Source organism: Protopterus annectens, chromosome 15.part0, assembly GCF_019279795.1.
Source record: "Protopterus annectens isolate FY-2018-M chromosome 15.part0, PAN1.0, whole genome shotgun sequence".
Lineage (NCBI taxonomy): Eukaryota > Metazoa > Chordata > Ceratodontiformes > Protopteridae > Protopterus > Protopterus annectens.
In genome coordinates, this window is record NC_056749.1 from 846,090,255 (window position 1) to 846,234,433 (window position 144,179).

The window sequence follows — 144,179 nt, forward strand, 5'->3', positions numbered from 1 at the left end:
TCAATGCTAGTAGTCTAAACAAAAAAAAATCCACTCCCTACAAGCTCTCCTCACTATAGAGAATGCTGACATCTGTGCCATTAGTGAGACTTGGTTTAAAGCCGCAAGGAGCATAACAGCAGTGCAAGACTACAATGCCTTCCCCACATTTAGACTAACTACTACACAGACAGGGACTAAAGGTGGAGGTGTCTCGATTTACATAAAAAATAAATATACCTCAAGACTGGTCAAACAGGACAATAGACTTGAGCTTCTCCTAGCTCAAATCACTGTAGGAAAAATCTAATACCCCTTTCTTGCAAGCTATCGGTCCTCCTCTATGACAGAGGAAACCCATACTATGTATTTAAACTTACTGGAAACACTCACCATCCAACCCAATACCATAATCAGCCCCACTATTAACTGGGAATCATATGACACCAAATGTACAGGCACAGAGATTCCTGGATTCTGGAAACACAAGCACACTTGACCAGACTGTTAATAAACCAACAGGGGGAGCAAGCATACTGGATCTGGTCCTCACTATTATGGGAGAGTGCTGCACACCCCTTAGTCTAATATCTTCTCTTATAAGGTCAGACCACAAAATGGTCTCCTTTGAAGTAAAAATAAAACCTGGAACCCCAGCTAACACTGGAATATTCAGGAACTACTCTAAGGCTAACTTCCTACTTTTAAGTGATAACCTGGCAACATTTCAAGTCCCCATAAACCATGGGAACACTACTGCCTAGACAGAACTGTTCACAAATGCCCTATACAAGCATTTTAATAGCTGCAAAGAGGCAGATGTACCCACTAGGAAGAAGTACAGAACTAACTCAAAACACAGGTCACCCTGGTGGAATCACAACATCAACATCAACAGAATGTATAACAGAAGGAAGAAAATCTTGGCAAAAATTAGAAGGTGTAGCACCCAGCAGGATAAAAGCACTCTCATCAAACTAAACAAACAAGTCAAAGCACAAATAAAGTCAACCAAAGCCAAGTTTGAGGTAAATTTGGCCTCCCAGGCCAAGGACAACCACAAGGCATTCTTTAGCTATGTCTGCAGCCTCAAAGGCAATACACAATTGTGGAAAGAGCTTATTGTAAATGGAGCCACCTATGCTGAGACATAAGATATAGCAAACCTGCTGTCTGACAAATTCAGCTCCAACTTTACCCCACTCTCCCCATCAACCTTCCCTCAGGAAATGCTACCAAATATAGCTCCCCCTGCTACCACTAGAGACCAGGTCCTTAATGCTCTCTCTAAGGCCAGGAACACTGCATCAATGGGCCTAGACAATATCACAGGATGCCTTCTAAATAGCATGAAACATGATCTGAAATATGTAGGCACAATGAGCAGCGTGCATATTCAATCAACAGTGGCGCTCATCACCTAACACACTCATATCGTGTAGGGTTAACACTGCACCTACATGATTGTTAATGAAACCCAAGGTATGTGGGAGATAAATGGTAAAGGAATACTATAAAAGTTGTGCAGCATATGTAGCAGTAATAAATTGGTAGTGTGATTGTCTATTAGTATGCAGAGATTGGGTGGGACTCCAAAATGTCTTACAACAAGCTACTCCAAGTTTTTGTTGTAATTACAGGGCCAGTATCAGTTTGTTGGAACAAATAAATGGACAATGTAAAAAACAGAGTTCATGTGTAATGTGCATGTGAAGTGTAATATTGAATAAACAGATTTATTGGTAATCCAGTAATGCAATGTACGTTGACGGCTTTGTGTTATGGTCATACAAACACACACACACACACACATTTAATGTATATATACAGATATATATATATACACACACAGGTGTGCATCTATGTATTATTAATGCAGTTATTTTGAATCATACTTCACTGAAATACAAAAGACTGAAAACATATAACTGAAAACTCATTTTATACCATCACAGTTGAATTAAAAACTTAATTACTGTAAATATACCTTAAATAAAATATGTTGTGCAGGGGGAATCCCCCTACACCCCTCCCCATGTTGGGGAGCTTGCCCCCACACGCCTTTTCTTAAATACACTAACTCCAAAGTCACAAAGCTGTGGAGAAAGGAGGAAACAAACACACACAGACAAATATGCGCACACACACCCACAAACACCCCCCCCACACACACACACACACTCACTCACACCCATGAACACACACACACACACACACACACACACAAACACACACACACACACACACACACACACACACACACACACACACACACACACACACACACAGTGAATCACTGCTGATGCACAAGCACGTTTTCTAGAAAACTTCATTACAGCAAACATATCTTAAAAATTTGCTTTTTGCATGGTGAAAGCCTCAATGCACCTAACGTGAAGGTTTGTCGCCCACACCTTTTCCCTAAATATGCCAACTCCACAGTTGTACAAGAGTAGAAAAAAGTGAAAAAAAAAAAGTTTTATCTTCATATCGTCAATCACATATGATCCACTGGCCACATCGTCGAACTTTTTCTGCAAAACCAGAACCGTAAAACTTTTAAAAAATTGAATATATGTCGAATTTCGACATTACTGGCCGCGCCACACCTCCAAACCAGTTCTACCATGGGTCAAATGGGGGACAGATTTTGCCGTTCAGATATGTGGAATTTGACATTCCGGATATTCGCACTTCAGTATTCGTGGAAGCGAGTCGACCACAGTGATATCGGTGTTATGAAGGTAAACCAAAAAAAACACAACCTGTACATCAGTTTCTTTATTTTACAATTTTCATTCAAGTGTGATTTAGTCAAGTGAGTTTTCAGTCAAATGTGTTTTCAATAAAATTTGCTCCATTAGTTGTCGTTCAGCAAAATGTAATTCATTCAAAACATCTACTACCATATATGAATATATGCATGTATAATAAGTACATACTGAATATTATATATGTATACAGAAAGAGAAATACTGTCTGCATCCATGGAGTAAATCTGTCCTAAATGAAGTCATCATCATTCCTTTTCCTATTCCTATACCGCCATCGAGGTGTGAGTCTTGTGGTTGGGGTGTGTAAGTAGCATACTATCAGTCCTATTCCTATACCGCCATCGAGGTGTGAGTCTTGTGGTTGGGGTGTGTAAGTAGCATACTATCAGTCCTATTCCTATACTGCCATCGAGGTGTGAGTCTTGTGGTTGGGGTGTGTAAGTAGCATACTATCAGTCCTATTCCTATACTGCCATCGAGGTGTGAGTCTTGTGGTTGGGGTGTGTAAGTAGCATACTATCAGTCCTATTCCTATACCGCCATCGAGGTGTGAGTCTTGTGGTTGGGGTGTGTAAGTAGCATACTATCAGTCCTATTCCTATACCGCCATCGAGGTGTGAGTCTTGTGGTTGGGGTGTGTAAGTAGCATACTATCAGTCCTATTCCTATACCTCCATCGAGGTGTGAGTCTTGTGGTTGGGGTGTGTAAGTAGCATACTATCAGTCCTATTCCTATACTGCCATCGAGGTGTGAGTCTTGTGGTTGGGGTGTGTAAGTAGCATACTATCAGTCCTATTCCTATACCGACATCGAGGTGTGAGTCTTGTGGTTGGGGTGTGTAAGTAGCATACTATCAGTCCTATTCCTATACCGCCATCGAGGTGTGAGTCTTGTGGTTGGGGTGTGTAAGTAGCATACTATCAGTCCTATTCCTATACCGCCATCGAGGTGTGAGTCTTGTGGTTGGGATGTGTAAGTAGCATACTATCAGTCCTATTCCTATACCGCCATCGAAGTGTGAGTCTTGTGGTTGGGATGTGTAAGTAGCATACTATCAGTCCTATTCCTATACCGCCATCGAGGTGTGAGTCTTGTGGTTGGGATGTGTAAGTAGCATACTATCAGTCCTATTCCTATACCGCCATCGAGGTGTGAGTCTTGTGGTTGGGGTGTGTAAGTAGCATACTATCAGTCCTATTCCTATACTGCCATCGAGGTGTGAGTCTTGTGGTTGGGGTGTGTAAGTGGCATACTATCAGTCCTATTCCTATACTGCCATCGAGGTGTGAGTCTTGTGGTTGGGGTGTGTAAGTAGCATACTATCAGTCCTATTCCTATACCGCCATCGAGGTGTGAGTCTTGTGGATGGGGTGTGTAAGTAGCATACTATCAGTCCTATTCCTATACTGCCATCAAGGTGTGAGTCTTGTGGTTGGGGTGTGTAGGTAGCATACTATCAGTCCTATTCCTATACTGCCATCGAGGTGTGAGTCTTGTGGTTGGAGTGTGTAAGTGGCATACTATCAGTCCTATTCCTATACTGCCATTGAGGTGTGAGTCTTGTGGTTGGGGTGTGTAAGTGGCATACTATCAGTCCTATTCCTATACCGCCATCGAGGTGTGAGTCTTGTGGTTGGGGTGTGTAAGTAGCATACTATCAGTCCTATTCCTATACCGCCATCGAGGTGTGAGTCTTGTGGTTGGGGTGTGTAAGTAGCATACTATCAGTCCTATTCCTATACTGCCATCGAGGTGTGAGTCTTGTGTTTGGGGTGTGTAAGTGGCATACTATCAGTCCTATTCCTATACTGCCATCGAGGTGTGAGATTTGTGGTTGGGGTGTGTAACTAGCATACTATCAGTCCTATTCCTATACCGCCATCGAGGTGTGAGTCTTGTGGTTGGGATGTGTAAGTAGCATACTATCAGTCCTATTCCTATACTGCCATCGAGGTGTGAGTCTTGTGGTTGGGGTGTGTAAGTAGCATACTATCAGTCCTATTCCTATACTGCCATTGAGGTGTGAGTCTTGTTGTTGGGGTGTGTAAGTAGCATACTATCAGTCCTATTCCTATACTGCCATCGAGGTGTGAGTCTTGTGGTTGGGGTGTGTAAGTAGCATACTATCAGTCCTATTCCTATACCGCCATCGAGGTGTGAGTCTTGTGGTTGGGGTGTGTAACTAGCATACTATCAGTCCTATTCCTATACCGCCATCGAGGTGTGAGTCTTGTGGTTGGGATGTGTAAGTAGCATACTATCAGTCCTATTCCTATACTGCCATCGAGGTGTGAGTCTTGTGGTTGGGGTGTGTAAGTAGCATACTATCAGTCCTATTCCTATACTGCCATCAAGGTGTGAGTCTTGTGGTTGGGTTGTGTAAGTAGCATACTATCAGTCCTATTACTATACTGCCATCGAGGTGTGAGTCTTGTGTATGGGGTGTGTAAGTGGCATACTATCAGTCCTATTCCTATACTGCCATCGAGGTGTGAGTCTTGTGGTTGGGGTGTGTAAGTAGCATACTATCAGTCCTATTCCTATACCGCCATCGAGGTGTGAGTCTTGTGGTTGGGGTGTGTAAGTAGCATACTATCAGTCCTATTCCTATACTGCCATCGAGGTGTGAGATTTGTGGTTGGGGTGTGTAACTAGCATACTATCAGTCCTATTCCTATACCGCCATCGAGGTGTGAGTCTTGTGGTTGGGATGTGTAAGTAGCATACTATCAGTCCTATTCCTATACTGCCATCGAGGTGTGAGTCTTGTGGTTGGGGTGTGTAAGTAGCATACTATCAGTCCTATTCCTATACTGCCATCAAGGTGTGAGTCTTGTGGTTGGGGTGTGTAAGTAGCATACTATCAGTCCTATTACTATACTGCCATCGAGGTGTGAGTCTTGTGTATGGGGTGTGTAAGTGGCATACTATCAGTCCTATTCCTATACTGCCATCGAGGTGTGAGTCTTGTGGTTGGGGTGTGTAAGTAGCATACTATCAGTCCTATTCCTATACCGCCATCGAGGTGTGAGTCTTGTGGTTGGGGTGTGTAAGTAGCATACTATCAGTCCTATTCCTATACTGCCATCGAGGTGTGAGTCTTGTGGTTGGGGTGTGTAAGTAGCATACTATCAGTCCTATTCCTATACTGCCATCAAGGTGTGAGTCTTGTGGTTGGGGTGTGTAAGTAGCATACTATCAGTCCTATTCCTATACTGCCATCAAGGTGTGAGTCTTGTGGTTGGGGTGTGTAAGTAGCATACTATCAGTCCTATTCCTATACCGCCATCGAGGTGTGAGTCTTGTGGTTGGGGTGTGTAAGTAGCCTACTATCAGTCCTATTCCTATACCGCCATCGAGGTGTGAGTCTTGTGGATGGGGTGTGTAAGTAGCATACTATCAGTCCTATTCCTATACTGCCATCGAGGTGTGAGTCTTGTGGTTGGGTTGTGTAAGTAGCATACTATCAGTCCTATTCCTATACCGCCATCAAGGTGTGAGTCTTGTGGTTGGGGTGTGTAAGTAGCATACTATCAGTCCTATTCCTATACCGCCATCGAGGTGTGAGTCTTGTGGTTGGGGTGTGTAAGTAGCATACTATCAGTCCTATTCCTATACCGCCATCGAGGTGTGAGTCTTGTGGTTGGGGTGTGTAAGTAGCATACTGTCAGTCCTATTCCTATACCGCCATTGAGGTGTGAGTCTTGTGGTTGGGGTGTGTAAGTGGCATACTATCAGTCCTATTCCTATACTGCCATCGAGGTGTGAGTCTTGTGGTTGGGGTGTGTAAGTAGCATACTATCAGTCCTATTCCTATACCGCCATCGAGATGTGAGTCTTGTGGTTGGGGTGTGTAAGTAGCATACTATCAGTCCTATTCCTATACCGCCATCGAGGTGTGAGTCTTGTGGTTGGGATGTGTAAGTAGCATACTATAAGTCCTATTCCTATACCGCCATCGAGGTGTGAGTCTTGTGGTTGGGATGTGTAAGTAGCATACTATCAGTCCTATTCCTATACCGCCATTGAGGTGTGAGTCTTGTGGTTGGGATGTGTAAGTAGCATACTATCAGTCCTATTCCTATACCACCATCGAGGTGTGAGTCTTGTGGTTGGGGTGTGTAAGTAGCATACTATCAGTCCTATTCCTATACTGCCATCGAGGTGTGAGTCTTGTGGTTGGGGTGTGTAAGTGGCATACTATCAGTCCTATTCCTATACTGCCATCGAGGTGTGAGTCTTGTGGTTAGGGTGTGTAAGTAGCATACTATCAGTCCTATTCCTATACCGCCATCGAGGTGTGAGTCTTGTGGTTGGGGTGTGTAAGTAGCATACTATCAGTCCTATTCCTATACTGCCATCAAGGTGTGAGTCTTGTGGTTGGGGTGTGTAAGTAGCATACTATCTGTCCTATTCCTATACTGCCATCGAGGTGTGAGTCTTGTGGTTGGGGTGTGTAAGTGGCATACTATCAGTCCTATTCCTATACTGCCATTGAGGTGTGAGTCTTGTGGTTGGGGTGTGTAAGTGGCATACTATCAGTCCTATTCCTATACCGCCATCGAGGTGTGAGTCTTGTGGTTGGGGTGTGTAAGTAGCATACTATCAGTCCTATTCCTATACCGCCATCGAGGTGTGAGTCTTGCGGTTGGGGTGTGTAAGTAGCATACTATCAGTCCTATTCCTATACTGCCATCGAGGTGTGAGTCTTGTGTTTGGGGTGTGTAAGTGGCATACTATCAGTCCTATTCCTATACTGCCATCGAGGTGTGAGTCTTGTGGTTGGGGTGTGTAAGTAGCATACTATCAGTCCTATTCCTATACCGCCATTGAGGTGTGAGTCTTGTGGTTGGGGTGTGTAAGTAGCATACTATCAGTCCTATTCCTATACTGCCATCGAGGTGTGAGTCTTGTGGTTGGGGTGTGTAAGTAGCATACTATCAGTCCTATTCCTATACCGCCATCGAGGTGTGAGTCTTGTGGTTGGGGTGTGTAAGTAGCATACTATCAGTCCTATTCCTATACTGCCATCGAGGTGTGAGTCTTGTGGTTGGGGTGTGTAAGTAGCATACTATCAGTCCTATTCCTATACCGCCATCGAGGTGTGAGTCTTGTGGTTTGGGTGTGTAAGTAACATACTATCAGTCCTATTCCTATACTGCCATCAAGGTGTGAGTCTTGTGGTTGGGGTGTGTAAGTAGCATACTGTCAGTCCTATTCCTATACCGCCATTGAGGTGTGAGTCTTGTGGTTGGGATGTGTAAGTAGCATACTATCAGTCCTATTCCTATACTGCCATCGAGGTGTGAGTCTTGTGGTTGGGATGTGTAAGTAGTATACTATCAGTCCTATTCCTATACTGCCATCGAGGTGTGAGTCTTGTGGTTGGGGTGTGTAAGTAGCATACTATCAGTCCTATTCCTATACCGCCATCGAGGTGTGAGTCTTGTGGTTGGGGTGTGTAAGTAGCATACTATCAGTCCTATTCCTATACTGCCATCAAGGTGTGAGTCTTGTGGTTGGGGTGTGTAAGTAGCATACTATCAGTCCTATTCCTATACTGCCATCGAGGTGTGAGTCTTGTGGTTGGGATGTGTAAGTAGCATACTATCAGTCCTATTCCTATACTGCCATCGAGGTGTGAGTCTTGTGGTTGGGGTGTGTAAGTAGCATACTATCAGTCCTTTTCCTATACTGCCATCGAGGTGTGAGTCTTATGTTTGGGGTGTGTAAGTGGCATACCATCAGTCCTATTCCTATACTGCCATCGAGGTGTGAGTCTTGTGGTTGGGGTGTGTAAGTAGCATACTATCAGTCCTATTCCTATACCGCCATTGAGGTGTGAGTATTGTGGTTGGGGTGTGTAAGTAGCATACTATCAGTCCTATTCCTATACTGCCATCGAGGTGTGAGTCTTGTGGTTGGGGTGTGTAAGTAGCATACTATCAGTCCTATTCCTATACCGCCATCGAGGTGTGAGTCTTGTGGTTGGGGTGTGTAAGTAGCATACTATCAGTCCTATTCCTATACTGCCATCAAGGTGTGAGTCTTGTGGTTGGGGTGTGTAAGTAGCATACTATCAGTCCTATTCCTATACCGCCATCGAGGTGTGAGTCTTGTGGTTGTGGTGTGTAAGTAGCATACTATCAGTCCTATTCCTATACTGCCATCGAGGTGTGAGTCTTGTGGTTGGGTTATGTAAGTAGCATACTATCAGTCCTATTCCCATACCGCCATCGAGGTGTGAGTCTTGTGGTTGGGGTGTGTAAGTAGCCTACTATCAGTCCTATTCCTATACCGCCATCGAGGTGTGAGTCTTGTGGTTGGGGTGTGTAAGTAGCATACTATCAGTCCTATTCCTATACCGCCATCGAGGTGTGAGTCTTGTGGTTGGGATGTGTAAGTAGCATACTATCAGTCCTATTCCTATACTGCCATCGAGGTGTGATTCTTGTGGTTGGGATGTGTAAGTAGCATACTATCAGTCCTATTCCTATACTGCCATCGAGGTGTGAGTCTCGTGGTTGGGGTGTGTAAGTAGCATACTATCAGTCCTATTCCTATACCGCCATCGAGGTGTGAGTCTTGTGGTTGGGGTGTGTAAGTAGCATACTATCAGTCCTATTCCTATACTGCCATCGAGGTGTGAGTCTTGTGGTTGGGGTGTGTAAGTAGCATACTATCAGTCCTATTCCTATACTGCCATCGAGGTGTGAGTCTTGTGGTTGGGGTGTGTAAGTAGCATACTATCAGTCCTATTCCTATGCTGCCATCGAGGTGTGAGTCTTGTGGTTGGGGTGTGTAAGTAGCATACTATCAGGGGCAGTTACCAACAGCAAACAGGTTTTTTCCATTTTTATAGAAGGCTTTATTATAAGCATATCTTATTTAACATTTTCCAATAACATTAAATCTTAATTTGTAAAATATTGTATTTCAATGATGAGCAAGTATGATCTAAAGAGAAATAAACAGAAAATGAAAACAAACAAAACAATGCAGAGCCTACAAAAAGAAGAATACCTAGATCCATGTTTTCTTATTCTGCTTATTTGTTCTTCTGATCTTATTTATTTATTTTTCAATCCTGTCTCATTATTTCTAGTCTTTGTAATGTGACAGTAGTTATGTTTTTAGTCACATATGTTGCTGACCCACCAATCTTTATTCCTTTGTTTATTGCAGATTTCTCTGGTACAGATATAGCCAATTCTCCCTTTTGACTATGGCAAATTAATTCCTCTCAGTCCATTATGGTTCTCTCTTTTTTTGCTATTTCACTAAGTAGAGTCATTAAGTCCTTTTTATTAGGAACTATAGATGTCTTCTATCTCCTATTGATTACTTTGTGATGAGTTAATACTATTATTGTAGAATACCTTTCTATTTTCTGGATTTAATTGTCCATGGAGTAAACCGAGGAAGTAAGTCTTGAGAAAGATAGTTTTCAAAAAAACTTGTAACCAAACACTTCCTCACAGATCACAAAGCAGAATGCGGTCCCGGTCAACAATAAAAGATGTCTTCAAAAATTCAGTCGAATGCAGCCAGGAATACACCAAAAAACAGTTTATTGCACAAAACGATCCATAAATAGTAAACACGATACTCTTGTATACAACTAGAGCGTTAGATTAAGCACTTTCGTCTCCAATCGGAGACTTCATCAGAATCCAAGCATTAACAATACTAGCTCCCTTTTATACTAACCAAATCCATTCAGCTGGCATCTAATTAAATAATTAAGTAATTGGTTTCATTGTTCTTAAAGTACAACCTTACCATAAATACAAAAACTTTTGAAAACATTTGAAAACATTTAAAGACCTGTGTGAATGAATAATCTGCAAGTAAGAATAAACACAGTAGATAGGTATAAACACACAGTAAATAAGGATATAAATATATGATAAATATAGTATAATAAATATAATGATTAAAAATTTATAATAAATATAATAAATATAATAAATATATATATATATGTATATGCATAATAAAATATATAAATATGTATGTATGTATGTAAAAAAGCCACTGCAATAAAATGATAATATAATATATAAAACATCATAGATATATGTATATTAAAAAAAATTCATAAGGAATGTAAAATATTCTTAAGGAATGTAAAATTGTGTTTGAATACATATTATACTGTTTAAAAAAATATTTAAACAATATATAAAATATTCAAAATATTTAAAATATTTATAACACATAATGGATGAAAAACTAAGGATTATATGTATATATATATATATATATAGATATAGGGAATCAATTCCAATACAATCAAAGTAAAAGGATGAAATATTACAAAGAATACATATGTTGCTAAATATATCTAGTAAAATGTAAAAATGTAATCAACCCTAGGAATAAATCCATAATAGTTTTATTTAATAATGGTAATAGTGGTCATAATTTGTGTTTCTTGGGGTCAGCTGCAAGCATTTTCAATGCTGGGTGATGGAAATGTGGTCATTAAGGCCCTTACCACAACAAGAGTCCAATCTAAGTTGCCACATCATTTCTTTTAACTCCAGTTGGGTCTCCCAATCACCACCCCTCTCAAGGCATTTTACTTCCTCTATTACCCAGAATTTAAAATCTGCATTCTTACAGTCCAAAACATGTCTGTACATAGCATTATTTTTGTTTTGTTTGTTGATATCCCTCACATGTTCATAAATTCTGGATCGTAGGTGTCGTTCAGTTGTCCCAACATAGTAGCTCAAGCAGACCTTACAGAAAACAAGGTATACCACCCCTTTTGTATAACAACTACTGTAGGTTTTAGCAACCAGGGTTGTTCTAAGACTGGGTATTCTAATCTCCTTTTGTCCTGCTATAAATGCACACTGCGCGACTCTACCACATTTAAATGTCCCACATTTTTTATTTGCCCCATGTGTATTATTCGTCTTCTTCTCTAAGATGTTCTTAATATTCCTATTCCTCCTATAACTATAACATATATCATTTTTAAATACATCAGTTTTGATGGTCATTTCCCTAAACATCTCCCAAGTCTCATTGATACATTTCCTAAGTTGTCCTATCCCTTGATAATATGTAAGGGTTAAGTATGGTGTACAATTTACTTGGTTCTTTTTGTGGTTATTGTTACCACCCACCATTTCTCGGACACTACCATCCACATCATTGTTAACTGTGTAGACATGGCTACTCTTAACTAATAAAGGAGTATATTTATTGTTACTTCTACCTTTTTGAACCTGGTATTTTACACCATGTATCAAATCTGGGGGATATCCTCTCTCCTGGAGCATTTTGTCAACAAATTCAATCTCTTCCATGAATTCTATATCATCTGAAATCATCCTCGCCATCCTAATCATTTGTCCCTTTATAATGTTCTTTTTTAATACATATGAATGGTCACTATCAAAATGTAAGTAAGCATTGGAAAAATGCTCCTTCCTGTATATATTAGATTTGTAACACTTGTTTATGTAATCCTTGTCTAACCTCACATCCAGAAAATGTATAAAATCTTTTCCAATATCATGTGTAAATTCTAAAAATGTCGTAGTATGGTTGATATATTCAATGAATTCATCTATCTTGTCAAGTGGCCCATTCCATACAACAAAAATATAGTCTAAAAATCTATAGTATTTACCAATGTACCTATAATAATCAGATAAAAATATGAACTTGCTCTCCCAATATAGCATAATAATGTTTGCGTATATAGGGGCACAGGCGGAGCCCATTGCCACTCCTTCTTTTTGTTGAAAATATTAACCCTGGAAGTACACATAATTGTATTTCAAAACCAACTCCATATTTTCTAATACCAACCTAAATTCATCACTAGTTACCAAATTAATTTCAGTTAAAATATCTTCAAACCATATCATACCCATTTCTTGTGGTATGACGGAAAACAAGTCTCTCACATCTATTGTGATGAAAATACTGTCATTGTTGTATGGACATTCACCCATCTTCTTCAAAAAATCGAAGGAATCAACTAAAATATGACAATATTTTTTGTGAAACTGCTTCAATTTAGAATCTACATATATTGCCAAAGGTTGGGTCTTAGATCCCTGGGACGAGACAATGGGTCTCATAGGTGGGTCGTATACAGATTTGTGGACTTTCAGTATTCCGAAAATAGCTGGTATAACTGGTTTTGAGACTCAAAGGAAATTGTAAAGATCCATATTGATCAAACCCTGCAATAGGTTATCCTCCAATACTATGTCAATCTGTCTATAAGATATATTGATTTCATTTCTGGATACTCTACTATATTGTTTCTCATTGTCTAAAATATCCATCATTCTAGTCGTGTAGTCCCATTTGTCCATGAATACCACACCCCCACCGTTGTCCGGTTTCATGACTCTTATTTTATCATCTTTACTCAGCTCTTTCAATAATTTCATTTCAACTTCAGTTAAATTCCTAACTGGTTGTGTATTGTACAGGTTCGTCATACGTATCCTCCTAGTTACACATCTCTCAAAGTTCATGATTTCATTTTGTATTGGGGGGTTAAATATGCTTGCTCTCTTTAGTGTACTTTCCTTGCTTCCAATATTTCTGTCCTTGAACATATGTGTAAAGTTTAATTTTCTCGTAAACAGTTTAATGTCTAACAAAATATTTTCAATTTTTGGAATGTTAGTGGGTACAAAAGTAAACCCTTTAATAAATAAATTAAAATGATCATCAGTAATCTGTATATCAGTATAATTAAAAATATTGAAATTCCTACGGGTGCAGATAATATTTTCCCTTTTCTCATCTATTTGAACATCTATTTTCATATCACCTATACTGGTGTTAAATGCTAGATTTTCATATGTTATCTGTGTGATCTCACCACATGTTAGATATTGTTGTTCTCCATCACCTGCGCATATGTGGGTTGCTGCATTCGGTTCCGTAGTCTCTCTGATCTCCTTGGTTCTTCCAGGTCTAAAGGGATCACTTCCCTAACAGTGTTACTGCTATCCCCACAACTAGTAAAGTGCTGTTCTACTCCATTTACATCATATCCATTATGTGCATGATATTGTTGTTCTCTAGCAAAATAGTCCTGCTCCCGTCTTCCCCTTCTAGTCTCTCCATAATGGTTAAAATGTGTATAATCCCTATCATTGTATCTCTCTTTCCCTCTCCAAATTGTATTTTTAGTTGTACTGCTTCTGTAGTTATGGTATTTGTTGTTTTTAGATTCGACATAGTATGCAATACCTTTTTCATACACAGCCAAATCCCTTTCCAACTTTAACATTTTCCTGTTAATGTTGGTGTTAGTAGTATTGTCTACATCACGCAGCACTCTCAAATAAACATTCTTGTGTTCATCTACTTGGAATAACAAATCAGTACTAATACATTCATACAATATATCTATTTCTTTTTTAAGTGTTTCCATATTTTTAGTATTTAATTTTATCATTTCTTTTAGAACTGCCAGCCCGCAATTATTTAAAATGTCACAAATAATTAAAAAAAAATCTTTGTCATCTTTAGCACAGTTTGGAAATTTATTAAGTCTTAATCCCTTTGGTATTATTTTCTCTTCCAAACATTTTTCAAAGTACCAATTCTCAATAACCAGGGATTTGTACTTGGTTAACAAAGATTTAAAAGTCTTACATAAGTCCTTGTACGTGGAACCACCACGTTTGTCTTTTCCCTTCTCTCTGTTGTTGATTTTCAACGATCGATTAATCCAGGTCTGAAAATCCAAGTTCTTATACATTTCTGGTATCTCCTGCCCATCGAAAACATTATCGACAATGTTTTTCTTAGCCGGAACGCCATTCGGAGCCCTCTGGCCATAGTCTTGTACATACGCCCTTTCTCGTCGCTAAGTTTCGGCGTCTGACATCATCCTACTCGCGCCAGCCCTCCTAGGACTACTCTGTGCGCAGGGAATACTGTCATCTGAGCAGGGTGGTCCGGTGTCGGTCTGAGAATGGGTTTGGATAACCCTAATGAGTTCAGACAAAAGGCTGCTACTATCCATCATAGAGACTCCTCGTATCCGGGTTCACAAACAAATTCAAAAACAAAAACAAAAAAACTTGTAACCAAACACTTCCTCACAAATCACAAAGCAGAATGCGGTCCCGGTCAACAATAGAGGACTTCTTCAAAAATTCAGTCGAATGCAGCCAGGAATAAACCAAAAAACAGTTTATTGCACAAAACGATCCATAAATAGTAAACACGATACTCTTGTATACAACTAGAGCCTTAGATTAGGCGCTAAGATAGTTTTCACTTTTGGCCAAAGTTGCTGTATTTACCGTTGTAAGTCCTCTTGGCTGTTATTCATTTTGGAGCAGAACCAAAAAAACATGCTGCCAAGTGCCTCTTTCTCCTGTGCCACTCCTCCAACATCTATCTGAAAACCCCAGAAACATCCTCACCAATCATGCTTATGTATGAAAATATTTATTCAGGCATTTCCATTAAAAAATGTGAAATGTCCTTATTTTTATTGCTTTCATGTTTCTGTTGAGTTCCTGCCACTGTTGTTGCCTTATCTGGCCACCATTCAACTTTTTTTCCCATTCTAACCCTATTTTTTTCTTCTTGTGACACCCTTGCACTGGCCCAATAATCAAGGAGCCTCAATTGTCACCACTGGCAACAGCTAGGGGACATACACATTGGGAGGATGACAAGTATACACACGGTAAAGTGTAATTTCCCTTAAGAACACACAGAGATTACAGTGAGTCTGGGGCTGTTTTTTTCCTCTTTCTCCAGATCCCCAATAAGACTACCCACTGCCACAGCTATAGGGTTAAGATCTCAGCTGAGGGGGCTAAGCCAAGATGTCCAGCACCCTCTCTGTCCAAGCAGTGCTTCGTGTTCCTGCCCAAGTAGCTGACGCACACACACACACACACACACACACACACACACACACACACACACACACACACACACACACACACTTTTAGATTTGATTTATATACAAACGCACACACACCTGGGAAAGGCTGGCACAGGTTTACTAGCTATGCCCCTTCTGCCTAGACTATAAAGTATTTCCAGCTGCCACTAGCCTATTCTTTATCATCAACTATAAGGCCCTTAACAAAGGGTGTCCAATTCTACTGTGTAATGTTAATAATAATCCAAATGGCAGTTTTGTCCAAATGCCAGGCTATTAGGAGCGGCCTGTGCAGTGTCACCAAATACATATGCAAGAACTATATATCAGCTACCAGATATATCAGCAGGTTAACTGCATATAGTGCTAGTGATATATCAGCAGATCATCTGCATATAGTGCCAGTGATATATCAGCAGGTTAACCACATATAGTGTTAGTGGTATATCAGCAGGTTATCTGCATATAGTGCTGGTGATATGTCAGCAGGTCATTTGCATGCAGTGCTAGTGATATATCTGCAGGTTATTCGCATATAGTGCTAGTGATATAGCAGCAGGTTATCTGCATATAGTGCTAGTAGGATTTTATGTTGAGATATCAGGATCCCTTATATATTCAAGGCTGTCAGTTTCACTGCTGTGGGCTCCAGGTATATGACAAATAGGAGGGGTGGTAGAGGACACCCCTGCCCCTTTCCCCTACCCAACTGAAATGTGGCTGACAGGGCAGCAGTATTTTTTATTTATTTATTTTTTTATTTTTTGCAGGCATTACGTTCTTTGTATATATTGTCAGTTAAAGTTACAGACTGTCAACAAGTAAACACAGTCAATCCTAAACGTACTAAAATTAATGGATCTTTTTTTTTTTGCCTTCTGTATTACCACTGATGTTTTACTGGTATTGTCAGACATCTGCCTTCCATTTTCAAATCAATATTGGTCTGCATAGATTAATTTTGGAACGGTTTTTGTTAGCCTGTATTGTAATATCCCCATCCTTATTTTATAATCTTGGTTAAGCACACAGATTGGTCTGCAAGAGCCACACCTTTTTAGGATACTTGTCTGGTTTTAGCATTGAAATTACAACCACTTTCCACGAGGCAGGAATTTGTTTAGTGTGTGATACTTCATTGAATACTTTTAATATTTGCTTCTTCAGTTTAAGCCCCCTTAGTTTATAAAGCTTAGTTGGACTGGCATTCAAACTGGGTGACTTTCCATTTTGCAGCCTTTTAAAGTAATTCACTAGTTCTGTCAATGTAATTGGGATAGTTAACCTGTTTCCAGATGATGACAATAATGTCAGCAAACAAATGTCTCCAAGAAATTCTTGGATTTTATGGGTTGACTTGATGTTGTTGTGATTTCCCTTATAAGATTGACTTGATGTTGTTGTGATTTCCCTTATAAGATTGACTTGATGTTGTTGTGATTTCCCTTATAAGATTGATTTGATGTTGTTGTGATTTCCCTTATAAGATTGACTTGATGTTGTTGTTGTGATTTCCCTTATAAGATTGACTTGATGTTGTTGTGATTTCCCTTATAAGACTGATATAATACTTTTCAAGCAAGTTCAATACATTTTCCATTTGTTTTTTGTATTATTCCCATTTCCTCATCTAATGCTTCACAAACCCATCTTTCCTTCTTCATCTGTCTTAAAGGAACCACTAGCCTTTTCAGTGATTTGGAGAAATTACCCAGGAAATGTTCCTGTAGACCCCTTAAATTAAAGTTTATCTCATTTTTAGGTAGGTCTTCCTTATTTCTTATATGTTATCCCACTTTTGCTTCCACCCTCTTCATTCTGCTCTGCAGATGGTCCAGCAAACCTTGCATTTCCTTCAATATTCTTGTTTCACTTTGCCTCTTCATTTTAGCTTTTATACACAAATTTTAGTTCCAGTGCTGTTTTTCTGTTTTCCCGGTTTGATATAGTGCCTGCTTTTTCCTCTGTGTCTACTGTCTCCTGCTCCATTATATTATCCAACCAGAACTTTTCAAAGTATTTCCAATTACTATAGTGACCTGGAAATCTCCAGTGTTTCATGTCTGTGCTACTAGGTAATTTTACACATGCAATCAATGGGGCATGATCTGAAATTATTACTGATCGTATGTACCATGAATGCATCTGTGTACCTCTTACTGTGACATGTAGATTCTTCCTGTCACTGAATAGCATTTTACCACATTAGAATAACACGTGTAGCATGGGAACTGCTCCCTGAACTCAAACTCAAATCACATAATCCTATTGGTTTCATTACTGTTGCTAAATATTTCCCTTTTCTGTGAATCCTTGTGAATCTTGCCCCCCCCCCCCTTACACATCATTATAGTGAGTAGCTATGTTAAAGACATCTCTCCATATAATAACTCACTGAGCAAATTTGAAAAGGTGGAGTCACATTTCTGTTATATCTTTAAAAGATGATTCTGAGGGTTTATACATATATGTTTATTTAAATAGTTGGCCCTATATTTTAACGTTCACCAACATATATATATATATATATATATATATATATATATATATATATATATATCTTCCCTCTACATCTCTTGAATGTCCCAATAAGTTAAATGTGACATTCTGGCTCAATAGGATCCATATACCTACAACCTGTTTCTTTGGCCTCAGATGCAAAAACCTGGGAAAATCCAGATTTAGTAGTATTATTATTATACTACATTGCTGAAAAAAGTGTGCCAGCTGTAAATAAACTATCTGAGGATATTCTTGTTTACAATACCTAAACACATTCTCCCACTGAGCTGGATTATTCAGTCCATTCACATTTATAACAGGAACTTTACCATTTTATATAATTTTTTTTTTATTCTCGTTTTTGTTGGATGCCATTTCCCTTTTTCTTCTCCCATTTCTTTTTGAGATTTCTTTTTCATAAACATTTTTAGCTGGATAGGATTGCTATTATTTGATTTATAACTTCCAACCCTATGAAATTTTATTAACAAACAGTTTATCATAAATGTATGTATGTTAACAATCAACAAGCAGTTTAAACTTATTTATATATACAGGTTAGGTTAACTGTTAAATAGTCATTATTTGCTTAAAACAGAGTGCCTGGCTATTGTTCATTTATGTCACGTCTTCTGCTCTCTTTCCATGGTTTTGTTCTGACTTTCTCCTATTTGCATTGTTTTTTTTTCCCTATTCCTGGCATTCAGGATAGATGCCGCTTTCAATTATTACGTTTGAAACTGTTGGTCTGTTTGTTTCTCTTTCAGTAGGTCTTTTTTTCTCCAGCAGGACATATAGACTGTCAACATTTTTCTGCCATCACTAGAAGTGTACCAGCAAATAACTTTCTATAGTAAGAACACAGCATATTTATAGATAACAGACACGTGTGAAAGAATATGCATCAGTGACTGCAAACATTGCCTAGAACAAGCATTACACTGGAACCATTGCCATCTATATAGAGTGGTTTCTAAAGAAAGCCGCCCAAAGGTAAGTAGTATTATAATATACAGGCAGTATCTTCCATGGAAGTCTTTAGTTTAAAAAAAAAAACTCTTGGCAGGAGCACCACAGTCATGTACATATTGAACACAGACCAAAAAAGTGGACCAGCAAAACTCATATGATATAAAATACTTGGACATACCTTCATGGCAGACATATTATTTCTCCATGTAGATGTAATTCCATATATGTGAGCATCTCAGAATACTGCAGACTTATATAACATACTGGCTGCCATATTTTGTTCTTCAGCACCATATATCATTAATGGACATTATTTCCTTGTAATGCTTCAGTATTTTGGAGACTGCTCCTTTGCTGAATCCAAAAGTACGTGCAAAAACCCAAACGTCTGCAGAGAAAATCAGTTATATGCACAAGTAGTTTTATACGTATGTGGCTGTGTGGTTGTGTATAAAAGTGAATCATAATGATGTTCAAAAGGAGTTTGTTTTGTCTTGTGTATGTATCTATCTATATCTATATAGATACAGATACAGATATGTAGGTATAGATGGACACATACACAAGAGAAAACATACTCCATCTGAATATCATCATGATTCACTTTTATACACAACCACACAGCCATAAATATATATATATATATATATATATATATATATATATATATATATATATATATGTATATATATGGATCACCTTCATTTTGTCGACAGTTCATTTCACTGACACTCAACTCAGCAGGCCCAATTCTAACTCCAGGGTCGCTCTACAGTGGGGAATAGGCCATATATCATTTTCGACGAAATGAGTGTCGGTGAAATGAAGTGTCGTTGAAATGAAGGTGACCCATATATATATATATATATATATATATATATATATATATATATATATATATATATATATATATATATATATATATATATATATATATATATATATATATATATATATATATATATATATATATATATATATATATATATATATATATATATATATATATATATATATATATATATATATATATATATATATATATATATATATATATATATATATATATATATATATATTATTTATATATATATATATATATATATATATATATATATATATATAAATTATATATTTGGACAGTGCAGTGGTGCATCGGTAGTGTTGTAACCTCACAGCAAGAGGTTTTTTTGGTTTGATTTTTGGCTGGAGTGCCTTCTGTGCAGAGCCTGCATGTCCTCACTGTGTACGTGTGGGTTTCCTCCCACATTACAAAAACATGCATCTAGAACTTTTCTCCGAAGGGCTCCTCTGAAAATTAGCTTTGTTCCAAGTCGGACATTCCCAGTTAACAAATGTTAAAATAAATAAATATATATATATGTATGTGTGTGTGTGTGTGTCTGTGTGTGTGTGTGTGTGTGTGTGTGTGTGTGTGTGTGTGTGTGTGTGTGTGTGTGTGTGTGTGTGTGTGTGTGTTTGTGCCTGTGTCTGTGGTCTGTGACTGTGTGTGTGTCTGTGTACATGTGCATATTTAACCATAATGTAAGGAAAGCCAACATACACTGTTCGAAGGTCCTGGGTAAAAGCTTATCTCATTGTTACAATTCATGTGCATATCCCACATGAGCACTGTTTAATGCATTTCCCTATTAATTACTTAAAAACACTTTGGAATACAGTAGGAAATTCATCTCAGGGATCATTTCAGTTGTCCTGCTAGACAGGGGTCCAGGAAGTAAATATTGTGGGAAGAAATAGCCAGGAAATTGTTATGGCTAGGCTTGTATAGCTCCTAGAGCTGATAGCCTAGTACCAAACTCTGAACCCATGAAACTATGTATGATTACAGATAACTTTGGAGAAAGCAAAGCCAACTTGTACTGCATAGATCAGTGGATAAAATTTGCTTTGTAAATGTTATTGTTCTTCTGTATATGACACATAGACACTGTTTGTTGCACTGCCCCTTTAATTACGACAGACACTTGGGAGTAGTTCTCAGTAAGACTTTTCAGGATCCCCCTAATATTTTTTGTGAGCTTATTTTGGCTTCTCTATAGCTTATTGAGTGCAAACCAGATGTGTTTTATCTGTTTGAATCAACTGATTATTTTTGAACTCCCCAATTGCTTTTAAATAGGAAATAATTTCTGGTACAGCTACTCAGTGTGCTTTGGTTGTGATTCATTTGTTTTCACAGAATTCCCTTTTCCTTGTAGAAGAAGAAGAAGAAGAAGAAGATTGTGACATTTTGACCATTATATGTGTGTGTGTGTGTGTGTGTGTGTGTGTGTGTGTGTGTGTGTGTGTGTGTGTGTGTGTGTGTGTGTGTAGGGCTGGATCCCTAGATGACCTGATCATGGAGTAACATGCCATACTGAGCAGTCAATCCATGACCAAGTCCAAAATATATGGTTCTACAAAGCCCCATTCTGTATATGCTACAGGAATCTGGTAGAATCTTACACCTGATTTCATAAGGAGACCTGGGCTTGCTACATTGATGAAGTCAGCATTGTGGATTGGTGAGGTTCACCAATGACCAAGGCTCAGAAATTGTAGATTCCCATTCAAGTGGAGGGGATATATTGGAGAAGTAGCAGCTCCACCTGTATGTGGGACTATGTACTGCTGGAGGTTCCTGTTGGGAAGCCAGAATGCTCACAGTACCTAGCTTCAAATGCAGGTGGAGCTGTACTGCAGAAGTCAGGGGTAAGGTGTAGGTTGCCTGCATGCATGCATGCATACATGGTTGCATTTACTGGTGAGCCATCCCTTGAACTCCTATGGGAGTACCTCATGTTAATTTGAAGAGAAAAATAATTAATTTCCCTGATGGACTACTGACCCCACCTGCTTGCCCCTCATTGTGGATCACATGAATGCAGGCATAATGGCCATGCTGATCCTAATGCTTACATTCCCCACTTCACACTACAGGTGGATCTGCTGCTCTGGCCATCCTACTGACCATGCAGATCCATCTGTATGTAAGATTTGTTACTTCAGCTCACTATTGGCAATATGAGGTCTGATGTACAGATGTCACAATTCTGTCCAAAAACGTCAGGTGGAGTTAGTGGGCCAGCTGCATCTGTGAGATATCTTAGTACTACACTCATAATAGGTGATGAAATTAATTTAACTGTGAATTTCAGCAGATTGCATTATATTATCTGAGCACAGTGGTTCCCCTTTCAGTTTAATACCTCTGTGCAGTGAGGTACTGAAAAGGAGAAGCCCACTACCTGGCATCATGTCATCTGTGGGGATGGTGGATTTCAGTGGTCAGTATAGTGAGAATGGGACAGTAGAAGATACTAACTCAAAATTCAAACCCCCCTCCATAAGCAGCACAAGTCAAACAATGAGGGTTATGCTACTCAACGCCAGGAGTTTAAATCTCAAAACACATGCACTCGAGGCACTCCTATGTATGGAGAACGTCGACATCTGTGCAGTAACTGAAACCTGGTTCAAGGTTCCAGAGAGTGCTCCAGCACTACTGGGCTACACCTCATACCACACATTTTTCCACAGAACACAGACCGAAACACAAAAGGAGGGGGTGTATCCATATTCATCAAGGATACCCACACCTCCAGGTTAGTGGCGCAGCATGATACCTCTGAGATCATGAATGTGCTACTAACATGGAGCAAATCTGCAATGCAAATTGTGGCCTGCTACAGATCACCCTCCATGACCCAGGACCATCACTCCGCCTTTCTGGAGACACTGGAAAACATGAAGGTCCTATTGAACACCCTGATATTGGGCAATTTCAATTACCCTACCATTAACTGGGAAATCTACTTGAGTACAAACTCCCAGGCTCAGAGCTTCCTGGAATTTATCAACTCAAATGTCCTGGATGAGCTGGTAAACTCCTTTACCAGAGGCCACAACATATTGGACCTGGTCATCAACAACATAGGCGACAGGTTTTCTGCACCAGAGGTCAACCCGTCACTGGTTAGATCAGACCATAAACTAATCACCCTGGATGTCCACACCCTACCACCACCCCCAACCAAGGAAACCACAGTGAAAAACTTTTCTAAAGCAAACTTCACCTTACTTAAGGCAGAGGTGGTAAGTTTCACAGCCCCCACACTAAAGGATAGCAGTGCCCAAGATGCAGAATGCTTTACAATTGCACTCTATGAGCACCTACAAGGATGCATGGATCGTGCCATCCCTAGCAAAACCAAGACTCACTCCCCTAAGAGAAGGAAACCAGTCTGGTAGACCCCTGCCATAAACAGGTTATACAACAAAAGGAGGAAACTAGTTCAGAAAAAAAGCAAATCCCAAGAAGGAAAGACATCCCTGATCAGTATCAGTAAGAAACTAAGGTCCCTCATAAAATCATCCAAGGCTAACTTCGAAAGAAAAATAGCCAAGGATTCGAAAGATAACCACAAAGCCTTCTTTAGCTATGTCAAGAATCTAAGTGGCAACTTGCAGATATGCTCTGAGCTAGTGCAAAATAGCACAAAATATACTGAACCTACTGATATCGCTAACATCCTGGCAGATAGATTCAGTGCAAACTTCACCTCCCTCTCACCTTCAAAAGGGCCCACAACAATACTGGAAAAGTGTAGTGTCCTGGAAATCACAGAAGCACAGGTGAAAACAGCCCTTTCAAAAGCCAAAAACACAGCATCAATGGGGCCAGATGGTGTCCCAGGCGCTGCGTCTTGCACGAACTACATAACGAACTAACCCCCGACCTAAACACGCTGTTCAACCTCAGCCTCTCCACAGGCTATGTGCCCATAGAATGGCACACAGCAACTGTTATTCCACTCCACAAAGGAGGGACCACAACTGACCCTGGTAACTATTGCCCCATAAGCCTGACTAGCCTGGTCTGCAAGGCTATGGAGCACATCATCATGGAACTCATTAACAAAGACATTGGGAACCTCCAAACACTTGACCTGACCCAGTTCAGCTTTGTTAAGGGCAGATCATGCCTATTAAACCTGGTTGACTTCTTTGAGACAATCACCAAGGCCATAGATGAGGGAAAGGTGGTTCACACAGCCTACCTTGATCTTACCAAGGCGTTCAACACCATTCCTCACTCGGGTCTGAACATATGCCCCTACGTCACAAGACGGGTTGCCAACTGGCTTACAGACAGAACTCACACGGTAAGAATAGCGAACTCCAGGTCTGACTCTAAACCAGTCACAAGTGGTGTCCCGCAAGGCTCGGTTCTGGGACCCCTACTGATCGGCATACATTTCTCAGAAGTACAGGCAAACACTGGAGGACTATGGCTAACCAAGTTCGCCGATGACTGCAAACTGGGAGCCATAATTGACTCTCCGGCTGACACGGACATCCTTCAAAAAGGCCTTACTGAGACAGACACCTGGTGTCAAAGTCATGGCTTCAAGCTAAATGCCAAAAAATGCATAGTCATCCCATTTGGGAAAAACAAAACACCCATGAATTACCACATAGGCGGCAGCCCCCTTAATACAGAAGAGGTAATAAGAGATCCGGGGACCCAGGTAGACAGTAATCTCCCCTTTGACAATCATATTGCCAAAGTAGTTAGGAAAGCCTTCTATATGGCCCATCTAATTACTAAGGGGTTTGCATCTAGAAATAAAGAGGTTATAGTGCCCCTCTACTCGTCACTCATCAGACCCATCATAGAGTACAATGCCCCATTTGGGATGTACCTCACAAGACACTTCCAACAGCTGGAAAGACCACAAAAGCACCTTACCAAGAGGATTACTGGTCTCAAACATATGTCCTATGCAACCCGACTGAAAAACTCCAGCTGTACTCAGTGGGATATTGCTTACTTAGAGGTAATCTCTGCCTGACTTACAAAGCCATGTCCAACTCAGAATTGATGACATGCTCCACCATAAGAAATCCAAGTCACTACGAGCCATGTGCTCTTGTGAGCTAAACCTCGCCACAACAATAAATAGAACATGCTGGAGGGATAGATTCCTGTCACGGAGACTCCCCATGCTTTGGAACAAAATTCCTAACTACATTAGGCACAGCCCCTCACTAGCTCTCTTCAACAGAAACCTTGACGAGTGGATGGGTAACAGAAAATACACCCCTGGGATCACTTCATTGGCTCTGCTTGACAGAGGATCAGTTAATTAATTAATAGGGCGGCGAAAGCTGACACACTCTGGCTAGGCTTATAAATGCCCTCGGGCAGATAGCCTAGTACCTGCCTATGAACCTATGAATCTATGAACCTAACTCTCAGTCTGTCAGCTTTACAGCATTTGTCCCATAATTTTACGCCAATGGGCCCTGCCTCCACATACTTATTTATTTATTTGCTTGTTTATTTATTTATGTATGCATTTATTTATTTTGGTTTAATTCCTGCCCAGTTGGCATCAACAATCTGTTTTCTCTTTGAAGTATAACTGTATGGGTTGGATTCCTAAATGTTCACAGAATCCATTTTTTTCCTATATCTGTGCAAAAGTAGCAGATAAGCCTGTAATATGCAAATATGCCTCACTGAACATAAAATATCTCAGTGTAAAATAGACTTGCCCAGCAGTATCAGTGCACTGTCTACCAGTGACAGAAAATCTGTAATTCATAAACCATGATGTGCATTAAGAAAGCTGTGGAAATTCTACAAGCCCAATGCAAGATGCAAGGCATTTAAAGGAATACATGTCGACAGCAATCCATCCAGCAGATCAGCAAACAAGTACAGATGTGTCCATAGGTCATATACTAATAAAACACATTCACTGGAAAATATGGAATCTAACTGAATCCATACAATTTCTAACAAAAAAAATGAATAAAGGTGAAGGGTAATCATGGCCACTTCACCAGGGCTAACAGTAGCTAACAATGTGTCCAGGATATGTGTAGGTAACACAAGTAACACACACACACACACACACACACACACACACACACACACACACACACACACACACACACACACACACACACACACACACACACAGTGAAATAGGGTGATGGAAAACCAGATATAGGGTGAGGGTGAAGAAGAGGGAGACAAAAGAGGTCTATTAGAATAAAAAAATCTGAGGGGCAGTCACAGAGCATGGACATTTTTTTGATGGGAATAAACTCCATTTTTTTTTTTGGAGAATAGAAGGAAAGGAAAAGATGGAAACAGGAGGAGAAGGTCAAAATAGCAGGTATACAGGTAGGTGTACAGATATAACAAGTATCACAGGACATGACAGACAAAGGTCAGAAATAAGCAGTAAGGAAAAGTAAGGTACACAGACAGTACACTCTACAACATGGTCAATGGAAAAGTGACCAACAGGTAGGAATGCATACCAGCCAATGGGAAATGCAGAAATACATACGTACCTATTTACTATGATGTTATGACATGTTGCAAGCTGTGTGACAGTCGTACCTGCTGAATGTCGATGACTGATTGCAGGTGCATGGTGTAGGGGAAAAATAGGGATCTCAGTACATAACGGATATTGAATCCAGTACCCAAGTAGTCCATCTGCAGTGCAAGTCAAAGCCAAGCAACATCATGAATGAGCAACAGCAACTCATGAAATGCTAGAGAAGACCAGCAGAAGCCAGAATACAGCCTCCAAGCATGCATGTATAAGGCAAATAAACACAGTGCCAAACAGCAGTATTGTAGAAAAGCAGCAAACTGACTGCTCCTTACTCAAGTAGGTGTACCCAATCAAAACAGATGTGTAATGGAATGCATATGCCACAGACATATGCTATGTCAGAGGCAACACAGAGTTATAGACATATATGTCTAACCTTTAGTGGCCTAACAGGAACCTATCAGAAAGCAATGTCAATAAACATATACACATCGATGACATGAAATAATAAATAGTAGGAAATTTACAGTTAATGCTATATAAAAATGTCAGGTTCTGCACATGAACTTTAACCAATTACTTTGGGTAATACATAACACAGAAGAATAACAGGACCAAAAATATAATGCAAGCTATAGCTAGCAGCTTGTTTGCATATTTCCCGCATGTGTATAATGGCCAAAGGGCTGGCACAAGTTGGCCTTCTAACAATACAGATATTTGGTAATGGATGATAATGCAAAGGAAGGCTTGAAGTATGCCATGCATATATGCAAGATAAATGCCAAACCTACAAAACCTACAAAGGATGAAGGGAGGTGGACAACATGGGCCCACATCATGGTGGATATGCCAGCAAAGCAGGCAAACAATAAAGCAGGACAACACTATGTAAGGGGAGACATTGCAAATGCATGTGTACACCTCATAGAGTAGTGCTAAAGAACTCCCAAGCTACATTGAAGTTAATATAAAATGTATGTCACATGGGCAGACTGCATTGCTAACAGCACTACACATGGCTGAATACAAATCACACACATACACACACACACACACACACACACACACACACACACACACACACACACACACACACACACACACACACACACACACACACACACAGTAATATAAAAAGATGGATCTAGGATGTTTGATCGAAAGATCAAACATCCGAATCCATTAAGGGCGAGCATACTTACGCGAAAGTGCTTTTCACCAAAGAAGCACTTTCGCGTAAGTATGTCTGTTGCCGAGACTGTACTACAATGTGGATAAGGGAAAAATCCCTTTTCTCCACTGTAGTGCAATCTTGGCGGGAGAATATTAAAGTAGGAGGGTGTGGGGGACACAGCCCCCCACATGGTGGGTGCAGGGGGGCAAAGCCCACCTGAAAAAATATTAATGTACTGTTTTATTTTTTTTATTAACACACTTTAACGAAAGTGCTTTTTCGATGAAAGCGCTTTTGTTAAAGTGTGTTCGGTGGTTATGGATTTGGACGTTTGATCGAAAGATCAAACGTCCTAGATCCAGAAAGATATACGTATCACTGATCGTAGGTATGACTGAGCAAAGGACAGTCCTGTGAATAACAGTATAGCACAGGAACATAGATGAAATAAATGCTCACAGTCCCAAAGTACAATGGGGTTTCTGTATTGATCAGAATATGTGGAGACACATGTATGTAAATCAGTGTATATGTATACCAGTTATCAAAATATGGGCACATATGTGAATAAGCCATGCATGGGGAAATATAACAGAAGCCAAAATAGAAATTCTGGAATGTTGCTATATACAGCAGCAATTCCATGGTATATACACAAACAGTGAGATGGTCTATGCATTAAGTGAAGGAAGACGGCCCATATATAGTAGTAAGACTTAGATGATATAACATGGAAGCATCATTGCCAACGGTATATACACAAACAGTGAGATGGTCTATGCATTAAGTGAAGGAAGACGGTCCATATATAGTAGTAAGACTTAGATGATATAACATGGCACCATCATTGCCAACTTGCCACACACAAAGCCAGTGTAACAGCATTACAGAACGGTGTCATAGAAAGCACAGAGGTAAGGATATGTCTTATCGGTGAAAAGATATGACATAGTAACTCAAAAAACATACTCATCTCACTGTATTATGTGTGAACTCTGGGGAAAATGTTGTTTTGAGTTGCTGTCAGTCTTACACATATGCGGTGGAACTCTTGCATCAACAACAGCAGACCCACAATGTACTGGGCATAACAGTAATATGTTGCACTCCATGAATAGAAGTAGACACATACACATGCACATGTGTAATGAGTACCATACCTGCCCACATGGAGTAATGTATGCATCACGTGCAGCATTTCATGGACATCAGCAAAATTACTGCATGTCTAATATGGGAATGTGTATCATGCTGCAGGTGCAACATAATGAAAAATGTCACATGGCATCTGCATTGTATGGTTGGATGTTTGTCACATAAGCATGGCAGCAATATGCAATACATGCACAAGTGTGTCTATACAGTCCAATTCCTTATATGGGAAACACCATGGTGGCAGCAGTACACAAGTGGATCACACAGTCAATATTTATGGTGCTGAGGGCCTACTCTGATAGGGATGAACAGCATAAATGATCTTTTGGGCAATTTCTCTCAATGAGTCATGCATGGCCCATGCCATGTCCTAAAAAAATCTCCATTAGGTCCCTCATCTGAGTCCAAAGACATCAATCATTGCCTCCCTGATCTGGTTTCAAAAATCGTCTGCTTTTGGTGGAGGTTGATGTTTCCTCCAGAGTGCAGCAGGGATGGCTCCACATGCAGGTCCAGGTCCAGGTCCATCCTCATTGTCTTTGTTTCCATCATGGCCATCATTATCATAGGAATCTGAGTAATCAGGCAGTGGTCTAGCATGTGCTCATCTCCTGCATATGATAGGAGAGTGGCCATTGGTCCCATGCTCTGTCAAAGTGAAAATACATAAAATGCATTCCTGCAACTATATGAGTACATAACATACCCACTGTTACACAATCCACCAGTGGAAAACATTCAGTATCAAACAGTACAATAAGGTTTGGTCATAGACAAATCTACCACCGTAAGTGATGTAAGGCATGAATCCAAACCATAATAATGAAAAAAAGTTGTCTATCAGCCCGTACATTCCTGGCTGCCATGAAACACAAACTGATGTGCACATAAAGAGTGTAAAAGACATTAATTACTATGCCTTCAAAAGGATCTCTGCACATGAGAAACAAGATGCATCACCATACTTTACAGGTGTCATTTAAACCTACTTCTCAAATGATATGGCTTATAAGGATTATGTATAAGGTGTATAATAAAAACAAATTAAGTTATCGGGTGGATAGCCATGCACACAATGCATTCCCAAAGTCCTGTTGTCTATATTTATGGATGATTACAATAGAGGCCCAGGTATGGGCCACTATATCTATCACACACTGTAAACAGGTTACTCTAGCACATGGCATGACATGCAGTTATATATATAATTATAGCATGATACTGCAGCACACATTATCACCTGCTGCATAGTAGTAAAACACAACAAACCCAGTAACATAACACAACTACTACAGTTTCCAATACAACACTTAATATATATCTTACCACCTTTGTAAACACATACATACACAAAAAAGTAGCATTGTATCCATGTTTCCTATGTTTTATGTATGCCTCATACATTTATGTCATGGTGTGAATATATGAATCAGCCACAACTGTAACCCAGTTGTCTGTGCAAGTTATGTTAACATGCTCCAAATTACCTATTTGTATTATGAAGATATAATAAGATGAAAAATCGGTTGAAATATAAACACTCTATGCAAATGAGATGAACAATACAATATAGTCACTGGATGACAGCGTGTGACATATAAACCCTTAGGTTAAATGATGAACACGTTACTATCTATCAACCAATGCATCATCAATGCCTACCATGCATTTTTAGTGATCTATATGTATGTACCTATAAAACTCTAACAATGTAATGGTGATTAGTGATTATGTAACAGACAGATATAAATAAAAAAATGAGTGGTTCTGTACACAGTTCCTGAACAAAACAATCTCATAGTCAGAAACATTGATCATGTTGAATTAAAGTACATACTAAACATAGCCCACCAACAGCAATCCAAATACTGAGACACCCAACACCCATAGAGTATGTGACGTGATAGACTATACATACAGAACAGTTATTAAACCACAACAGACAAAGAACACTGTAACAGTTACAGAGAACTGTCTATCTAGATTCTGGTGTAGAATGAAATGCATTACTCGCAACAAACATGCCCTGCTCCTAACTCAAATGAAACCTTTTAATGAAATATATAATGGTAGGTACAGGAAAATTACCACTATTGCAATTACCTTGCAGATGCATGCTGTGCAGTCTTGCATTATGGAACTGCAGTCCAAACCACACCTCAGCACTGTTATGCTCTATTCTAGGTAAAATAATGTGGACGTATCTAATACATACCTTTCTCCTCCAGCTGCTCCTCCAGCCTGTGGACCCACTCAATTCACAATGCCCTGTTACTTCCCTGTCCTTATTACCAGCAAAACATGCAAAGCATGCATGAATGGCAAATATTAGGTTTGTATAAAGCAGCAGTGAAATATAGTGATCAGCAGATATTTTCTACATTTTACATTAAATAACATTACAGATTCTTCCTATTCATTTATTGCTGTGTCACACACAATACTTTACATATTGAAAGACTAATGAAGACAGATTGGAGCTCCTGAGATTCCAACCTGCAACTATTATAATCCTGACATCTACGTTGCTTCCTAGCTACTCCATCTTGCCTATGATTGTATGGAGTAAATGCAATTAAACAACTCAAAGGTATGACTGTGCAGAGAAGGAGTAAAAACATGGATCAGTGCTTCTACATTATAAGATGGATAAACTACATTTCAATGTTCCCTATGTGCTGTGCATTTGTAAACTAAAACATATAAGCCTGGCTGCATGTCATCACACTGGTCACACCAAAAAAACATAAGTGCAAAATTTCATAGTTTAGAGATTGGAACATGTTAATACAATATGTAGCTGCTCTTAACAGACAAAGATCAGACTTCATGTTCATCACGCACATCAAAATGTAGGTTAGGTAGGAGGGCAGGAAATGCCTAAATATAATTTAGTGTTACATACCAAATCATTTTTTTTCTGTGCTGCTATACATTTTGCAAGTTTGTATGGGTTAGCAGTGGCCTGCATAGCAAATACATAGAAAGCAAATTTTCTCTGTAGAGTGCAGCAATATAGTACAAATTTCTTGTGCACCAACCAGCTTAGAGCAGATAGCTGGGTCTCAAAAGTGACAAACCTACAGATTTAGTTGAATTCAGTACTGTGTAAACACTAAAGTTAGTAGAATTTAGTACTGTGTAAACACTAAAGTTAGTAGAATTTAGTATTGTGTAAACAAAGTTAGTAGAATTTATTACTGTGTAAACACTAAAGTTAATAGAATTTAGTACTGTTAAGCATAATCTGCCCCAGTAAAGTGCCTTTATTATTCTGCACCAACAAAACAGCCTTAATAGTCTTGCCTTCTAACCCCAATATACCACCCCTTATAGCTCACAAATCAAAGGACTGGACTGCATCGATATGCAATTTCCTAACTTTTCTGACAACTGCTTGGTGGATATGGGCATCTTGAGGCAAAGCAGCAATTGTCTCATGTTTACTGACACCCACTTAGTCCTTAAAGAATCAGACACCGTATGTGAGAGGTGTAATTGCACAATGACACTGGAAGATAAACTCTCATATACAAGTCCACATCAGGCTATTGAAGCCATGCACACACACACACACACACACACACACACACACACACACACACACACACACACACACACACACACACACACACGCACACACGCACGCACACACGCACACACGCACACACACACACGCACACACACACACGCAACACGCACCTTACATATCACACAACGCACAGTTAGAATAACACGAGACACTTAAAAACAGTCTTCTTAAACAATAAAGATCACCTAGACCACCTGTTGTTAAAGCTATGCCTCAGCAAACCAAAGACATAGAAAAAACAACACCTAACACCACGCATACTATCATTCTTAATAGAGCCCCAAACACTAAACCTATAAGGCAAGCAAACACACTTTCCAGGACTCTCATCATAGGGGACTCCACTGTAAGATATACTGGTGCCCAACAAATCATGCATGCACTTAAGACATTATGCCACATATACCGATTTGATTCCATTGTAATCCATGCAAGTGCAAATGACCTATGATGTACCTCCCTGGACTATATGAATAGAGACATTATGGAGCTTTCAGACCAGATGTCTCAAGCTGGTATGGGCCTGACACTGAGCAGCATATTACAATCACTTAGAATGATGCCACAATATGAGCAAAAAAATGATTGATTCCAACAACTGTCTGTCTTTCTGGTGTCATTCTAAGGGTACCCAGCATCTGTCAGCTTGGGAAGACATGGTCAGGAGAACACATTGCTTTGCCAATTATGGTCTGTACCTTTCCCCTCTAGGCTTTAGAATATCAGCTAGGGATTTGTCCGCTCTCATACTTCCTGTTTAGGCAAGGCCAGCTTGACAAACCTACTGACATTGCAAAATCAACTCAACAGACAGTTGTGGAGTTACTGCTGATTGCCAGGAGTCTAAATAAAAAATACATTCTATCTGAGCTCTCGTCACACTCAAGAATATAGATATGTGCAGTTACTGAGACATGGTTTAACATGGCAGAGGGTACCCCGGCACTGCAAGGTTTAAGTGCCTACTCCAGTTTTAGACAAGTAGTGTCTAAAGGTAGAGGATTCTCAGTATACATCAATAACAAGCATACCTCTAGGTTGATAAAACAAGATGACATGCTGGAGTTCCTATATGTGCAGATCACCATAGACAGAAATCACATACCATATCCTAGCCAGCTATAGGTTATCCTCCATGTCTGAAAAAGTTTGCAATGCATACTTGGACTGACTGGAGGCACTTGCTATCCAACCTAACACCCTACTCATGGGAGACTTTGATTACCTCTCCATAGACTGGGAATCCTACATGGCCTCAAAACTATAGGTGCATACCTTCCTGGACTATATGAATACAAACACCCTTAATCAAGTAATAAATATGCTCAACAGATGCTCCAACATACTGGACCTTGTGCTCACAAATATGGGAGAATGCTGCATGCCCCAATGTTTTGTTCTCCTTGCTAAGGTCTGATCATAAAGCAGTCTCCTTCAAAATCAACTCAATAATCCCATTAAACCCAGTAATATTTGGAACTATTCCAAGGCAAAACTACATAGAGGCTGCTGTACCTACCAGAAATAAACCCAGAACTAGCTTAGGAAACAAACTGCCTTGGTGGCATCCCAACTTAAACAGCATATGTAGCAAAAAGAAAAATGTATGGCAAAAATCAGGAAGGGTAATTCCCACAAAGATAAATACTTTCTCATTAAACTAAATAGGTAAGTAAGAGAGCTAATTAGGTCAAGCAAAGTCAATGTTGAGGTTAAAATATTCTCCCAGGTGAAAGATAACCACGAGGCCTTTTACAGGTATGTCAGAAACCTCAAGGGAAGCACACAGCAATGTGCTGAATGGGTGGTTAAGGGTGCCACATTCGCAGAGTCTGTCGATATAGCAAACTTGTTAGCGGACAAATTCAGTTCCAACTTTATCCCCTCAATCCAACCCCGCCCCCCCAGAAATGCTATCAAACATAAACCATTCAACTATAACTTGGGAATATGTACTAGCTGCACTCACTAAAAGCAAAGAACACAGCCTCAGTAGATGCCAGTAACATCCCAGGATGCCTCCTAAATAGTCTAAATATCAGGACCCCTGGAGTCATTATTTAACTATAAGCTAAAACAGGCTTTGTACCACATGAATGGAGGACTTCAGCAGTCATCCCCCTTCATAGCGGAGGACTTTCATCAAATCATGGAAACTACAGACCCATTAGTCTGACTAGTTTTATTTGCAAAGCCATGAAATGAATTATCATGGAAATTATCAACAAGGACATAGGAAACTTCCACATACTAGATCCATATCAGTTTAGCTTTGTCAAATGAAGGTTATGGTTACTAAATCTGGTGACCTTCTTTGAAAAGGTTACTATGGCACTAGATGAAGAGAAAACTGTGCATACTGCCTATCTAGATCTGGCTAATGCATTTGATAAGATGCCACACCCGAGCATTGTTAACAAACCTACAGAACTTGGTATAAACTCCTTTGTAACATGCTGGATAGCTAACTGGCTCACTGGTATGACCCAGGAGGTTAGAATCAGTGAGGCCACCTCCACAAAGTGGCCAGACACCAGTGGAGTCCCCCAGGGTTCTGTGCTAGGCCCCGTCCTCTTTGTCACCTACTTCATGGATGTCAAAGCCAATGCCAAAAGCCTCTGGCTGACCAAATTCACAGATGATTGCAAACTTGGAGCAGTCATTCAATCAACCTAAGATGAGGACATCCTTCAGGAACGTCTAATACAGACAAACACTTGGTGCCAAAGCCTTGGCTTAAAACTCAGTATTAAGAAATGCATTATAGTACCTTTTTGGAAGTCTACCATCCCAGGTAACTATGTCATCAATAAAGCACCCTTAAAAATTGATTCACTAATCAGGGATCTGGGAAACTTTGTAGATAGTAACCTAGCCTTTGACTAACATATGTTCAAGGTAGGAAGAAAATCCCTCTATGCTGCTCAACTTATAAGTAGAGGCATAGTATCTAGGTCCAGCGAGGTCATCATACCACTGTACACAGCTCTTATCAGGCCCATCATAGACTATAATTCTCCCTTCAGTATGTACCTGACCAGACAAGTGCAGGAACGGAATGTTCCCAAAGGTTCCATACAAAAAGAATAGACGGAAAAACACAATATCCTATGCTGATCATCTCAAAGTACTGTCTTTTCACTCGGTATCATACAGACTTCTGGGAAGTGATCTTTGTTGGCATAGAAGGCATCCCTGGACTCTACTTTGATGAATCTTTTGCACATCCACAAACAGCATCAGAAGGACTAGATTAAAAGACCTACATTTTGCTTGCAGCATAAACAGGACATGTTGGAGAGACAGCTATGTTTCTCAGAGATTTCCCACTCTGTGGACAGGCTCTCCATGTAAAGCACAGTTCCTCTCTATTCCTATTTAAGTGCAGCTTGGACAAATGGACAGGTAATCTCTGATAGACAGAAGCATTCACTAAACCACCCCCTATAAATCAAATCTGTGGGCCACATTTGGGTTACATGGCTAGGCTTTTATGGGCCCTTGTAGTTGTTAGACTTTCGCATAGGAGCTTCATCAGACCATTAATAAACTGTGTACCTCACCAACCTTTATATAAAGCCATCCCATTACAAATCAATTAAAAGATCTACCAATCAACCATTAAACCTACAGCTTAAAAAACTGAAATAAAATGAAAACATAAAATAACAAAACAACATAAGAAAAAACATTCTTAAAAAACATAGTTTATCAATGGTCTGATGAAGCTCCTATGCGAAAGCGCTTACCTTGTTCTATGTTGAAATAAATAGTGGATTTTCTACTTTTTTGATCGACTGGTTTTGTTCCTGTTTTCATCGATTTGCAGCTGTGTCTTACCTCCGGTGGTGTATATATACTTTTTTGTACATTTATTTACTGTATTCCATGGAGGTTTTACCTAGTGGGTGCTGGCAGTCTTTATCTTCATATTCAAAAATTGTTTTCATTTCACACATGCTTTTTTATATATCAACTATAGGGGAGAATTAAGGGCAATGCGGTTTGATATAATGGTTTTTACCCACCCCCCGACACAAGGTATGGGGTTTGATTCTTAGGTACTATTTTATATAATTTTGTAGTGTACATAAATAGAGAAAGGGCTGGTTGACATAAGATGTTGACCTAATCATGTCCATATGTGGTCCCTCACTTTTTTTAGTTTCTCCGAGTCTTTTGGGTTTCTAATACCATGATGGGAATGGACCGCATTCCTAAGTCAAAGTATGATTAAAGTTCATGAAATTAGTATTATTTCAATCTTTGATGTCAGCCAGTAGTGCTCTTCCCAGCACCCGCAATTTGCCCAGTAATGACTCCTTCGCAATTCCTATGGCGTAATAGGTATTGGTAACATCTCTAAATACGATTGTAGATACTTTTTATAAGACTTGTTGCTTCTACTACCATTGGGACTGTCTGGGTATCCTTCTTCCACATTGCTCTCATTTCTGCCTGCAAATCCTGATATTTTATGACTTTGTGTCTCTCTGTACACAAGACAATGTAGTCACTAGCTGTAGCAAGTTCGATAATCAATACTTCTTTTGTCTTCTTTTCACGGACCACTATATCCAGTTTTCTAGCAACTATTTTTTGAACTGTTGGTAATGGGTGATCCCATGTGATATAAACTTCATCATTTTCTGTGATGCTTTGTGGCTCATGTTTCCAGTGTTTTTCAGCCACTTCAGTACCCTAATGTTTGTACAATCCCCAATGCAACAGTCTTGCCACATTATTATGCCTTTCAGTATACAGTCCTTCTGCCATTAGTATATCACAACCAGCAACGAGGTGTGCAACTGTTTCCAATTCAATTTTACAAAACCTAAATTTGTTTGTTTCTCCCACATGTTCGATGGACTTTGTAAACCAATGTGTATATAGCCCACTATCTTGGGCTGCCAACACGATCCCCATATGAATCTTATCATGTTAATATAACTGTCTTTGGATGGAAAACAGACCTGGGGATGATAATTTTTCTTCCCAGAGAATGAAATCATAATTGGTGCACTGCGCCAGCATAGATATAGACTTCTTGGACAGGGAAGGAGTACCGTGTGAAAGAATGCAGTATGGACTGATCTTACCAACATAATCAATGCTGTGGGAGATAACAATATGTCCCAGGTGGCCTGTCACCAAAGTGCTCTTACATGATTCTTTGTTCAGCCAACAGGATACACCAGTATGAGAGGTCATGTGATGCCACTGGCATTAACACCATTAACTCCCTGGAATAGCTGATACAGTTTTTGGTGTCCCTGCATACAACAAGTGGTGATTGACGTACACCTGGTGGTAGAATTGAAACTGTTGTGTCAGGCAGCACATGTATGTGCTACTTTGCAGAACATTGCCCATACAGAGTAGCTCAGTACAGATTGTTGCATTTACATTCATGCATTGTTATTTTTGTGTTGCAGGAGCAGAACTGCACTGCACACATGGGGGCACACATGCCGACAGCAACCAACATAAGTGTTATGGCATCTTATTGTACAGCTGCACTACATACATAACACTACCAGCAACATGAGTAAGGTTGTCTGTATTCATTTTCACAGGTCTTTCCACATCTGCACAGCAACAAGATATGATAGGTGAATGTCTCCCTATACTATTACTGTGACCATTACTTGATATTGTCTCTGCCTCCTGTCATGCCAGTGGTGTACACTAACACTGTGATATTTCCCTGACATCGTAACCTACAGATAAATCTTCAGGAGACATGAGCTGTCCAGGAACACCTACAGACAGACCAGGTATGGATTTCCACTATCTTTAAAGCACCGTGTAGCACCCCTGGTGCATGAAATCAATGTTACTATTTTCCATATATAGGGACATCTGGACAAAATGTGCATCATGCATCATATAAGTATCACCATATCCTGTTACTGTGGTCTATGTGTCATCATGCATCTCTGCCTGTATTCATGACTGTGTTGCCTAGTCACATGTTGTGCTTTTTTTTTTATTTCCCTACTACAGGATCAACATTACGACAGAAGACAAACTCACCACATAGGGAGAGTGTAACTGGTTTGCTATTTCCTCTGTTTCCTACATGTCAGTGCTGTTACTCCTATTGTTTCCTCCATTAATACTGTGTCTGTGTAATCCTGCGTAGTACAGCCACCATCACCACTTCAGCCACAACCAACTGTTATGTGTATAAATTACTTATTCTGTGCTGTACCTCTGTTAGAAAGGTACATGCTAGCAAGTATGTACTTACTAATACCACTGTTGGAATGGTACATGATGGCAAGTATGTGCTTACTAATATCTCTGTTGGAATCATACATGATGGTGAATATGTGCTTACTAATACCACTGCTGGAATCATACATGATGGTGAATATGTGCTTACTAATACCACTGTTGGAATGGTACATGATGGCAAGTATGTGCTTACTAATATCTCTGTTGGAATCATACATGATGGTGAATATGTGCTTACTAATACCACTGTTGGAATCATACATGATGGTGAATATGTGCTTACTAATACCACTGTTGGAATGGTATATGATGGCGAGTATGTGTTTACTATCACCTCTGTTGGAATGATATGCAGTGGTGAGTGTACCTCTCAAGTGTCCACATTTTTGCAGAATGCCCAGATTTTTGTCTCATATTTTTTATTTGTTCCTCATAAAATATGTATTTTTCTGTATTTAGTGGTAAATCAGTGAGGACTGAAGTCACTAAACAATGACAGGCATGTGAGTTTCAGACTTCATATCCTTCAGAAAATGCATAGTAACACAAAACCTTTTATTCTAACAACTCTCCAAGTTTATGAGAGCAATATTTAAAATGTCTCCCTATTTTGGGGGTTTGTCCCTTCATTATGCTTGGCTTTGCCCAGATTTTTTGTGCTAAAAGTTTTAGAGGTATGATGGCAAGTGTCTGCTTACAAATACCACTTTTAGAATGCTACATGATGGTGAGGATGTGCTTTCTAATTCCTCTGTTGGAATTATACATAATAGTGAGTATGTGCTTACTAGCACATCTGTTGGAATGGTATGTGATGGCGAGTATGTGCTTATAGGTTCATAGTTCATAGGATGATACTAGGCTATTGGCCCAGAGGCCCTTATAATCCTAGCCAAGAATTTTGCCCATGTTCCCATAAAGTCAGCACCTGTTTCCCTGTCCAGCAGGGACACAGGTGGGATCTGAGGGGTGTATTTTCTGTTTCCCATCCAGTCATCCAAGTTCCTCTTAAACAGGGTTAGAGAGGTACTCTGCTTGACAAGGAGAGGGAGTCTATTCCACAAATGGGGGAGTCTTTGGGACACAACTCCATCTGTCCAACAAGTTATATTAATGTCACAGACCAGGTTAAGGCCTTGCATGTGGGTTGCTCAAATGGAGTCTGACATTGATATGCAGCAACTCCATCAAGGTTGAGTCTGAGATGGCCTTGTATGCCAGACACAGGTTACTGCTGAGCAGTCTGTATGAAACTGAGTAGAGGGACAGGGCTTTTAGCCTATCTACACAAGACAGGTGTTTGAAACCCTGGATTTTTCTGATCAGGAATCTCTGAGGTCTTCCCTGCTGCTGCATGTGCTTGGCAAAGTGCTTGCCGGAGGATGCATTGCACTCAATAATGGGTCTGATAAGAGAGGAGTACAGGGATGTTATGACCTTCTTGTTCCTGGATGAAATACCCTTATTTATGAAGTGGGCCATGTAGAAAGCCTTCCATACAATGGAGGCAACATGGTGGTGAAATGTCAGGTTGCTATCAACCTGGGTGCCCAAGTCCCTCACTACTAATTGCATGCTTAGTACGTTGTTATGAATGTGATAATTAGTGGGAATGCCATTTTCCCTAAAGGGAATAATGATGCATTTCTTGGCATTCAAATTTGAGGACATGCTTCTGGCACCAGTCATCAGTTTGGGTAAGGCCCTCTTGGAGGATGTTCACACCACTAGGGGAATTTAAGACAACACCCAGCTTGCAGTCATCTGCAAACTTGGTCAGCCACAGATCACTGGTTTATGCTTGCACCTCAGAAAAATATATCCCAAACATTAGAGGCCCCAAGACTGATCCTTGGTGTACACTGCTCATTGCAGTTTACTGCAAGAGGTGGCTTCCCCTATTTTGACTGAGTGGATTCTATCAGTGAGCCATTTAGCTACCTATCTGGTAACATATAGGTCAATGCCTAGCTGGGAGAGGTTATCTATTATGTTCGAGTGAGAAATAGTGTTGAAGGCTTTGGCTAGGTCAAGGTAGGTGGTGTGCTCCATCTTCCCCTCGTCCATGGCATGGGTGATTGTTTTGAAGAAGTCGACCAAGTTTAACAAGCATGATCTCCTTTTGACAAAACTAAACTGTGTGGGGTCAAGCATTTGGTGGCTGCCAGTGTCCTTTTTTTGAAGGTCTATGACAATGTGTTCCATAGCCTTGCAGATTAGGCTAGCTATGCTTACTAATAACTCTGTTGGAATGGTACATGATGGTGAGTATATGCTTGCTAATAGCTCTGTTGGAACGGTACATGACAGTGAGTACGTGCTTACGAATACCTCTGTTGGAATGGTACATGATGGCGAGTATGTGATTACTAATACCTTCTTTGGAATGGTACTTGATGATGAATATGTGGTTACTAATACCTCTGTTGGAATGGTACCTGATGGCGAGTATGTGATTACTAATACCTTCTTTGGAATGGTACTTGATGATGAATATGTGGTTACTAATACCTGTGTTGGAATGGTACTTGATGATGAATATGTGGTTACTAATACCTGTGTTGGAATGGTACTTGATGATGAATATGTGGTTACTAATACCTGTGTTGGAATGGTACTTGATGATGAATATGTGGTTACTAATACCTGTGTTGGAATGGTACTTGATGATGAATATGTGGTTACTAATACCTGTGTTGGAATGGTACCTGATGGCGTGTATGTGATTACTAATACCTTCTTTGGAATGGTACTTGATGATGAATATGTGGTTACTAATACCTTCTTTGGAATGGTACTTGATGATGAATATGTGGTTACTAATACCTGTGTTGGAATGGTACTTGATGATGAATATGTGGTTACTAATACCTGTGTTGGAATGGTACTTGATGATGAATATGTGGTTACTAATACCTGTGTTGGAATGGTACTTGATGATGAATATGTGGTTACTAATACCTGTGTTGGAATGGTACTTGATGATGAATATGTGGTTACTAATACCTGTGTTGGAATGGTACTTGATGATGAATATGTGGTTACTAATACCTGTGTTGGAATGGTACTTGATGATGAATATGTGGTTACTAATACCTGTGTTGGAATGGTACTTGATGATGAATATGTGGTTACTAATACCTGTGTTGGAATGGTACTTGATGATGAATATGTGGTTACTAATACCTGTGTTGGAATGGTACTTGATGATGAATATGTGGTTACTAATACCTGTGTTGGAATGGTACTTGATGATGAATATGTGGTTACTAATACCTGTGTTGGAATGGTACTTGATGATGAATATGTGGTTACTAATACCTGTGTTGGAATGGTACTTGATGATGAATATGTGGTTACTAATACCTGTGTTGGAATGGTACTTGATGATGAATATGTGGTTACTAATACCTGTGTTGGAATGGTACTTGATGATGAATATGTGGTTACTAATACCTGTGTTGGAATGGTACTTGATGATGAATATGTGGTTACTAATACCTGTGTTGGAATGGTACTTGATGATGAATATGTGGTTACTAATACCTGTGTTGGAATGGTACTTGATGATGAATATGTGGTTACTAATACCTGTGTTGGAATGGTACTTGATGATGAATATGTGGTTACTAATACCTGTGTTGGAATGGTACTTGATGATGAATATGTGGTTACTAATACCTGTGTTGGAATGGTACTTGATGATGAATATGTGGTTACTAATACCTGTGTTGGAATGGTACTTGATGATGAATATGTGGTTACTAATACCTGTGTTGGAATGGTACTTGATGATGAATATGTGGTTACTAATACCTGTGTTGGAATGGTACTTGATGATGAATATGTGGTTACTAATACCTGTGTTGGAATGGTACTTGATGATGAATATGTGGTTACTAATACCTGTGTTGGAATGGTACTTGATGATGAATATGTGGTTACTAATACCTGTGTTGGAATGGTACTTGATGATGAATATGTGGTTACTAATACCTGTGTTGGAATGGTACTTGATGATGAATATGTGGTTACTAATACCTGTGTTGGAATGGTACTTGATGATGAATATGTGGTTACTAATACCTGTGTTGGAATGGTACTTGATGATGAATATGTGGTTACTAATACCTGTGTTGGAATGGTACTTGATGATGAATATGTGGTTACTAATACCTGTGTTGGAATGGTACTTGATGATGAATATGTGGTTACTAATACCTGTGTTGGAATGGTACTTGATGATGAATATGTGGTTACTAATACCTGTGTTGGAATGGTACTTGATGATGAATATGTGGTTACTAATACCTGTGTTGGAATGGTACTTGATGATGAATATGTGGTTACTAATACCTGTGTTGGAATGGTACTTGATGATGAATATGTGGTTACTAATACCTGTGTTGGAATGGTACTTGATGATGAATATGTGGTTACTAATACCTGTGTTGGAATGGTACTTGATGATGAATATGTGGTTACTAATACCTGTGTTGGAATGGTACTTGATGATGAATATGTGGTTACTAATACCTGTGTTGGAATGGTACTTGATGATGAATATGTGGTTACTAATACCTGTGTTGGAATGGTACTTGATGATGAATATGTGGTTACTAATACCTGTGTTGGAATGGTACTTGATGATGAATATGTGGTTACTAATACCTGTGTTGGAATGGTACTTGATGATGAATATGTGGTTACTAATACCTGTGTTGGAATGGTACTTGATGATGAATATGTGGTTACTAATACCTGTGTTGGAATGGTACTTGATGATGAATATGTGGTTACTAATACCTGTGTTGGAATGGTACTTGATGATGAATATGTGGTTACTAATACCTGTGTTGGAATGGTACTTGATGATGAATATGTGGTTACTAATACCTGTGTTGGAATGGTACTTGATGATGAATATGTGGTTACTAATACCTGTGTTGGAATGGTACTTGATGATGAATATGTGGTTACTAATACCTGTGTTGGAATGGTACTTGATGATGAATATGTGGTTACTAATACCTGTGTTGGAATGGTACTTGATGATGAATATGTGGTTACTAATACCTGTGTTGGAATGGTACTTGATGATGAATATGTGGTTACTAATACCTGTGTTGGAATGGTACTTGATGATGAATATGTGGTTACTAATACCTGTGTTGGAATGGTACTTGATGATGAATATGTGGTTACTAATACCTGTGTTGGAATGGTACTTGATGATGAATATGTGGTTACTAATACCTGTGTTGGAATGGTACTTGATGATGAATATGTGGTTACTAATACCTGTGTTGGAATGGTACTTGATGATGAATATGTGGTTACTAATACCTGTGTTGGAATGGTACTTGATGATGAATATGTGGTTACTAATACCTGTGTTGGAATGGTACTTGATGATGAATATGTGGTTACTAATACCTGTGTTGGAATGGTACTTGATGATGAATATGTGGTTACTAATACCTGTGTTGGAATGGTACTTGATGATGAATATGTGGTTACTAATACCTGTGTTGGAATGGTACTTGATGATGAATATGTGGTTACTAATACCTGTGTTGGAATGGTACTTGATGATGAATATGTGGTTACTAATACCTGTGTTGGAATGGTACTTGATGATGAATATGTGGTTACTAATACCTGTGTTGGAATGGTACTTGATGATGAATATGTGGTTACTAATACCTGTGTTGGAATGGTACTTGATGATGAATATGTGGTTACTAATACCTGTGTTGGAATGGTACTTGATGATGAATATGTGGTTACTAATACCTGTGTTGGAATGGTACTTGATGATGAATATGTGGTTACTAATACCTGTGTTGGAATGGTACTTGATGATGAATATGTGGTTACTAATACCTGTGTTGGAATGGTACTTGATGATGAATATGTGGTTACTAATACCTGTGTTGGAATGGTACTTGATGATGAATATGTGGTTACTAATACCTGTGTTGGAATGGTACTTGATGATGAATATGTGGTTACTAATACCTGTGTTGGAATGGTACTTGATGATGAATATGTGGTTACTAATACCTGTGTTGGAATGGTACTTGATGATGAATATGTGGTTACTAATACCTGTGTTGGAATGGTACTTGATGATGAATATGTGGTTACTAATACCTGTGTTGGAATGGTACTTGATGATGAATATGTGGTTACTAATACCTGTGTTGGAATGGTACTTGATGATGAATATGTGGTTACTAATACCTGTGTTGGAATGGTACTTGATGATGAATATGTGGTTACTAATACCTGTGTTGGAATGGTACTTGATGATGAATATGTGGTTACTAATACCTGTGTTGGAATGGTACTTGATGATGAATATGTGGTTACTAATACCTGTGTTGGAATGGTACTTGATGATGAATATGTGGTTACTAATACCTGTGTTGGAATGGTACTTGATGATGAATATGTGGTTACTAATACCTGTGTTGGAATGGTACTTGATGATGAATATGTGGTTACTAATACCTGTGTTGGAATGGTACTTGATGATGAATATGTGGTTACTAATACCTGTGTTGGAATGGTACTTGATGATGAATATGTGGTTACTAATACCTGTGTTGGAATGGTACTTGATGATGAATATGTGGTTACTAATACCTGTGTTGGAATGGTACATGATGGCGAGTATGTGATTACTAATACCTTCTTTGGAATGGTACTTGATGATGAATATGTGGTTACTAATACCTGTGTTGGAATGGTACTTGATGATGAATATGTGGTTACTAATACCTGTGTTGGAATGGTACTTGATGATGAATATGTGGTTACTAATACCTGTGTTGGAATGGTACTTGATGATGAATATGTGGTTACTAATACCTGTGTTGGAATGGTACTTGATGATGAATATGTGGTTACTAATACCTGTGTTGGAATGGTACATGCTGGCGAGTATGTGATTACTAATACCTCTGTTGGAATGGTACTTGATGATGAATATGTGGTTACTAATACCTGTGTTGGAATGGTACATGCTGGCGAGTATGTGATTACTAATACCTCTGTTGGAATGGTACTTGATAATGAATATGTGGTTACTAATACCTGTGTTGGAATGGTACTTGATGATGAATATGTGGTTACTAATACCTGTGTTGGAATGGTACTTGATGATGAATATGTGGTTACTAATACCTGTGTTGGAATGGTACTTGATGATGAATATGTGGTTACTAATACCTGTGTTGGAATGGTACTTGATGATGAATATGTGGTTACTAATACCTGTGTTGGAATGGTACATGATGGCGAGTATGTGATTACTAATACCTTCTTTGGAATGGTACTTGATGATGAATATGTGGTTACTAATACCTGTGTTGGAATGGTACTTGATGATGAATATGTGGTTACTAATACCTGTGTTGGAATGGTACTTGATGATGAATATGTGGTTACTCATACCTGTGTTGGAATGGTACTTGATGATGAATATGTGGTTACTAATACCTGTGTTGGAATGGTACTTGATGATGAATATGTGGTTACTAATACCTGTGTTGGAATGGTACATGCTGGCGAGTATGTGATTACTAATACCTCTGTTGGAATGGTACTTGATGATGAATATGTGGTTACTAATACCTGTGTTGGAATGGTACATGCTGGCGAGTATGTGATTACTAATACCTCTGTTGGAATGGTACTTGATGATGAATATGTGGTTACTAATACCTGTGTTGGAATGGTACATGCTGGCGAGTATGTGATTACTAATACCTCTGTTGGAATGGTACTTGATGATGAATATGTGGTTACTAATACCTGTGTTGGAATGGTACTTGATGATGAATATGTGGTTACTAATACCTGTGTTGGAATGGTACTTGATGATGAATATGTGGTTACTAATACCTGTGTTGGAATGGTACTTGATGATGAATATGTGGTTACTAATACCTGTGTTGGAATGGTACTTGATGATGAATATATGGTTACTAATACCTGTGTTGGAATGGTACTTGATGATGAATATGTGGTTACTAATACCTGTGTTGGAATGGTACTTGATGATGAATATGTGGTTACTAATACCACTGTTGGAATGGTACTTGATGATGAATATGTGGTTACTAGTACCTGTGTTGGAATGGTACTTGATGATGAATATGTGATTACTAATACCTGTGTTGGAATGGTACCTGATGATGAATATGTGGTTACTAATACCTGTGTTGGAATGGTACATGCTGGCGAGTATGTGGTTACTAATACCTGTGTTGGAATGGTACATGCTGGCGAGTATGTGATTACTAATACCTGTGTTGGAATGGTACATGCTGGCGAGTATGTGGTTACTAATACCTGTGTTGGAATGGTACTTGATGATGAATATGTGGTTACTAGTACCTGTGTTGGAATGGTACTTGATGATGAATATGTGGTTACTAATACCTGTGTTGGAATGGTACTTGATGATGAATATGTGGTTACTAATACCTGTGTTGGAATGGTACTTGATGATGAATATGTGGTTACTAATACCTGTGTTGGAATGGTACTTGATGATGAATATGTGGTTACTAATACCTGTGTTGGAATGGTACTTGATGATGAATATGTGGTTACTAATACCTGTGTTGGAATGGTACATGCTGGTAAGCACGTGCTCACTAATACTGCATTGATTCCTTTTTTCTCAATAACAGTTGCATTTCAGCCCTTGTCCAGCGCTGGATTCCCATACATGTCAGGTGTGTCTTATTTGTCATTCCTCACATGTGTCATGTATGTTCCATGTATAACACGATTGTCAGCTCCCTGTTACATAAGTTTCATGGGCATCACTGGGACATGCCCTCCTGATAAGTCCTTAGCATCTATAATATTCTAGTGTCTGTAGTTATGCAATATGTCTGTACTGAGTTCCAACATGTGATATATGTGTGTGTGTTTATCTAACCTGTGCCATCTGTTTCTTATTTTAGCACATCCAGTGCCTGCATCCTCCATTAACCCATCCCCTGACCCCAATGTGGGATCTGATGTGTCTCACTATGCTAATATGACCACTAGCACACAGGACACAGATTTGGTGATACAGTCTGGCCCAGATGGTGACAGTCATGTGGATGAGGATATAGCCTCAATTGTGGAGGAAATCATGTCCAGCTGTTCTGATGTTGTGGGGACATAAGATGTTGGACAGGATGATGCCAGTACACCACAGTCCCATGATGAATTTGCTGCTGATGATGTTGACACTTCCCGACAGCAGATATGTAGGCATGTAGCTGGTTTGCAATTTTGAGTGTTGGAAGTTGCTCTTCTATACCTATAGGCGAATGATCATTCCCAGCAATGTGATGGATCTGACATTCATGCACTTGCCCATGCCACGAATCATGTTGCACACCAGCTGTGTGTATTGCAAGAAGAACAGGAGTGCAGGCACAGTGAGGTCATGGTGGCATTGGTTGCTCAGAATAACAGCATGTTACCTGTGGCACAATCTGTTATAACCCTGGTAACACTGGTTATGACAGAGCTACAGCAGTGCCCTAGTATGAATCTGGTTTAGCGTGGCCTGACTGTACTTAGCTGAGTGCCAAATGGGAGAACTAGGCCCCGTTTTAGTAGACCAACCCTTGCTTGTCAAACATCAATGTCTATGCTGCAACATGCATGCACATCTGCTGCTGGCCGATCCACTGTGGGCCTGGCAGTCATGATCAGACTTGTATCCATGCTCCTTCCCTCAGTGTGTCTCCACATGCTGATGTTACCTTATCAGGATTCTGTGTACAGCAACATGGCCAAGTGTTTCCGTATGTAGTAGGGGCAGCCAGGACTGTGGTGTGAGCTGTAAGTGCGGGTACCATAGACTGCATTACCTTAACACTGACAGTTGATCTACTATATCCTGTAGTGTCAGTCTGATCCCATGGTGATGCGGAATGCTGTGCGGACAAGTGACAATTGTATCTGTTTGTTGTTGTGAAGTCTGATGCCACAGGAGTCTGTCAGTTTTACTGACCTAAATCACTCTATTCAGTACTTGATATGTTTCCCTACTTTACATTGTTATATGTTACTAGTGATATTGACAACAGTTGTGCAGTATATCCTGTCCTGCTTTTTTATTTGTATCAGTTGCTAGTGGAGAGATAGGGATGGAATTATCAGAAGTATGTCCCTTGTTGACTGCCATACACACATACACCATAAGCATACCTGTGCCACTTGTGGCCTGAGTTCATGGTCCCTTTCATGATTGTTTTGTATATGTTTATACTGTTATATGTTCCAATTATGTTGCTATGTCTTATGTTCACTGTGTACATCTACAGGGTAATTGCCATCAGATGTAATCTGTGCTGCAGCTGTGGTGAGCAACACTTGAATTCAATGTTTAATATGTGTACTTCTGTACATGTGGCTTGTCAGGACTCAAATGTGTTTGACGCACACTGCTGTGCAGCCTGAGCTAGGACTAGAGGTCACATCCTCCATCACCCATGCCTGTTTCTTCTGCTCTGTGTTCTCCATTGAAAGTCTTCTTCAGACATCTGGGGTTCTAGGGGTAGATAACCCTCATCTGCAGCAAGCAAACTGCCACATGTAGTTGTTGGTATATTGTGTAGCAACATCTTTACTGCCTTTTCAAGTGTGTATTGCAGTGCACCCTCAGATGTGTGCAGACATCTGAATGTGGCTTTCAGTATGCCAAACACATGCTCTATGGTGTTTCTTGTTGTATTGTGCACTCTATTCAATTCCTCCTCCACAGGGTTGTATGGTTCTCTGTATGGGGTCATTAACCACTGCTCAAGTGGATACTCACAGTTACCTGTTGGGGGGGTGAACACATATGTTGTCATTATGCATAATGTTGACAAGGATGTGTTCACCTTACATCCTAGCTGTGTTTCTGTACTTAGCCTGTAGTAGTCTCTCAAGTATTTTGCTATGTTGAAATGCAGGCCTCAGACCACTTTCCCTTCATATGACAGCATCATGAATGCTACCAGTGTGTGTTGCCATATTTGTTATGTTGCCATCTGCTGCACACACCACCTTAGTTTGACAATGCCACCCCTTTCTATGTATGCTTCTGGTTCCACAGAGGTCGTAATATGGATGTGGGTGCAGTCTATCACACCAAGATCATGGGGGAAGTTACTTGCAGTACAACAGCCTGTTGTAGTTCATTCACTGCAGATTGCATTTTTTCCAGTATTGCTATGGTTTCCATGGGTGATAGCTTCCTTTCCTTGTGTTACAGCATGGCATTCAGTGAGGATTTTGCAATCAGAGTTGGTGAAACAGTTTCTCACACTTAAGTTGCATTGGGCATGCATGTTGTGTTTTGGAATCTGACGGGCGTGCGCAGAGCCCATAAATATCCTGCTCTGAATAATAAGTACTCAGACTGATTCTGATGTGTCTTCTGAAACTGCAACTGCAGCTGATGTACTAACGTCTTCCTTCAGCATGATGTACTGTCTACAACTTTCTTTTGGAATATGACCCTATGAGTCATAGTGAAAACCTTTGTGTTTACCCAAGAATGGTATATATATTAAAATGTAAAAGGCAATATATTTCTGGAATATACAAAAACAGTCAAATATGTGGGCTGCTAATAATAACTGTAAATTGATATTAGACTTTTTGCCGCAGTATTGCTGTAGCATGTTGGCATAGTAACATTTTATTTTTACTATGCAATTCACCACAAGCAATGCTTCTTGTCAAAGCTGTTTACCATCACAAGTTCTGAATGGTCAGTTGTGGGCAAAGTATTAAGGGTCAATGACTATTTAAACAGACATAAGAAATATTGCAGTGTGTATGATTAATTTCAGAAGTACTATTTTTGAAGACTTTTAAGAATATGTTACACTTAATTCAGTAATAATACTAGTATATTAATAAAAGGTTAATCTTTGTAATCTTTGGGATGATAGTTTGTATTTTATTTAAATAGTAATACCTTTGCAGTATTTTAAGAAGGCCTGCATATTTCTAAAATACATTTTCATTTTTATATGATGGATGCAAAATAAATTTATTATAAATGAATACGACAGTTTTCTGTTATATATTATTTTTTAGTTTTATGTACTATTCTTTGTGCATATGGGATGTACAGACGGGTCTATATTACATCACCGAACGCTTAAAAAAGCGAATGGTGATTAATCGACCCAATGTAAGCGAAAGCTTACAATTTCGAACTGTCAGAACAGCGATTTTTTTCCTGGGGGAAAAAAAAATAAAACACGTTAAACATTAGATTAAGTGGGGCTTCACACTCCCCAATCCCCCCACATACCCCCACTTAAATATACCAACTCCGAGACTGCACTACAGTGCCAAAAATGGCAAAGTAATGAAGCGGCCAAGCAAATTCTTTCCCAGGGAAAGAATTCACTTAAGAGCCACTTCGATATTTTGCCATTTCAGGCTTTTGAGGTCGACCAAGATGCATTTGAAAAAATGCATTTTCAGTCTTCTAATAGGGAACCGTACAGACATATCTTGCTATATGAGTGCAATAGAATTAATAAAATATTAAAAACAGATAAATGTTAGAATAATCATCTATTATATTTACATTAGAATTTTGTGTACTTATTGTGCTGTTGCAATTATTTTTCTCATATAAGGATGACTACAATATACTGTTTACCTTACCTACATTGTGAATATTTAGTAAAATCAGCACAAAGTTAGTAATCCCATGAAGGCATAATGTACGTAATAATCTATGGACCTATTTTTATTATAGTTCGGTATGAAAGTACTCTCACAGAATCATTGGGCATTACCTTTTCAAGTAATGTAAGGTCATTATGTGATTTTATCTGTGAAATACAGAATGAATGCATAACAGGTCACTGCAGCACATATTGTAACAAACATACTGCTATCTCATGATACCTGTTATATCAATAAATGCTAATGACAGTACTGTGTTGCAGTTCATCCATTTAGGATCAAAAGTCGAACAAAGGAAATTAACACTGGTGATCCTGACTGCACAGACCTCACAAATAACGTCCTGCAATGGAACATACTGAAATGGTGTGTTTTGCAGTCAATACTACATGTACCCTCATATCCTAAGCTTACACACACACATATATATATATATATATATATATATATATATACACAGATATATATATATATATATATATATATATATATATATATATATGTATATATATGTATATATATATATATATATATATATATATATATATATATATATATATAAATAAATATATGTGTTTTTATATATATATATATAAAAAATAAATATATGTATATATATATATATATATATATATATATATATATATATATATATATATATATATATGTTTGGGTGTGTGTGTGTATGTATATATGTATATATATATATATATATATATATATATATGGATTCACTTCTTAATTTCGAAATACCAAAATCCCGAAGTTCAGAATATCGAATTCAGAACCTCGAGATCTTGGAATCTTGAAATTAAGAACCCCTCCCAAAAGTAGTCAACACATCCCAAAACATGTTTTTGCAGGGGGTAAACCCCCCTGCATCCCCTACACCCCCCTACTTAAATATACCAACTCGAAGATTGCACTACAGCGAGGAAAAGGGAAATCTCTCACTCCGCGCTGTATGCCGATCTCCATTCAGGATTTAGAAGTTTTAAAACTTTGATCATATGATCTTTGATCATATGAATTTTGAAGTTTTAAGCTTCAAAATTCTGTATGGGACCCATATATATATATATATATATATATATATATATATATATATATATATATATATGTGTGTGTGTGTGTGTGTGTGTGTGTGTGTGTGTGTGTGTGTGTGTGTGTGTGCATGTGTGTGCATGTATAAAACTCTAGAGCAGGGGTACACTCTCCAACCCAATACAATGGTGTCTGAAGGAATTACTGTTTTCACTCTAACATGATCAAACAAATAATTTCCAAGACATTGCAAAACACAGGACTTGCTTTCTCTGTGCAGGATGCAGGATTGTGCAGCAAAGGTAGCTGCGTAACAGGTTGAGTAATATAGATTTCCATGTTCAGGTCAGTGTGTAATCCTCGGTATTACACTTGCAGTAACCATGGTTTATGTAACATGTATATTGATTAATTTACTGCTATTATTTGATACACATTTGCCAAATACACACCAGCAGCATCACTGCTTTACACCATAGATCAAGTTACAAAGTAAAAGAGGAATACAGAATGCAGAGAGCTGTAGATTACCAAGTGTATTTCTGACTGTCTGGTTTAACACTACACTGAAAGTACTATTGATTTGTGCAACTCATACTGTAACAAAGGAATCCCTGTTACTACTGTTACACAATAACCTAATACAGGTTATCAGTAATGCACTTTCATGAATATACATATTTTTCCCATTAAAGAAGAATGCTAAACACTTAAATAAGGGTTTAACAGAGCAGATTTGATAGTATGTTCTACTTTTACCATTACAATAGTGCTGCTTTCCACAAGACATATTCTTATGAACATACTGTTATTCCATTACACCTGCTTCCTCAATATACAATGGTTCCCTATTAAAATCGTGAAGGTCCACTCACCCAAATACAAAAATGTCGACACTTATATGTCAAACCGCAAAAACACCGATCGTCCTAAAGTGCGAAATCTGAAATGTCGAATTGTCATGGTTGGCCTGTCTGCAGTATAGCTCTGTAAGGTAAGTGTGCAATAGTTACAGACCTTAAGATTAGGATGTGGGTTAAGGTAAGTGCATAGATAGTAATGTATGTAAGGCTAAGTGTAGGGTTAGAAGTAGGATTTTGTATAGTGTATGTATGTGGTTTATTTATTTTGTTTGGGTAGGTAGTATGTAGCGTGCGGTGGGGTTGGACAACTATGACAGTTTGAGATTTTGAATTTCGCGGTTTAGGGCATTCAGCATATTCACAGTTCACGTAATATGTGTCGATGGTTAAGTATTCACTGAATAGGACTTTTGCGGTTCTATAGACCCATATACAATACCTGTAGCAGTATTTGTGCAATACATGGCATTGCAAATTAAAGAAAAATGCAAAATATATAGGGAAATATAGATTTCTTGATCCAAATTTAAACAGTGTGCTTTAATATTATACTAACAGCAGAAATGTTTTGTGTAGCACATATTGTAATAAAGGCAATGTAAAGAAATAATAACATAATTAATACTGAATCAATACATAAGGTCCAGTTTCTAAAATTCATTGGGAATAGGGTAACATGCAAAAATGAGTAGTCACTCCATCACCAGCTCTAAAACTATGGCTCTGTCAGCTCCTAACCACACCGAGTTAATGGGGATGGTCAGAGCCTTATGTCCCAATTCAAAAGAGGATTTAACTTGTTACATTCACCAAAGTCAGCATTGTACACAGTTTCACCAATGTAGATGGTTGAATAAATTGAGGATCACTTTAAAGTCAATAGGATGTGTTGGCAAAAAAGAAGTTGCACCTGCATGTGGACAAGGAACTGTAAAAACAAAACAAAACCGAGAACCAAGTATGGAAACTAACATAACTTTAATAAAATAATAAAAAATGCCAACAAGCATAGTCGGATAAAGCACTTTTCATCTAGTTGGTAACTAGACTTCTTCAGATACCAGTGTTTGAATCAAGTTCTCCTAAATGCCCTCTCCCCTCCCAATTACTTAACTTAAAGTTCTGTGGTCTCTGTACTTGGTTCTCGGTTTTGTTTTGTTTTTGTAGTTCTGAGTTTGTTTTAGTCATTACTAGTAGTTTGTGTTTTGTACAATGGCAAGCGGGAACAGCTCGGACTCCCAGGACATTTTTATCTCATAAGACAGCTGACTAGAGGCTGGAAATCATACTAATTTAATTGCTCTCCTCACCCAATGGATTGACTCTCTGTCTGAATGGTTGGACTCGGCTTTAAGTGGGATGAGTATTCCACCTAACAACAAGATTAAAGGACCAGGAGAGCCATTATCAGCGTTGAACAAAAGGGAATGCAATGTAGGTAGCTTTTCTCCTTTACTTAATGGAAAAGACATGAGTAACTTGGCCGTTCAGCACAGTGCTACAGAAGTGGTTCCTTTAGAGTAGATGTGTCCAACTTGTGGCCCGCGGGGTGCATGCAGCCCTCTGAGCTCTGCCATGTGGCCCTCTACCTCTAACTCCAACATCGATGTACGCATGCCCCAAAACACTTTTCTGTTGTGTTTTTCGTGCCCGTGACCTGTAACTCTAACTTCGGTGTGCGCATGCACCAAAGCATCCTTCTAGTTTTGATTTTTTTGCACCAAAGAAGGGTCTGTGTGTTCGCGCCATTATTTCATGCCAAAGAATCAATGTGTGTGTCCTTGCTGAAGAGGGACTCGTCTATGGATTTTCTACCATTGCCTTTTAAAGAGACAGCACTTAACCTGTGTTAATAGGTAAGTATGGTGTGAGTGAGTACATGCATGAAAGCAGAATGTTTGTGTGCGTGAAAGTAGAAGTGTGTGTGTGTGTTTATGTGTGCATGACAGAGAGACAGAGAGAGATACATGCACAAAGAGGCTAACATACAAACAAGTTAGCTCACAAATGCATCCTACATTAAAAATACACTTTCATTAAATTGCAGCTTTCCTGACAGGGAGAGTGTTGTATTGAATATGAAATCATACCTCTCAACTGTATGGATTTTCGAAGAATGTCTGGATTTTTGCCTCAACTTCCAATTTGTGTCTTTTGCTTAGGAAATAAAAGTAGTCATCCAAGGTAATGCAGTCCCAGGGAGTAAGAATGAGACAGCAGCCTAGGGTTAATGGATCAGTAGTGGATTGACTAATGTGGGACTGTAGCATATAACGTTTATTGTTTTTTTTTGACAAACAACAAATCACCCAGTACTGTCTTGTCATTGGTGGGTTCTAAGCAGTGATAGATTGGACAACAGTAAGCATATCTTTGGTGGATCATCAATACCGGCAAATCAGGTGGGCACAATGTCATTTTTTAAATGTTGGGGGTTTTAGTGTGTATGTGTGTGTTTGTGTTGGGAGTGCTGCAATAGCAGATGATTATTAAAGACAGAGACTTGCAAACTGTGGAGAATATGTTTCTTTGTTTCAAAACCTGATACTTGGGTACTAGGAATGCCACAAACAGAGTTTTTAAGACATAGCTTCTTGCCATTTACAGTGGATGGATATTTACATTTAATGGACATTGTTAGTAGTATGAGTGTGGTCCTGTGGTCCTGTAGGGATCTGGAGGATGCTAAGTCTACCACTGCCAATGTCTTGCAAAGTGACCTGGAAATGGATATTGGGATGTTACTGAAAAAAATACAGCAAGTGGGCTTTGAAGTGTAGTTAGGCCATAATTTAATTTATTTCAGGTAGTCCAGATCCTGGTAGATTCTATACCATTAGACTTAGTTAGGGAGAGGTGTCATTCTGTGGAAATAAGCAGACCTAGTTTCAGTGAAAGCTATGTGGTTGTTTGCAGGTAGGAAGTTGTAGGATGTGGAGCCAATGTGTTTTATTATCTTTAATGGATTTGTCATTTCTAAGTATGGTTTTCTTTGTTGCAAAATAAGACAGGATTGAATGAGCCATATAATGCTTAACTGACAATAATGAGACAGAAACATTATACGTGATGTATAATGTTTGCAGCTACACTTGTTTCAATGATGTCTGTGATGCATAACTATTTTGGGCCTGTGTCCCAATTTTATTTTTCGCTTTGTCCAGAATTCTTGCTCTAAGGTTGAGAGGTATGGTTCCATGCTAAATCAGAATGTTGTATTTACCTTGGAAGACTTTTCAGCATAATTATGAGAAACAGAGCATTTTTAATATCTCCACTTATTTCCAATATAAACTGCCATGTAACCTTGCAAATAACTTTCTTATTAAGCTACTTTAATTCTTTTGGAATTGACAGGTATGCTTCATTGGTTTGGACATAAGCATAGTGTGCTGTGACTGATTTCTTGCAGCAGTTTGTGGTTTACTAATCACAATAACTTTTCTGTGTTTCTGTGTGTAATCAATTTAACAGTTTTAAAGATGTTTTCCAAAATTAAATAAATACATAATAAATAAAAAAAGTAATATTTTCTTCAATTTGAGCTATTGACAAAGTCTGGGAATTTGTTTTTTTCAAAAGCGATGGTCAGCATTACAGCTTAGTAAACGGTCAGTCTGTGAATAACTTCTGCATAAATTAAAATGTCTGAATGTCAAATGGCTTTAGATTGGAGGGAAGTTATATGTTTACTCCAGTATGTAGTATGATCTTAGAAAGTTTATAGATTTCTTATTGATTTAATTTTTGCTGAGCAGTTGTTTGTTGATTTATTGATGGTTCTTTTGGTGGTGGGAAATTACATGGATGAATCCATCTCTATTATGATTTTTTTTTCAGATATTTTGACTTCCAGACAATTTCAATCAGTGAGACTGTGTCATGTGATTACTGAGGTTGCCTATTTTACAAGCAGGGGCTCCTTTTCTGTGTGTGTGTGTGTGTGTGTGTGTGTGTGTGTGTGTGTGTGTGTGTGTGTGTGTGTGTGTGTGTGTGTGTGTGTAAGAGAGAGGGAGATGTAATATGTATACTGAATATATTTTTGCAAATGGAATTCTTAGTTAAATAGGCCCCTCTTCTTAGACAAGTAGACTTGAGTAACCAATATTAGATCTTAGCCATTCAGCTGGGAAAGTTTAGTATGTGGATTTTCCTTCCGGTTTGATGAAGGCTATGCTACTTACTTAAAGAGTACATTAATGGCTATCCATCCAGTTGTAGTGTTGTTGAACTACATTGTTTGATAATGAGAGGAGATTTTTACAGAAGTTGAAAGTTTTTGTGTCAAGAACCTGTCCATACAAAGTGGCTCGTTTAAGTTGCAGTGAAGGCTGTGGTCTTCATAGTGAGTGTTTTAAATATAACCAGTTTTTCTGAGGTGGAGAAAGTCTCTTAAGGTAGGATCTTTCTTAGCCTGGAAAGCAAGCCAGTGATGAAATTTATAGGGGCCAGTGAGAGACAGAGGAAAGCAAGAAGCCTTTTAGTCTGTTTGGATAACTAAGTGAACTCAGTCCTTTGAACTTTTTTTGTCAGAAATGGTTGTAGTCTTTCTTTTGGCAGGGTGATTTGCTTAGGCACATGCCAAAAAGGGTGTTGTGCTCAATAATTGCTCTTGTAAAGGAAGAATACAGGGATGTCATGACCTCCTTGTCACTGGATGAGATACCCTTACTAATGAGGTGGGCCATGTAAAAAGCTTTCCATACAACGGAGACAACGTGGTGGTCAAAAGTCAAATTTCTATCAACCTGGGTGCCCAAGCACCTCACGACTGATTATATGCTTACAACATTGTTATTAATGTGATAATTTGTGGGGACATCACTCAAAGGGGATGATTGTGCATTTTTTGGCATTTAGCTTGAGGCCATGTTTCTGGCACCAGTCATTTGTTTGGGTGAGACCCTCTTGTAGCTTATTCAGAATTGTTTTATTAAGTCAGTAATGTGAATTCTTTACTTTATTGCAAATTTATTGGCTTATTTTTATGGATTATAGTATTGTAGGACTGTGAATGTTGACAATGTATGTAGATGGACTGCTGGAGTGGTTTTCCCAGTGAGAAATGCTAGTGCTGTAGTGAATATCTGTTTATTTGTAAAAAAAATCTATATATTAACTAAGATGTTATAGTTAACTGTTAGATTAGAGAATTAAAATCAGAATGAGAATTAGAATTTTAAGGCAGATATTAGGCATTTATTACATTTATTAATTGTTCGAATGCACCTACAGTACAGCCAGGAGGTCGACTTTGGTCTCCCGTGGTAGCAAAAGAGTTAACTATATGATATATTTTATATGCGGCCCCAAGACAATTTCTGTTCACTCAATGTGGCCCTGGCAAGCCAAAAGGTTGGACACCCCTGCTTTAGAGCTTACTGATGGTCTGGATTTACAATGCTGGCTTAACAGTGTGCCTATGATCAAAAACAATGTGGATGTTAACTCAGCAAGCAACGAGAGACTGCTGGCAGGAGGGAACACAAACATTGGTTCTGACCTTAAGGAAATGGATAGAAAACTTTTTAAGACTAAAAAATTACAGTTAGAAATTGCTTACTTTGATGAATGCTTGAGAGAAAAAGTTGTTCTCAAAGGCTTAAGGTCTTGGCAGTACCCGATTGGATTAGTTCCTGGTTCATTATTCCATTGTGAACTGATTGACTTATTTAACAAGCATGGGCTTGAGTTAATGAACCTCATCATAAAACATTACCAAAAGACAGTTGAAAACTTGAATAAGGAAATAGACATTGATACATATATTTGTGAAGCCTCTGAGTTTGTGCGGTACAAATTTGATTACAGGAGATGTTTTAACAGTATAGACAAGCACACTGAAAAATATTAGTTAACTAAAGTTAAAAAGTAGGAAAGAGACATTTTGGCATACTGTCTATCCTCCACCCCTACTACCACAAGGAAAGATTGGTACTGGCCAAGTCAACATACTGCAATTGAGGCAGTCGATGGAAACAGTGTATATGAATAGACGGAATTCACCTACTAAAATGCGGAATGATTGCCTGAACCACTTGGATGAATTTAGTCAAGAAGGGTCAGTTATTAATGCTCAGGATTTTCATCAAGAAGGCCTCAGCAAACAACAGACTGGTTGGGAGACTCGCCAAGGGAGGAACTATCAAAGGAAATACAACAATGGGAAAAAGAAGAGGTAACCAACAATATTGCCCTTCACTACATTGACTTGGAACTGAGTAATCTAGTAGTCTGTGAAAATGATGAAAGCATTAGCGGAGGACTAAGTGGTTTTACTAAGGGAAAACCCACTTACAGTGGTGGTGGTATGTGCAATTCTACTTCGAATTTAAGTTTGGAATCTGGTTAGGGAGAATTAAGGGAAGGTCACAAACACACAGTCAGTGTATTCATTTTGCCTTCCCGGCAGTTTTTGTACCACAGTCAAAATAATGATTTTGATATATGTATGATGTCTGGCCTGCGCAACAACAGGCCTTTGGATGAAATGTATTTTGAAAATAATGGCACAGAAGCAATAGGTCAGGATTTGCCTAGATACAATTTGGTCACCAACTCTAGTAGTGATTTTAACATTTATAATTATTCTGAGTTTGATGTGGATCCTAGAGTAGTTGAAATACTAGCAAAGGGACTGTATTTTGTACCATCAAAACCAGCAGACACGGTGAACACTATTATTGATTTTAAGTTGTTTATTAGGAAACTTAATTTGCAGGCTTGTTTCAATGCAGAACAGAGAGGGATCCCTGAATTCAAGTTAGCCAGTACATTTAATACCCCAATTAACTCATTGAATTCAACATTTGAAAAAATGTGTGAAATTTACTTACACTCTAAAATGACCGAGCTACTGGACACTGACACATATGTACCAGTCAGATCAAATGAGGTGAATATAGACTATAAAAGAATAATGGATTCCTTAAACGATTTATTTACTGAACGAGTTGTCCCTTTTGAACTACCTCACTATGTAGACCTCTAGAATACCAACACTATTTGTTACCCCTAAAATTCACAAATCTGTAGTTGATCCACCAATGAGGCCACTTGTGGACACCCGACAAAGTATCACTTATCCTATGGCTAAGGTAGTAGATAGTATAATAAAAAATATTTGAAGGAGGAGTGTCAGATCTGTAAAGATTCATGGACATTTTTGTTGAAATTGAATGAGCTTTTATATCAGGAGGAATACAGTTTCCTGATGATTGACGTCAAGGACTTGTATACCTCAGTCCCACAGATGGAAGGGATAGAATGGACTGACAATTTACTCAGGAAGAAAGGGGCAACAAAGTCAGAGATTAGTGAGCACTTTACTGGATATAATTCTAACTAATAATTATTTTCTTTTTGATAAAGTTCATTTTCAAAAAATCGGGGTCGCAATAGGGTCCCCTTGTCTGGCCAGCTTTCTGAACACAGTTATGGCCCACTGAGGAAAAAGAGTACATCTTCAAGAGGGAGGACCTACATGAAAGTATTTTTTTCTACACCCGTTACCTTGATGACATCTTTGTCATATACAAGGGCAACTTAAATGAGGTTGGTGATTTGGTCAAATATTTAAATCAGACCACTGAATTTTTGGAATTTACATACACGTTCCATCAAGACAAAATTGTTTACCTGGATATAGAACTAGTAAAAGATAAGGCCCAAAAGCGGTTGACTTCTAAGATACATAGGAAGACCACTTTTTCGAACAGCTATTTACATTACTCTAGCTCTCACCCATTCCACCAAAAAAGTCAGTAATGAAGGGCCAACTAGTCTGAGCTGCAAGGATGGTGACAGTGGAGAGTGAGTTCATCAGAGAATGTGAAAAAATAGGCGAAATGTTTATTAAAAGGGGCTATCCTGAGGAACGTTTTCTAGAAATCACCAATGAGATTCACAAATAAAAGAACTAATGGTATTTATATTCCCTTACTAGGATCCACACTAACAGAATTTAGTCAATTCAATCTAAGCAATCTTCTGGGTAAAACAAATCAAGACTCTAATATTAAAATCCCCCCCTTAGTTTTATACTAACTTTTAGTATGGAAAGTAGTGACATACAAGCAATAATAAAAAAGAATTGGAGATTATTCAGTAGCGACCAAGGTCTTTGAACTAGAGTAGGGTCCACCTCTCCTTTACATTTAGGAGAGGTAATAATTTGAAGAATTTGCTTGAAACTTGCAACATAAGTACAGCTAGACATCCTGACATGACAAGATGTGAGTCATGCATTACTGTAAATTCATGGATATTGGATATAATTTTAACAACAGGGACAGTCGTTACACAACAACATTTGGAAGGTTTAACTGTAACTCTAGCTTTGTGGTCTATTTAGCCTAATGTCAATTATGTGCTGCTTTCTACGTTGGGAAGACCGATCATAAACTGAGGGAGCGAGTATACGAACATGTATATAACATCAGGAAGGAGAAAATCGAAAATGCATTAGCTAATCACACCAAGTTGAATCCCACCCACACATTTAAATTTAGGGCTATTGACCGCATTCCAAAAGACTTAAGGGGTGGACCTAGGTCCCTGTTACTAGAGAGGCTAGAACTGGTATGGCAAATTCGTTTGGACGTATGCTTTTTCCCTGGCCTTAATGAAATGTGTTCCATACTGTGCCTTTTAAGACTCAAGAATTTAACAAGATAGTAACAGGAGAATTGTTTATCAGCCAAGCTACTCTAACTTCAGGTCATCAGTGTTAAGTTTTTTCTTTGTTAAATATACATATACTTCTTTTTGGTTAGGACTGTATATATATATGTGTATAGTCTGCATACAGGCTTTATTCTTGAGCCAAGTAAATATATTTGGTATTTGATACAGTCATTTTAAGAATTTTAAAACTTACTTAAACATTGTACAAAATTAGGTGTTTTGCAGTTATTATAATTGTTGTTATTTGTTGAGTATGTATTTTCATTCTTTCCTACTGTTACTTTTATTTAGTTTTATTGTTCTTTTTACAGTTGGTGGTCCTGCGGTAGCGTTGTCTCCTCACAGTAAGACGTTGTCTTGTTTGATTCTCAGCTAGAGCGTCTTCTGTGTAGAGACATGTGTGAATGGGCATACCTTCATTGAAGGTTGTGTGTCAGAGCTGTCAACTTGACACTTAAAAATCTACTGCCAATCATTAGCGGACCGGAGTTCCACTGTGGCGACCCCTAATGGGGAAACGCCGAAAGACACAACAACATTGTTCTTTTTACAGTATCATAGGTATTATTTCTATCTTTTTACAAGACTGGGGAGATTGGAAAGTGGGGTAGTAACTTTGGTAACTGACTTATCAGCCTTATAAATCAATTAGTTAATTAAGTAATTGGGAGGAGAGAGGGTATTTAGGAGAACTTGATTCAAACACTGGTATCTGAAGAAGTCTAATTACCAACTAGATGAAATGTGCTTTATCCGACTGTGTCTGTTGGCATTTTTTATTATTTTATTAAAGTTCTGTTGGTTTTCATACTTAGCTCTCAGTTTTGTTTTGTTTTTGAAGTTCCGAGTTTGTCTTAATCATGACAAGGTACTGTAGTCAGAGCCCGGTGGGGAGCCCAGACTATCTAGAGTACCTAATACCACCTAGAAGGGGAGCTGGACTGCAGTACCAGGAGTCAGGGGAGATACCTGGGTGCATACACTTAATGTGGTCATGTCTACTGTGAACTTTCCCCCCAAATGTCTTTGCAGATGACTCATATTATTTCCTTGGTGGGTCAGTAGCCCAGCAAGCCTGTCCTTCTTGGATGAGGCTGTCATACTTACACTCAACAGTCCACCCTAAGGGTAGAGGTGTTGCAATGGACAGCCTCCTAGCCATTCAGCTTCACCTTGTGTCAGACCTAGTACTGCAGGCAGGTCCTCTGCCTACAGTGCCAGGTCCGACATACAGATGGAGTTGCTGTGCGTGGGAACTTAAGATAAACTCAGTACCCTGCCTAGCTTTTGGACCAGTTCAGCACTATGTTCAGAAGATGAAAGCAGATTCATTAGCATCAATTAACTTGGGATGGAGCACTATTAAGCACAGACATGATAATGTAGCACTCCATCCTGTTCCATGCCTTGGCGTTGCAAGGTATGGAATTGGGAGCACCCTACTGCTTGTTATGGTGTCTTCCCAGCTGTCAGTGTGGATTCCTCACTTCAAAGTAATGAGAGAGTGGGATTGTAATGGCTGTCTGCTCTTACTAATCCATTGTTTGGAATTGGGTTAGAACGCATACATACATAGTGTAATATCATCACCTAGTTCTCACAAATGGAGTATATGAAGGACTTTGGATGGCTGTTCCCATAAGTTGCATTTATTTGTATTGTTAGAAGTGCTTAGGAGTATTACAGATCCCTCTTAAGGGGAGAACTCAAGGTATGACAGGAAATTAAGTGCAGGCATCAGTGAAAAAATGTATAAAAAGCACAGTGGGTATAGTCCTAATCCGAAGTCAAAGTTGAACAAGAAGAGGCTCAAGATGTTAAGATGGACTTGGATGCCCCGAGCATCATCTTTGTAGAAAGTGCATTTTTTTTACCAAGGACCGTTTTCTAAAAGAAAAACCTGGTAACAAAAAATGCCTGGAAGTGGACCAGAACCAGAGATTTTTGATTATTTTGTTTGCATTCAGCACCTGAGTTGTCCCAAGGTACTTAAGATTACTTTTTTAACCATAGACATTGCTTTATTTTAGTGAAACTGACTTTTTATTCATGTTCTACATAATAAACTATTTAAAAAAAAGTCTTGAATATCAGCTGCTTTAGTCTTCCCCACTGGTGGATGCAGGAAAGAATAAACGTCAGCTTAAAATGTTTTATTTAAGTCTTGGTTTAATCTGTCAATGCCAAGCAAATCAAACTTCCCAATACAAAATCTTTTGTGTGTGTGTGTGTGTGTGTGTGTGTGTGTGTGTGTGTGTGTGTGTGTGTGTGTGTGTGTGTGTGTGTGTGTGTTTTGTGGTCTGCAGTGCTAAAAATCACCTGTCACTATGTTAAGTGCTATATTGGAGGACACTGTATTTATTAAAACTGAGCAAACTTGGTTCCACTTGCTGTTTAGAGAATTTGTGCTACAGTGTGAAAAAAGAGTACACCTGCTTCTCACCACTGTGTTTGGGAAACATTAAGAATGTTCAACATTCTGAATGTTGAAGCCATGAAGACTGATTCTCAAAAGGTTGAAATACAAAACATCAAAGGGCTTCATAAGCAGATTTGAAGAAGGCAGTAGCTTACTACCAAAACTGCAGTACACAGGGACTTGAGGGGTTCAGGCACCTAGGCAGCAAGACATTTCCCTGTGGTACATTTGACTGGGGACACATGACTGAAGTGACATTAAACTGCAGAGAAATATGGCTGTTTGCAAATTCCCTGTGGGCAAAGAAAAGCGCACACTGCCATGCTCACAACTTTAATAACCAAATGCACAGGGGGAAAACAATGTCCATGGTCCCCAAGGTAACATGAGACAGCAGGCAATATGGCAGGCATCAGCAGCAGGCTGGCCAGAGGGCATGTCAGTGGCAGTAAAAATGCAGTGCACAATGGGCAGTGCCTTTATCATTGGAGTGTGTGGACCACTAACCCCTTCACAGTGTCTAGGGAACATTACCTAAAATGCATACTGGAGCATAAATGTGACTACAGTAGCCTGCAGGATTTCCTCCATGCTGTAGCACACTTCTGCATGTTGTAGTTACATAAGTATGTACTGTATACTGAACACAACACTCATTACTCATTCTGCCACCATGCATTTGGTTATTAAAGCTGTGAGCATGGCAGTGTGTGCTTCTCTTTGCCCACAGGGAATTTGCAAACAGCCATATTTTTCTGCAGCTGAATGTCACTTCAGCCATGTGTCCCCAGTCAAATGTACCACAGGGAAATGTCTTGTTGCCTAGGTGCCTGAACCCTTGTGCTGTATTTCTCCCAAGTGTGCCCCTACTATTAGTCCTTTTGCTATATCTTTAAGAGAGCATACCTTTTCCAAAAGCACATGCCATGTTCATAAGATAAAATCACTTTATTCTCCATTGCTGATGAGATGGGCGCTGTGGAACAACTCCTCCAAATGATTGCTGCCACTGCCTGGGGAATAGTACAGGTCACTAAATCCATTGCAACACCGTGGCACTTGCCACAACTGAATCCACTGATACAGAAGGAGGAGCTGCAGGCCCACATAGTAGCATTTGAACTGATTGCCAGCCAGAATGATGGACCAAGTCAACCGGTCTCAGAGATTTGTGGCATAAATGTGGGGATTCCCTCCGTGCTTTCCTGGATAGGAATGGTGCAAGCCAAAAGGAATATAAAAACATGAAAAAAGTGTTTGCTTGCATAAGCTGGAGTCACAACAGAGATCCAAGCTCACAAATTTTATGAGTGAACATTTTGTAAAGAGAGAAGAGTATGTTCTCCGTCATCTTAATTCAATCAGAAATCAGGTAGTATCTTTCTGGTTAGAACATAAGCCATGGTGGTTCAGCAGTAGCATTCACGCCTTACAGTAAGAGGTTCTCCTGTTCAATTCATGGCTGGAGTGCCTTCTGTGTGGAGTCTGCATGTCCTCCCCGCAGTCGAGTGGTGTTTGAAAGACATGCGTAGAATGGGCGTGCCTTTCTAGAAGGCTGGGTGCCGAGCTGGCACCTCGGCACCATAAAAATCTACTACCAATTATTAGCGGACTGGAGTTCCGCTGTGGCGACCCCTAACCGGGAGAAGCCAGAAGAAGAAGTATCTTTCTGGTTAGAACTAGAGGGTTGCACTAGTGAAAAAAACAATGATAGAGATATCGAAAAACAAACAAACAAACATTTTAAAGTAACAAAAAAGGCTGACACCGGTAGTTTCTTAAAAAAATTTTTGTTAGCGCTTTCGTCAAGTTACAATGCACTTAACTTCCACAGACAATCAATTAAACATTAGATGCAGTTTTAAAAAGCCATTTCATAGTCACGTGATCTAACAAACATCACATGATTGCACTGGTCACATTGTATCATGCCCTTAAAAACATAAAAATTGTTAATTAATAAATTGAAACATTGTAAAACTAAATGTTTAAACATACTTAATCAAATGTACGTATATATTTCTAAATGTTACTATAAAAAATAATTTAACTAAATGTAAATACAAAAATATAAAATAAGCAAGAGGTAGATATGAAGAAGTATATGTAAATTATTCATCTTTTAAGGCTGTTTAATTTCAGGACACATGCCAAGGAGCATACATTATTAAGCCCTGGCCTCATATATGCCCTGGTCCTTAGCTGCCAGATCAATTCCTTTTCTTCAAGTTTTAATCCCAATGGGCTGCCCCTGATATCAAAATCCACTTGATCGATTACCCTAAATATATAAGAATGGCCAGGGTTATTGTTCACATGCCTGGCCAGTGTATTCTCTGTCTTAACTTTCCTAATGTTATATATGTGGTTGTATACTCTCTCTCTCTTAATTTTCACTCAGTCTTGGCAATATAAAAACCAGTGCAAGACTGGCATGAAGCGAGATAAACAACTCTAGTAGAATTACAATTAAATCTTGCCTTACTCATAAAGTTATTACCTGTGATATTAAACTGGTTCCCTGTTTGCATGAACCTACAATAGGCACAGGCTTCACATTTATACATACCAAGGACATGTACTGATTTTGGTGGTTGTAATTCCAGCAAACTCTTCAAATTTTTACCCCTCTTATATATCACACTTGGCGCCTGTTCTAATTTTCCAAGCTGTTCGTCTACAAGAAAAATACTCCAATTTTTCTGTAGAATCCGTTTAATGCACTCAGCATCTGCATTAAACATAGTTGTAAATGTGTGCCAATAGAAGGCAGGGAATTCTCCCTTACTGTAGGTTGCCCTTGATCATCTATGCCTCACATTGGGTCTTCGGTACCTAAAATTGCTCTAAAGTGACCTTTTTCCCTCTTGTTTTGGACTTCTGCTACCAGATTACATAATAAATCAGGCGGGTACCCCCTACTTGAAAACATCCATACTAGAAATTAACACTCTTCTTCAAAGTCCAACATTGTAGTGCACATCCTTGCAGCCCTGACCAATTGTCCTTTTACTACGAACCTTTTTTGATGTCTTGGGTGAGCACTAGTATAATGAAGAAAGGAGTTTGAGTAGGTATCTTTATGGTGGATCTTGGCTAAATAGCATTTATTTACCTTATCTTTCCTCAATTCAACATCCAGGAAAGATATTTTTTGAGTATGGAATACATAGGTAAATGCTAAAAAGTCTGTGTGCTATTACAATAAACCATAAACTCCTCAAAGATATTCTGTCTACCCTTAAAAATCAAAAAAATATCATCTAAAAATCTGGCATAGTAGTAAATTTCAGCCTCATAGCTATTAGTTATACTATGCACAAATTTGTCCTTCCAAAAAGCCGTGACTAAACTGGCAAAACTGCCACCCACTGGAAACCCCATTGCCACTCCTGTATTTTGTAAATAATACTGGCCATTAAATAAAAAGAAATTGTTGGACAAATTTATGTCCAAAAGTTCTGCAATAAGTCCAATTTCAGAGACAGGTGCACCCCTTTTCACCAACAATAAACTAAGCCATTCAATACCCACATCATGGGGAATGACCATATATAGATCTGTCACCTATATTGTGGCAAAATGGAAGTCTGGCTGAAAGGCCAAATTGTTAACAGCTTATAAGAAGGACCAAGAGTCCTTGCAAATAAATGGTTCCTTTTGCACATATTTCTTCAACAGGCCATCCACATATTTAACTAATGAATATGTCATTGAGTCTCTTCTGTCTGCAGTTGGGTGAAGAGGTGGATTACCTAGAGATTTATGAATTTTTGGTATTCTGAAAATTATAGGAATTCTTGGTGAGAGCATTGTTAGATAATTGAATAAGGTTAAGTCTATTCTATCTTCAATGAATAGATCGTTAATAAACACTATTATACATTTGTATGCTTGGTTCACTTCATTTATAAAAACCTGTGTGTAGGTATCTGAATTTAACATACTTTCCATTCTATGAATATAATTAACTGAATTAAAGAATACCAGACCACCACCTTTGTCTGCTTTGACAACTCTAATGTCAGCTTTCCTTAAACCATCCAGCAATAACCACTCGTCCCTTGACATATGTTTTTACATTGCTGGTTGCATTATTCGGACACTGATATGCATTAAGATTGTTACTCACTAAATTCCTTAAATCAGTCTCAGAGATCTTTTCAAACACATCTAATACTGGATGTAATGGTGGATTGTAAAAACTGGACATTCTGTATTCTATATCCACACTCATACTGTTGGTTAATAGTAGACTCAAATTTAGTTTACGTAAATATATTTTAAGGTCAATCAACACTCTGCATAAGTCCATTCCTTTGGTAGGGACAAATGTTAGCCCTTTAGAAATAATGTCAATTAAATTAGGTTCAGCTTGGTAGTCAGAATAATTAAAGATCTTATAACCACCTTCAGTATTAGTAATAATAAAAGGCGACCCACTGGGGTTATGTTCATACGTCTCAAAAGTGTCATCATTGAGATTTAAATTATATATGTTCAGTACCTCTGAGTTATCAAGTGTTACCTCCTGCGGCCCCGACGCTTGTTGTTCACTTTCCATGCATTGCGGCCCTTGTTCTGGTTCTGGGCTGCACAATTCTGATTCTGCCCTTGATGAAAATTTCCTGCATTCACTTGAGTGTCAGAGTTCATGGAAACAGGCATTTGCAAAGCACTCATTCAATTCAGCAGTCACTTGCTTCTCCTTATCTCCTAATCATTTTGTAAGTTTTCACCCCTATAGCCCTCATTGGGGCTAGTTTGATCTCATTGCTCCATGCGGGGATGACGGTTATTATAATCCATTTGTGTCAAACCCATATTGGCACGGACAAAAGAATTCATAGGGTTGATATTTCGTTCCTCGGAGGTTCCATTGTTGAAACGAGGGAAACTCAGGATAAGCTATCCCTTTTTTGTAGTCTTCTTCATACTGATTCAGTTTTTTGACTTTGAAAAGTTTTAACTTTTCAATTTGCTGGTCGATACTAGAAAAAAACCTGTTGCTATTCAAACTGGTAACAGGTAAGTCAGGGTCAGTCTTAATGGTATTATCCACTTCCTTGATTTCGGATGTAAGAGAATCCGCCATCAGTTGATAATGCTTCACCAGCATCTCTAAAAACTCAGTACCTTGTTGGTCGAATAAATTTAGAAGCTCCATATGAAATCCAGAGTTAGGCGCAAGTCCAATTGGATAACGCCACGCTCGCAGCCCCTTAGGAACCTTGCGCCATTTGATACATTCTCTAAAATAGAGAATTTCCAGTTGTAAATTCTTTAATTTGAATGACTTATAGTCCAAAGTTGTAAGATTTTCTACAATACTACAACTATTTATAGGACTGGCATTATTACCAATTTGGTTCGAATTACACTGGCCAGGTATGTGAACAATAACCCTGGCCATTCTTTTATATTTAGGGTAATCAATCAAGTGGATTTTGATATCAGGGGCAGCCCATTGGTATTAAAACTTGAAGAAAAGGGAATTAATGTGGCAGCTAAGGACCAGGGCATATATGAGGCCAGGGCTTAATGATGTATGCTCTTTGGCATGTGTCCTGAAATTAAAGAGCCTTATAAGATGAAATAAGGCTAGCATTAAGATGAACCAGTATTTACATATACTTCTTAATATCTACCTGTTGCTTATTTTATATTTTTGTATTTACATTTAATTAAATAATTTTTATAGTAACATTTAGAAATATATACATACATTTGATTAAGTATGTGTAAACATTGAGTTTTACAATGTTTGAATTTATTAATTAACGATGTTTATGTATTTAAGGGGATGATACAATGTGACCAGTGCAATCATGTGATGCTTGTTAGATCATGTGACTATGAAATGGCTTTTTAACACTGCATCTAATGTTTAACTGATTGTCTAAGGAAGTTAAGTGCATTGTAAGTTGACGAAAGCGCTAACAAAAAATATTTTAAGAAACTACCGGTGTCAGCCTTTTTTGTTACTTTAAAATTATAGAGATATCAGTAATCAACCAATTTTAACTGGTACTGTTGTAATTACAAAGTGGGGTATGTCAATTAGATGCAAAAGACACTGAAAATTGTATTATTCTGGCAGACAAAATTTTGTGTCATGGAATTCTATATAAAAATGTGGCACACAGTGCAGCAGAAAGCCACTTGTTAAAACAAAAGGGTCAGCTGCATGTATACTTTGCTTTAAATGTGGAAAATTTGTCTATTTTGCCAAGTTATGTAATATTGATGCTAATTCTGTTGTGAACATACTGAGAAACGTGACCAGTGTAAAACATATGGAATGTAACAAGACCTCTGCTGGAATGGTTGACACCACATTATTATACTCTATAACTGTAATTATTTAACTGTGCTTTCCAAGTGCATGTGTGGGAACTTCAGGGGTTATTGGATTCTGGTAGTAGAGTCATCTGTAATCCTATAAAAGGGGCAGAATTTTTGTAGGCAGACGATTCTGACAACAGACAGAAAAGGCTGTGGAAATAGTTTTTAACCATAGGGAAAAAAATGATATCTTATTGACCACATGGAAATTTAAACTGAGTTTGGGAGCATGCTACACCCTACAGCATTGGTACTGTGTCTCACCCATGAAACAGTAATTGGGAAAGAGTTCCATTACTTCCCTGACTTTCATGAACTCTGACAATGGTGAGAAGGGGGTAGCGCTTGTGACAAATCATACCCTCAACTTAAAAGATGGACCTCAGGCCTCAGGATATACAGCCCATAATTATAGATTTGCCATCACCTGAAATAGAGAATAGCTGTGAGCATTAATAAAAAGTACCAAGGAATAATGCTGGAAAACCTGGATATTTTGGGGTATAGAGGGGGGGGGGCAAGGAGCCTACAGTTCCTCCTGAAGCTATAGAGCAAAAACAGGGGAGGGTTAAGAGTATTGTTGTTGCTTGGCATAATGGTCTAGTTGTTATCCACCATGGCACAACATACGGGGTTTGATTCTCTCCTTTGAAAAGGAAATTGTCTGGGCTTAAAATGGCCCCCAAGGGCAACTAGTTAGCACTTACGTATTGGTTGGGGTATAGCATAATGGTTAAGGTATTTGCCTCACAGACAAAATATACAAGGTTTGATTCTCACCTTTAAGAAGAACTAAGCTTAAAATGGCACGCATGAGCAGCCAACCTAGCACTTACTGACGAATCTATGAGTACAATGTGAACAGTGACTCATGAGCAGAAATGCAGTATGACAAACAAGGCTGTAGAAAAAGATATTCTGTACACTGGGAACACAACTTCATCAGAAGACTGAAATGACATGCAATGTTCTGGAAAAAGACATTTTTGCAAGGTGTCCTTTGTGCTTAGAGAGGACCCCAATCAGGAGCCAGGATGAAGAAAATTTTCATGGTAAATTAAAACATAGGGAGGAAACAGACCATATGCTGAAAGACCAGAGCAGAAAAAGCCTGAAGGAGAAAGAGGATATAGGGCACCATGTCACAGATAGAAGAATCTAGAAGACAGAATTCTGAAGCCACAATGTCTACTGGAGTGAACTGCCTTTCCTGGGGAAAAATGGAAAACTGAAACCCCTTTTTCTATGCAAGTTGGGGAAAGAGATAGAACCACAGGAAACTCTAGAGAAGAAACTTCTGAATAAGCTGACCTTGCAGTGAGTTGGCTAAATGTTATGATGGCCTAGTGGGAGTATGACACTTTGAATAGATCCAGAGAGAGCAAACCAAGTGTGGAGGGGAAGAACCTGTCATAAATGTCTACACTTCCTTGCCCTATTTTGAATTAAAGAATGATTTTCTATAATAGGACTCAGGAAAAAGAAACAGTAAATTAGCTGTGTATAGCAAGCCCTACCAGGAGTTTAAATTAGCATGTAGCTACTTACTTAGCGTGCAACCAAGGTATGGACAAAACCAAGCCTTTGAGTTTTATCCAACTGCTATTGGCCAGAAATAATAAGAGTAACCATATATCTCTGTGCAGGATGACCTGAATATCAGAACATTGTGCCAAACTCTGTCCTTAAAATTCTCTCAGTGTAGTACCATGCCTTTTAACTGTAGCTTTGTCTAAGTGGATTTACATGGATATCATTAGGACACTGATTAAGTCTAGTAATGGGTTAGTATATATATTGGTAATCCCTGACTAGGTCACTAAATATCCAATTGCAATCCGATTCCAAAAACCTAAAGCTGACACTGTGGAGAGGAATTGGTTCTACTGCTTTCCCAGGCAGAAATACAAAAGAGATACTTTGCAATCAGGGAACTCCATTTACATTCAAAATTTCTTATCATCAGAGTCACTGTTTTAAAGTAAAACAACTCAGGACCTCAGTATATAACCCACAGACTGGCAGCCAAGTAAAGCATTTCAGCGGGACTTTGAAGTCCTTGATAACAAAAGTCACACAGGAAGATGAGAAAAATCAGGCTCAGCTCCTATCTTACCTCTTAATTGAAGTTCCACAGACAACAGCAGGATTTAATCGTTTTAAACATCTGCATGGCACAGACAATGGGAATTTTTAGACATTACCAAAGATGTGTGTAAAAATAAAAAGATCCTAATTAAAATTGCACTGGACCTTGCAATATCCTCTAGGACAGATTAAAAGTAGTAATGGTCATACTTAGAGCTTGCTGAAAGGATACAAGTCAAGCAACAAGAGGTATACAACATAAATGGAGGAAAAGAGATTCCCATGTTGGGGAAAAAGTTATTAGTCTTAGTCGCTCCAGCTGAAAGCAAAGTTATTGGCCAAACAGCAGTGACCATTTAAACAAGTTGAAGTCATAGAGAAACTTAACGGACATGGATTACAAAGTTAGACAGGGAAGGAAGACACACTTCTATCAAATAATATTATTCCTATGAAATAATATTACTATCCAATCTGGACATTTGGATGGGTAACCATCCCTCTTGAACATGGACAATAGGTGCTGATTGTGGAAATAAGGGTAGAACTTGACTAGGCTTGGAAGATCCCTAGGGCCATTAGCCTAGTAGCTTCCTATGATCCTATGAAATAATATCTTGAGACTGTGCTGAAGCCCTTGAAAGAAGTATAGTCAATGGTAATAAGACATGATAAGACTACCATCCAAAGTCAGGGAACATGATAAGGAGAAAAGTTTATTATCCATACCTCAGATCCTGATAAATGACACATTGTCAAAAGCCAGAAACAGAAGGCACAACTAGTTCCTGTTATGAAAGAAAGAAAAAAATCTAAATCATGGGAGAAGGTTAATTTGAAGCCCTATAGGATCTCTAAATCTCAGCAGAGATGTCTGGAGGCTGAGGAAAATGAGAAACTGCGATGTCTGAAAGCTGAAGAGAATGAGAGGCAGAGGCAACATGAAAAAGAGATGCTGACTCTTCGCCAGAGTCATGGAGGTAATGGGGAAGGGAGTAAGTGAACCTCACAAGCAGCAATGGTCAATACATTTCTTCCACAATTTACAGAGGGGAATAATAATCATATGTTTGAAAGGATATGTAAACAGTATAATGTTGACCAAGGGCTCTGGGTATGGTTACTGACCCGCTTACTCCATGGTAACTCTGTAACTGCTATTTCTAAATTGCCTGATACTGATTGCTTAAATTATAATACAGTAAAGAATTGTCTTTTGGAATGCTTTAAGTTAACACCTGAAGCTTATAGAAAAAAGTTTTTTGAGCATAGATGCAAGGCAGATGAAAGTATGTGTGAATATATTACTGAACTAAGCACTTATTTTCATAGGTGGGCGAGTGGATCTCAGGTCACCACTTTTGAAGGGCTGGCAGACATTTTGGTGAGGGAACAAGCCCTTAGCACTTTGTTTGAGGGCATGAGATTCTGGTTAGTTGATAGACAATGCAGAAACTGCAGATAAGTTGGGGAAGAAGGGAGAGATATACCTAGCAAAAATGGCATCATTGCACAGGAAAGGGACACCCAATGATGTTCATGGGTCTAAGGAAACCCATGGTGGGCAGCGCAGACTGCCCCAACAAAGTCTACCAGTAGCAGGGGAAGCCACTAGTCCAGGCACATGTCCAAGACCAAGGATTAAATCTTTTAAGTGTAACCAGTGGAGCCATATAGCATAAAGATGTCCATAGAGGCAAGGTGGGGAACTAAAGGTGGAAGAGCCAGTAAGCGGGAATGACAAAATGCCAGTAGTAAGTTGTCTCAAGACAACAAAGGTACCAAACTACCACAAGAGGTTATATCCTATCTTAGTAAATGGGAAAGAGGCCATTGCTAAGAGAGACACAGCCTCTGACCTAACCATTGTAAAGCCTGCAATGGTTAAAGAGGAGCACTGCTTGCCTGGGCAGTCTACTCCAGTCTGAGCTTTAGGAGGGAGCACATTCCAAATACCTTTGGCTAGGTCTCACCTTGACTGGGAGGGTGGAAAAGGAAGCCAGCAAGTAGGTGTGTTTGAGGATATCCCTGCAGAAGTCCTGATAGGGAATGATTTTGATGATGCAGTACCTTTTATGCATGCAGTTACATGCAGTCAGGCTTGGAGCTAAGTATGTGGGTCTGGTAGTCTGAGGGTAAGACAGATGGATGCACACTTGCAGCCAGGACTGGTGAGGTGGTTACTTTGGGGTGGGAGCTACCCTGTAGCAATGAGACTGAAGGTGAGTCACAGCTGCTGGTGGCTACTGATGTTCCCTTGGACAGAGTCTCTGCAAGGGCAGAGGTGAGTAGTAGCACTCATGCTGACAGTGAGGCACAGCTGTCAGAGAATACCAGACTTCCGGTGGAAGGGGAGCTGGGAAGGGTTACTGAGAGGGAGTTAAGACAGGCTCAGCTCTCAGACCTTACATTACAAGGTTGGAGGAAGGTAGCTAGTGAAACACCTGATTCTCAAGGGAAGGGAAGATCTGTATAATGGGACAAAGGGTTACTGTATAGAGAGTGGACCCCTGAGGGAGGGCTAGAGGGTTAGAGAATACAGCAGTTGGTAGTGCCCAGTGCCTACCATGTGGCACTTCTAGCCATAGCCCATGATATTCCCTTTTCAGGTCATACGGCCATAAAATGTACAAAGAGATGTATTATGCGGAACCTTTCTTGGCCTGGGATTTCTAGAGATGTAACAGGGTACTGCAGGTCCTGTAAGCAGTGCCAAAAGATAGCCAAGGCATGAGACAAGGTGAAAGCTCCTTTGATGCCTATGCCTGTGAGTGAGGAGCCATTTCAGAGGGTAGCTATGAATATTATTGGGCATCTGAGTACTCCAAGTTCCACAGGGAAAAAGTATATCCGAGTGGTAGTAGATTATGCTGCCAGATACCCTGAGGCAGTGGCTCTGTCCTCCATTGAGGCAGAAAAGGTGGCAAATGCTTTGTTAGAGATTTTCATCAGGGTAGATTTCCAAAAAGAAATACTAACTGACAGAGGTGCCAATTTCACATCAGACCTGCTGGCTTGTCTGTGGAAGCACCATGGGGTAAAGAACCTAAAGACCACACCATACGATCCCAGACTAATGGTCTTGTTGAGATGTTAAACTCTACACTCAAGATGATGCTACAGGAATTTTTAGAACAGTTTAAGAGGGAGTGGGGCAAATATTTGCCCCATCTGTTGTTTGCTTTGAAAAGGATGCCCCAGGAATCCACAGTTTTTTTACCCTTTGAGTTGCTGTATGGGCATAGGGTGAGGGGGACCTCAAGATTTGATTTGAGATGAGTGGGAGGGTGAGTGTGAATCCCACAAGGAGTCTGTTGTGGCATATGTCCTAAACCTCAGGATAAGGTTCAGGGAAGTAATGGGCTTGGCCCATGAGAGCCTGACAGAAGCCCAACAGCAGAAAAGGGTCTGGTATGATAGGAATGCTAGAGAGTATACTGTAGGGTAGCAGGTAATGGTTCTTATTCCTGTCAGATGCAAAAATCTGCAGGCAGCTTGGGAGGGACCCTACAAAGTGGTATGAAAGGTCAGTGATGTTACCTACATGGTAGAACTTTTAGGGAGGAGGCAGGGGCAAAAACTGTACCATGTTAACATGATGAAACTTTACCATGACAGGGAGGTCCTTGTGCTAAGTATTGCCAGTAGGAGACAGAAGGAGTCAGAGGGGGATCTATGGATCTATGGCTACAGGGAGCCACCCAGCCAAATCCCAAATTATAATAAAGAGCATAGGGTTGCAGGCATATGATGGGGCAGTGCAGCACTGTACTGGGGTCAGCAATGCCAAGGCAGCTGGAATCTGAAGACAGGGAATGGGATAAGGTATCACCAGACAGTCAAACCTCTCAAGCAATATTTCTCAATGGTCACTTGAAAAACTAGCTTCAGTTTTCAGGGGGGAAGAATTTTCACACTGCCAGCTCAGCTATCTGGAATTTTGTAAATAATTCTATGTCATTTGTGAATATTGATATGATTTATACAGAACTGTATGCTATGTAACGAGCTATACTATAACCACAACATACCGTGCTGGCTTAGAATAGAGATGCATTTAAACTATTGTAATTGTGTAACTGTATATGTTTTAACACTAGAAACTGGGACATAAAAGGTTAACTTGCAAAACGTCAAGAAAATAAGTTGTAACTAAATTATTTTACAATTGTGCAATAAAAGTTATCTCAGTTTCACTGTAACAGACAGAATGTCTAGAGCTAGAAGTTTTTTGTATTGTCTTGGAAGAGAAGTAATTTATTGTTTTATGACTTTTAGGATCTGAAAACATCTGAGAGTTATGTATTTTTCACAGAGGGAGATGCTAAAAATTCTTGTACTTTCTGACGAAAGGTATTTAGCTTGGAAACTGAAGTCAGGTGACAAAAATTGATGTCATCCAAGCTAACCCAACAGTAATATTTGGTATTAATTTAGGAACCCTCTCAGAGAGAGACTGGGCATTTGCATTTTGTCTTTGACCTAACAAGAACATCCACTCATCATCACATCTGCATTTGCCTTGCTGTAAGTTTTTTAGGGCATAGTAATTCTTTTAGATATAGTTAGGAATATAGTAAAGATTAGTTTAGATGTTTTCTGTGTTTATTTGAGACTGTCCTGCAATGTTGTTTGAAATATTTCCTGTGATTTTGAACTCTGAAGTAACTTGATTACTTACTGAGTATTGTCTTGTTCTTTTATTATTTATTATTAAATGTATTTAAACCTATCTTTGTGGTTGATATTTGTAAGACATATTTAAGCTCTGAGAGTAATTGATTATTTATTTGGTGACACTGTACAGGCCACTCCTAGATAGCCTTGCTCTTGGTGAGACTACCATTTGGATTAATAGTAACATTACACAGTGGGATAGGATACCCTTTGTAAAGGGCCTAAAGTAGCTGATAAGTAATGGCTGGTGGCAGCTAAAACTACCTTATAGTCTGGGCAGAAGGGTCATAGCTAGTACACCTGTAGAAGTCTTTCCCAGGTGTGTGTGTGTGTGTGTGTGTGTGTGTGTGTGTGTGTGTGTGTGTGTGTGTGTGTGTGTGTGTGTGCGTGTGCGTGAGTGCGTGTGTATGTGTGTGCATGTGCGTGTGTGTGTGTGCGTGTGTGTGTGTGTGTGTGTGTGTGTGTGTGTGTGTGTGTGTGTGTATATAAATCAAATCTCAAAGTGTATGTGTGTCAGATACAATGGCAGGGACACGAAGCACTGGCTGGACAGAGAAGGTGCTGGAGGTCTTAGCTTGGCCACTCAGATGAGATCTGAGTTCTATAGCTGTGCCAATGGGAAGTCTTATTGGGAATCTGGAGAAAGAGGGAGAAACCAGCCCCTGATTGACTGTAATCTCTGTGTGCTCTTAAGGGAAATTGCACTTTACTGTGTGTGTACTTGTCATCCTCCCAGTGCGTTCGGCCCCTAGCTGTTGCCAGTGGTTAATATTGAGGCTCCTTGATTACTGGGCCAGTGCAGGGGCATCACAACTTCAACCTTCAGACCACCCCAGTGATTTGCCAGAAAACCACAAATTCTATGAGAACTAGACCAAAATTATGAGGCAAAAATATGGACATTCTTCAAAAATCTGGACAGTTGAGAGGTATGTCACTGGATGCAAAGGAGTAGCCAATTAACTACTTGAGTAGGAAAATGATGAAACTGGTGGCCAATGATTTAGTGTCAAAGGTTTGTGCTTAGCTCTAAAGTAGGCATTAGAATATTTATGGTACTGCCAGCTAGGAAGAACCTTGCTGCAGACCATGTGCTGTTACAATGAGTTTAATAGTAGAATAAGGGGAAATGTAAAAGTCTGAAGATGGGCCCTGTGCTTACAATGCTTTAAGTTTAAGGTTCAGTATAGGTCTGTTGCCAGCCAACACAATGGAGATAGTTTGGCCACAGTACATTGACCATTGCAAGGGCTAGATATGTCTTCCTTACTATCTCTGACTTTCTTGTTCCATTTCATGATTTCCTTATGCTCTGTCCAAAGGTAGGTCCTTTCTTTGACAGTCAAGATGTAAGAAAAAAAAAATCACAGCTCTCCCCCTTTTTTTTTGTTTTCATTGTTTTAACTTTCAGGTTTATTGTCACTGCCCTGTGTTTATGACTGTCGGCAATGAACATTATAAAGTGGATTGTGTCATTCAACTCGCATAACAAAACACCTGCAGGATAGATGAAAGTATTACACAATTCTTAGTGTTAGAAAATCATGGTACATTTTGTTTATTGGTGAGAATTGCTACTGTATGTTTCAAGCTAAGAGGGGGTTTCAAGGCATCATCAGTAATTAAGAACAGGAGTCAATGACGCAGGGGTTGTGAAGCATTAATCAAAATCAGAAGAAAACTAAGAGGAGTCTGTTGTCATTAAGTGAGAAGTGGGGCCCACAGCACTGACTCTGATAAAGAGACATTTTAACAAGGACTGCTTACCAGAGAAAATAATAGGTACCTTATTGCATGGAAGTGGACCAGAACCAGAACTTTTGTGATTATTTTATTTGCATTTAGCACCTGACTTGCTTCAAGGTATGGTAAGTAACTTTTGATTGGACCATGGCATTGGTTTGCTTTGGTTAAAGAAACCTTTAATTTTGAGTTTTATACAATAAAACTTGTTTTTTAGGACCGAGACTTGCGTATCATCTGCTTTAGTCTTCCACAGTACTTACACATAAAAACGCTGCAGGACAGATGGGAGAATGTAATTTTTCTACTAAAATTCTAACACTAACTCGTAGCATTGCTCTAATACTTCAATATTTTTCTATACACTGCTAAAAGCACTGTTTTATGCAACAGACATAGTTCCAAATGTCTTATTATACTATCATACACATTTGCTGTATGCACACTACCTGGAGCTCATAGACAAGCTGCGTAATAGTGCAGCTTATATACTTAGAAGGCTTGTCTGATTCACAGTCCTTCATGGCCTAGACATGCAGCTTTAGGGTACAGGTTAGCAAAGGTTTATCCACAGTATTCATATGCAGTTGTCAGTAAGGTAGCACCTATGCTATTGAGGCCCATAAGTAGTCTAATGTCTTACTTAATTTAGGATACCTAAATGGTACCAAAGCATTATACCCCATACTATGTAAATTACACTAAAGAAAAGTGCAGCAAAAGTGTGCCCCACTTGATAGACATATGCAGTTCAGTGGATAGAATCTGCAGGGGGTGGTGAGACAGCTTTACCTGGTACTGGTTGCCAAGTTAAGTACGTAGTAGTGAGTATCTGTATGAGACTGAATTGTGTCTCATGCGTGTGAATGTGTGGCTACAAGGCAGTGTCTGAATGGGTCTATGACTGACACTACATGAATGTTTGTAAGTAGGGTTTGGCATAAAGAAGGTGGCTTTGCCATAATGATTAAGGTGTTTACCTCATAGACACAAGGTGCAAGGTTTCATTCTGATGCCGGGTTATTGGCTAGGTTAAAATGGCCATTCATGGTAGTTAGCCTAGTATTCATCTATGAACATGTGTTCTTGTGTGGGTGCTGATGGTGGATGACCACTTCTTAACATAACCTCTAGTATTTATATATGTGGAGGTCATGGTTAAGCAGCCTCCAGATTCTGGATAAGCAGTTACTGTATGTCTTACTGTATGTGCATGAAGCTATGTTTCTTTGTGTGACTGAGTATGAGTTTCAAAGTGTCAGTGTAGGAGTACACCTGTGGATATGTATGCAATCTATGTTATTACATGGGGTGCACAGGTATAGCACATTCATAATGTATTATATGGCTGTACTTCGCTGAGTCTTCCCTGCCTAACAGTGTCCAAGGCAGGTACAGTATGTCAGTCATCTGTGTGTGTGTGTGTGTGTGTGTGTGTGTGTGTGTGTGTGTGTGTGTGTGTGTGTGTGTGTGTGTGTGTGTTGTGTGGATTATTGTCTGCAGATATCTTTATTAGTATCTGTCTGTCTGCATGCATTCATGTATGTGACAATGAAAATATCTGGGGGAGTACCTGATGGGATTTCTGTGGCAACATGATGCATGCACCACCTGTGGTAATTACCGCCGAAAAGTGCTGTATACCACTGGAAAGTATTATGTGCAATTTAGAGACGTAATTTAGCTGACAATGAATTGCAGCTAAACATGTCTCAATGTCATTTTCTCGGACCACATAAACTTGTCCTAGCAGCAGCTACACTTTATATGAGCACAGGATTCTTTCTGAATCCCAGCCATTGTTCTAAGAAACAAAATAACTGCCACTTTTTTTTCAACTTAATAGTACAAGGAACTCCTCCTCAATAATAAATTAATATATATTAATGATAAATGCTTAACTTTGTTGTGCAGTTGGTACATAGCGCAAATGTGCAATGACTACACCACATTAAATATTCATTAGTGTTTTAGTAGCATTTGTATTTCCAAGACCTCCCTAAAATTTTGATTAGTTTACATGCTGTCCATAAAGGCAGTTGTTTGTGCATATGAACAAGACACATACAAACATGCATTATTCTTAGTTTAACTTGGAGGAGAAGATAATATCTATAAACATTGCCTTATCTATTCATTAAAGTTATTTGTATTCATTCTCCCAAGTTACTAGAGTATTGCCATTGTTTCTCAAACATTACTTCCTTCTTTTAATCAATCAACATTAAAGCCCTACAGTTCCACAAGCAGCATCAGCCCTGGACCTTGGTCTGTCTGTATTACCCAAAGCTGCTGATAATATCTGTTCTGTTTTACTTTTCAAAGTATTCAAAGAATGCTCCCAATTATTCTTTATAACAGCATAGACCACTCTGTTTAAGAGTCTGAAGTATTCCACTTTATGTTTGCCAAGAAAGTTTTTATCATTAATACTTATTTTAAAACTATTACCATCACTTGTTTTTTTTTTTAAATACTGCAAGCCTGCTTTTCTTATCTGCATTTTCACAATCAGAAATTTAAAATATAACTTCAGTATGCCTTGTAATATATAATGATATACCTACTACAGTTACATTAATTTTCTCTGAAATGACATAAATGAATGCTTATCAGTCCGTCTAGTAAACACTTGTGCTTTCTAACTCTACTTGCATTTATGTCAGTAGAAAGACATGTCTATCAGAAAGAATGCAAGAAAACAGATAGGTCATGCACTTAAACCTCAGGGCACAATTTAATCAGCATCCATAGATTTCTTGCCATTTACAGACATCTCCAGTGTGTTGCATGTTAACTAGGTTCCACCAGAATGAATCCCCATAGTTCTTGTACCAAATTCTCCAGGGTCTTTAGATATCTGTGTTGAAGGACTGTGGGGACAAATATACATTCGGACAACACTTATTATTACTGTAGATCTAAAACTCTGATTGTTTTAAATTTGAGTAGATCTAAATTATTCGTCTGATATAATAGCCTGGCTAAAATTCATTCTGCCTTTCATACTAATGACACAGATCAGTAAAACGAATCACAGTACTTTCTGTAAGCCTAAGTATTTAAGTAATAGTCAGTGCTGGGAGGGGTGGTTGTACAGTATTTACCCACAAGGCATGGATTTAGAATATATGATCACAGCCCTAGTGACCTGAGGAATACAAACATGGGTAAGTTCTGTAGAAAACATATGTACATCATGTATCATTGTTATTATAGGCTGGTAAATATGGTTTTCTTTAATTTTTAGTCTGTTTTTGAGACTTTTTTTGCATGGGTTTAGGAGGTGTTCACATTTTACAACTAGATCCCTCTTTCAAAGACAAGGTTTTGAATTACTCTGCCCTGTACCTAGATAGATGGTTCAGTTTTAAATAGCTCCAGATTGCAGAATTATGCTTTTATTTATTTGTTTGTTTTAATGTTTGTTTACATTTGCTGTTCTAATTTTCTGATAATACTTCGATACAATGCGTATGCATTGTCATCATTTTCTGTTGATATTTACATAGAGTTATGCAGATCTATGTTCTATTTCTATACAAGCATCAACAGAAAATGATGACAGATCATCAGAATTGTTGCATGTAGTTGCTGTTAACACTGCAAGCAGACGTTAAGCATGGCCTTAGCAAACAATAAGAGACTGGAATGCAAAACTGAAGGCACATGGGATGAAACTGAATACAGACGTGACAGTGGTCATGACAAAAAACTGGGGAAATCAGAAAAAAGTGAAAACTGAGATTGAAGGGGAAGCTTGTGGAATAAATCATCAACTTGAAGTATCTAGGAAGTGTGTTTGAAAAGAATAATATTCTGAAAGAGGTGGGCAAAGCTAGAATCAAAAGTGCAGCAGCCAGTTGGCACAAAGAATCAGGGGTGTTGTGTGCCAAAATAATATCAAATGCTGAAAAGTAGGATGCACAAAACATACATATATGGCAGTGGAGACAGAGCAGCTGAGGGCGCTTGACATGATGGAGATGAAGTGCTTGAGATGTGTAGCCTGATTCATACTGTGAGACAGATAAAAAAATGAAGCCTTAGCAGAAGCCAAAGTAGCTACAACTGCAGAGTAGGTTAAAGAGAACAGATTAAGGTAGCTCAGTCACACGTACAGGAAAGTTGAAGGTGATTTGCTGAAGCAAATTTTGAAAAGATGAAATAATGATGTCCAGCCAAGAAACAGATGTGTTGCACAACAGAATGCCTGTGATCATCAGTCATGGCTGTCAGATAGTTAGTAGAATGACTGAATTGTGACAAGTGGCAACAGCTGAAGAGATACTCCTACCTCAGTACAAAGTGGGAAAAAGGATATGTGATGATGATGATGATGGTGGTGATGATGATGATGATGATGGTGATGATGATGATGATGATGATGATGGTGATGATGATGGTGATGGTGATGATGATGATGATGATGATGATGGTGATGGTGATGATGATGATGATGATGATGATGATGATGATGATGATGACAATGATGACTTTATGCAGACTACATAGCATGGCCCCTGTCAGAAGTACAAGTCTTGCAATTGCAAGTCCTAAAAATATAAAACATAGCATGAAAATGCTGGGTAAAAACAGTGAGTACTATGGCTAAGCATTGTATACAGTTGTACTGGGCTGCTATGCAAAGAAGTCTACAAAGCATACCTTATGCAAATCATAAAACTCCGTCAGACCCTTTTGTTTCTAGACGTGTATGGATATATATAGTTGTGTACCTGGACTGATCTAGGTCCACACCTGCTAAGAAATTGAGGATCAACAGTATAATCCAAGATTCATAACAAGCAAATGAAACCCAACACTATAAGGTATATCTCTGTCACATGTGACAGCTGACTCCTAGGTGACCCTGCAGCCAGCCAGTGCTATCCACAGAGTTTATAAGACTAAGTGCAACCTCCAATAAGTAGTGATGGTTTGTTTAGCATTACATAGCTGAGCTACAGCTTCACATTTCTCTTCATGACACTCCTTGTTCAAAATAAAAACTCTGTGGGATGTAAATGTGTATGTAGGTATGTGCTGAATTACAGACACAGTGCACAGCTTCAACCATATATTCTCCATCCACTGCAGTGTGATGCAGCTGTGCTCCTGGCAATAGGAGCAGCTGCCAAACCCAGTCCTCTCATTAGCATAATAAGGGGATGACCTCTGAGATCACAGTGACACATCCATCTCACTTCTGTAGTAATGGCAGCTGTCAGCTGACATAAGTTGTGCTGCCATCTTTTCCATTACAGAGATGAAGGATGGGAAAGGATAAGTACTTGGTTGTGTGGTAGGGGGTGTCTAGGTTGTCAGCTTGTGCATGTGTGAGACTGTGCATTTGTGTGTGTGTGTGTGTGTGTGTGTGTGTGTGTGTGTGTGTGTGTGTGTGTGTGTGTATATACACGTTTAATTGTATGTCTTTCTCAGATGCTAGCTGTCAGTACAGGAACAGTGAGTAATTCCTTAAAGAGTTTATGCATAACGTTGCTTATCCATAGTCTTGATAGTACTATGATTCAGTTTTTGGGCAAAAATAGCCATGATGCAGTACTGCTTTAATGGATTGGACACAATATTTATGAATAGCTCTAAGTATATTTTGAAGCTCACTGGGGGGGGGGGGGGGGTTGCCTCACTGTACCACTTATATGACTCCTAGTTATATATACTTTCTTCTAAGCTGTCCTTCCTTTGCTTGGAGTAAGGGGAGCACTCCAATGCACCCCAATCCCAGACATCATATGGATACTATTAAGCTCACTATTTAGTGAATCACATTTATGGCCTTTAAACTTTTAACTGGAACTCCACGTGATTTTGCACTATCATCATCATTTCGTTACACCTACATGGCCTGCATAAGTACAGTTGTTTTATTACTTTTGTTTTTAAAGAGTTCTATCATAACTTTGACATTACAGTTTGCCATGTGATTCTGACATTTTGTTCCTCCAGAGGTATTCCTTTTATAATGGTAGTTTAAGCGTGTGTGTTTTACATAAGTATCGCTACTGCCTTTTAAAGAGTACCGTTTTCTTTTTCCTTTAATTTTTTGCTGTCAGGGCATATGAGTTTCTGTGCAGCCTGTAGTTTGACTACTTTTCCTGCTTGGGGGGTTTAATTGCTCTTCTGTTATGGTTGTGTCACTTTGCTCTGTGAGTGATTTGTGTGCCTTGGTTTTGGATGGCATATTCTAGCTTATGGACACTGTATGGCTTAAATTATTCAGATTTTCTTGCTCAGTTTCCTTATTGTCCTATGGTCCGTCCAATATCAGGACCTTTTTATGATAGTTAAGACGTAAGAAAAATCACATTACTCTCTTTTGTGTTATTCATTTATTTATTTGCCTTTTTTCATTGTTTTACCTTTCAGATTCATTGCTACTCAGAACTTACTGCTGTTGCAGATGAACATTATGCACTTTCTTGCTCCATTCGACTTACATTATAAATCTTCAGGAGAAATGAAAGTATTGTCCTATCCTTCATGTTATTGGACTGCGAGAAATGTTTATTGGTAGGCCACATTCCGTGAGGCTTATAACAAATTTTGTCACGGTGGCATCCTGATGCTGATTGCCTACATGGCACACTCTGAGTGTAGACCCTGTTGTCCTGCAGTTGTAATGTATCTCACAGATTTGTAATTATCGGTCACCTTCCCATCTTCCTTCATTGTAGTGCTTCCCAGTAAATGGAAGATGGTGGGTGGTCCTGTCTATAGCATGGCTTAGCCTGTGATGGGCCTAATCTCGGTCTTATTACCTAAAATAATTCTGATTTCTTAGCTTTAGCGTGTAACTCCTAAAAGAATCATCTGTGCATCACAAATTTCACAACCTTATTCCTACAATGAAACATAACTTCAAATGCTCTAATTTTGAATGTGTGTGTGTGTGTGTGTACTAGTATAGATAAATATATACACATATATATTTAATATTTCATGTTTATCTGATAGTACATATTCTGTGGATTTATATCTAACAGATATGAAAAAAATGTTTTCCTTTTATAGCAGCTTGGCCTATCTGTGTCGATATTTATTATGCATCTTTGCCAGGCTCTGTCTGTGAATGTACAGCTGCCATTAATTGCCCTTATCCAGCTGTGGAACTTTGTGTCTTTTTTAGGAAGGTTTACTATATTTCTGGTTCATCGATATGTAATGTTCTTTTTTATCTAATGTTTATTTATTTATTTTACATTTGTTAACCGGGGGTGTCTGACTGAACCGAAAAGGCCCTTTTTCAGCAGAGGCCTGGGGAGAAAAGCTCCACAAAGAAAAATTACAGACACATTTAGTTACTTAGACATTATCAGTATACACACAAATTACAAAAGACATGTTTTTACAGTGGTATGCAGCACATCAGCAGTTACAGTGGAGAAAACAAACAAAAAAATATAAATTTTAATAATAAAAGTAATTAATAGATTTGTGGTGTACAGCTGACATTTGGAACATAGGTAGAATACATACACAGGTACAGTACATACATTGTAGATTAGCCAGTGTTTGTGAACAAGACTGAAAACTATTATCAAGTACTCTAGATTTAGTATGTATATGTTATCCGTTTTCACTAGCCTGGGGAGCAATCATGGCACTGCCAACTTTGCTTAAGATGTTGCCTGATGAGGTCTTTAAAGGAGGCTTTGGATGATGTGTTTTGAATTCTAGTAGGGACAGAGTTCCATCTTTTAGCCACTGAACTACTATATAGTGCATCTCCAAAGCTATTGTAGCTGTTGGTGACTTCTAGTAGTAGTTTGCTTGATGATCTAAGAGGCCTTTTGGCTGAGTGATGTTGTACTAGGTTTCTGAGGGCAGGACACTTATTGGGGAGGTAATAGATAGAATGACAGAGGCAGAGCTGATTGTAGGTTAGGAGGTTGGGCAGTTCAAGCCAGTGGAGCTGTCTCAAAGCAGTACAGTGATGAGTTCTATATGAGCGATTTGCAGCAAAGCAGGCAATTCTGTTATAGCAGGCTTCCATTTTGCTTAGTTCAGTTTTGTTGAGATTAGTCAGAATGGGAGATGCATAGAGTAGGGTGGATAGAAGTTGGGAGCGAGCAATGGCTGATCTTGTGTTGTTGGTAAGAAATGGTTTGATACAGTAGAGTGACCCCAGTATGGCATGTACTTTTTTAATAGTTAAGTTGAGATGACTATCAAATTTTAGGTGGGAGTCTATGGTTATTCCCAATAGCTTAGCATGTGCCACTGGAGCGATTGGAGTAGCATTTGTGGAGTAGATAGGGAATTGACTGTTAGTGTTTTTGTTAGAACTGGCTATGATTATAAGCTGAGTTTTCTTTGGATTGAGGATAAGTTGGGCTTTGGTAAGGTAGTTTTCAACATCAGAGAATGCTAGTTGAGTTGTTTGCAGGAGGGTGGGAATGTTTTGTGCAGCACAGATTAAGGTAGTGTCATCTGCATACTGAATGCTAGATGCATGCTGTGTGGAGATATGGAGGTAATTTGTGAAGACTGTGAATAGTAGTGGTCTTAAGATAGAACCCTGTGGGACTCCTATAGTTATGGGCAGCTGAGGAGAAAGAGAATTTTCCCATTTCACAGCTTGCTACCTGCCAGCTAAGTAGCTTTGGAACCAGGTAAGAGTGGAATTTGATAGGTGATATTGGTTTAATTTGTTTATCAGGACTTGGTATGAGACTGTGTCACATGCTTTGAACATATCCAAAAAAAAAGAATTGACACCTGTAGGCCTTCATTTTTGAGACGGTTTACTGTGTCTGTGAACTAGAGGAGGGCTGTAGTGGTACTATGGGGCAGGTCTGAAACCAAGCTCAGTAGGTGACAGGATGTTGCTGTCTAGGAGATAGTTTAGCATCTGGGTATGGATGCATTTTTCTAGGATTTTGGCCAGGGGGGAGAGTAAAGCAATGGGTCTGTAGTTATTAAGTTCAGTGGATATGTATGGGTGTAACATAGGATATTTTCCAGAGTTTGGGCACATAGTTTTCAACAATTGATCTGTTTATGAGAGTGGAGACTGGGATAGCAATAGCATCTGCTGTGAGTTTCAAGAAATAGCTGGGGAGTAGGTCAGCTGCTGTTGATGAGGTTTTTAGTTTGGAGAGCATGTTTTTGATTGAAGTGGTGGAAACTGTTTTGAGGGTAAAGCTTGTGTTAGTGTTATTTGTGTTGGGGGGATAGTGAGGAAGGAACTGTCCTGTGATACTAAGGATAGAATTGAGTTCACAAAGTGGGAGTTGAATTGTGTTTCGATGGGAACTTTAGTGTCAGGGGTGGTTGGTTTGGGGGTAGCCTTTTGGGTGGATTTTAGTAGCTGGTTTACATTTTTCCAAAATTTTTGGGGGTTGTGTTGGTATTTAGTTTGTAATGCTGTGTAGTAGGATATTTTGTCCAGCCTAATGCATTTTTTGCATGTTTGCGCAGTTCTTGGTACTTAGGCTTTGTGTTTCTTTGTTTTTTTGATAGTAAAGCCAGCCAGTGTCTCTGGACTTGAGGATTTGTTTGGTTTCTTTACTGAGCCAGGGGTTTGTAGAGGTTCTAACCTTGATTTTGCGCAATGGATCGACAGTGCCTAGGTGTTGTAGAAATATTTTGTTGAAATATGCTACAGCCTGGTCAAGTGGGAGGGTTTTTAGGGGGTCCAGTCACAGTTACAGAGTAAAGTGTTTAAGACCTCAGGAGATAATTTTTTGTGTTTCTAGTGGAAATATAGTTAGTGGTTTTGCATATACTTGTTCTACTGCGTATAAAGTATATTATGTTGTGGTACTTAAGGTGCCTGGGAGACTGCCTGTGTGAGGGTACAATGTGGGGTTGTTAGTTAGGACCCAGCCAAGGATGGATTCCCTTTTAGATTTTTTATCACATCTAGTTGGAATTTGGACTAGCTGCTGGTAGCTATGGATATTTATTAGATTACTTGGTGGTTCTGATATACAGGTGAACATTGGGTTGAAGTCCCCCAGAATAAGGGTTTCTTGTGAGTATGTGGAAGAACACCAGGATAAGAAGTCTTCAAGGCTAGCAGGTGTATTACCAGGTGGAATATAGATCACAATTGTGGTGATGACCTTTTTAGGGTGAAGTTGAAGTTGTGAGATAAGTATGTCCCAATTATTGGGGGAGGGGTAGGAGTTTGGTAATTGACAGACAGTTCATAGGTTCATAGGTTCATAGATTAGTACTAGGCTAGCTACCCTTTAGGGCCATTTTAAGCCTAGCCAATTGCCCTATGTGAGAATCAAACTCTGCACCTTGTGCTCATAAGGTAAATACCTTAACCGTTATGCCAACCTCCCACCTCCAGTTATCCAGGGATGATGCATACCTTGTGCCTGCTATTTACTTTATGAGGACTCAGATCCCCACAAGTCTAAACTGATGAATATAGTGTCAGGTCCTGTCTATAAACAATGGAACAGTGCTGAATTCAGTAACTGCCTGCACATCTGGATGCATCTCACAAGTTGGTTACTCTTGTTATATGAGCTGAGGCTGCATGGAGCACAAGTACTATAGTTTCTTGCTGTATATAACAAAAGTACAGTCTCAGTAGCATAAAGGCAAATCTTGAAGTTTATGATGAAAACAATTATTGCTGTAGCCCCCTGATACATGACATTTTGTTTCCCAGAATGTCTTTACAGATACATTCCACTAAGCTAAGGTTAGGAATCACTCAGGAAAAATATACCTACTGGCAAGCACACATTAGCTCACAACAACATGGTGCTTCAGTTAAACAAATTATTCTGAATGGCACAAATCTCCCCAGACATCAGTATTTCCTTTCTTTAAAAATCTATATAAATATTAAATTGCATAATTGTATCATAATAAAACAACAGGTAAAATGGCTATTTTCACTCCTGTTGACTCTTCTTCCTTTACGCTGATGTCCATTAAATGTTACTACCATGGGCATGTTTCTTGCACAATGGCTTATCTTTCTTTGAGAAGAAGGCCTGCCCTTCTAATGAAGTACAGCAAACAGAACATACAAAACAGGTGTCATGCCTAATGCTTCTAAGAACTTGTCACGGGCCTCAATTGGGAATTCACATCCATGACACATGGTACCGAACAAACTGTAGAAATCTGTCTCACAGTAAGGTTCACCATCCTCCATGTGAAAGACGTTATTACGGATCGGTCTATGACAAACAACACAGATGAAACAGCCAACATGCCAAGTCTGTTTTAAGGCATTGATGACCTCACCAAGTATCTTTCGCTGACAGCGGGCACATTCTGGTGCAAAGAACTGCTCATAGCAACGCTCACAATAGATAAAGCCCTTTTCCTGGACAAATCCAAGATCAGCCATTGAGGTTTTGCAGTGGGCACAGTTAAACTCCTCTGGATGCCATGACTTCCCTAAGGCCATAAGGAATTAAGTTGGACTTGAACAGTAAGGCAGTTCCGCCCCCTTTACGAAGTGGTCTGTCTTGTCTAATGATATTGTAGCCAGTAGGGAGAACTTCTGAGTTAGCTATGTTTTTATTTAGCCAGGTTTCTGTTAAAGCAACTATGTCTGGGGAGTAGTGTGCTATTGTGGCCTGGAGTTCAGGTATTTTATTTTGGATACTTCTAATATTAATATTTAGCATTAAAAGATGGCTGGTTTTGCTGCTGTTGTTGATTTGCCCAGGGATGAAGAAAGTGGGGGTGTTATGTTCTGACATTTGTGCTGGAGCAGTTTGTGTTGGATAGGATGGATTTGGGCCTGGGTTGGGGTGGATATCCCCACTTATGGTGAGCCTGGAGTTAAAATGGGTATACAGATGTTGGAGTTTGGTGAGGAGTGTGAGAAAGTATTGTGTTTCTTTTGAGTAGGAATGAGAGCATATGTGTTTAGTTCTGAATTGGTCCATTATGTAGTTCTTAAATAATTGTGGGGAGATATTATTATAATGTGTGGTGTCTGTATATCAGAGTGCATAATGTAATGTGCTGCTAAATTTAGGGATATTGCTAGAGTGATAACTTGTGGTGTAAAGAATTATGAGACGACAGACTAGACTTAGTTGTGTGATAGTCATGGTTATAAAGTTTAAGTTGGTTCTAGGTGGGGGGGGGATCTGAATAGGAATTATAGGGTTGCACTATATGTGGATGGGGATGTAGTGTGGGTGATGTAAAAAATGCCTAGTGGGAATGAGAGTGATTGGGAGTATTTTGTGTGGAGCAAGTTGGTGTGGTATAATGTGATATGACTTGAGGAGCTGTGATTGGTGGAGGTGATGTGAGGGTGAGCTGTGGGTGTGACTGTGATTGCTATAAATGTAGAGGTAGTGGGGGTGGGAGGGAATAGGGGCAGGGCAGGGGAGCGGAGAGAGCCTGAGTGTTAGTGAGGGTGAACAGAGGTGGAGCAAAGCCCACCAAGACAAGAAAAAAAAGTAAGTATTATTTTACAAATCGGAACACTTCAAACAAATTCCTGGGGTCTAATGGCTTACCAGCAAGCAGAATGTAATTGCTGGAAGAGCACTTGTGTCCTGGTGGGAGACTAGAAATTTAAAGATGGCTCCATGCTCAGCAGGATTCTAATACAGACTTAGTATTGGGGGAGGGAGATAGCACAAGGGGTGTAAATCAGGTGGAATGCAAAGAAACCAGAGAGGCAATCAGTGGAAATCAGGGAAGGCCTCAGAGGAGGTAAGTAATAATTCAAACTACCTGTAAAGTGAAGGAGAGAAGAGACAGCAATGTTTATTAAGGTTGGGAGTGTGTCTTCACATTGACTTGCTGATTAGTAACCAGTCTGTGCACAGATTAGAGTAGGGAGATACATTAGCAATGAAGGGGAATGTATAGAGATGCAAATAAACAGGTGGGCCTCTAAGTGATACAAACTAAGGCACAAAGCACTGAGAGGGCTGCTTGATGGTTAATTTAGTCACAGGGATGTCAATTAAATGTATACTGTCTATTGGACAGTTAGGATTACTGTACTAGCGGGGGGGACACAAGGCTACAACAGTCAGTTTTATTAGCAAGCTGAGAACTACTAAGAAATACTGCTGATGTAACAGCTTTGCTCTCATAAAACATACAAGTAGAATGCCTGGGTGGACTGACCCTGCTCTTGAGGCTCAAAATGTATACCCTTGTTTAGTTTGCAGTACTGATTCCATCTTATACTGTATGGGTGGAGTGGTAGCCGCAGACTGCAGATTTGCTTGAGTGTGTTCCTGCTCTTGAGGCTCAAAATGTATATCCTTGTTTAGTTTTGCAGTACTGATTCCTTCTTATACTGTATGGGTGGAGTGGTAGCTGCAGACGGCAGATTTGCTTGAGTGTGCTAAGTAGAATGCCTGTGTGGACTGACCCTGCTCATGAGGCTCAAAATGTATACCCTTGTTTAGTTTGCAATACTGATTCCTTCTTATACTGTATGGGTGGAGTGGTAGCCGCAGACTGCAGATTTGCTTGAGTGTGCTCATGCTCTTGAGGCTCAAAATGCATATCCTTGTTTAGTTTGCAGTACTGATTCCTTCTTATACTGTATGGGTGGAGTGGTAGCCGCAGACTGCAGATTTGCTTGAGTGTGCTTGGCAAGCAGAATGTAATTGCTGAAGAGCACTTGTGTCCTGGTGGGAGACTAGAAATTTAAAGATGTTTAATGTTACCGTGTATTTTGCCATAGACAGGGGTTAATTCCAATGCATCTTTTATACATACACGTCTTTATGTTATTGCATTCCCAGACCCCTTTATCATTGACCAAAACTAGGAACTTTTGCATTTTTTCTGAATGTAAACATGAAGCAAAAAGAAAAAGGTAATAATATGTTCAGCTAGTTTTGCCCCTGCAATGTTTATGCAACTATAATGTCATAATAATTCCAAGACATCTGATTACTTTGATACACATGAACCAGTCTGTAATGTTTATGAGTCAGATCCATTACTTTTCCTTACTGATTATCTACATACATGTGGCTAATCAATGAATAAGTTGCAAGATCTACACAGCAGTTTAAACTATTGTGGTTCTTCCTGTGTGTGCTGCATTTGCATTAATTTGTGAAGTATATTTTCTTTTTGAGCCTCTGTACCGACAGGTATGATGGTAGTAAAACACGTGGATTATTGATTTGTTACTCTCTTTGTCTGATTACAGGTTCTACAGTAAGCTCAGTGTGACCTTTAACTACTGACTCTCCATACAGAAGCTGCCTGCAAATTTTCCCACTGGAGAAGGTTTTGTTTTAACTTTATCATTATAATGACTAACTCAGCTGTTTCCAGAAAGCTGTGAATAGTAGTCTCACTAATAATGTCCTTAGAATATATAAAATATACTTCTGTATTGATATTTTGTTTCTCTCAAGTTTTCTGGTATGTGTAATAATTACTGTATTCTGATTAATGCCATTTAGCAACATATTGAAAATACTGCATAATTTAGGATTTTATATCCTGGTCATAAGCATTTCTAGAGTTTGTTGATTAAATTCCATTATGATTAATTTACATTTTCAAGCATCCATTTCTTTACTATCACTTTAAATTATTTCCTGGGGAATGTGTTTTTGTTCATCCTTTAACTGCTACCAGAAAATAAAAACATATAAGCATTGATATCCTGTATTGCCCACCTTTGTCCAGTAAATACAATCGTTTCCATACCTACTGGATAAGATGCAGATTCTTTCTGCCATCATTTTATTCCTCCGGTTCATCATAAAGACTTTACACACTCTTCAATTTCATTTGCTTCACCATTATTCATGATGCCGCCTTTGAAATAAAGCTGTTCAGATGCTTCTTCATCTTTCCAATCAGCCTTCCAGTCTGTATCTTCAAACTGTGCCATCTTGTTAACTACTTGTTTTTAATTCAGACACAGCAGTTTTTTGGAATTTGCTGATTCCTGGGAGGTATAGTAAAGGCTAAGTAATTCCATATTCTCCTCCTTTCTACAAAACAATAATGGCTCAGCTCTTTAACCTTCACTTTATATTATATAATACCTCATATTTAGAAGGAGTACCATTACTATAGTATATATAATTTAGTGCCTCTATCTGCCGGTGTCATTGCATAAATACCGTATCCAGACAGTATTCTGTCTATCTATCTATCTATCTATCTATCTATCTATCTATCTATCTATCTATCTATCTATCTATCTATCTATCTGTCTGTCTGTCTGTCTGTCTGTCTATCTATCTATCTACCTGTCTGTCTGTCTGTCTATCTATCTATCTATCTATCTATCTATCTATCTATCTATCTATCTATCTGTCATCTACCAAACAATGCTTCTAGATAAAGGCTGAAAACAGGCTCCAACTTACAGCTTTGGGTAGATATTCTTAAAACAACCACCATTTTTGGTGCATTAAACACTAATCAATTATCTCTTACAGCATAAGATTTTTTTTCTGTACATAGTAAAAATTAAGTTACCTTTATAACCTCCACTTTATCGTGTTCTCCTCTCAAAAGCTTATTCTGTCTCAGGTATAAAGTACAGATGTATAAGTTGCAGTTACCCATTACAATAGATGTTTATTTCTGCCCAGAAAACAATAACCGATCATCTTCCATAAGTTCTGCCCCCCCCCCCCCCACACACACACACACACACACACACTCCTTCACTCTGACTGCTGGTTATCAAATTCTGTGGAGGGAAATTAGCACTTAATAGTTGGCTATACAATTTGAGAAAAGCCTAACATCCTGAAATAAATAATTAATATTAGCAATAGAACATATAAATTATAAACCAAATGAAAAACTACTTTATAGCCCAGCTATAACCACATAAAATAGTAGTGGGATGGAGGGTGGATGTGGCTACTGCAGCTGTGAAGAATTCAGAAATCTACTGTTTTGAGTAAGTGGGAAAGTGCCATCTTACACAACTGTACTAAGTGCCATCTTACACAACTGTACTAAGTGCCATCTTACACAACTGTACTAAGTGCCATCTTACACAACTGTACTAAGTTCATCATTCCCACTGCTCCAGCAGCCCTTAGATTAGTGCCATCTTACACAACTGTACTAAGTTCATCATTCCCACTGCTCCAGTCACCCTCAGATTATATGGACTGAATACCAAAGCCTATCCATTCTTGAAGGAGGATGGATATGGAGCCAGGATCTCCGGGAGAATGGTACCAGCAAAGTCTCGCCTGGTAGTAACAAAAGGAATCAAGTTTATAATGCTTTCTAATGTATGTACAGAGGACCATGTGGCTGCCTCTAGAATGCTTCCAGAGTCTTCACTTTTCCAGTGCGCCATAAGAGAAGACAAAGCTCTAGAGGAACGTGCCTTGATAGTCTGGAAGGGATTTGACACGATGTGAATAACAAAAAAAAGCTGAGGACAAGCTCCTAGAATATTTACGTTTAGGCCCAGGATTTCCCTTTTGTGCCCACTGATAAGAAATAAATAGTTGATCAGCTTTTCTAAAGGGTTTCATTCTGTCATGATAGTACCTCAGTCACCTATACACTTCCAGAGTATGCAGAATCTGTCCTCCCTGGTTTTACATTCTGGGTACAAAACTGGGAGACTGATGGCTTGATTTACAGTAACTCTGAAAGAACTTTGGGCATGAATGAGGGGTTTGTTCTTATAAATACCCCCTCCCTATGAAAATCTGATAGGGTTTACCTAACATGAGAGCTTGCAACTCAGATACTGTTCTTGCAGATGTCAGAGCAATGAAGAATAGAGTTTTCTAAGTCAAGAACCTTAAAGTAGCTTGATGGTCAAGTTCAAAAGGTGACATAGTTAATTTCTTCAGAACATTGTTACAGGGAGGAACAACCTGTTTACAAAGATATTTCAGGTGTAAAACTCCTTTCAATGTTTCACCACAAACAGAAGAAAGAAGAGGATCCATGGGCGGACATGCTGAAATGGCTGCAAGATGAACTTTTATAGAGGAATAAGTGAGGCTAGAGGCAAGTAACTCACACAAATATTTGAGCACCAGTGGTACAAATTTCCTGATGAGACCCTGGTTATTGATTGAGTACCGACTAGAAAATCGTTTTTGTTTACCAACATAAGATTTCCTAGTAGCAGGCTCTGTTGCATACTTTAGTACCTGCTGCATAGCCTTGTGAAGTAAAAGGTGCCTAAAAATCATCCAGACTGCAACTTGAAGTTTTTTGATACTGATGCTTGTGGGAATTGCCCTTGGCTAGTTCCTTAAGAAGGGAGAACTAATGTTGCCTGTGCCAAAAGGGGTTCACCACAATTTTTTGAAGTATCCTTCTGAGTCTTCCAAATTACCTTGGATATCAGCGGGAAAGAATGGGAAATGAATAAAAGAACATTTCCTTCCAAAGGAATGAAAATGAATCTATCTTCTAGGATAGTTTCAAGAAGCTCTGGAGCAAATATTAGCTGTCTGTTTGGAAAGGAAGCAAACAAATCTATTTGAGGTTTTCCCCACAGCTGTAACAATTTCTGGATACCCCCCCCCCCCCAATTCAGCTTCCATTTGTGAGGGTGTATCCTGGTCAGTTTGTCTGCCACTATATTTTGCTATGATCAAATGTGAGATGCTTGAAAGGTTAAGAAATGCAGAAGCGCTAACTCCAAAGCCACCAATAGCAACCTGCATAGGGAGTACAACCTTGTACTTCCATGCTTGTTGTTATACCATATGACTATGATATTGTCTGTAATCACTTAAAGAAGTTCTGGGGACCAATGGTGTTAGAGGGACATGAAGGCTTTCCGGTACATTGTGGTTTGGTCTGTCTGAAGGATTTCACAGACCTTGAACCTTTACCCCTCAGCAAACTGCTCCCAAAGTAAAATCTGACACGTCTGTGTTTGGGGTCTGAGGAGAGAAGGGGAGACCTAGGTTTAGTTAAATATGTTGTCTCTACAAGTGCAGATTCTTTTTTATAACACCCCAAATAGGAATTAAATACTCCAAAGAATGTAAATTCGGGGTCAAAATGTCTTTTTATTTTCTTTTTCTTTTCCATGAGAATCATAGAAGCCGTGAATTCTAGAATCCAGAAATTTTTTTTTACAAATGCCTGAGATTGATTGGATCAGTTCAGGAAAGAATCCAGATAAAGAACCACCTCATTTTGTGTTAAAAAGACCTTTTTTAAGTGGAGAGTCTGTAGGACATCCCAGAAGTACAATCTTGTGAGAGAGAGTCATGTAGGTATTGCAGTATTTATCTGGAAGACCCATTTGGTCAAAAGAGACATAACTCATTTTAATGACACTTGACATATGGACAAAGACTATGCAAAGATAAGTAATTGAATGCCATTCAGTTTGCAGTAAGTTATGACTGGGGCTAAACATTTTGCAAATAGCCTTGGAGCTGTATATAAAGAGTAATGAAGACAACTGATAAGCTGGCCCAGAAACAGAGAAGCTTAGAAATTTCCTGAAAGCTAGGTCTATGGGGATATGGTAGCAAGCATCTTTTAAGACTAGAGTTACCAAGTAACTCGTGTGAGGAATGAGAGGTAATAATCTCTGTAAAGGCAACATTTTGAACCTTGGAACTTTCATAAACTTATTTAGAAATGAAAGATCTAGTACTGGTGTCCAAGAAGCTTCTTTCTTTGGTACCAGAAACATTCAGTAATAGAAGCCTTTGACCCTTTAACTTAAAGGCACTGGTTCTATAACTTTATGGGTGAGTAAAGACTGAAGAACCTGAAGAAAGCATTCTGCTTTGCTTGGAGGGTGGGAAGGAATTCCCCTGAAAGGAGGTTTTTGTATCCCATACCACAGGTAACTCTCCTACAACACTTTCAATACCCAGGAGTCTGAAACAATCTTATACCAATGGGGAATGCTGAACTCCATTTTTCTGGGACAGATTTGTAGAGATATTGGATAAAGTGGGAGGTGGGGTGGAGGAAAGATGATAAGGAATGTAACCATAGTTACTCTTTACTGTTGATCTGTTCTATTTTTCTAAATAGCATCCCCTTTTTTCTGGTACCCAAGCATAACTTCTCAACACTGTATCAGTAGCAGGGGTCCTAGGCACAGTATCTGCACAATTATGCATGATCTTCAAAGCATGTTTCAATACCTGAGAATGGATGAGCTTTTATGCTTTTCAGGCTCTAATGGGTAGACATCAGGATAGGTACAGGCAGCATTCAACACATCCTACAGGGCTGGCAACATAAGAAGGACAAGAGAGGAATGAGGTATATAATATCTGCACAGAGTATAATTAGTATAAGTAGCCTTATTATTGCATGTATAATTACTATCTATCTATTCTGATGTTGTAAAATTTATTTTAATTTTATTTTGCCTAGCATTCTTGATATTGTATAACTTAAAAGATTTTCTTTGCACAATTTGTACTGGAGCTTTTCTCCCCAGGTTTCTACTGAAAAGCGGCCTTTGTGCCCAGCTGGATTTCCCTAGTCAACAAATGTTAAATGTAAATGTAAAATATCATTACATCTTCTCAGTTCAGAGAGATCATAAATTAGTAGTATGCTAACTGCCCTTGTGGGCCATTTTAGCCTAGCCAGTTACCCTATATGAGAATTAAACCCTGTACCTTGTGTCTGTAAGGTAAACACCTTTGCCATTATGCCAACCTCTACTCAGTACAGAAGTGCTGTCTGGTTAAGTGACTTTCTCAGAATCACACATGGAATAGAGGCTGAGGGAATCACATGCTGCACCCATGAATCACAAGGAACAGCTTATTACCAGCTCCTTAATCCTCTAAGCCAACTGCCAGACTGAATACAAATATAAAACTAATAGGTATACCTGGATTCTACCCTAGATCATTTGGGCTCCATAAGAAATCTGTCAGTGCATTTATACCTGCTGCCACAGAGTCAGCCATCTATCTGTTTCCATAAAAACACAACACTTATCCTGATCAAGTTCTGATTAAAAGAAAATTCCTTCACATTTGGATAAGAATTAAAGTTTTTCAACCAGTCAGAGAGTTGGGCAGTATTAGCAAAAAACTACGGGCACTCATAAAATCATCTAAGGCCAACTTCGAGAGAAAAATTGCACAGGACACTAAGGATAATCACAAGGCTTTCTTTAGTTATGTTAGGAACCTGGGTGGGAATTCCCAGATATGCTCAGAATAAAATGACAAAAAATACACCGAACCCACAGACATTGCCAACATCCTAGCTGACAGGTTCAGCGCAAACTTCTCCCGGCCCTCCCCATCAAAAGGGCTAATATCTATCCCAGCAGAGTGCTGCCCCCCTGACATCTCAGATGCTCAGGTAAGAGCTGCCCTCTCCAAAGCAAGAAACTCAGCATCAATGGGACCAGACGGTGTCCCGGGCCACGTCCTACATGAACTCCAAGAAGAGCTAAACCCAAACCTAAAACTACTGTTCAATCTCAGCCTTACTACAGGATATGCACCCAAAGAGTGGCATACAGCAACAGTGGTCCCTCTCCACAAAGGTGGTGCCTCAACGGATCCTGGAAACTATCGCCCCATAAGTCTCACTAGCTTGGTCTGCAAAGCTATGGAAAGGATCATCATGGACCTTATAAATAAAGATATTGGGGACCTGCAGACACTGGATCCTACCCAGTTCGGCTTTGTTAAGGGCAGATTCTGCCTCTTGAACCTGGTCGATTTCTTTGAAACAGTCACCAAGGCCATTGACAAGGGGAAGGTGGTCCACACAGCCTACCTGGACCTCGCAAAAGCCTTTGATACAATACACCACTCGGGCATTATAGATAAGCTCACCAGTTTAAATATAAACCCCTATGTCACTAGATGGGTTGCAAACTGGCTCAAGGACAGAACCCACATGTTTAGAATAGCTGGAGCCATGTCAGACTCCAAACCAGTTACAAGTGGCATCCCACAAGGCTCAATCCTGGGACCTCTCTTGTTCGGTATATATTTCTTGGAGGTACAGGCCAACATGGAAGGACTGTGGCTGACCAAGTTCGCAGATGACTGCAAACTGAGTGCCATAATAGACTCTCCAGCCGACACAAGCATCCTCCAAAAGGGCCTCATAGAAACAGACAACTGGTGCCAGAACCATGGCCTCAAGCTAAACGCCAAAAAGTGTATAGTCATCCCCTTTGGCAAAAACAAAGTGCCCACAAATTACCACATAGGTGGTAATCCATTAAGTACAGAAGAAGTAATTAGGGACCTGGGGACCCAAGTTGATAGCAATCTCTCATTTGACAACCACGTGGCCAAAGTGGTTAGAAAAACATTTTATATAGCCCACCTAATCATGAAGGGATTCACATCTAGATCAGGGGAGGTCATCGTGCCTCTTTACTCATCCCTCATCAGGCCCATAACTGAGTACAATGCCCCTTTTGGGATGTACCTTACCAGACACCTGCAGCAACTGGAAAGACCCCAAAAGTACCTCACCAAGAGGATCAAAGAGCTCAAACAGATGCCGTATGCTGCCCGGTTAAAGAAACTCCAGCTCTACTCAGTGGCATACCACCTGCTCAGAGGCGATCTGTGCCTGACGTATAAAGCCATGTCCAACCCGGAATTAATGGACATGCTGCACCTCAGAAAATCCAAATCCCATCGAGCTATGCGCTCGAGGGACTTGAACCTCAGCACTGAAATAAATAGGACATGCTGGAGGGACAGATTCATAACCCAGAGGCTCCCTTCACTCTGGAATAAAATCTCAGTCCAGGTTAGGCAGAGTCCCTCATTGACTCTCTTCAAGAGGAATCTTGATGAGTGGATGGGAGATCGTAGGTTTACCCCGGGTATCACTTCTGTGTCACTGTTAGAAAGAGGCACAGTATGCTAACCTTGAAAAAGGGCATAGCAAAATTAATTTAATATGGGTGGCAAAAGCCATACGCACTCTGGCTAGGCTTATAAATGCCCTAGGGCAGATAGCCTAGTATGAACCTATGAACCTAAATCTACTTATGTCTGTCACAGGCAGAATCCACAGGCTCTAATTCCTCAGGAAAAATGTTACAGGGAATGTCCATCTGGAAAAGATTCTGCATTCCACAATGTACTGCTTGTAAAGCCTGTCTAGCTAAGGTATGGAATTCGTCTTTTTTAACAGTAATAACTTCATTATAAGAAGAATGTTTAACTTTTTTAATAGGACTTCCAGCATAACAGGACCATCTCAAAAAACGTTTGGCCTACCTAATAGTCTTTTGTCCCAATTACACGAAGAAGAATCTCCTGAAGTATCTCCCAGACCCAGAGTAGATGGTTCTCTCACGCCCATATCAAGGATGCGGCTGACCCCTGGTTAATACTCACTGAAAGGGCTACAACAGAGGAAGTCAGAGTAGTAAGTAAGTTGTCTAAGTAACAACCAGTGGACACTGCAGGTTCAACATCTATCATCTGGGTCACAGAATGAGTTCACAATTTTGAAGACTCCTTGGAAATTGATTTTTTTCCTTTCTAGGTACTACAGGATATGATTCGCTGAAGAAGGTAACTGTGCCGAAATCGGTATCATGCTATGTGATTAAAAACTTCTTATGCTCTAACACTTTGGTACTGGCCTCCTTTTTTGCAACTACAGGATATGAGCCAGCCAGACCAGAGTATGTATCCATGCTATAATTGAGGAAGAATCATCAAAAGCAGTAAGCTTGGCTGAAGTGAGCTGGTCGGAAGATAAGTTGTCACTGAATGTTCATAAGCAGCAAATTTACACTCATAACACTTTCCCCAGCACTTTAGTTTATAAAATGTAAAACTAGAAAAGAGTCCTGTTGTCTGTACTATTCAAACACTTGACACATGTATACACACACACACACACACACACACACACACACACACACACACACACACACACACACACACACACTCACACACACATACACACTGACAAAATGAAAATAAAATTGTCACAAAGCCAGCAAAAGCATTACACTGACACACAAGTCCCTTCCCTTTTCTCCATACCTTTTCCACAAAATTCAAAGTTTACACACGCAATACAAAAATGTGCACAAAATTCCCTGCTTGTACTGTTCAAACACTCTTACACACACTCTCACACGTTCAAAATGACAAGTGGATTGTCACAAAATGAGCATGAGCATTATACTGACAGCTAATTCCCAACTGATTTCTCTGTAGACTTTGTTGTTCCACAAATTTCAAGTTTACAGAAGCAGTACACATTTTTTTTTACAAAATTAGCCCCAAATACCTTAATAAACACTCTAAGCTAAACATAGAAATCCCTGACAGTAAACTTCTCATTGTGAGAAAAAAAATATCAGGTTTTCTAAAGGGAGATACTTATTTCAGTCATATCTGCAAGAAATGCTCTAGACCTATTGATGCTTTTGAGAAGTCGTAGAGATGTTTATTTTCTTTTTCTTTCTTTTTTTTTTTTTTTTTTTTTTTTTTTTTTTTTTTTTTTTTTGAGATGGGAAGAAAGTACTAAAGAAAGCTTCATTCTTACTATTCATTTCTCACCACTGGATTAGCCAGTAAGCAGTCAGAGTGAAGGACTGGGTGAGATCAAGAACTGTTTGAAGCCAGGCAGTCATTGTTTTTTGGGCAAGAAACAACCCATATAGCCTAAGGGCTTCTGCAGCGGTGTAGATAACTGACATTGACAACAGCATAACCCCAGTTTTAGTTTATACTTGGAATCTTTATTTTCATAAGTTTTGGACTTTAAATAGTTCAGAAAGAAGTAAAAACCTCTAATATTTGCAGTGTTAAACACCTTTTATTTCTATCACCAAACAATTTATTTTTTAACCAAGAAAGTCTTGACTTGGAACAACGCCAATTTTCAGCAGAGGCCCAAGGAGAAAAGCTCAAGATGTATGTCTTTCTAACATGAGAGGAAACCCACATGAACAACATGCAGACTCCACACAAAAAGTACCCCAGTTGAGAATCCACTTGCTCTGAGGTGACAACCCTACCACTGCACCACTGTGCCATCCAAGCATTATTCACCACAGTGGTATACATTTTACTGAAATATCTTTACAAAACTATCATAATGCCATAAAGATTCTTAAAAATGTCCTTCAAATCCCCTCTTGCAACTTTCAGAGTAGAATATATATATATATATATATATATATATATATATATATATATATATATATATAGAGAGAGAGAGAGAGAGAGAGAGATTCATATACTGTTGAGATGCTCTGTAATAACAGATATTTTAAATAGTGACATTTTTATTATTTATTAAATGAGAAAACAAGGCAAAGAAAGTAAAAAAAAGCTCCAAAGCCGATTTACAAAATAACACATTTTTAAACATTTAGAATGAGGACATTTCATTTCAATCTTTAAATGTAGCATCATATATATATATATTAGGAGATACAGACTGACTTCACTGTTCATTACTTCTCTTGCCCTCGGGGGTGAGAGTTGAAATAATTGAAGCAGCTCCATCCCCACAAAGGGGACCAGGATTTTCTTTTGTCCTAATGCCCGCGCCCTGTCTGCCAACAACAGCTGTTGTCAGACTCACCAGGCAATGGAGAGAAACAAGAGACTGCTTTCTGCTCCTGAGTCCATCTCCTTCACCTAATATAAGAATGCCCATACTCCACAGCACTTCACGTCCCAGGCCTCTAATCAAATGTGGTCTGCCTGGGCTGTAGTCAGGGCTTTACTCTCAGTGTCTCACTGCTGGCAGAAATTCTTTTTAGTTCAGCTTGTATATAAGAACGGGTGGCACAGTGGTGCAGCAGTTAATGTTGTCCCTCTCTCAGCAACAGGTTCTCTGTTTTGATTCTCTTCCGGGGTGTCTTATGTGTGGAGTCTGCATGTTCTGCCTGTGTTTGCGTGGGTCTCCTCACACATTCCAAAGACATGTGTCTGAAGCATTTCTCCCTGGGCATCTGCTGAAAATAGGTTCTGTCCTAGTTGGACTTTCCTGGTCAGCAAATATTAAATTAAAAGAATAAACTGAGAATTTAATTTTCAATGTGGCTTCCTTAGCTCCCTCCCCAGAAACTTTTGTTCCCCTTCTCCATTTCTCTAGTCTTTGTCAAAAGATAAGACCTTTTTATGCCTGCAGTGAGGCAAGAAATGTCACAGACTTTTCTTTTTCTTTCTGCTGTTTTAACTTTCAGATTCTATCCTCTTCTCAGTGTTTAATGTTGTGGAAGATGAGCTTGACATAGTGCATTACTTAATTAAATTCAACTTTGATATCAAACAGCTGAAGGATAGAAGAGGGCACTGTACCATTCCTGCTGTTAAAGAAACATAATAAATATTGTTGACTGGCAGAGTCTCATTCCTCAAGATTTTGTCATGGTGACACTCTGCCACTGTCTGAATGAAGCAATCTATGGCATATTTCTTGTTGTCCTGCAGGTATAACACACCTCAATGATTTGTAATAACCTGTTACCTTCCTGTCTTTCAATCTGAAGATAACTGCCATCTATATAATATTCCCTAGTAGATGGACGATGGTAGTTCTGTATATGCTTCTGATAATCTGTGTTGGTCAGGGATAGTTTTATGCTGACCTTATTGCATTAAATAATTTTGGTTTCCCGTGTTCAGTGTGTAATTCTTTACTGATGTGTACACCCAGATTTCCCAATATTACTCCTACACAGGAACTTAATTTTCAATATTCTCATATGAATATATATATATATATATATATATATATATATATATATATATGGGTCCCAGACAGTTTGCCGAATGGCTGTTTCTCCGAAACTGAAACGGCCGGGTATACTTGCGCGAAAGTGCTTTTTGCCGAAAAAGCACAGTCACGCAAGTATGCGAAAAGATAAGGGAAATCATGGGGGAATGGCTGTTGCTGAGATCGTAGTACAGTGGGGATAAAGGAATGTTCCCTTTTCCCCACTGTAGTGCGATCTCGGAGTGAGAATATAAAAGTAGGGGGGGGGTGGAGGAGGCCTTGCCCCCCCCCCCAGCTTAAACATGAGTTTTGTGTTTATGTGTTTGGTTATTTTTTTTTTTTTAGTGATTCTTAGGGACTTTAGTAGCGAAAGTGCTTTTTCGGCAAAAAGCACTTTCGCTAAAGTGGATTCGGTGATTTGGTTTCGGAAATTGAACTTTCGTTCAATCGTCATGGACCTATACATATGTATATATATATATATATATATATATATATATATATATATATATATATATATATATATATATATATATATTTAATAATTCATCTGTTTCTTCTCTGGCAGTACATGTGGAGTTTTGCTGCATTTTTCATTCTATGAATTAATATAAAACTGCTGACTATGGGAATACACGGAAGATTTTCTTTCCTCCTGTGGCAGCCTGAACTACCTGTATGTCTACTTACTATGTGTCTTTGAAATTATCACAACAGACTATCTTTGTTTATTCAGACATATATCTGCCATTGTCTACCTATGGACCTTTGTGCTTCTTCAGGATAGTTTTGGTCTTATTGTCGTCTTCAAGATGGTTTATTACCTTTTTGGGTCTATCCGTCACTAGGTGATACGTAATGCTATCTTTTTTTTTCTAATGTTGTTTTATCATAGCATGCTTCTGTAGTGTTTATTTAACCATAATCTCCTAATGTCAAGAATTCCAAGACATTTGACTGCTTTGGTACAAGTTATCCTGACTGCAGTGTTCATAACATGATATATTTCTTTTAATTAATTTATATACCTGCATATGTTTGTATAAATATACATATTTAGTAAGGTATAGATAGCTGCCTGTACTGTTGCAGTTAGAGCTGTGTGGGCTGCATTCATGTGAAGCAGTGAATATGTTCTCCACCATGAACCTCTGTACTGACAGGTACAGTGTTGCTAAAACAAGAGAGTTATTGATTTGTTACAGTCACAGTTTCTTCAGTAAGTTCAGCATGAGCTTTAACTAATGACTCTCCCTGCAGAAGATTCCTGTAAATATTTTCACTGGGGAAAATTTTAGCTTTAACTTTATCACTAGAATGACTGAGTCAGTGCTTTCTTTTAATGTCTGAATAGTACATGCACTACTAATTTCCTTAGTATGTGTGACGAATAATTTTATATTGAAATTTGGTTTCTCATGTCTTGTTGGATGTTAAATAAATGCTGTATTCAAAATAATGGTTTTTAACAATATATTAAGGTAGCTGCATAATTTAGGATTTTGTATCCATATTTAAGCATTTCACTGTGTCTTCTTCTTTCCTTTCAGTTTTTAATCCAAAGACTTCTTGGAATCTCTTGATTCTTAGAGGTATATTAATGATTAAATAATTACCCCCAAGATTTACTAATCTTCCGTGTAAGACTAGATTAGTCTTACATGGAAACGCCAGTCTAAGAGTATGACGGCAGCGCACCATGCATATTAATGAGGGCATGCTGCCTCAACTCGAAAGCTTACACGGAGTGTGGACGAGTGTAGGGGGCATGTCGGACTGCTGAGCAGTCCAAAAATCCATGCCCCTGCAATGAAGAAACTCGAGAAATGTCGAGTTACATGAGCGAGTCCGCTCACATGTGTACATTGTAACACTACACTCCCCCATATGTCAAACCTCGTACAAATTTAAAAATGAAAAGAAATTTATTATTTTTTTGTTTTATTTCCGATAGAGCTGCCCGAATTTGCACCTGTTTGCGCAGGATTGCCCATTGCTTAGCTAAAGTTAGCAGCTTAGACACCGAAGAGGATAATAAGCAAAATATATGCAAATTAAACAAAATAGCGATAGCATAGTGGTTAGAGCCTGCACACAAAGAGGAGGCATTCCCGGTTCGAGTCCCACTACTGCACGTTCCATTTTCTGTTGGAAGTCTGTATACAAAAATATTTCCTGACATTTATCATGTATAAGTTTTGTAAAAAGCATTCAAATGTTATATGTAGTAGTGAACGAATTAGATATATATGAAGGTGAAATGGTTATGCATTCTGAGGCATGAGTAACTTATTTTAACCAATATAAAGCACTGCTACGCACATTTTAGCAGTATTTAGCATATTTAAAACCAATTACTCATAGCTGAGCACCGCGTTAACAAGTGCAATGTCTTTGTGCGTAGCTGCGCACAGCACTAACCAGCACAAAGTCGGGCAACATCGAGCAACGTCAAGCAATATCGGGCAAAGTCGGGCAAAGTTGAGCAAAGTCAGCTAAACACGGCCACACCTCCTTTACTCTACCATAACCATTCATGTCTGGCCAGTAGGAAAATAAAAATCTTTGACAGGACTCTAACTCAGGATACTATGCACTGTAGTCACAGTACATAACCACTAAGCCATGACAGCATTTCACAACCATGCACTTTCAACAGACACATATCTATCAAAGGAATATTAAACATTGCCAACATCAGCTAAGCAGGTGTGCCTACAGCTGAGTTTTTTCAAAACTGGCCAATCACAAATAAGTGTGGGAAATGAGGCATATTTAAGCTCCACAGGCGGGAATACTTGCCATAACTGGTTGTAGCTCCCTTCTGCAGTCAGCATGGCCGGTTTTGGAGAAGGCATTTGATTCCGAGTGCAACGCTGGGGCATTGAGGAGTCCAAATAATCTTTTGGCTCCTTGTCCACAATCATGAGGAAAGACTCCTGTGGGGCCAGTACCAGGGCACCCAATATAAAACGGAGGCCTGGAACAGTCTTGCTCGTGATCTCACTAGTGCCACTGGTGTTCCTCGGACTGGTGAGCAGGTCAGGCACCATTATTCTGACCTGAAGCAACGTAAGGCGGATCAACTGGACCAGTGGATTCAGGAGTCCCATGAGATGCCCAATGCCCCAGCACTGAGTAAGTAGCCATTGTATTAAGTAGTTAAGAATTGCTATGCATGTCTATACTATGGATAGGTATGTTGCAATATCACTGCATTTACTTCACAGCTGCAGGTGTCCGGGCTATGAATCAGCAAGCCCATGAAGATAGGTTGCAAAGGCTGCGTCATCAGGCAGGTTAGTAATTATTCTGCATGTATTATTTTATAAAATAAATGAGAGAGCCTTCAAAAAGTGTTTTAACCCAATAAATAAAGGTGTAATAATCCTTTAATAAATGTATAAATCCTGGAGTGTGTCTGTGTCATTTTCTTTGATATGTTGTTGTACTGCTGCATTTTACAAATAGTACTGTTGTATTAAGCAGTGTTAACCCACACTTGGGTAGGCCCATATAACATGGATGAAGGGAGTGCCAGTAGCTTTTATGCATATTTACAGCCCTCAACTATTGGTTCATGCCCAGCATGTACAGGTTAATCTGGCACATGAGTAGCTTGGTATTGTGTTCCCCAGAAATGTCAGTGTGCTGCCAGAAATGTAGGGAGCTGTTAGCATATAACTGATACTTTCACCTGAACATATCTAGATAATTATATGAAAGTAGAGCTGTCGGTGTACCATTTTAGCAGTAGTGTGTGTGAGCAACTCTCAAAATATGTAGCAGTAACATCTGCATCTTGGACAGTTTGTGTATGTAAGATACAGCTCATTTATATAATGATCTAGCAAAAATCCAATTTCACAATATAAGGACATTGGGTAGTGTAATAATACTTGTAAGGGACATATAACCGCAGTTAATAGGAATGTAGTGAAAATTAGAAGGATATATAAGTTGTTAATTGAGCTATCCTTTTCCACACTAATGTACGTGCATAAAAAATGCAATTCCACACCTCGATCGGTATGTCTAATCTCAAAACATTTGTTGGGACATATGTCCTATTGGTTTATAAATATTTGCATTTATTTCTATGCATGTGCCTTGTTAAAATACCACAATATTGGTGGCCTGTTGCCATCAATTCAACCTGCATGCTGTTGTAATGTCCACTATTGTTCTGTATATGCATGTGTTATGCTTGCTTTTCAACTGTTGAAAATCTGATGGGTTGGGTTAATGAGAATACTTCTGCATGCTGTTATAACTAATTGGGAATGCTGTTGACTGTTACTATCCCATATCTTTATTAAACCCTCCAAAACATAGTTCGTATGGGAAGGCCAGTCCCAGCGGACCCACCTGTCCCACCTCAGCTGGCCATGGCACATGGCACCAGCAGATCTGGTGCCCAGCCTGGGAACTCTTCCTCCATTGGCCCTGTGCCACCTTTGGGTGGAAGCGCTGCAGGGGATGGGGCATGCCCCCCCCTTGAAAGCATGGGCAGATGAGGGCCACCTATCACCCTTTGAACGGTCTGGGCTGTGGTGCGTAGAGAGATTGAACGTTCTGTTGCAGAACCTCAATGCCAGCTTGAGGCACGAGTGGCACAACTCCCGGCTCAGCCTGCCCCTCCTACACAGCCCCCAGCACAGCCACCCTCTGGGCTGTGAAGGTGCAGTGGCGACTGCCCATGGGTGGGGACCTCAGTCCCAATGTTTCCATCTGTGGGCTCATGGGTGTCCGATTTTCAAACATCCCTACCCGTCAAAGGTATTCACCCACCACATGTGTCATATACTGCCCCTTATGCATCTTGTTTGTCTTGTCTGTTTACCTCCCCAAACTACCTCCCCAAGTATACCTACTTCCCCTACCCCATATTCCACTCTCACCTGAAAAAAAAAGGGGCAATCTGCTCCCAAAAAAAATTACGCCCCATACATAGCTGCCCATTTTGTACACATGTCCACTGGACACATAAAATGTAATTTAATTGGCATTACAACATACTTTGTTGTCCGCACCCCTCTCTCAGGGGTTGAAGGTTTCATATCTACCTCCAAATTTATTCCATATGCACAGCTGTTGCTGTTAAAGAAGTGGGCAGCTATGGACCTTCCCTACACCTGTCCTGCACATCCCAAGCTACTTGCCATACTGTCTTTCCCTCTTTGTGCCCCTTTTTCACCACTTTCCTATCTCCCCATTTTTCTTTTCTTTCAAAGAAATGAGCGCGGGGGTTAGCGGGAGTAAGCACTATTAAGCAGTAGTTAGCGGGTTTGCGCAACTGTGCGCTTGTTTGCATTTAGCTAAGCATTGCTAAGCATCGTGCAAACCCGCGCAAACCCACTTACAACTGCTTAAAACTGTCTTAGTCACTCTGTATGTGAGGGCCCTTGTTCTGCTCAGGAGCAAAATAAAACACCTCTGTGAGTCTCAAACCCCGGACCTTGTACACACTACACAACATGAAGTACCACTAAGCCAAGGTAGATATTCAACAAGTTGGTGCTGAAATAAATATATCATGCATCAGAATGAGTTAATGTAAAGGAAAAATAGGAATGTCATACCACACAACTTGTTCTGTGGATCTTTACCAACAGTTGTTGTGGGATTACATTACATGACTGTGATAAGAGAAGCAGCCATTCTAGCAGGAAATAATGTTACACCATCACTTTACAACCCCACACAGTATCACAGCAGGTCAAACACTGGCATATCTGTTTAGGGCAGAGGCCATACCTCTCAACTGTCTATAATTTTCAGGGATGCCCCTGATTTTGACACACATTTTATCTCTGTCCCTCTGAATCTCTCCTAAAACTACTGACTTTGGCCAGAAAGGTGGTGAATTATACTTAATGAATAATGACAATAATTAAGAGTTAGACACTTCTTTTACTTCAGAAAAGTGTATTAATTCATACGCTCTGATTCTCTCAGTGTTTTAACTTAATGGCACTAATATTTTAAAGGTGTCCCTGACTTTTCCTTTACTTTTCCCTGAGTCTGTTCAAATATGTACCTGAGTGTTTGAGAGGTCTGGCAGAGGCAGAAACACATAGGCATATCAGCCTTTCTGCTGTTACACACTGTGCAAATAGCTTTGGAAGGAGTTTCGGAAGCATACCCTTATGTAGAAATACAACACTGAAATACAAATGGATGTAGCCATGTACTGGTAGCAACCAACTGTAACAATGCCATTGCTCTATTGCTGAAAAGACCTGTGTGGTGCACAGACAAAAAATAACAGGCTATTCTCTGGCTACCATGTGGATAGGTCCACAGTTGGGAGTTACGCAGACAGACTACTTGCCTTGATAAACTAACATGTACACAGCAACCCTGTAAGTCCAGCAAGATAAAATCCACACATTAATACTTATGCTTTCTGTACTTCTGCACCTCTTCCCAAATGTAGAATATACCTGTGTGTGCAGGGTCTGCTAAGGATGTAGGTCATCATACTCACAGTACTGAAATGTGTCCAGATTTTCTGAGCAGCTTGTGCTAATGTCAACACTAAAAAAGCACAAACTGTTCAGAACTGAGTAAATGAATATTCACAGTATAGCAGTTCACAAACAATTCTTGTGCCAAAGGAATACATCTCAATAACTAGCTTTGTATGGCAGTTAATTGTAAAAGTTGAAAAGAAAGTGCATATTTCCATGTATCTTGGGGTAGCATTTTGAGGGGTGAGTACATTTATACACTGACAAGTGGGTACTGGAAGCAGCAACATTAGGTCTGAGTACAAAATGTAAATCTATGGCTATACCCCTGGCTTCTGATATAAGAACTATACCAACCTTCTGTCTTAAACAATGATGTCCACAACAAACAAAGATGATCTCCATCTCGGAAAGCTGAAAGGGCCACGCCTACCTGAGTTAGCAATTTATAGTACTGGTTTGCTGTGACAGTGATTACTGCAATTACTACACAGCAGGCTGCATGCAATTAGCAAATGGTGGCCACTAATTGGTGCAGAGGCCATCACATGCTCATGTGCAAATACCTACAAAAGCAGGCTGCAATCTCTGCCAACAAACTCAATCACTCTATTGCAGAGACTGACAGAGAGAGAGAGAGAGAGAGACACAGAAAAGGTAAAAGAAATATTACCAAATCATACAAAGGAAATGTATGTGACACATATGTATTTACTGGCATGTAGTAGATGTTATTGAAGAATAGTCTACATAATGTGAACCATTCATATGTGGCAGCAGTACTTCTTTATGCACAGATGTTCTGCTTAACTACTGCTATGGACAATACAATGTGTACCTGTTGGCAGTGGGACATACCTGTGAAATGTGTAGCTCAGCATTAAATGTCAAAGATCTGATTCATGTTATCTGTGTTCTGTACAGTAGTGTGGCCAATGGCTGTTGGGGGATTAGCGCTGACATTATATAAACATGGGTGTGACAGAACAAAACATGCATGATAGTCATATTAAAGTGTAGCTTAGCATTGGCAACTGCTGTAGCAGTCTAGTATGCTTATCTAGGATTTGTAGCCATATATACCCCCCTAATGTTAGTGTGTGTTCATATGTGACACCTGTTTGTGTTGCAACAAGGCCCAACAATTCAGCTGTGAGGTCCAGTGACTTACAACAGTGTGGACCTTGTGTGTGTATGCCACACACATACGGAGAATTATATATGTGTCATATATATTCACATCTGTATATGTGCATAGAGCAGGGGACATATTGCAAGTGTTTGTGAGGGGTGGAGATATATATGTTGGTGAAGGTTAGTATGCGCATATTTCTATCTAGGTTTTAGTGTGTGACAAACAAGACAGCATACAGTGCTGGTATATGACATGTGGTGGTTAAACACTGTGTGTCGTTTGTTCAGTTTGCAATGTTGAAGCCAGTGAGGCCTGCTAAAGCTACCTGGGCTGTGAACACCTTCCATGCATTTATCCCAAGACTGTGCAATTTTATTACATTACTGTACACCTCACATCCTTTGTATAATTGATATTCTCACTATGAAAGGTATAATGTATATGTACACCAATGGATGGGTATATGTATATATATATATATATATATATGTATATATATATATATATATATATATATATATATATATATATATATATTATATATATAGCTAAAGTTATATATACTCATACACACCTACATCTACTTGTTGCAATAGATTCTCTGTACTGTTAACTGACTGTGATGGTCAATGTGCTTGTGAATACGTCAAAGATATGCATCTGTGGGATAGCTTAGTGGGAAACTGTTTATGTCATGGTATTATGGGTCCTTGCTTTGATCCTAGCAAAAGCTGTGTATTCTGTTACTAGGCAGAAAAAGTGCTATTGCATACAGTGTGATTAAGTCCCTTGGTTTTAACTAGGGTGTGTCACTGGAGGCTAAAGCACTACATCCATGATTATTGATTGGTATTGATGTTGAATCCAAATCATGTGTGTATTGTAGTACTACTTGAAGCTCTGGGCCTGTACAGCAAAGTATGGCGTATGTCCACATTGCTTGCATCCACTGTTTTGTGTGGTCCCTGTTTTCATCACAGATTACATTTCTCAAGATTAAGGTTGTGTAAGTACTGAAACACAGTACTGTATAGTACACACTGAAAGCTTATCTGGGTTGTCATACCTTTGTGTCCTGCAATTATGTCTGATGGGTGTGTGGGTATGTCTGTAACATGTCCTTTTACATATGTGTGATAAAACATATAACTGCGTATCTAGCAACATTCATAGTGTACTACAGCAGTATGCGACCTATATTCCCAATTGTGCACATATTTTGGACATTGGTTTGCCATTAACAAGTTGTGTGGTATAATAATAATACATTTACTGGACCTTACACTCATTGTGATGGATGATATATTTCTTTACACATCAGCTTGATGTATATCTGCTGTGACTAGGTGGTGCATCGTGTTGCATACAGTGTGCCAGGTACTCTTATATAGTCTTATATAGTGATTTTATTTTGTTGCTGTGCAGAACATGGTTCATTAGATAGAGAGTGAGCCAGGCACTTCCAAGCAGTTGTGGGGTGAGCAGTGATGAGTGGCAGTTAAAGTGTTTCACTCTCAGTTAGCTAATAGGTTGCTATACATGGCAGTTCAGTGATATCTGTACTGTATAATGTTAAATGTACCATATGACTTGCTCAGACATATTTTCATCTTTATGTCTTCTAGGGATCATGGCGCATCGCAGGAACCCCAGTTACAGTAGTGCTGAAGATGACATAATTACTACCAGTATCATTCAGCACTGCAGCCTCATGTTCTCACGAACCAGCCAGGACCAGCAGGAGCGTACTGCATTGTGGCAAGATGTTGTCCGCAGGGTAAATGAAGTAGGCCTGCATAACCAGACATATGAGCAGGTACGCCACCACTGCAGTGATCTTCTCAGACATGTTCGTCAGTGTGCTGCTGATGTGCAGAGACAACAGCTTGCAACAGGATGTGGTGTTAATATCCATCCCCCCTCACCAGAGTGGAGGAGCTGCTCCTGAGCCTGGTGGCACCTGCCCAACAACAACAGCAGCAGGCATATACCATGATGGAGGTTGGAGCCACCCAGCAAGCACACATGGAGCATGCAGGTAACATGGCATATCTGTAGACTACTGTTATCTGTATTGGTAGATCATGCATATGTGAGATGTGGAGTGTGTCGTTAAAAGATGTGGAGCCTGTTGTTGTGCAATACTGATCATTTGGAACATAATCTGTAGCCCTGTGAATGTAAACTGTTATTGTACTGTAAGATTGCAAACACACAGTAGCAATGCCACAGTTGTGGCCACTGACAAACTGTCTCATCTCTATGTAGGTCCCTCTGGGGTGACATCAAGGTAGCGGACAGATGCTGGTGAGTGTGTTCTACATTTATTATTGTAAATAAAAAGTACATGTCATAGTTAAGGTATAGGTCATGTACACATGTAACACACATACCCATAATGCATGCTGTGCATGTATGGTGTAAGACCACGCACATCTCACTAATGTGATTAGCTACCTCAAATACATGCAATACCCAGACCATCTCAAACAAATGTGGCTAGACTGTAGTGACCATTGGATAGGCACAGTTGATATGCAACATGCACATAACATACACATCTATGTCATACACAGATCATTTTAACATGTTACACATAAAGGATTCCCAAACCCTCTCTAAAGACACACTCCAGTATCCAAAATCTCATCCACACATTACACATAATATACCTGAGGGGTAGAGGCCTATCATGTGGCATTTAAACACTCTGCAACACACTACACATTCATGTCAGGGAATGCTCCTTATTGGCCTCCTTACAAACTCATGTAACAACTGGTTGTGGAATGGTGAATGTAGCCAAGGTAGTACAGTTCCGGTACAGCATGAGTAGTGCTGGTTTGGGAAACATTTGTAGCCTTGAGTGACCACATGATTCTTCATGATGATGGCCTATGTTACTAGACCCCATCCAGTTACTGTAACCACAGTACTACACATAGCTTTCATTGCTATACACCTTAATGTTGCATGTGTGCACACATATGCACCTCTATACAATATGCATACCAATCACCATTTGCACAACTGACACATATATGTCTTGTGATGCTATTGAGTGGCTAGGTCATATGACACACATTGGATATGTGTAGTGTTTAAATATGCAGTTGTGTTTTAGCATGCCATGTCATGGATGACACTGGCATGTCCACAATATGATCAACACTCACCATAAGTACCGTACATTGGGTATGTGGCCGAATGGTATTCCATCAATTATCCATGCACCACTGATGATGTTGTGTGAATACTCATCATGCATGTGCTAAAAATGTGTCTATAATTATTTGCTAAAGACACAGATGCTGTAATCAGCATTGGATACCTATCTGACACACAGATACACATTCAGCCATGGTATGTACGCCTGTTTGTTATGGTGCACAGTGCATTACAGAGTTTTGAATTCCTGCACAGCAATGTTGTGTCCATGTATGCATTGTGTTCCAGGGGGAGGCCCATCACCTAATAACAAAACACATGCATCAAAGCCATGTATACTGTTAGTAACAAGGACTGTCTACACTTGCACCGAATGCTGTTGAGCAACACATGTCCTGCTTGCTGACATGTGTGATATGACTGTTTTGCTTGTGATACTGTACCCCACCATCACGTGCTATTGTGTATGTTCTGAGATTGCTGGTGTTGTGTGTGTCTGCTTTAGGGAGGAGTGTATTTTTGTGTGTGTGCATGCGTGCATGTGTACATGTGTGCATGTGCGCATGTGTGCATGTGTGCATGTGCACATGTGCTCTGACATCATGTTCAGGTCTTAAAGTGTGATTTGTGTTTTCCTGTCACAGGTGCCGAGGTGTGGCTGGTTCAGTACAGCAGGGAACCTGATGTCACTGAGACAGATAGTGATCATGAGGATAGGTGTGTTGAGGCACAGGCAGGTTTGTCATGGTCTGTTGTTAAGCCACCAATTGACAGTACACAAGTCTCTATTCCATCCATGCACACAGTCATACTGCCTATACATCCATCATCACCATTGCCCTTAGCTGAGGGACAGTGTACAGTTGGCACTGACCAGGACAGTGTGGTATCTATGGCACATGTATCAGGACACAGCAGCCATAGCCAGATGTCTGGAATGGTACCGCATAGGCAGATGTCCAGGGGTTCTTATCAGAGCACTGCTGATCATTATGCCCCTGGCAGACGTGCCACACCTCTTTTTACCACACGTATGTTCCAGGCTGTCATGGAGGCACAGACACGAATGGACCGGCACACCAGACAGGGACTAAGGGCACAGAGGGCTCATATCACCTCTGTAAATGACATTATCCATGACCTAGCAGGTGCCATACATAATTACACTGAGGTCATTGATAGACGTTGGGGTGAGACATTGGATGTTCTCCACAATGTCATATACATGTGTCAAGACAGTGTGGGATGGTTGAGACGTCAGCATGGACGTATGCCAGCAACATCAGCAGCTGGAGGTCGCCGTGGACATTCAGCAAGTCACAGCTGCTCCCGTAGTGCTAGTACCAGCCCCAGCAATGTTGGGGGGCTGTGCATAGACTGTCCTAGAAGACCATGTGCACATGGCTCTGGCCAGTCCCAGCAGGAACCTGGATCCAGTGGACATATGTCAACCTCTTCAGATAGTACCCAGTCTGGATTAGTACCTGATACTGTCTGTAGCACCCCTGCCAGGCAGAGGTTCCATATCCATGGCCAGAGATGGTGATCTGTAAAGCCTGCCAGGTACAGTTTGTAGCTGTCTCACAAATCCCTATATATGGCAGCCACATGGTGGAACTGTGTGCATGCAGACACACACACACATAAACCAGAAACCTAAGGCAAACGCATACCCGCACACATTACATCAACATTGGCCCATAACAGTACTCATGGCCCTCACACACATACTCACATACACATGTCGATTGTATGGTTCAGTGTAGGCCTCTGGCAAACCAACAATACACCCTGTGCATATGATTAAACCTGTGCCACCTCCTGTCATCTGTAACATTGATGCAGGAGCAGGCTAACATGGTGCTGATGCACAGGGTGACTTTAATAAAGTATAGCAATGGTTGAATGTGTAGCATGTTGTCAGCAGTAAAGTGTAATGATATCCTTGAAGGTGTAACTGGGCAGGCATGATGCATTAAAGCTGTAATTAACAATGTTGTATTGTTTCCACCAGTGTTTATTCCAATTGTGTTTTGTTTTCCCATGTGCCACTTGGCTGATGTGTTTAGTTGTGTCAGCATATGTTATACAGTGGACAGTAAGAGTGGGGTGTGTACAGCACAGGTTTGCAGGTGTACATTTGTGAACATGGTGGAGGTGCACTGTTAGCATGTACTGGCATATTGGACACATGGGCAGGGTGACATGCCCTGTATTGGCAAGTGTTAACACTCCATACTTTCTATTGGTGGCCAGTATGCATTGTACTACACACATTTTGGAACTTGAGTATGCATGTGTGTGTATGACATGGGTTGACACTGTGCTGTGGGTGATGCTGTTGTTGCTATCTGTCATTGGTTTGCATTACTAAGGTTAACACTGTCCCAGCTGCATAATACTTTATTAATGCACACTGTTCACCTACGGGGTTGCATGGACCATGCTATCACAAACACAAGAAATTCTCACTTATTCAGTAAAAGTGCATTAGTCTCATGGACCCCTGCCATAAACTAAATATATAATAGAAGGAGTGAAGTTGTACCAAAAAAGAGTTACATACCAAGAAGAGATAACCTCTCTTGTCAGCATCATTGGGAAAATACAATCCCTCAATAAACCTACAAGGCAAGCTTCAAAATACAAAATGTCAGGGATTCCAAAGATAACACTAAAGCTTTCTTCAGTGTTGTTCATAATCTACAGCGGAAATATCAGATCGGGTCACAGTTAATGTAAATGGTCACAAAGTACACTTATCTGACTGACATTATCAATTCCTTGCTAGACAGTTTGAATGCGCATTTCACCACCCTGTCATTACACAAGGGCCACATTTCCATACCTGAAGAATGTAAAACCTGATGATTCACAGACACTCTAGTTAAAACATCTCTTTAACAAAGTACACACCACAGTGGCAATGGTACTGGACAGTGTCCCAAGCTGTATCATACACAAGCTGACATATGAAGTCACCACTCACCTAAACACTCTGTCCAGATGCAGCCTCTATACAGGTTACATACTTGTGGAATGACACACAGTAATGTTGTTCACAGTCCACAAGGGTTGAGCTACAACGTCTTCTTCTTCTTCTCCTTTCAGATGCTCCCATTAGGGGTTGCCACAGTACATCATTTCTTCCTGCCCTCTGCATCTTGCACTGTCACACCATCCACCTGCATGTCCTCTCTCACTACAGCCATAAACCTCATCTTAGGCATTCCTCTTTTCCTGTTACCTGGCGGCTTCATCCTTAGCATCTATTTCACAATATACTCTGCATTCCTCCTCAGCACATGTACAAACCAACTTAATCTTGCCTCTCTGGTGGGGTCTACTAACCTTCAAACCTGGCCTGACTCTCTAATAAACTTATTCTTAAACCTGTCCACCCTCGTCACATCCAGTGCAAATGTTAACATAAATTGATCAAGGGTAGAACTACAACAGGTCCTGGAAACTCTCACCCTTTAAGCCAGACCAATGTTATCTGGAAGGCTATGGAGCACAGCATTATGGAACTCATTAACAGAGACATTATGAACCTGCAAACACTGCACCATACCCACTTAGGTTCTCTAAAGGCCAGATCATTGCTCCTTCACCTAGTAGAATTCAAGCCAGTCAACAAGGCTATAGGTGAGGGAGGGGAGGTCAACACAGCCAAGCTATAGCTCACCAGCAATTCATACCCATCCCACATACTGGTATTATACATAACCTCAACAGACTGACCATAAACGATTGTTAGATCATGGCTTGACAACTGAAGCACAGATGTAGGACACACAGTAAAATTTCAGCCTCCATGTACTATTCTATGCCAGTAACAAGTGGTATTCACCTGCACTCAGTTCTGGGACCACTCCTGTTTGGCTTATAGCTTTCTTAGGTACAAGCAAACACAGTAGGGATATGTCTGCTCACGTTTGATGACAATGCATACTGTGGGCTATACTTTATTCTCCAGAGGACACACACATCCTCCAAAAGGATATCATACAGACAGATATCTGGTGTCAAACTCATGCTGTAAAGCTATAAGCCAAAGAAAGCATAGTTATCCACTTTTAGAAAACAAAGTATCCCCAGAGTTCCACATAGTTAGTAGCCCCCAAAATGTGGAACATGTACTAATGTATACATAGAGCCATGTGTTAAGTCATCTCTGCTTTGATAATCACATTACCAAAGGGTTTTGGAAATCCATCTGTGGAGCACATAAGCAATAAAGGGTTTGCATGCAGATCCACAGAGTTTGTTGCACACCTATAATGATTAGTCATCTTTGTCAGACTTTGCTTGCTTTGGAACAGGTTTCAAATATACCTCAAGCATAAACCCTCACTCACACTCTTCAATAGAAACTGTGATGAGTGGATGTGAAACGGAAGAAGTAGCCCAGGGATCAGTGCAGTGGCTAAGCTTGTCACAAGCATACAGAAGTTACCTAAGGTCTGGAAAGCACCAACACGCTCTGGCAAAGATAACAGATGTGTTCATGGAGAAAGCAAAATACCCACCTATGAAATACTTGAAGTCACATGTATGTATATGGATCTGCCCCACAGCTACCTTACATGTGTAATGCACATACAGTTGTCACTGTGATATGTCATACACTAGAAAAATCAAAACCCACTCCATGTTGGCGTCACACACCTGGAGCACACACAGTAAGCAAATACGAGATTCAAACTCTTTCCTAACTGCATTATGATACTACAGCAGTATGCATTTACACAACACTCTATACACATTATTGGGATTTCACTTTTCCACAGGTATATTTGTAGGATGGTGACATCATCAGACTTGACAAAGATGAGTATACCACTTTTAAGGGGTGTGAGTAGTCTCCAAAAAGGTTGCTCTTTCCCAGGGAGACAGACACACACAGCTGATAAATGCAGGATTCAGACTCCTACCTAACTACATTATGATACTACAGCAATATGCATTTACACGATACGCGATACACATTATGGGGATTTTACTTTTCTACAGGTATATTTGTAGGATGGTGACATCATCAGACTTGACAAAGATGAGTATACCATTTTTAAGGGGTGTGAGTAGTCTCCAAAATGGTTGCTCCTTCCCAGGGAGACACACACACACAGTTAGCAAGTGCAGGATTCAAACCCCTACCTAACTACAGCAAGATGCATTTACACGACATGCAATACACATTACTGGGATTTCACCTTTCCACAGGTATATTTGTAGGATGGTGACATCATCAGACAACAAAGATGAGTATACCACTTTTAAGGAGTGTGAGTAGTCTCCTAAAAGGTTGCTCCTTTCCTGGGAGACACATACACTCACACAGTCGGGAAATACAGGATTCATACCCCTATCTAACTACATTATGATACTGTTGGAGTACGAATTTACACAACATGCTATACAGATTCCTGGGATCTCATTTTTCCACAGGTTTATTTGTAGGATGGTGACATCATCAGACTTGATAAAGATGAGTATACCACTTTTAAGGGGTGTGAGTAGTCTCCAAAAAGGCTGTTATTTCCCAGGGAGACACACACAGTTGGCAAGTGCAGGATTCAAACCCATACCTAACTACATTATGATAGTACAGCAGAATGCATTTGCATGACACACTATACACATTACTGGAATTTCATCTTTCCACAGGTATATTTGTAGGATGGTGACATCATCAGACTTGACAAAGATGAGTATACCACTTTTAAGGGGTGTGAGTAGTCTCCAAAAAGGTTGCTCTCTCCCCAGGGAGAGACAGACAGACACACACACACACAGTTGGCAAGTGTGGTGTTCTTAATCCAAACTAAATACATCTTTACACTTCAGCAAGCAATATGGAGTTACAGGGTGCAATACAGACATTACTTGCTGACAGTTTGCACAAAGGTTTTTTTCACATTTGATATCCTCAGCAGGCTTATCATACTAGGTGTATTGTGAGTGTATTGTATGCATAGGCCATGAAAGTATCATATATGGGTTGATGCACCACATGCTGGCACACACAGGGTCAAACCTTGAGTAGCATCTTAGCTTCACCTACATGATACTGCAATATAACAGAAAGATGATAAACTTCAACAATTGGCTGAGCTTCTGGTGTCATTCAAAGGGGATCCAGTCTCTGTCTGCCTGTGATGACATGATAGACAAGCCTTGTTGCTTCACTACAGATGGTTTGCACCTGTCATCCCTATGCTTCTGAATACTGGCCAAGGCTCTTGCTGTCCCCATATTACCTTTTTTAGGCAAGGCTCAAAGGTTCATAGGTTCATAGGTAGGTACTAGGCTATCGGCCCATGGGGCATATACAAGCCCAGCCAAAAAGGTACCCTGGCTTTTTCCACCCAAGAAATGTATTTTCCTGTGCCACTGTCGAGCAGAGATACAGAAGTGATCCCCAGGGTGAATTTCCTATTTCCCTTCCAATCATCAAGATTTTTCTTGAAGACGGCTAATGAGGAGCTTTGTTTGATATAGATAGGTAGTTTATTCTGGAGTATGTGAAGTCTCTTGGACAGGAATCTATCCCTCTGTCATGTTCTGTTTATTGTGGTGACAAGGTTTAGGTCCCTAGAGCATGTAGGTTCATAGGTTCATAGGTAGGTACTAGGCTATCTGCCCAAGGGCATTTATAAGCCTAGCCAGAATGTGTTGGCTTTCGTTTCCCTTTCAAATTAGTTTCCTGGGCCTCTGCCTCGCAGGGCCACTGAAGTGATCCTGGGGTAAATTTACAATTTCCCATCCACTCATCAAGATTCCTCTTGAAGAGAATCTACGAGAGACTTTGACTAGCATCAACTGGGATTCTATTCCAGAGTGAAGGAAGTCTCTGGGACAGGAATCTATCCCTCCAGCACGTTCTGTTTATTGCTTTGCTGAGGTTTAGTTCACTGGAGCGTGTGGTTCTAAGAGATTTGTTTTTCTTGAGGTGGAGCATGTCCATTAATTCTGGGTTGGACATGGCCTTATACGTCAGGCATAGATCACCTCTGAGCAGGCAGTAAGCAACTGAGTAGAACTGGAGTTTCTTTAGTCAAGCTGCATAGGGCATCTCTTTGAGGCCCATGATTCTCTTGGTGAGGTACTTCTGTGGTCTTACCAGCTGTTGCATGTACCAATTAAGGTACATACCAAATGGGGCATTGTACTCTATTATGGGCATAATGAGTGATGAATAGAGGGGCACAATGACCTCTCTTGATCTAGAGGTGAACCCTTTCGTGATTAGGTGGGCTACATAGAAGGAATATCTAACCACTTTGGCAATGTGATTATCAAAGGAGAGGTTACTATCTACCTGGGTCCCCAGGTCCCTAATTACATTTTTTGTACCTAGTGGATTACCACCTATGTGGTAATTCGTGGGCACTTTGTTTTTTCCAAAGGGGATAACTATGCATTTTTTGGCATTCAACTTGAGGCCATGGTTTTGACACCAGGTATCTGTTTCTGTAAGACCCTTCTGGAGGATGTCTGTGTCAGCCAGAGAGTTGATTATGGCCCCCAGTTTGCAGTCATCTGCAAACTTGGTCAGCCATAGTCCTCCCGTGCTTGCCTGTACCTCAGAGAAGTATATACTGAACAGGAGGGTTCCCAGGACTGAGACCTGTGGGATGCCATTTGTGACTGGTTTAGAGCCGGACATGGCACCTGCAACTCTGACCATGTGTGTTCTATCCGTGAGCCAGTTGGCCACCCATCTTGTGGGTTCAAGCTGGTAAGCTTGTCTATAATGCCAGAGTGGGTAATGGTGTCAAAGGCCTTAGTGAGGTCCAGGTAGGCTGTGTGGACTACCTTCCCTTCATCTATGGCCTTGGTAACTGTTTCAAATAAGTCAACTAGGTTTAGGAGGCAGGATCTGCCTTTAACAAAGCCAAATTGGGTAGGGTCCAGTGTCTGGAGGTTCCCAATGTCTCTGTTTATGAGTTCCATGATAATTCGCTCCATAGCTTTGCAGACCAGGCTGATCAGGCTTATAGGGCGATAGTTCCCAGGTTCTGTTGTGGCACCACCTTTGTGGAGTGGGATGATTGTTGCTGTACGCCATTCTTTGGGTACATAGCCTGTGGTAAGGCTGAGTCTGAACAGTGAATTTAGGTGAGGGTTTAGTTCCTTTTGGAGCTTGTGTAAGATGCAGCCTGGGACACCATCCAGTCCCATTGATGCTGTGTTCTTTGCTTTGGAGAGGGCTGTTTTTACCTGCATGTCTGTGATGTCTGGGGCTCTGAATTCTTCTGGGATGGACACAGGCCCTTTTAGGGGTGGAGGGGTGAAGTTTGCACTAAACTTGTCCGCCAGGATGTTGGCAATGTCAGTTGGTTCAGTGTATTTTTTGCCATTTTGCAGTAGCTCAAAGCATATCTGAGAGTTGCCACCTACATGTTTGATATAGCTAAAGAAGGCTTTGTGGTTATCATTAGATTCCTTGGCAATTTTTCTTTAGAAACTGGCCTTGGATGATTTTATGAGCGATTGTAGTTTCTTGCTAATAATGATCAGTGATGCCTTTCCTTTTTGGAATTTTGCTCTATCATGTAGTAGTTTCCTCCTTCTGTTGTATAGATTATTTATGGCCAAGAACCACCAGACTGGTTTCCTCTTTTGGGAGGAGTGAGTCTTGGTTTTACTCAGGATGGCTCGATCCATGCATCCCTGTAGATGCTCATATCATGCACTTGTAAAGGATTCTGTGGATTGGATAGCATTATCCTGTAGCAAGGGGACTTTGAAACTTTCCACTTCAGTCTTGAGAAGTGTGAAGTTTGCTTTTGAAAGGTTTTTCACAGTGGTTTCCTTGACTGGGGGTGGGGTCGGGATGTAGATGTCCAGTGTGATTAGTTTATGATCTGATCTTACCAGCGAGGGGTTTACCTCTCGTATGGAACACTGATCCCCCATGTTGGTGATGATCAGGTCCAGTATGTTGTCACCTCTAGTGGGTGTGGTGACCAGCTGTTCCAGGGCATTTGAGTTTATAAACTCTAGGAAGCATTGGGCAAAGGAGTTTGTACTTGAGTAATTCTCCCAGTCAGTGTTTAGGTAGTTGAAATCTCCTAATATCATGGTGTTTGGTAGGACCTTTATATTTTCCAGTGTTCTCAGGAATGCTGAGTGAGGGTCCTGAGACAAGGTAGGTGATCTGTAGCAGGCTACGATCTGATAAGCAGCTTTGCCCACTGTTAGTTGCACTTGGATAGTCTCCGAGGCCTCGTGCTGTGCCACTAACCTGGAGGTATGGGTATCCTTTATGAAAATTCCCCACCTTTTGTATTTCAGTCCTGGTTTTGGGTCCGAAGCTCAGAGAGATTGGGATTTCTTTAAGTGGAGCATGTCCAACAGCTCTGTGTTTGACATAGCTTTGTATGTTAGGCAGAGATCACCTCTGAGTAGGCGATATTCAACAGATTAAAGCTGGAGTGTTTTGAGATGGTCTATAGGGCATGTATTTGAGGCCACTAATCCTCTTTGTGAGGTGTTTCTGTGGGCTTTCCAGTTGTTGTAGATGTCTTGTGAGGTACATACCAAAAGTGGCGTTGTACTCTATAATGGATCTAATGAGTGATGAGTAGAGAGGAACAATGACCTCTTTTTTTCTGCATGAGAAACCTTTTGTGATGAGGTGTGCCACATAGAAGGATTTCCTGACTACTGTGGCAATGCGATTATCAAAGGAGAGTCTACTGACCACCTGTGTCCCAAGGTCTCTTATCACACTTTCAGTGTTAAGTATACTACCGCCTATGTTGTAGTTCATGGATAAAGAGTTTTTACCAAAGGGGATGACAATGCACTTTTTGGCATTGAGATTGAGGCCATGGGTTTGACACCAGGCATCTGTCTCTCTGAGGCCCTTTTGTAGGATGTCCACATTGTTAGTAGTTTCGATTATGGCTCCTAGTTTGCAGTCATCTGGGAACTTCATTAGCCAAAGACCTTCTGTGTTAGACTGTACTTCAGGGAAGTAGATACCAAACAGGACAGGACACAGGATTGAACCCTGTGGTACTCCACTTGTCACTGGTCTGAAGTCGGACGTGGAGTCTGCTACTTTCACAGTGTGGGTTCTGTCAGTGAGCCAGTTGGCAACCCATCTTGTGACATAGGGATTTATACCTAGTTTAGTGAGTTTATCTACAGATTGGGGGATGGTGTTGAAAGCCTTGGCAAGATCTAGATAGGCTGTGTGAACCACCTTACCCTTGTCTAAGGCTTTGTTGACTGCTTCAAAGAAGTCTATCAGGTTTAGGAGACATGATCTGCCTTTTACAAACCCAAAATGGTTGTGGTCCAGAGTTTGGAGATTACCAATGTCTTTGCTTATAAGTTCTATGATGATATGTTCCATGGCCTTGCAGACCAGGCTCATCTGGATAATGGGGCGCTAGTTCCTGGAGTCCGTCGTGGCTCCCTCCTTGTGTAGTGGGATAACCGTCACTGTGCGCCATTCAACAGGCACAAAACCTGAGGTGAGGCTATGATTGAACATGGTACTTAGGTGTGGTGCCAGTTTGTTCTGTACTTCGTGTAGAATGCAGCCCGGGATGTTATCTGGTCCCATGGATACTGTGTCCCTGGCTTTGGAGAGTGTTTTTTACCTGTGCAGTCATGATGACAGCAACTTTGCATTCTTCCGGTACAGAGATGGGCTCTTTCATGGGTGAGAGGGGGGTAAAGTTAGCATTGATCCTATCTGCCAGGATGTTGGCAATATCAGTTGGGTCTGTATATTTAGTGTCATTGTGCTGTAACTCAGAGCAGATCTGAGTATTGCCATTGTGATTCTTGACATAGCTATAGAATGTTTTGTGGTTGTCTTTAGAATCAGTGGTGATTTTGTTTTCGTAACTAGCTTTGGAGGATTTTATCAGGGATCGCAGCTTCTTACTGAGGCTGACCAGGGAGCTCCTCCACTCATGGGTTTTACCCTCTTTTGCAACAGTTTCTTCCTTCTGTTGTGCAGTTTGTTTATGGCAGGGGACCACCAGATTGGCTTCCTTTTCTTGGAGGATAGCGTCTTGGTTCTGTTTGGGATAGCATGATCCATGCACTCATGTAAGTACTTATAAAGTGCAATTGTGTAGAATTCAGTAGTCATAACTGTATTGTCCATCTGCATGGGTGTCCTGAAGTTCACCACTTCTGTCTTAAGAAGCATGAAGTTATCTTTGGAGAAATTTTTTAACATGGTTTCCTTAATGGGAGGTGGGGGCAGAATGTGGATATGTAGGGTAATTAGCTTATGGTCAGATCAGACCAATGATGCGTTGACTTCAGGTGTGGAACACTAGCCACTCAGGACAAACCAAACCCCGTAACCAACACAAATAATCACAAAGTGAGCTAAATGCTACTCATTGCCAGAAATCTCAGCCTCCAGATGCACACACTCGAGGCACTTCTCAGTATGGAGAATAGTGATATCTGTGCAGTAACAGAAACCTAGTTCAAGGCTCCAGAGAGCACACCAGCACTACCAGGATACTACTCATTCCATACTTTCCAGCATCAGAACCTGGATCATAGCACATAGGGTGGGGATGTATCCATATTCATCAAGGAGACCTACACCTCTCTCTACATGCTCTCTACAGGATATATACCCATAGAATGTTGGCCACAAAAGACCCTTGGCATTCATGCTCTATGAATCTGATGAGTCTGATCTGCAAGGCAATGGAGCCAATCATAATGGAAGTCAACAATAAAGACATTGGGAACCTTCACACAGTTGAGCACACTCAGTTTGGCTTCGTCAAATGCAGATCACGCCTCCTGAACTGGGTGGATTTCTTTGAGACAGTTACCTAGACTACAGATGATTGAAATGAGCTCCACACAGCCTACCTATACCTCGCTAAGGCCTTTGACACCATTCCCCAGTCAGGTATCATAGATGAACTCACCAACTTGGGCATAAATCCATACATCACAAGTTGGGTTGCAAACTGGCTCACATAGATCCCACAAATTAAGGGTTGCTGGCTACATGTCAGACTCTACACCGGTAACAACTGGTGTCCCCCAGGGTTCAGTCCTGGGGTCGCTCCTGTTTGGTATAGACTTCTCAAAAGTACATGCCAACACAGGAGGGTTGTGGTTGACTAAGTTTGCTGGGAACTGTAAAGTGTTTGCCATAATAGATTCCCCAGATGACACAAATATTCTCCAGAAGGGACTCTATGAGACAGATGTGTGGTGTCAGAAACATGGCCTCAAGCTCAATGTGGATGAATGCATAGTAATCCCCTTTGGTGAAAACAAAGTACCCACAAACTACCACATAGGTGTTACCCCCTTAAAACTGACAAGGTAATAAGGGATCTGGGGACACAAGTAGATAGTCATTTTTCCTTTGACAACCATGTTGCCAAAGTGATTGGGAAATCCTATGTGGCCCACCTAATCAACAAAGGGTTTGCATCAGGATCAAAAGTGGTAGTGGTGGCCTTCTACTCTTAAGTCATCAGACCCATCATTGAGTACAATGCACCATTTTGGATGTACTCGACTAAGCATATCCAGCAGCTGTAGAGACCACAGAGGCACCTCACCAAAGGATTACTGGCCTCAAACAGTTGTGTTATGCAACACAACTTGTAAAACTAAATCTGTTCTCCGTTGTGTACCGCCTACTCAGAGGCACACTCTGCCTAACATAGAGAGCCATGTCCAACACATAACTGCTGAACATGCTCCATCTACAGATAACAAAATTGAGTCACACTACACACTCCAGGGATATAAACCTCATCACAACAATGACTACAACATGCTGGTGAGATAGAGTACCATCCCAGACACTTGCCTTACTGTGGAACAGAGTCCCAATGTACATCAGACAGAGCCCCTCACTGACACTCTTCAATAGGAACCTTGATGAGTGAATGGGAAACAGGCAATTCACGCCAGGCATCATATCAGCAGCCCCACTAGAAAGGGATTTAGGGTACTAACTATTAGAACTAGGGCTTGGGGGACTACCCAGTGGGGAGGTGAATGCTGCACAACTTGCCTAGTCTAATATATGCCTTTGTGAAGATAGTCTACTACATACCTATGAACCTATGTGACAGGTACATGTCTACAGATAGTAGATGTGTACTTCATTGTACAGTCATGTTGTACAGCAGGCACATGGACCACATACACTGTAATGCTTACAGATACTGGTGGCTGTTATGTACAGAGGGTGAGATGTGCACCTCATGTCTTTTGTGCCATTGGGGTGTGTACTGGGTGGGACAGTCCTGGATGGCGCCCTGTCATGGTCACCCTCTTACGCACATCTCTGCCCATCCATCTTTGGCTTATTATACTGTGTTCCCCCATACATATATTTATATATCTATATATATATATATATATATATATATATATATATATATATATATATATATATATATATATATATCTATATAGGTACATAGGTAGGTAATAGGCTATCTGCCTGAAGGCATATATTAGTATGGCCGGAGTGTACAGCTATCACCACACATGGGGTTAGTTCCCTAGTCCTCTGTGTAGTAGAGCTGATGAAGTGATCCATGGTGCGACAGTTCAGTTTCACATACACTCATCAAGGCTCCTCTGGAAGAGTGTCAGTTAGCTACTCAGCTTAATGTAGGTTGGGAGCCTGTTCCAAAGCAAGGGAAGTCTGTGAGTTAGTAATGTATCCCTCCAACATGTTCTATTTATTGTTGTGATGATGATATCCCTAGAGCATGTGGCACAGTGAGCTGGGGTTTACTTCAGATAGCGCATGTACATCAGTTCTGCATTGGACATGGACCTGTCTGTTGGGCAGAGATCGCCTGAGTAGACAGTATGCAACAGAGTACAGATTGAGTTAAATTCAGTCTTGTTGCATGGAGCAACTGGTTGAGGCCAGTAATCCTCTTGTTGAGGTACTTCAGTAGTCTTTCCAGCTGCTGAAGGTGCCTAGTCAGATTCATCACAAGTGTGCCGTGATACTCTCTGATGGGTCTGATGACTGATGAGTAGAGGGAACCTCCTTTGACCTACATGCAAAGATCTTGGCAATTTGTGGGAACACATAGCATGATTTTCTAACCACTTTGTGAATGTGTTTCTGGGAGTAGAGATGACTATCCACATGTGTCCATAGATCCCTTATTATTACCTCCATATTTAGAGTGTTGGCACCTATGTGGTATTTGTATGACTGTAGCTCAAGGCCATAATTTTGACACCACATCTGTCTGACTGAGACCCTTTTTAAGGATGTCTCTGTTGTCCCAAACATCGATTATAACAACCTTTTTGCGGTCATCAACAAACTTTACTAACCATAGCCCTCGTGTGTTTGACTGTATTTCAGAAAAGTATACACCAGACAGGAGGGGTTCCAGGACTGAGCAATGGGGGACAGCAGTTGTTACCAGCTTGAACAGGAGACCACAATTCTTACCTTGTGGGATCTATTTGTGCCCCAGTTGGCAATCCATCAGATGACATACGTGTTTATGCACAGGTTGTTGATTCTGTGGATACGACATGTATGTATGTATGTGTGTGTGGGATGTTGGAAAAGGGCTTTTCAAGGTCTATGTAGGCTATGTGGAGCTCATTTCATTGATGTATGTCCTGGGTGACTGCCTTGAAAACTGTCTAGCAGGTTTAGGAACCATGATCTGCCCCTGACCAAACCAAAATGGGTAGGGTTGGGTGTTTTTTGGCTCCCAATAACTCTGTTTATGAGTTCCATAATGATAAACTCCATGGCCTTGCAGATCAGGCTTATTAGGCTTATAAGACAATAGTTCACATGATCTGTTGTGCACCAACCCTTGTGGAGTGTGCCAAACGTTGCTGTAACCCATTCAACAGTTTCATATCCTGTACAGCGGGTGAGTCTCAACAGACTGTTCAGGTGCAGGGTCTGTTTGTTTTGGAATTCACATATGACACAGCCGGGGAAACCATGTCATCCCATAGACGCCATGTTTTCAGGTTTGGATAGAGCTGTTTAACCATTGGATATGTGATTTCTGGGTTTTCACAATCTCCAGGTATGGTAATGGGCCCTTTTGTCAGTGAGAGGAGGGTAAATATGTATGAACCTGTCTGACAAGATGTTGGCAATGTCAGTCATGTACATGTATTCATTTACAATTTGCACTGACTCAAAACATATATGAGTTTACATTGATATTTATGACATAGGGAAAGAAAGCTTCATGGTTCTCTATGGACTCTTTGGCAATATTTTTGCCAGAATATGGCTTGGATAATGTTAAGAGTGCTCATTGTTTCTTGATGATACTGACCGGAGATTTAATGATCTTCTTTGGATTTTCACTTTCTTTGAACAACTTAAGTACTTGTAGTACATAGTTTGATTATGACAGGGGCCCAATATATTATATGGGTCTGTTTTCATATCACTGTATGCGCAAGGCAGGATTGGTGAATAGTGACAAGTGTCTGGAGTAAGAACTGCAACTGCCAGATATGTATGGCCCACTGCTGTACTCAGACATGGCCTAAGTGTGTGAGCATGTCCAGTATGACCTTTCAGTAGGCTGCAGACTGAAATTTGCTAAATTTGTTTGTGTGTGAGCATGCCCACTATGGGCATATATACTATATGTGTGTGAAAAATCAAGTTGGTTTTTACTTCAGGGCTCACCTTTGTGTTGTACATCGACAGGAAGCATGCTGTGCCTGCAGGGCTTCCATGAGTCAATTTGCATAGACTTATCAACATTTCTACATACAGGGTTGACAGCTATTATTTGTACATTTCTACCCAGGGGGGCACACCTGATTGTTACTGTGGGTGTACATAGGATGAGGGGTACACCTGACACATACACATTTGCTAGGCCTGCACTGCTATGTCAGGTACTCCATTTCAGTCTGTACTGTTGCCTATCATACTGGCTTGAGGCATACCACTGTACTACAGACCTTAGCTTCCAATTACACGCATATTAGTTTGTGACTTCATAGCCTACCCAACCCACATCACACTGCCAGGCCTGCTGTTATCTGTCTGCATAGGCCTGGGGGGAAGTTACTCATATGCCTCTTCAGAGGGCATGATACAGCATTTGTTTGTGTTTGCATTTGTCTACAATTGTCCTGCTGGCTGTGACTGTTAGGTATGTGACCCCCCACAACTGGTATGTGTGAGTGACTTAAGTTGCATCTGTACCAGTGAAATGCTGTCATGGCTTAGTGGTTCAGTACTGTGACTATAGAGCACAATGTCCTGAGTTCGAGTCCTGTCACTGCTTTTTGTTTTCCTGCTGGGCAGACCTGACTGGTTAAAGAACAGTAAAGCAGGTGTGAGTGTGTTTACCCAACTTTGCTCGACTTTGCCCTACTTTGCCCGACTTTGCCCAACATTGCCCAACGTTGCCCGATGTTGAGCTGGTTAATGTGGTGCACAGCTATGCGCAATTGTATTTAAATATGCTCAATACTGGTAAAATTTGCTTAGCAGTGCTTTATATTGCTTAAAATAGGGATTCATGCCTCAGGTGGTGCTGCAGAGCTGCCTATGTCGGATGCACATATTACACTCCCTATGCATGTTTGAAAACAGGTCGTGTCAAGTTAGGCATCCCTTTTACTGTATGTGTGAGTCAGAGAGAGGTGTCATTTCCAGGGTTCCTACTGAGTCAGTGTATGTGCTATGCATTGCCTCTTTGCCAAGGCCAGGGCATACTGGGAATACCTCCTTCTGCCTACAAGGGCAGGCTCAGGTTGTTCCTCCTCCAAGTCATGCTGTGCCTGTGCAGGCCTTGGCAATGGTGGGGGGCTGTTTGGCCCTGCGCCATGTTGTTCCTGCTGCAGCTGTTTCCGCAGGAACATATTGTGTAGCATGGCACATACCATGACAATTTGGATACATGTAGTTGGTGAGTACTGCAAGGCTCCACCAGATGTGTCCAGGCACTGGAACCATGACTTGAGCATCCCAAACACATGCTCAGTTATGTTTCTTGTTTGTGAGTGTGCCTCATTATGGGGTTCTTGTTCAGGTGCATGTGCATTTCTGATGGGTGTCATCAGCCACGGCTCCAGTGTGTATCCAGCATCCCCTACTAGTGACCATCAGGGATGTCCCCATTGGCAAATCTCTGGTACAGCTGCATCAGATGCCAGATGTGGGAATCATGATAGCTTCCAGGGCAGCCAGCACACACATTCATTGTTATGCCTGGGCATTGCACACAACCTGGCAGTTGATGGAGGGGAAGCACTTGGGGTTGATGTAGACCCTACCCTGCTCACCGAGTGGTGCTTTGATGTGTATGTGCGTGCAGTCTATTGCACCCACTATCTCAGGGTATTCTGCTATTTGGTGAAAAAGATGCATATTGCTGGCCAATGCCTCACGGGAATTGGGGAAATATACGTGCTCACCAACATGTGCTGACATGGCATCCAGGAACTGGTGCAGTACCCTTGATGCTGATGCCTGTGAAATCCCCATCATATCACCAGTTGGTCTCTGGATGGTACCTGTAGCTAGTATTCTTAGGCCAACACATACCTTGGTATCCACAGGGAGGGGCTCCCCTCTGTTGGTTCTGTTTGTGAGGCATGGCCGGCACAGCTCAACAATTTTCTGCAGGAGGTCTCTGTCCACCCTATAGTGCTCCACTATCTCCAGCTCATGTAGCCCCTGGTAGGTTACCCTGGGTCTGTACACTTTTCTCCGTCTCCTCACTGTGGGTTGCACAGCAGCATTCACAACATCAGCACTCTCAGCATCTTGCACATGTTGGCTTATGATAGCAAGAGCAGCCCCTAACATTTTGTCTGACTTTAAAGTTTTTAAGCTTTCCCTATTTGTATACTGCAGTGTTCTTGGGAAAAAACAGGGAAGAATGCTGTTTGCAGAGTTTACAAAGTGCTGGGCTGGGCTAGTATGCTACCTGTGTAATTGGCTGATTTTGATATATTTCACTTGGCAGCTCTGCTAGTTCTCTTTGGTTAACTTCCTACTACTTCTTTTCCTTCCCTATCTGTTTCCACCCGGGGCAGCGCTGCGCAAACAAGTGCACATGCGCACACATGCATGCACACGCTGTGTGCACGTTTGCAAGAAATTTCAGATATTTTCACGGTGTGCACCTTTGGTTTCTGGTTTTCAAAATGGACAACTGTAGACACATCTCTTGCAATCCTGAGCAACTCAGGGCAAACACAAGACACTGTGCTCCAATTAGCTTACAGCCTTTCTGACACACCCCCTCATGATGTTACCTATATTCTACTCTACTACTCACCTACTCCTACACTTACACTCTTGGGATATGGCTCACATGCTGGAGAAAATTGGGATTCACTATCCTTATCCTCATTTTCATAGGATTGCCTACTAATGCATGGTTACATCTCTCATACTGAGCTCCCCCCTCTTAGCAACCAGTACTCAGTGGCCATGTTGTCTTCAGCCTGCCATTCACCTGCATGGCAGGATAAGCTTTTTAGTGAAAATGGCTATTTTTAAATTATTTTCTTGTTTTTTAAAGCGCCACACGTTTGCGCGCTGCTGCGCTATGCTTAAACATCAGAGATTGGGGAAAAAAAAAAGTTAGATTTTAATAATTTTAAACATTTATAAATGCCAAGGGCCTTATATTTGGCCATTGACATACTTCCTCACTGTATACATCCTTTACTTGGAGCTGTCATAGCTCCATTTAGCTATTTGCAGAACAGTACTCCGTTACCAACGGAGTACATTTCTGCAGATAACACTAATCTTCCACGGACAGGTTGGTGTTTCCTGGATTGCAAATTTACCTCATTTGCATAGCTTTCAGCAGCAAATTAGGTAATTTGCATACCATGACGCTGTCCGTGCGAGAGTAGCTTTAGCAGCTCTCGTGCATGCCCCTGCTGGCTGTACCTGGATCGCACGGCAGACATATTGCCCCAGTGAGCACCTATACTCTTCTTGCACTCCGTGCAAACTTTCGTAAATCTGGCCCTACATCTTTTCATCTTTCCCTTAAAAGTATACAAGCTCACCTCTGTAAACTTCAGTTAATATTCCCTCGTAGGTAATTTGTGCCACTACCTGCTTGAGCTATTGCAAAAATGTGGTACCCAGACATTTTCTGTCTATCTTTCTAGGTACCAAACCAAACTTCAGAATCTAAGCTGAAAACAAGTTGCAGCTTCATACAGACATTTGTAACACAGCAACCAATGTTTAGGGACGATAAACACTCATCAGTTCTCTCTTACAGCATGAGATTTTAATTTGCATACCACAAATTTAGATAATGTTGTATAAGCTTTGCTTCATTTTATTCTTCACTCACAAGCTTTTTCTATGTCAAGATTAATACATTTCTTACATCAGGTGTTAACACCAGCATGAGACCATTTTTAGTTTATACTTTGACTCTCCCTTCTCTTATGTTCTAGACTTAAGTGAGTCAAAAAGGAAAGAATAGCTCTAATATTTGCAATATTAAAAACAAATGCTAACACCAAACACCTGACATGCATTTCCTGAAAATATCTTCACAAAACTATCTTAACTCCATAAAGATGATTTAACATATTTCTCCTACATGTTTTCCTAGACTGTAGGGAGAGTTAGCTTTCAAAACATTTATTATCAAATGATCTAACTAGGTAAAGAATGCAAATGAGGGTCCAAAGCATATATATAAAATGTTATTTTTTTAAACAGGGGACATGTATGATGATTAAACCAATGCTCAGAGGTGCATTGCCAATAGTTATCATAATTATTAAGTCTTAACCCCCTTTGTGATAGCAAACAAGGTCTTGCTGTACATGAAACACTTATGGAACAATGCGAAAGCTAATTTTGGAGTACGTTTAGCATATTACATAGCTGCAAAATGGATAAATGTATTGCAAGGTTACTTTCTGGGTGAAAGGTGGTAGAAGCCAATTTGAATATTCAAGAGGATATTAGAGCCATACATACAGTGCTGGACACAATCATCCAACTTACGTAAGTCACAATGACAGATATTGAAAAAATAAAAGTAACTGCTGCTAAATGCGATCTACTCTTGGACTCTGTACAACAAGCAATTGGTCTTCAGTAGGCATAGCTAAAGAAATAGTGAGAGACAGTCTAGTTCCATGTGACGAACCGTGCTTATCTACTTTAGCAGGCATAGCTAAAGGAACAATGAGAGGCAGTCTAGTTCCATGTGAGGAACCGTGCTTATCTACTTCAGCAGGCATAGCTAAAGGAACAGTCAGAGACAATCTAGTCCCATGTGAGGAACTGTGCTTATCTACTTCAGCAGGCATAGGGAAAGGAACAATGAGAGACAGTCTAGTTCCATGTGAGGAACCGTGCTTATCTACTTCAGCAGGCATAGGTAAAGGAACAGTGAGAGACAATCTAGTCCCATGTGAGGAACTGTGCTTATCTACTTCAGCAGGCATAGGTAAAGGAACAATGAGAGACAATCTAGTTCCATGTGAGGAACCGTGCTTATTTAAAAGCCCTCATACTACAGATGGAAGTAAAAATGAATGAGATGGCAAATAGGGCACAGAGGAATACTCTCTGAATTTTGGATCTGGCTAAGAGAGTGGAAGGAGTAAATGCACTCACCTTTGACACACAAGGCCTAAATAATCTGTTAAATACTGAGTACCCTTTGATCAGAGAGAGGGAGTGCACAGGAAACTGTCCAGGCAAGTAAACCCATTGTACCCTTGTCACTTTATTTTTAATTGCCTGGATTTCAATAATTGTGAATGCATTTTAAAAAAGTGCCAGTGATATTAATATTGGGGTAAAAATATCTGGGCATCATGTCTGCCTCACCCTTGAGTATAGTGCTGTTCTGCCCGACAACCAAATGACTTTGGCCCAGTACCTTAGATGGGTGAAAGAACAGGCCTTGGTGTTGCACTACAATGCCTTGCGATACCTCAAATTACAAAACACACATGATCCCTTCCATTCCTGCTACCAACCAATGCCGAGAGCGTTTTAAAAAATGATGTTGTGGAAAGTGAAATCCTTTGCTTAAGCCATCAGATAGTCAGTGTCATCACATAAAATAAGAGGAGAGAAAGGCCATGTAACGGTACCATAACTAAGCCACCAGGACCAAAGAAAGGGACTGCATTGGAGAAATTGATCTTAGAGCCAATGAATTACGCAAGGGCAGAGGGGAAACTCTTTTTCTCAGTGGTTTAATGCAAACATGCCCACTTTATATGGCGATGGCACAATGAAGTTTGGGGGCTCTAATATTTCCATTGAAGATATGCAAGAGATGGAAACTAGCTGGGCTGGAACATGACTCACATTATTTGCAGACAAAGACTTATTTTCCACTCTCCTATCTGAATGAAACCAATTGATTGCAGCCATAATATTTAAATGAATGTGACTGCAGTAAGTATACTCTATTGCTCATTAGGTTCTGCAAGGGATTTCAATGTAAGTTAGAATGTGACAATGGTTTTTAATCTAACAGTGCCCATATATGGTACGACTAATTGTCAGGGTTGCAATATGTGCGTGGTAGCTCATTGACCAGTGGGAATTTTTATGTGTAGATGTGTGAGTGAAAAATAAAGAAGGTCATGTGCAGATCTTGTCTATGAAATGTAGGTTCTTTTATTTTCTACTCAGCAAGCAAATGTGGAGTTGTAGCTGCATGGGAATATATTAGGGGTACAGTGAGGTCCTTCTGCTTCTATGTACTTAAAGTCACAAATTTTCCATTAAGATCTTTTAGGGTAAATCATCAGGCAGTGCTTTGTGAGTTGAAGAGCTATTAAAGAATTGTATATGTTGAACACTAATTTTACTGATGTGTTCTTTAGTGAAACTTGGCAACTCTGTTAGGACCTCCAGTACATACATCAATTCTTTTTACATCATGGAATGTGAAAGTGGTCTCAGTTTGTAGTAAGATTAAGGTGATCACAACCAGGCTACCTTAAAGGAAATCTCAAATTGTATTCTTGCAGGAAAACAGACTGAAAAAAAGATAAGAATGAAAGCCTTATAATCAGATTATTTCAGAGTAAGGTCCACTGTGAGGAGAGCAGTAGAACAATGTTTCAAATATAAAAAAGTGGATTATTCTTAAATTTAGATAGTCACAACAAGTGATATGGCTAATTAATTTGTTTGGCCCAAACAATGACATTGCCTCCCCCATAGCTGGACTTAACTGTAGAAATGAGCATCATGTCCACCACATGGACTGCGTTGTGCTAAAGGGTGATTTTGATATTCTTATGGATGCATGGTTAGATTGCACACCAGCAGCAGTTAATTGAGCTCCCAACATGATGTCCTTGCTGGAAGGCATCTGTACTGAGTGGCAGTTAATGGACAAGTGTAGGATGATTAATTCAGATAGTACAGAATATAGGTATATGAGATACTAACCTGATATAGCTAGCAGATTAGCTACATTCCTTATCTTTTAATATCTGATCCCCAAAATTGATCAAACTACTATTGCTCTTTCAAGTCTATCTGACTGTAATCCATTACTTCATTCTAACAGTTTGGAGTATCTCGGTAAGCCCAGCTTCCAGTGGAAATTTAATATGGGTTCATACGTTCATAGGTACGTACTAGGCTAGCTGCCCTTGAGGTCCATTTCAATCCTAGGCAATTTCCATGTTTGTGTTTGAAATGACCTATTCTATTGTCCTTACCCATTCCATGGTTGATAATTATATATTGCCACTAATGACAGTAACTGGGATCATACCATAGATTATTTGAGGGGACCAAAACATCGGATAAAGTATTTAGGAACCACCTAAGTACATTAGTAGTAAAAGAGGCAATCCTGGGGTAAATGTTCTGTTTTCCATCCATAGATATAGGTTATTCTTGAAAATACACAGATATGGACTTTGTTTTATGTGGATGGGGTGTCTGTTCCATAGCACTGGTATCCTCTTTGAAATATACCTGTCCTTCCAAATTGTTCTGTTGATATTACAGAAGAGGTTTAGATCCCTAGAATGAGTAATATTTCTGATGATAACTAGTTAAGTGTTTAGCTTTACTTTATTGGCTGTTCTGACATGTGAAGTTTATTCAACATGTTATCCTATTGTTAGCGCTTACTTAAGAAAGCCTGTTTATATGCTTGTTTTTACTTACTGGCTGTCCTGAAATGTGAACTTTACCTATACCTTAACCGATTGCAAACGCTTTAAAAGCGTGCTACACGCGGATCCTGTAATTAATTTGCTAGGGACTTGTTTGGTAGATGTCTGCTCTGTAATCAGCGTTTTTTGTGACCTCAATCTAATGTAACCTGTAACTGCTTAGCTTAGTCTAGCATGTAGCACGTTGTGGCTGTGGGGGTTGTACAATTGCTGTTTGGGGCTTGATTGTCATTCATACAGATCCTATCCTGTTATGTGAATTTTCTATAACTTCCTATTGCAAACGTTTTTTTTTAATAAAAAAAAAAAAAAAAAAAAAAAAAAAAGGCCCTCTGCACGCAGATTGTGCATTTCATTTGCTAGGGACCTAATTGTTAGTCATTTGCTCAGTAATTCAGCATTTAATTTGCTAGGGACCTGTTTGTTAGTCGTTTAATCAGTAATTCAGCGTTTAATTTGCTAGGGACCTGTTTGTTAGTCGTTTGCTCAGTAATTCAGTGCTTCTGTGACCATTACCTAATGTGACCTGTGAGCGCTAGCTTAGTCTAGTGTGTAGCTCGTGGTTGTGAAATTGCAGTTCGGGGCTTGCTCATCATTTATTCAGAATCTAAGCCTGTTGCTCTCAAACTGCAGTTATTTTTGTTGTTTGTACTAGGTTCTCCAGGAATCCTAATGTATGCTGCAGTCCCTCTTACACTGTAGTTCTCTTGTGCTTGGCCCAGTCTGAATCCTAATGTGTACAATCTCGTAACTAACACAGTGCCTGCATGAGGATTCCTACTCCCAGCCATTGCTTGTTCATTTAAACTAATCAACCAATTGTCCGCACAATTAATTTAACTGTGTGCTCAAGATACTGTTTTTTTATTTCTTACCTGTGCTTTGGCTGTACCATTAAGGTACTGAAAATGTATAACTTGTTATTCAATTTAACTGCTATATACATTACTTTTAATTTTAATTAGGTAAGCTTTAACTGCTGCCTGATTGTGAACTTTAACTCCTGCACTGCCTGCATTAAAACTTTCATCTCTCTTCTTTGTATGTTCTATCTTGGGCTCCTGCCTATCCTGCCCTAACCTCCTGAAAGTACCCCCTGGATATACTGCCTAGAACCAGCTAAAAGAAAACTTCCACCAAAACTGAAAGGCCCTACTGCTCCCTCACTGCAAGGATTACATAAAGTATGTGTACTACTCTAACACCTTGTAGCAACTAATTTGATTGTAATAGGTCACAGGGCGCTTCCGTGCCAGGCTAGCCAGCATCCATACTCTCCTCTCTCTTTGCTGCTTAAGAATTCCTAACTCTCCCTTTAATTATTTATATTCCATATCCTGAACCACGGCAGCTCCCTCCTTCTCCTTACCTGTTATCTCTCCCTGGGGTCTCTACTGCATTAGACTAACTAGCCACCAGGTGGCACTCCTCTACCTTCTTGCTGTCCCTACTCCCTACTTATCTCCTCTCAATAGCCCCCTGACATCTTTTCCTCTGCTCTTTCCCTCACTACTTTCCCAGGACTACCCACACACCCCTCGCTTCAAAACACCCCCTTCTCTATCCTTAAAAAAGGAACAAGGATGATGGACTGAGTATGAATAACTGCTCGTACAACAAGGATGTGAACACAATTTGTTCAGTAACAACACAGCATAGCAACAGCTCCTGGTTTAGCAACCAGGAGTTGTTGCTGTGTTGTTACTGAACAAATTGTGTTCACATCCTTGTCATACGAGCAGTTATTCATACTCAGTCCATCATCCTTGTTCCTGTGTTGCTTAGTGCTTGGTGATTCTATCCTTAAAAAAGAAAAAGGTAAAACAAAAAGCCTCTACCTCTCCCACTGTCTCTAGTCTATATATTTTCCCAATACTCCATTTCTCTACATCTTTCTACCTCTTACACTTTCCAGCAACACTTACCCTTTGACTCCTTACTGATTGTCTTCCTCACTTTCTCTTCCTTTGGCTCTTCCCACTCCGTTCACCCTGCGGGCTCACTCCACTCCCCTACCCTACCCCCAAATCCCACCCACCCCCAGCACCTCTACATTTATTCCCCACATACTTCTCCCCCCATGTCAATTAACCAATCATAGGCCTCTTCTCATTACCCCTCCCTCCTATATTCAATTAACCAATCTTAGTCCTTCTCACATTTCCCCGTCCACACTTACTCTTCACAGTCCACTTTTCCTATACTCTCTACACTTTCTATTCCCCTCCCCTGTCTACAAATTCATATCTGCCCCTCTACTTCTCTACCTTTTTCTCCTCTATTAAAAAATTAACCTCCTACACATTCATCCCTTCCATATCCCACCCACTCTAAGCATGCCCTCCCAATCTCCCATAATCTCCAGCTACCCAGCTTACTTCGCTTCTTACTAATTTCTCTTTACCATGCTACTTCTTACTCTTCTAAAGCTCCCCCATACCTGCCTTCTACTCAAACTATTGCTTACACTCACCTACATCCTCTTCCAATCTCTCACTTCCACTCCATATCCTCCTCCCTTATTCAACCCAACTCTCTGCACCTTTTCCATCCTAAGCTATTCTCCACCTCAAAAAAGACTTTCTCATTTAAACTTCTCCTAACCCCAAACAACTTCCTCCTATACAAACCTAAAAGGCTTAAACTTATCACCTGTAATGTCCTAGCCTTATCTGGAGACATACATCCTAACCCTGGCCCCTGCCTCACTAGAAACAACTCCTCCCCTCCACCCCCTTCTTTCCCTACTACAAATAATCCTCCCCCCCCCATCTTTTCCTGCCTCCTCTCTTAAGGTTTTCACCATTAATGCCCAGAGCCTTAACAACAAAACTCACCATTTACAAACTTGGATTAATCACAACCAACCTGACATCTTAGCCATCTCTGAAACCTGGCTCAAACCCCACATAACTGACTCTGAAATCTTACCTCCAGGTTTCCATATCCTCAGAAGTGACCGAATAAATAAAAAAGGAGGTGGCTCTGCACTAATCTACTCTAACCTTCTCTCTCTCATCCCTCTTCAAATCCCAACCCTTCAATTCAAAAATTCTGAAATAACAGCAGGTGTCCTCTGCTTAAACAAACACAAAAATATCTGCATAATTTCCTTATATATCTCCCCAGGCAATAACATCTCCACCCTTGAGAACATTCTTCACTGGGCCTCAACTGCAATAAAATATGAAACCTATATTTTAGGCAACGTCAATATTGGCTGGAATAAAATCAATACACCCCCCCATCCATTAACCTTTACAACTTCACCTAAGTAATCCATTCTACAACTCGTCCTAACAAAAAACACCCCCCCTGGGTCCATCATAGAGTGGATTCTTGTCTCCCATCCTAATAAAATCATTCTCTCTGGCACTATCCCTGACACCTTCAGCGACCATCTCCCTGCCTTCATTCATCGCTCAACTAACTCAACACAATACCAACATCAATACATTCAAACTTGTCACCTTAGCAACTTCAATCCCTCAATCTTCACAAACACTTTTAAACAAATTAACTGGCAAACCCTCAGCACTCTCCCCCTTGAAAATGCTGTACAGTACTTTAACTCTATCCTCCTAGATACTCTTAACTCCCTAGCTCCTCTAAGAAACAAATGAATCAAAGCCAATTCTGCTCCTTGGCTGACCAAAGAAACTAAACAAATCATGCGCCACAGAGACAAATCCTGGAAGCTTTATCAGAAAAACAAACTGTCTTCCACCTTCCTCCAATACTCCCAACTTCGCAACCAAGTAAAGAAATTAATCACACTGGACAAAAAAATTACTATAGTAAACTCCAGTCCAACAATAATATCAACCCAAAACAATTCTGGAAATCTGTTAACTCCCTTCGCCACCCTGGGATGAAGAATAATCCCTGCCCTAACCCTAGTTTAACTGACAAGGAGCTTAGCTCTCACTTCAACACTTTCTTTACAGAATCCATAGCTAAGCTAACCAAAACATTCCCAAACAATAATCCACCCAACTCCATCTACTCAACTGCTAACAACCCTAACAACTGTCCTATTAACTTCCAATTCAAACCAGTGTCCACCATTTTTATAAAAAAGCTACTATCCAAACTAAAGCCATGCTCTAATGCCCCTGACAACATACCTTCCTCCTTCCTCAGATGCGCAGCCGAAGGTATTGCCCTCCCAATTAGCATTCTGATTAACAAATCCTTGAAAGAGTCTTACGTTCCCAAACTTTGGCGCTCTGCCTACATTCTACCTCTTCACAAAGGAGGCAAAATCACCACTATTTCTAACTTCCGTACCTTTGCCATTCTCTCCCCAATATCTAAAATTCTAGAAAAATGTGTCCACCACCAACTATGCCCTACTTAACTCAGAATCATCTACTAACTCCCACCCAGCACGGCTTCCGTCCTGGTCACAGCACCATAACTGCCTTACTATCCTTCCTAGAAACAATCAATCAAACCCGAGATGCCAGACTTCTTGTATCTACAGTACTTCTAGATCTATCGAAAGCCTTCAACACGATTTCCCATACACACCTTCTCTCTCATCTCGCCAACCTTAATCTACGCCGTAATGTGCTATCCTGGTTCTCCAGTTACCTATCTGACAGATCTCAAGCTGTCAGATGGAAGAACTCTACCTCTTCCTTCGTGCCTACACCTACTGGCGTTCCTCAGGGGTCCATCCTCCGAGCAATGCTTTTCAACATCTTTATAAATAACCTTCACCCTGCCATCCCCGACACTACAGTCATCCAATATGCTGACAACTCTACCCTAGTTTGTACTGCCTCTAACATTCCCAAACTACTGACCAAAACACAAATAGATTTCTCCACTACAGAGAACTGGATGCACCAAAACCATCTCTCCCTCAACTCCAGTAAATCTAAAATACTAATTTTCCTCCCCAACAAGGTGTCCTCCTGTGACAAAAACACATTCAAGGTCCTAAGCCAAACCAACACTGCTATTGAAGTGGTCCCTTCTGCAAAACTCCTAGGCATCACCATAGATGAACACCTTAAATTCGATCTCCACATACACCAAAACATAAAGAAAACCCAACAAAAGTTAGGTATGCTCTATAGGAATAATCAATTTCGTTCAAACTCCTCTAGGCTGACCCTAGCAATAACCTACCTCCTACCCTCTCTACTATATGGAGCCCCCTTCTAACTAATTTGTCTGCTTCCAACTAGTCAAAACGTGAAGTTTGCTATAATAAGATCTCTAACTTTGCCACTAAATCTAAAACCTCAACAAAACACTGCCTTACCCTACAATCTCTAAACTGGTTAGAACTCCCTAACCATCTAGACTATCTCCAACTAACCACTGCTCACAAATTAATATTCTACCCAGACAAATGCCCAGACT

The 144,179-nt window shown here is 40.0% G+C and overlaps 1 pseudogene; it reads right to left on the bottom strand.

The window, feature by feature from the left end:
• Window positions 1-89,869: 89,869 nt before the first annotated feature.
• On the bottom strand, window positions 89,870-90,648 carry LOC122789889 (annotated as a pseudogene).
• Window positions 90,649-144,179: the final 53,531 nt, after the last annotated feature.